At 45.0% G+C, this 144,179-nt stretch overlaps 3 protein-coding genes and 2 non-coding genes across 6 annotated transcripts; 4 read left to right on the top strand and 1 right to left on the bottom strand.

Moving 5' to 3' along the window:
- The first annotated feature begins 5,404 nt into the window (after positions 1 to 5,404).
- Positions 5,405 to 45,017, top strand: arpc2 (actin related protein 2/3 complex, subunit 2). Its single transcript, XM_063051451.1, has 10 exons — positions 5,405 to 5,614; positions 8,067 to 8,101; positions 10,073 to 10,185; positions 16,668 to 16,713; positions 21,198 to 21,384; positions 22,548 to 22,641; positions 27,002 to 27,128; positions 35,378 to 35,478; positions 37,174 to 37,274; positions 44,628 to 45,017. Exons 1-10 carry the CDS (start codon positions 5,541 to 5,543, stop codon positions 44,650 to 44,652), a joined length of 903 nt encoding a protein of 300 aa, XP_062907521.1. The 5' UTR covers positions 5,405 to 5,540; the 3' UTR covers positions 44,653 to 45,017.
- LOC134348816 (small nucleolar RNA SNORD89) lies at positions 44,136 to 44,245 on the top strand. The gene has a single exon (XR_010018492.1). It is a non-coding gene; the product is annotated as a small nucleolar RNA SNORD89 (small nucleolar RNA).
- Positions 45,018 to 54,943: 9,926 nt separating the features above from the next.
- LOC134348817 (small nucleolar RNA SNORD89) lies at positions 54,944 to 55,053 on the top strand. The gene has a single exon (XR_010018493.1). It is a non-coding gene; the product is annotated as a small nucleolar RNA SNORD89 (small nucleolar RNA).
- A 23,403-nt stretch (positions 55,054 to 78,456) lies between these two features.
- LOC134347618 (keratin, type I cytoskeletal 18-like) lies at positions 78,457 to 98,145 on the bottom strand. Of its 2 annotated transcripts, XM_063049982.1 has the most exons (8): positions 97,497 to 98,145; positions 96,908 to 96,990; positions 94,262 to 94,418; positions 87,918 to 88,082; positions 85,953 to 86,078; positions 83,320 to 83,534; positions 82,278 to 82,321; positions 78,457 to 79,500 (listed from the first exon to the last, which is right to left on the bottom strand). In XM_063049982.1, the coding sequence occupies exons 1-8, from the start codon at positions 97,887 to 97,889 to the stop codon at positions 79,400 to 79,402; spliced, it is 1,284 nt and encodes a 427-aa protein (XP_062906052.1). In that variant the 5' UTR covers positions 97,890 to 98,145; the 3' UTR covers positions 78,457 to 79,399. The 2 variants fall into 2 exon arrangements, with proteins under 2 accessions (XP_062906052.1, XP_062906053.1); XM_063049983.1 differs by lacking the exon at positions 82,278 to 82,321.
- Positions 98,146 to 98,412: 267 nt separating this feature from the next.
- On the top strand, positions 98,413 to 139,253 carry LOC134347617 (keratin, type II cytoskeletal 8-like). The gene is made up of 8 exons (XM_063049981.1): positions 98,413 to 98,639; positions 118,158 to 118,427; positions 120,359 to 120,454; positions 121,786 to 121,950; positions 125,926 to 126,051; positions 127,769 to 127,989; positions 135,460 to 135,548; positions 138,303 to 139,253. The coding sequence occupies exons 1-7, from the start codon at positions 98,433 to 98,435 to the stop codon at positions 135,536 to 135,538; spliced, it is 1,164 nt and encodes a 387-aa protein (XP_062906051.1). The 5' UTR covers positions 98,413 to 98,432; the 3' UTR covers positions 135,539 to 135,548; positions 138,303 to 139,253.
- Positions 139,254 to 144,179: the final 4,926 nt, after the last annotated feature.

Raw genomic sequence — 144,179 nt, 5'->3', positions numbered from 1 at the left:
GACCAGCCTGCACGTTCCGGTCACAACATGCGGGAGTCCAAAACTAGGAGGCATAAGTTAGTGGAGAAAGATTTAAACAAGTCCTGAGGGGCAACCTTTCACCCTGGAGGAGGTGAGTGTATGGAACAAGCTGCCAGAGGCAGTGGTTAAGGGAGGCAGAAGAGTAAATTGGTAAACACAAGAGATTCTGTAGGTGCTGGAAATATTGAGCAACGCACACAAAATGGTGGAGGAACTCAGCAGGTCAGGCAGGATCTATGGAGGGGAATAAACAGTCAACATTTCAGGCAGGGTTTGGTAATTTTCTTAAGTTGACAAATTGGTTTATTATTGTCACATGTACCAAAGTACGGAGAAAAAGCTTTGTTCTGCATACCATCCATACAGATCATTTCATCACATCAGTGCATCAAGGTAGTACAGGCAAAATCAATAGCAATGCAGAATAAAGTGCAACAGTTATGGAGAAAGGGCAGTGCAGGCAGACAATAAGGTGCAAGGTCATAATGAGGTAGTCAATGGGCCATCTTGTAGTATGTACTGTATATATCACATTATACTACCCCGAGATTTATTTTCTTTCAGGTATTCACAGTAGAACAAAGAAATACAGTCAAATCAATGAAAAACTTTCCACAAATAACCAATGTGCAAAAGAAAGCAAACTTGATGTTTTCCTTGAACGGGTTCCATGTGTTTCTCTGCTTTGTGGCTGTATGCGGGAAGACACATGTCTGGGTTGTATACTGCCTATATAAAGGAAAGGAAAGGAAATTGCCTTTTAAACTCACGAGAGAGCATAGGCCGTCAACTTTTCTGCTGTTGATGTTTCTGTAGCAGGAAATTTCTTTTTTATGAGGTCGAGTTACTAGCTCGACACCCAACCCAGCACGGATGGAAAGCATGCCAGTGGGGCCAGCTGGATTCGGACTCAGGAGCCTTCACTCCGAAGTCCGACGTTGATGCCACTACACCACCAGCCAGTCAACTGCCTATATACTTAGATAATAACAGAAGACAAAATGTGCAAACACAGAAAACAATAAGTAAAGATTTACTCATGTCCTGTAGTTTATCCGCACCAGGCTTTGAGGAGAATGATCCCAAGTTCGAATCCAGCCAGGTCTTTGTATGCTTTCCCTCCGTGCTGGGCTGAGTGTCAAGCTAGCAACTCAGCCTCGTACAAAACAGACAGATGCTAAAGAGTTGTAGAGACCATGAAAGTGAGTCTGCAGGTTATAGAATCAGTTCAGAGTTGAGGTGAGTGAAGTTATCCACGCTGGTTCAGGAGCCTGATGGTTGGAGGGTGATAACTGTTCCTGAACCTGGTGGTGTGGGACCTAAGGCTCCTGTACTTCCTGTTGGAGGATCTCAGCCCAAAACGTCAACTGTTTATTCCTTTCCATAGATGCTGCCTGGCCTGCTGTCTTCCTCCAGCATCTTGCATGTGTAGACCCCCGGTAAGCCTCAGGCTCACTCAACTCGCTGTTGTCTAGGGGAAACAGCCTTCGGCCCCGCCAAACTGGGTAATGAAGTTTGTGTGGATGCTGTGTGATTGTACCCCACCACACCAAATAACAGCCAATACACCATATATGATTAAATTATTACAATTTATAGATATTACTGGAAATATATAATTAATAGAGATAAAATATAAAAGGAAAGTAAAAGGCGCCAAACTTATCAAAGATCAACCTCTTTGTGCACAAATAGTTGGAGCTCTAGTAATGATCCTCTTTTCACCATTCGATCCTCTCTGACCACCTCGACCCACCACCTGGGACCAACCATGGTGGTCGACCAGAGGCTCCACGAGTCCATCTTCGTCTCTTCTCCTCGCCGAAGACCCTGTTCCTCGGACTCTGGCTCGGAGTCCACCCCATCGGCCAGCTCACAGCATCACTTCCACTCTCTCTCTCCCCATCGCGCCTTCTGCTCAAAAACCCGTGCATCACAATAGCTTACAAACACACAAGAGAGAATAACATCTATCCCAATTGGTTCGTTTTATCCTCTTATCAATAATATAACCTAAACAAGCTGCTAGCGAGAGAACGTTCTCAGCAGTTAACATAACAAAGAAGCCATTTTAATTAGCCTACGCAGTAACATAAAGGAAGAAACTCCTTACACATGTAATTCTGGATTTCCAGCATCTGCAGAAGCTCTTGTGTTCCTGTCCCTTCTTCGTCCTTATCTTAATGTGTGGCAACACTTGCAGCTGCCCCCAGTACATCTTTGGTTGTGTTGGTTGTGAACACAAATGGCGTATTTCACTGAATGTTTCAGTGTACAGAAAAATAATCTGAATCTGAATCTGAGGAAATGACTTGCCATCCAATTTATCTGTGCCTTTCAAGACCTCAACACCTCTCTCAACAATTCCACAAGTTGAATGCTTTGAATAATTCATATTGCTCTTTCCTCCCTCCGCCATTCACCCCACCGAACTCATGGTAACAGTTTGACCGCGCAGTAACCGCTGGCTGTGTGTCTGTTCCACAGCTGCCTGTCGCTCAACAGCATGGTATAGTCTGCATTTCTCCATCTGTCCAGCAGAGGCCACTAAAGAGACATGACCAGGAAATCCGGATCATGCTAACGTGTATACGGACTGTTCAGTGCTCTCGGCTTGTACTCGCTAGAGTTTAGAAGAATAAGGACCGGCGGGGGTGGGGGGCGGGGGGAGAATCACATTGAAACCTATAGAATATTGAAAGGTCTAGATAGATTGGACGTGGAGAGGATGCTTCAAGTAGTGGGTGACTAGGACCACAGGACCAAGCCTCAGAATAGAACAGAGATGGGAAGGAATTTCTTTAGGCAGTGGGTGATGAACCTGTGGAAGTCATTGCCACAGGCGGCTGTGCAGGCCAAGTCATTGGGTATACTTAAAGTGGAGGTTGATAGGTACTTGATTAGTAAGGGTGTCAAATTTCAGGGAGAGGGTGGAAGAATGGGGTTGACAGGCAAAATAAATCAGCCCTGATGGAATGGCAGAGCAGATTTAATGGGCCAAATGGCCTAATTCTGCTCATGAGTCTTTTGGGCTTATGGGCCTCTTTGAAGGCAGATTCACAAGATAAATTAGTAAATTGTAAACTGTAAAAGGTATAGTGAATAGCTTGTCCTGTGTACTGCTCATACAGATCAGATCTTTGGACAGTGTATTGAAGAAGAAGATAAGAACTAGGAGCAGGAGTCGGCCATCTGGCCCTTCAAGCCTGTTCCGTCATTCAATAAGATCATGGCTGATTTGGCCGTGGACTCAACTCCACCTACCTGCCTTTTCCCTATAACCCTTAACTCACCTGCTATGCAAAAATCTAACTGTGTCCTAAATATATTTAACGAGGTGGCCTCTCCTGCTTCCCTGGGCAGAGAATTCCACAGACTCACTACTCTCTGAGAAAAGCCGTTGCTCCTCATCACCATCCTAAATCTACTCCCCTGAAACTTGAGGCTATGTCCCATAGTTCTAATCTCACCTATCAATGGAAACAACTTTCCTGCCTCTATCGTGTCTATCCCTTTCATAATTGTATATATTTTCTTCTGATCCCCTCTCATTCTCCTGAATTCCAGTCAGATGGCAGTGCGCTTGGTTGCAACAGTCTCTCCAGGTCCAAAAAATGGTGCAAATGCTTCTCTTAAACATTTTTCTTGTGGTCACAGGACACGGGATATTGGTGATGAAAAATGCTGCACAGACCAGGCCCTCATACCGTGGCTTTGCCCAAGACAGCCACTGAGTGGAGGAGGTGCCAGAGATGAGATGGGAGATAGCAGAGGCACAGCAGGAGGGATGGAATCCATGCTGGGTTGAGGGTGGGTCCCTGCAGGCCAGCTTTCCCATCAGGGCTTCTCTCAAGTGTTTGCTCCCTGGAAGGCAAGCGGTTGACACTGCATGTGATGAAGAACTGCGGCGTGCTTGTTCTTGCAGAAATGTTGCTCTCGAACAACATCCCATGCACCATCAATCTTCAAGTCATTGCAACATTGCATGCAGGGAGTCGCGCTAGTATTATTTTGTGACGGTACTGTATACCACATGTGCTGTGTGTGACTGTATCTACTGTGTTTTGCTCCTTGGCCCCGGAGGAATGCTGCTTCATTTAGCTATATACATGTGGTGGTTGAATGAAAATTAAACTTGAACTTGAAATCCTAGGGTTAAGTACCAGAAAACTCAGTCTTGGAGAGGTTGGCAAATGACATCATCTGCAGAATCAACCTAGTGAATCTCCTCTGAACTGTCTGTTTCATCAAGTAAGAAAACCAGAACTGCATGCAATACTCCAGAGCAAGGGAAAACAATAACAGATGCAGCATAAAGTGTTACTGTTACAGAGAAAGTGCAATACAGGCAGACAATAAGGTAGATTGTGAAGTCAAGAAACCATCGTATTGAACAGTACTAGGGAATCATAACGGTACAAACATGAGGAAATCTGCAGATGCTGGAATTTCAAGCAACACACATGTGAATCATAACAGTGATTTTGTGCCTTGTGCCCAATGAGAGAGAGGAGAAAAGAGAGTGTCCAGGGTGTGTGGGGTCTCTGATTATATTCATAGTCAGTCATACTTTATTGATCCCCGGGGAAATTGGTTTTCGTTACAGTTGCACCATAAATAATTAAATAGTAATAAGACCATAAACAATTAAATAGTAATATGTAGATTATGCCAGGAAATAAGTCCAGACAGCCTATTGGCTCAGGGTGTCTGACCCTCCAAGGGAGGAGTTGTAAAGTTTGATGGCCACAGGCAGGAATGACTTCCTATGACGCACTGTGTTGCATCTCGGTGGAATGAGTCTCTGGCTGAATGTACTCCTGTGCCCAACCAGTACATTATGTAGCGGATGGGAGACATTGTCCAAGATGGCATGCAACTTGGACAGCATCCTCTTTTCAGACACCACCGTCAGATTATGTTCTCTGCTTTACTTAGCCAGCAAGAAATGTACACAGTTTCCATGGAGGACAACTTCCATGGAGGAGAGGCTAGTTTCTGTAATGTTTCTTGTGGGCACATGCAGACTAAACGCCGACCTCCAGGGGTCAGGCGAGAGTGACCAATTGTCCTCGACACTTGATCGGATGTGGTATGAAACAACGTGTTAGGAAGGAGGACAGGGAGAGAGGGAGCCTTGGCAAACTTAGAGCCAGTGGGTTTCACGACACATGCTGATGATAATAAACGCTTCTGATTCTGATTTCCGAGGGAAGCAATCGAAGTCAGATCTCACACAGAAGAATTTGGTCATTAGTGAGTCTCCCAGTGCTTAGTCTTCCATGGCGTTTAGTTCTCCCAGGATGCAACGCGGAAATGACAAGGCTCTATGCCCCAACCAGCATCACGTGACAGGAAGGCGGTGCGTCAGGCGCGGGAGGGGCGCTTGCCTTTGAGCTTCGGAGCCGGAAGTGATTGGCGGCCTGTGTCCAGGGTCTGGAATTCGCGGACTCTACAAGATCCCGAAGCCCCGTGGCCGGCCCCAGTAACGAGTTCCGAACCTCAGCAGTACCGGCACCATGATCCTGCTGGAGATCAACAACCGTATTGTGGAGGAGACGCTCACCCTGAAACTGGAGAACGCTCTGGCCGGGTACCTGCGGGAGGGGGAGAGGGAGGGAGAAGGAGAGGGAGGGAGAAGGAGAGGCCTGAGGGAAGAAGGTGAATTCTGAGGGAGGGCGGAGGAAGGGAGCCCGGCGGGGGAGCCTGGAGAGAAAGGAGGGAGGAAGAGACGGAAGCCCCGAGTAGGGGGTAGCGAAGAAGAGGGAGAGGAAGTAAGGTGGGGAGGAATTTCTGAGGGGGGGTGTAGAGGAATTCCTGTGGGTGGAATGAGGGCGAGGGGGGAAGGAGCCCTGGGGAGAGATGGAAGCCCTGAGCAAGGGTAGGGAGGAAGGGTGGTGTTGAGGTGATAGGGAGGGAGGGAGAGTAGGGACAAAGAGTCCAGAGGGTGAGGAGGAGGAGGAGGGAGGGAGGGATGTAGAGGGCAAGGAAGGGGGAGGGGGATGGGAGAAAGTGAGCCCTGAGGGTGTGAAGAAGGAAGGGAGGAGATGCGTTCCTGAGGGTGGAGTGAGGGAAGGAGGGGGAGGGGAGAGAGAGAGAGGAGGGAAGAAGGGAGAGACGGAAGGCAGGGGTGAGGAAGGGGTCCCTCAGGGTGGAAAGACATGGGGAGGGTGGGAGCCCTAGGGGTAGAGGTAGATATGGGTGGGGAGAGACGGACGGAGGGAGTGAGTGAGCCCTGGGTATTGTGACTGTGGTTGGGTGCACATCTCGCATTGCTCCCAGCACTGTGTGCTCCAGCCTGCTGGGGGCCAGGTATCAATCCCGTAGGTCTCGAGAGCCAGGGGTAGGGTGGATCTGCAGGCCTTGGAAGGAAGTGCTGGTGTGTGCACAACAAGATCCCACTGCCTACGCTGTCCTATCAGCTGAAGTATAAACTTTGGCCCCAGGACTCAAGGTCCCGTTCCTCCCTTCATAAACACGGGATCCATCAGAGTCGGGTGTAATATCACTGGCAAATGTCAAATTTGTTCTTTGGTGGCAGCAGAGCATTGCAATATATCATTTAAAGAAACAAATAAATTAGAATAAGTATGTATTAAAAAATTGAATGTGGAAAACAAATAGTGAGGTTCATTGTCCATTCAGAAATCTGGTGACCAAGGTGGAAGAAACTATTCCTGAATCATTGAATGTGTGCCTTCAGGCTCCTGTACCTCCTCCCTGATGGTAGCAATGAGAAGAGGGCATGTTCTGGGTGATGGGGGTCCTTATTGATGGATGCGGCCCTTTTGAAGGTGTCCTCAATGCTGGGGAGTCTTGTGCCTGTGATGGAGCTGGCTGAGTTTACAACTCAGCAGCTTTTTCCCATCCTGTGCAGCAGGCCCTCCGTTCCTGACTGAATTAGCAGCTGAACCCAAGGCTTTTCTAGTCTCATTCCAATGACCTCCCCTCTGCTGAGGTCAGCCCTTCCTGGTTGCTTACAACACCGTAGCAACCAGGCTGGTGTTAATCCTGTGGTGGTTTTGCATTTATGCAAAGCACATTGTTACTCCACTGCTGGATGAAGCTTTGTTCACATAACTTATCCCCTCCCAGCCGCAAGCAACAACAACGAGAGCCCCTTTCCCACACACATATAGACATACACACGCCTTGAAAACAGGGAAGTGAGAAGTGAGGATAAGGATATTCCAAGAAAATGACCAGATGCCAGCGGAACTCAGTGGGTTAGGCAGTATCGACGGAGGCAGCGGATGCAGATTTTGGGTTGAGGTTCAGCTGCAGGCCTAACAGTAGAGGGAAGTTAGGCAACATCAAGAGAGAGGTGGGGGGGGGACGGACAGTGATGGGCAAATAGAACGGGAGGGAAGCAATGGAAAGGTGAAATAGTTTTTCAAAGTAGTACTGCTGAAATTTAACACACAAAATGCTGGAAGAACTTTGTAGGTCAGGCAGTATCTGTGGAGAGGAATAAACATTCAATGTTTCAGGATGAGACGGGAAAGGAAGGGGACAGAAGTCGGAATGGGGGCTGGTGGGGGGAAAGAGGAGTCGAATCTGGCAGGTGATAGGTGGAAGAGGTAAAGAGCTGGAAAAGAAGGAATCTGATTAAAGAGGAGAGTGGACTATGGGAGAAGGGGAAGGGGCATTTGGGGCAGATGAGCAGAAGAAATGAGCGGTGGGCCTGAGTGGGTTAATAGAAGAAGGCGGGGAGGAAATTACCAGAGGTTGGAGAATTCAATATGTATGCATTCGGTTTGGAGGCTACCCAAACAGGATATGAGGTGATGCTCGTTCGACTCGAGAGTGACCTCATCGTTGCCAAGAGAAGGCTATAGACCGACATGTCAGAATGGAGATTGGAATTAAAATAGTTGGCCACTGGGAAATCCTGCCTGGTTTTGGTCCACGTGTACCACATCAAATAAAGGCAAAGTAGTGTCAACATTATCGTCTTTACACAGCCCATTTTTGTATTTGGGGAAAAGTGGCTTTTCTCACTGAGGAATTTCCTGTCCTGACTGTGTCTCTGTTATTCCTTCCAGCAATAAACCGGACACAGTGGAGGTCACTTTTGCAGGTAAGCTGTGGCTTGTGGAACTTCATTAACAAGATCTGTAGACTGACCCGAACAGCAGCCCCATTGACAAGGATGCATGCCTGGCTGCTCCTTCCTCCTGCACACTTTCCATTTTACTGAGTGCACTGACAACAGGCAGTGACTGGTGTGGCTAGTCATCGCCTGTAAAGGTTTGGGCGTAGTCATTGCCTGCAAAGGCGGTTCAGTGTTTTGCCTGTAGTGGGTGTTCTTTTAGATGCCTGACACTTTTCATTTTGTCTCCCGCTCCTTAAATATTTTCTAAAGATGAGCTTTATTTGTCACGTGCATTGAAACCATGAAATGTGCCTTTTTGCATCGACAACCGACACAGTCTGAGAATGTTGTGAGGGCAGCCCACAACTCTCACCATGCTTCTGGTGCCAATGTAGTGTGCCCACAACTAACTGGCGCTGACCTGTACACCTCTGGAAGGTGGGAGGAAACCGGAGCACTGGGAGAAACCCACATGGTCACTGGGAGAAAGTGTAAACTCCTTACAGACAGCAGTGGGAATTGAACCCTGATTATGTTAGACGAACTGTTACGTTACCCATGCCACCTCCTACCATGAAGAACACGGTCACCTGACCCCTGTATCCACAGACCCCAAGTGACCGAGCAGGACACCTTAGCTTGCATCTCATCTGCTAACAAATTTAGTTTCAATTGATTAAAGAGGGCATTAAAACCCTGGGGCCAGTGACCAGAAATATGAGATTGTATCTGGTGTCTGCTACTTTATTAGGTGACTCCAAGCCTGTCCTTGCTGACTCTGAAATACTGTAGAAGCCACTCTGCTGAAAGATTAATTCATGATGGATAGCACCCTGTGACCCCCTTTAGTTTCCTCCAGTTTAACAGAGAAGGAAATAAAGATGAGCTTTATTTGTCACATGTACATTGAAACGCATAGTGAAATGCATCATTTGCATCAACAATCAGCACAGTTTGACAATGTGCAAGTGTCGCCAGGTTTCCAGTGCCATTATGGCAAGCCCACAACTTACTAACCCTAACCTGTACGTCTTTGAGATGTGGGAGAGAAACAGTATTGGAGGTAATCCACTCCTTCACAGGGAGAATGTGCAGACAGTGGCAGGAATCGAACTGTGATCTGTGATCATTGGCACTGTAAAGCATTACCTACGGATTAGTAGGTTAACTGGTCACATGGGTGTGATCGGGCGGTACGGGCTCATTGGGACAATTGCGGACCCTAATGCCTGTTACTGTGCTGTATCTCTAAATAAAAGCTGGAATTGTCAGTGAATCAGTAATGAATTCCTCTGCTGTGACTGGGGGACAGGCAAGGGGGTGGGTCTGTAACCTGATCAGTAACAGTTATTTGCTCCTCAACCATCTGGATCACTTCACTCAGTCTCACTCACCCCAACACTGAACGGTTCCCATAACCTTCAAGCAACCCACATAAAAGTTGCTGGTGAACGCAGCAGGCCAGGCAGCATCTCTAGGAAGAGGTACAGTCGACGTTTCGGGCCGAGACGTCGTTAGTCCTGACGAAGGGTCTCAGCCCGAAACGTCGACTGTACCTCTTCCTAGAGATGCTGCCTGGCCTGCTGCGTTCACCAGCAACTTTTATGTGTGTTGCTTGAAATTCCAGCATCTGCAGATTTCCTCGTGTTTGCATCCCACAACTTTCATCTCATTTCCTCTGTTGCTTATTCATTATTGGTATTTTTGTTTATTTTTCTTTCATTTTGTATTTGCACAGTTTGTTGTCTTTGGTACATTGGTTGTTTCGTCCACTTTGTGTACAGTTTTCCATAGATCTTATTGTTTCTTTACATTTACTGCGAATGCCCGCAAGAAAATGAAGCTTAAGGTTATAATTGGTACTTTGATAATAAATATTCTTGGAACTTTGAATCTTGATTGCCAAGCAGTGAGGCGATGTTCCTTTCTGACCTCCCGGCCTGTTTCTGCCTTCAGATTTCGATGGAGTTCTCTACCACATTTCCAACCCAAACGGGGACAAGACTAAGGTGATGGTCAGCATCGCCCTGAAGTTCTACAAGGAGCTGCAGGATCATGGGGCAGATGAGGTAAATGAGTCTCGGGGAATTCCTACCTATTGGACCGTCAGAGACTTAGATAGGGTAGACGGAACCAGAATGTGTCCTGATATACGGTCTCAGCCCGTAATGTCAACTGGTTAACCCCCTCCATAGACGCTACCTGACCTGTTGAATTCCTCCAGCATTTTCCATGTGTGTTGCTCTGGATTTCCAACATCTCTTGTGTGTAGATAGAATCTTTATGTCCTATTGGCCTAGACAGAGTGAAGGTGGAGAGGGTGTTTGCAATAGTGGGGGAGTCTGGGACCAGAGAACACAGCCTCAGAATAGAAGGACATCCCTTTAAAACAGAGATGAGAAGGAATTTCTTTAACATAACAGATTCTGCAGATTTCTGCCGGAAATCCAGAGCAACAGACACAAAATGCGGAAGGCACTCATCAGGCAGCATCTGTGGAGACAGATAAACAGCGACACTTTGGGCCGAGCCACTTCATCAGGACTTCTATAGCCAGAGGTGGTGAATTTGTGGAATTCATTGCCACAGACGGCTGTAGAAGCCAAGTCATTTAAAGTAGAGGTTGATAGGTTCTTGTTAGAACATCAAAGGTTATGGGGAAAAGGCTGAAGAATGGGGTTGAATCAGTCATGATCGAATGGTGGAGAAGACTTGATGGGCTTGAATGGTCTCATTCTGCTCCTTGGTCTTATGGGATGGGCATGTCTGCACCAGGAAAACACATTACCACCAACTTACACAGCTTCTTAGTCTTTAGTTAAAGCAGTAGAGTTTGGGTTATTTGGCTGACTGGATAGGGGAGATTTTTTTTCCTTCCCCAAAAGAAAATTTGTGTCCTTGTTGGATCCGAGCCCGGGATCCATTGCAGCATCAGTCTGTGCGGTAAACGCTGAGTTCCTTGTCCAACTCGTGAAGGTCCAGTGAACTGCTTCACCATGAAAGTCCTATAGTCCCATGGCGCCAAAACGAGCCCTACAATCATAGAACATAGACACAGTACAGGCCCTTTCAGCACACAGTGTTGTGCCAACCCTTTAACCTACTGTAATATCAACCTAACCCTTCCCTCCTACTTAGCTTTCCATTTTCCTTTCATCCGTGTGCCTACCTAAGTCTCATAATTGTCCTAATGTATTTGCCTCTACCAGCAACCCTGGCAGGGCATTCCACATACCCTCTGCTCTCTGTGTAAAACAAAAAGAGCCAACCCCTTACATCCCCCCTATACTTTCCTCCAATCATCATAAAATTACGTGTAACCAGGTGACCGTCGGATCTCATTCAGTATCATTAAAAGTACCAGATTTTGTAGCCTAGGGAAAACTACACGCTCTGGACAACCAAGACTTTTTCGGGTTTTAATTCCTTTATCAGTTTTCGATGTTTAAGTGCCAGTAGAGGGTCGTGAAACAAAACGAACAAATTTATACTTTATTATCGCCAAACAATTAGTACTAGAACATATAATCATCACAGCGATATTTGAATCTGCACTTCACACTCCCTGGATTACAAATATTAAATATTAAAAATAGTTTAAATGAGTAAATATTAAAAATTTAAATTATAAATCATAAATAGAAAAATGGGAAGTAAGGTAGTGCAAAAAAACCAAGAGGCAGGTCTGGATGTTTGGAGGATACGGCCCAAATCCAGGTCAGGATCCGTTCAGCAGTCTTATCACAGTGGGAAAAAAGCTGTTCCTAAATCTAGTCTTCAAGCTCCTGAACCTTCTCCCAGAGGGAAGAGGGACAAAAAGTCTGTTGGCTGGGTGGGTCGTGTCCTTAATTATCCTGGCAGCACTGCTCCGACAGCGTGCGGTGTAAAGTGAGTCCATGGACGGAAGATTGGTTTGTGTGATGTGCTGCGCCGTGTTCACGATCTTCTGCAGCTTCTTTCGGTCTTAGACAGGACAACTTCCATACCAGGTTGTGATGCACCCTCGAAGAATGCTTTCTACGGTGCATCTATAAAACTTAGGGTTTTAGGGGACAGGCCAAATTTCTTTAGTTTTCTCAGGAAGTAAAGGCGCTGGTGGGCCTTCTTGACAGTGAACTCTGCTTGGTTGGACCAAGTCAGGTCATTTGTGATATTGATAATTTACAACCAGTTCTTGCCGTTACAATCTCAGTTTAACTTTCGATCCACACCCTTGTGTGTGAACAGAATTGCATATGCAGTGTAAAAATACCAGAACTAATACGGTAGTGGCAGTCCTGAAGGAACACAATACAAACAACATTAGAATCCCAGCCACCCTGCATCTTAAACATAACAGCGAAAAATGTAAGCGAATACGTCTCACCTAAGACATGCACACGTGCTGAACTTCCAAACAGACTCTAAACATTCACGTTACGCGGTTACGTGCACGGTCAGTCCCGATACAATGAAGTTAGACAAAAGGTACACTTTGGCACAACTTTTACAAGGTATTGCCTGGTAGTTAAATTACAGGAAGACTGACCTACTTGGCTGGTGAGGAACTTTGCCCAAGCCACGCAATCCAGCGTTGAGTCATTTACTCGAGAAAATCTTTCCTCACCATGCCCAGCCTCGGAAGGGAAGAACCCAGTTCCAACACCTTACCATGTCTTCAGCAGAAAGCAAAATGGTCTCCCCACTATCCCGTGCATGCGTAATGACATCACCGTCTCCCTTAAAGGCACAGACAACTATCCTAGCATTACCGGGATGAATGCCTAGGTACACTTTTAACAATACTGAATAAGATCCGACGGTCACCCGGTTACATATGTTCACTTGTGTTCAAATTTGAAAGTAAATTACTTACCATCATGAGATTTATTTTCTTGCGGGCATTCACTGTAAATACCCAAAAAAACAAGCAAAATAATAACAATAAATAAATAAGCAATAACTATCAAGAACATAAAATGAAGAATCCTTGAGAGTGAGTCCATAGCTCGTGGCAACAGTTCAGATTTGGGGGTGAGTGAATTTGAATGAAGTCAGCCCCTCTGGTTCAACAGCCTGATGGTTGAGGGGTAATAACCATTGCTGAACCTGGTGGTGTGGGTCCTGAGACTCCTGTACCTCCTTCCTGACAGCAGCAGTGAGAAGAGAGCATGGCTGGAAGGTGGGGGTCCCTGATGATGGATGCTGCTTCCCTGTGACGGCGCTCCGCATAGATGTGCTCAATGTACATGTTAGCTATTCTGCTCTGGAAAAGCTGAGAAGACAAGTGAGGGTTTAAATTACTTAACCTTGTCCACCTCCATCGCTTCTATCATTGATAGTCTCTTTAGAAACACAGGGGCAGCCAATGTGTTTTGGAGACGGTGCAGAGGAGATTCAGCAGGTTGATTCCAGAAATGAGGGTGTTAACCTATGAGGGGAGATTGAGTTGCCTGGGACTATACTTGCTGGAATTCGGAAGAATGAGAGGAGAACGTTAAAATAAGAATTTTAAGATTAGCTTTATTTGTGACATGTACATCAAAATAGACAGTCAAAGGTGTCAGATCAAATTATGCTTCTGGCACCAACATAGCATGGCCACAACTTACGAACCCTAACCCTACGTCTTTGGAAAGTGGAAAGAAACCGGAGCACCCGGAGGAAACCCACACAGTCTCAGGGAGAACATGCAAACTCCTTACAGACAGCAACAGTGAACTCCCAGATCAGGATGGAGTGATCATCGTGTTGCACTGGTCTCGCTCCGCTTCCAAAGGACACCCCACCCACTCTATCCAGAATGCCTTTCGTCTTGCAAGGGGGCAGCCTTCACTGGGAAGAACAATTCCTGTTGGAGTACAGGTGGCCCGACCCAGTCTGCACAGGGCTTGTCAGTCTGATAGCCACATCTGGTGAATATAGGGTATGCCTTTAGTCAGGTGGAGGGGGCTGGTACTCAATGCTGGGGAGAGTGGGGATGCTGCCAGTCCCCGGTGGAGGGTCGGAAATGGTTAACATGGTTAGCGCAGTGCTCCAAGGCACCAACGACAAGGTTCAATTTCTGCCGTTGTCTGTAAGGAGTATGTATATTCTCCCCATGACTGCATGGGTTCTCTCCGGGTGCTCCAGTTTCCTCCCCCGTCCCAAAGACCTACGGGTTGGGGTTAGTAAGTTGTGGCCATGCTCTGTTAGCGCAGGAAGCAGGGCAGCACTTGTGGGCTGCCCCCAGCACATCTTTGGACTGTTGGCCATTGATGCAGATGATTCATTTTAATGTATGTTTCGATGTACATGTGACAAATAAAGCTAATCTTTTATAACAGTGGGAGAAAAGTTGTCCTTGAGCCTGGTGGTATGTGCTTTCAAGCTTTTATATTTTCTCCCTGATGAAAGGGGGAGAAGCGAGTATGTCTGGGGTGTATTTCAGTGTCTATCTGACAAAGCTAATCTTCTATTATGAGCCTCAGCTACGAGAGAGGAAGGTTTGTGGAGCGTTGTCTGGGCGTGCAGTGTGCAACGAGTCACAGCGTGTGGTTAATGTGGTCGGGATTGCAGTCTCAACAGATCCTTTTATGGTATTTCACTCTGCACATCACAAAGCAGGAAGTGCTGGCTCGGTTTCTAAATCAGCCGTCCCAGTACAGTTCCTCCTTCACCCCCACTGTCTGCCCAGTTCCTGCACTCCTGCACTCAGACCATCAGTGATAGAAGGGGAGGCAGTCCCTTCGGACCCTGCACTGTCATTCAATAACATCATAGCTGACAAAGACCATACCCTTCCCATCCACGTACTTATGCATATTTCTCTTAAAGCAGGGGCTCTCAACGGTATTACTCCATGGCATAAAAGTTAGGAGCTATGTTACAATCAAACCTGCATCCACAACTTCTGCTGGCATGTCATTCCACACTCACACCTTCCACCTCCGAGCGAGGAAGTTCTTAAGTATTTTATCTTTCACTCTTAACCTATGACCTCTGGTCTAAGTCTCACCCAATCTCAGTGAGAAAGGGCTGCTTGCCCTATCTATACCCCTCGTAATTTTGTTTATCTCTATCAAATTTCCACTCATTCTCCTATGCCCCAAGGAAAAAAGTCTCTGGAAAAGAGTACACAATCAATGTTTTTGGCCAAAACCCTTCATCAGAAATCCTGATGAAGGGTCTGGGCAAAACGTTCAGTGTTTTCTCTTCTGGAGATGCTGCCCAGCCTGCTGAGTTCCTCCAGCATTTTGTTTGTGTTTGCTTTGGATTTCAAGCGTCCACAGATTTTCTCATGTTTGTGACATATATGTATATACACATGGTTGCTCTCAATCATAGGTATGTTCTTCCTTTGGAAAGAAGCCAGACTTGTGCACAGTATTCCAGGTGCAAATTCACCAGGGTTTATTGTAGTTAATTATGGCTTTAATCCAATCCTCTAACATACTGTTGTCTTCCTGCATCTGCTCAGTAACTATCAATTGTGGACACCCATGTCCCTCTGAAAACCAACACCATGCACTCTGCTTTTCTGTTTCTTTCTACCAAAGCGGTAGATTCAAAGTTAATTCCTTATCAAAATACGTATACGTTACCCTATACTACCAAATAGTTACTATATAGAGTATACGACCAGCACCCTTTTCCCAGGGTGGAAATGGCTAATACGAGAGGGGATAATTTTAAGGTGATTGTATGTCAGAGGTAAATGTTGTACACAGAGTGCTAGGTGTGTTGAACGCCCTGCCAGGGATGGCGATAGAGGCAGATACGTTAAGAATATTTAAGAAACTTAGGTAGGCACACGGACGAAAGAAAAATGAAGATCTATATGGGAGTTAAAGATTAGACTGTTCTGAGAGTAGGTTAAAAGATCAGCACAACATTATGGGTCGAAGGCCCTGTACTGGTCTGTGTTACTTCCTTAGAGTCCTGTTACCACTTCCTTAATGATATATAACCCTTCATTTTTCTTTCATCCATGTGTCTACCTAAGATACATTCTTAAATAGCCCTCGTATATCTGCCTCTGTAACCACTTCTGGCAGGGTGTTCCACACACCCGCCACACTGTTTTAAAAAAAAATTTACCTCTGACATCTACCCTATAAGTTCCACCAATCACTTTAAAATTATGCGCCCTACTATTAGCAGTTTCCACTCGGGGTTAAGTTTCTGGATATGCACTCAATCAATGCCTCTTGTATGCCTCTCATGCTCTTTCGCTCCAGAGAGAAAGGCCCCGGTTCGCTCAGCCTATCCTCATAAGACGCTCTGTTATCTAGGTAGCATCTGGTAAATCTCCTCTGCACCCTAGGTACACCTTAGATACTGAATAAAGTGTTGTGTACACTATCCCATCAAAAGCTCCCAGGTTAGGAATAACCTGGGTCAATCTAAGCTCCTTCTCATTTCATCCAGGAGTGGAGAATACATGATGCAGGAGATTTGGGTTTTTTTTCACATTGTACAAATCTTATGCTGTATTTTGGAGTTGTATATTTGGGCCTTGATATTAATTTTATAGACTTTTATCACATAAAATTCTCCCGTTGGTCATTAACTTTCTGTTCTATCCCTGCAGTTACTGAAGCGAGTATATGGCTCTTACCTTGTCCCTCCTGAACCAGGTAACCTGCTTCCTTTGACTGGAATCTCCTTGGGCTGGAACACTTCAAAGTTAACAGAGGCAGTGTTGCATCTTCTGAAAAACATTATTATAGAAAAGTCCCTGGGCCCAAGTGGGATGTATCCCAGGTTACTGCGGGAAGCGGGGGAAGAGATTGACAATGATTTTTGCATCCTCACTGACCAAAGGAGTGGTACTGGAGGACTGGAGGGTGGCAAATGTTGTTCCAATGTTCTAGAAAGATGATAGAAATAATCTTGGGAATTATAGACCAGTGAATCTTATTTTAGAGGTTGGCAAACTAATGGGGAGGAGTCTTAGGGATAGGATTAGTGAATATTTGGAGAAACATTGTCTTATTCAGGATAGGCTGCAGGGCTTTGTGAGGGTCAGGTGGTACCTCACAAGCTTGACTGAGTTCTTCAAGAAAGTGGTAAAACAAATTGCTGATGGTAGAGCAGCGTACATGGATTTTAGTAAAGCCTTTGACATCCAGTCAAGATGGCACTGAGTTGCGGGGTCTCTGTTGGGATCATGGCTCAGGCTTGGCTGTTATTTTAAGTTTGTAGGGATGGCTTTTGGGACAAGGGGGAGTTGGGTGCTGGTTAGGGTTTAGGGATGTGGAGGAGTTAGAGGTCTGGTCTCTGCTCTGCACTCAAGTTCAGCGATGTGGACGGCTGACACGAATGTTTGGTTGCCTCAGGTTGGTGGGTCCTAGGATCGGATGTCCGTGCAAGCTGTAGGCACGAGGGCCGGTGAGTTGGTGTGCGCAGAGTTTGGGCTTGGAGTTGAGGGTCTTGTCATCGGCTAGTCCGCGCGTCAATGCCAAAGATTAAAGCCTGTAGGTCGATGGGAAGTCCTGAAATCAAAACATGATGGCTGGGGGCTAGAGGCTTGAACAGGAATTGGTTGACTGTCCTTGTGGGATGGGAGGAAAGGGGCTTCATTTGGTGTCTTGTTGTGTGATATGTTCTGTTCCAGTGAGTATTGTGGGTATCCTGTGTTGGTGTCGGAACGTATGGCGACGTTTCGGGCCTGTCCACAGCACATCCTTAGGGATATTGGTTGTAACACAAATGACACCTTTCACTGTATGTTTCGATGTCATGTGATAAATAAATGAATCAGACAAGGTCCTAAAGGAAGGCTCATTCAGACAGTCAGGAGACTTGGTACCCAGGGAAAGCCGGCTGATGGATTCAGAATTCGCTTGCTCACAGAAGGCAGGTAGAGGTTAGTAGATGGAGCATATTTCTGCCTGGAGGTCGGTGACCGCAGGGATCTGTTCTGTTCTGGGACCCCTGCTCCTTGTGATTTTTATAAGTGAATTGGATGAGGAATTTGCAGACGACATGGAAGCTGGAGTGATGTTGGTGTCGAAGGTCCCATGCAGAGCGGTCTCCGAGCCAAGCTATTATCCATGCAGGTTGGGTGATTTCTGTGGTGCATCGATAAAAATTGGTATTGTTTAACTGGTTTGTTATTGACACATGTATTGAGGCACAGGAGAAAAGCTTTGCTTTGCATGCCAGTCACACAGATCATTGCAGTGAGGTAGTACAAGGTAAAATAGTATTAGAATGCACAGTGCAGTGCAGGGAAACAATAGGGTGCAAAGTCCCCATTGGCATCGACAACCAACACAACTGGCAACTGGAAGTGTTGTATGCTTTCAGGCACCTTGACTTACTGACCCTTATTAATCTATACGTCTTTGGAATGTGGGAGAAAACTCGGGTCACAGGGACAACAAAGTCCTTACAGAGAGTGGCAAGTATTGAAACCCAGTCACTGGCACAGTAAAGTTATGCTAACCGCTGCCTACGCATGGTACTAGTTCGGCAGTCATATTACAGTGGGGGTAGAAGCAGATGGTACGGGCTTTCAGGCCCTTGTGCCTGCTGCCCGATGGAAGAGGAGAGAAGATGGAATGTGTAGGGTGAGTGGGTGGGTAGGGTCCTTGATTCTGTTGGCTGATTTACTGAGGCAGTGAGAAGTGCATACAGAGTCTCTGGAGGGGGAGGCTGGTTTCTGTGATGTGCTGAGCTGGGGTTCAACAAATCAATCAAGCACCCCCCCCCGCCCCACAGAGGAATGATTGACACTGGGGAGGGGAAATGACCTTTAACTGCAGTGGTGACCTTTGAACCAAACCTATTCAACGCAGACTTTAACCTGTAGTTGTGCCGGGGGTGGGGGGGGGGGCGGGCGGTGTGGGCCTGCCCTGCAGTACGGTGACTCAGAGGTGCCAACCGAGTCTGATCAGATCATTCACACATGACTGTGTATACAGCTGTTACTCCTCTGTGTCCTGTTTGCATTTCAGGCGTGGAACTCTGTAATGGGAGTACTGCAAAGCGTCTAATTAAATGGGATTATTTCATATGTTGTCATTCACCTCATCTCTGTCTATATGAGAACACCTGTTTGCTGACAGACCAGTTCCGGGGTGAGGACGATACCTGTTGGAGTACAGGTGCCCCACCCAGAGTATGCAGGGTTGTCGGTGTGATGGCCACACCTGGTGGACATAGAGCCTGCCCCAGTATCAGTGTTCCACCTGTGCCTTTCATCAGGGGGCTTGTACTGGGGAGTTGGGGAGAATGGAGGTGTTATCAGTTGCAGCCTCGTAGGCAGCTCCCGCTTGAGGGACAGTCTTTGTTAATATGAGCGTCATGGTAGTGTAGCAGTTAGCGTAACACTCTTGAGCCAGCAATCAGAGTTCGATTCCTGCCACTGTCTGTAAGAAGTTTGTACATTCTCCCTATGACTGCGTGGGTTTCCTCCGGGTGCTCCGGTTTCCTCCTACATTCCAAAGACGTACAGGCTAGGGTTGGTGAGTTGTGAGCATGCTATGTTGGCACCGGAAGCATGGGGACACTTGCGGGCTGAACCTGGCACATTGCCGTACTGCGTTGGTTGTTGATGCAAGTGACACATTTCACTGTCGTTTGCCATGACGAAGTTGATCTTTAAATATTTGTCCATAATCTGCAGCCTTTCTGATGGTACCGCCAACAGATGATCTTCCTTACTGAGTGAGGCTGCCTGCCCTGTGAGCCATCACAAAAACCAGAAATGGGGTGTTTGTTAGATGGAGCAACAAATCAAATACTGGAGGAACTCAGCGGGTCAGGCAGCATCTGTGGGCGTGTGAAACAATTGTTGACATCTCTGGTCGAAACCCCCACCATCCAGGCCATGCCCTCTTCTCACTACCATCATTGGACAGGAGATACAGGAGCCTTTGGTCCCACACCACCAGGTTACAAAGTGGACAACTTCACTTATCTTAACTCTAAACTGATTCTGCAACCTACAGAATCACTCTCAAGGACTCTACAGCTTTACAGCTTATGTTCTTGGTATCATTTTTTATTTGCACAGTTTGTCTTATTTCGCAGATTGGTTGTTTGTCAGCCTTTGTTTATAGAACATACGACACTATAGCACAGTATAGACTCTTTTGACCATGATATACCAACCTTTTAAGCTACTCTAAGATCAATCTAACTTCCCTCCTACATCGCCCTCCATTTTTCTGTCATCCATGTGCCTATCTAAGAGTTTATTAAAATGTCCCCAATGAACCTGCCTCCACCAGCATGCCTGGCAGGGTGTCCCATGTTTATCTATCAGGTTTTTTTTAATTGTATTTTTCTTCTGTATATGCCTGCAAGAAAATGAATCTCAGCTAGTATAGGGTAACGTGTATGTACTTTGATAATAAATTTACCTTGAACTTTGTGGATTTCAAGGTCATGTAGTCAAACAGCAAGGAAACAAGCCTTTCAGCCCAACTTGTCCATGCTGACCAAGCTGTCTGATGCAGGGTTTCAGCCTGGAACGTCAACAGTTCCTGTCCACTCCCTCACCACCCCTGCACAAATGGTGTTCAACCCACTGAGTCCCTCCAGCGAAGTGTTTCTTACTACAGACACCAGCATCTGCAGTCTCTTGTTAATTAATGTATCTGAGATACAGCACAGTAACAGGTACTTCAGGCCCAGTGAGGCCATACTGCCCATTATATTCTTGTGACCAATTAACCTACTAACCCACATGTCTTTGAATCTGGAACGAAACCGGACACTGAACCCGTGTACACTACCTCACTATTTTCTTGTTTTCTCTCTTGCGCTACTTATAATTTAATATTTTTTTTATTGAAATCTTGTTTTTTTTAAAATCAGGTGTAGTATGTATTGCAATGTAGTGCTGCCACAAAACAGCATATTTCATGACATTCCAGTGATAAGAAAGTGGATAGGAAAAGATTAGAGGGTTATGGGCCAAATGTTAGCAAATGGAACTAGCTCAGATGGATGGGGTTTTTGGTCAGCATGGTTGAGTTGGGCTGAAGGGCCTGTTTGTGGGTGACTATAAAATAGAAAAGCAGATGTGGTGGTCGTAGGTAGAGCGTGGTTCTGGTCTCCAGCTGTGCGTGGTGACTGCTCTGAGCTGTTTCTGTCTTCCGCTCCGCAGGGTACAACGTATCTCTGCTGTTCGACCTGGAGAACATCCCTTCAAACAAGGCAGAGCTGATCCACCAGGCCGGCATGCTGAAGAGGAACTGTTTTGCCTCGGTCTTCGAGAAATACTTTAACTTCCAGGCAGAGGGCAAGGAGGGAGAGAAGCGTGCCCTGATTCATTACCGTGACGACGAGACCCTGTGAGTGAACGTAGAATGTCACAGCACAAAGCAACACACACAAAGTGCTGGAGGAACATAGGTCAGGCAGCATCTATGGAGGGGGAGCAAATAGTTCACATTTCAGGCTGAGAAAGCACTGGAAAGGAAGGAGGCAGAAGCCAGTATAAGAAATTGAGGGGACGGGGAGGAGTGCAAGCTGGCAGATGACAGGTGGGGGAGGGAGATAGGTAAAAAGGCTGAAGAAGGAGTTTGATAGTGGACAGTAGACCACTGGAGAAAGGGGAGGAGGAAGGACAATGGAGGGAGGTGATGGGCAGGTGAGATGAGAAGTCGTAAGACAGCAGTATCTATGGAAGGCTGTAAGCAAGTTAATCAACAGGTTAACACAGGAATAAACTCTCCTGTGCTTGCATTTACTCTACCTATACCCCTCAAATTTTATATACCTCTATCAAATCTCCCCTCATTCTCCAAGGAATAAAGTCATGCATTTCCTGTATCTCGGTTTCTCAATCCCGGCAACATCCTTATAGATTTTTTCTTGGTTTTCATGATTGCCATATTTCCTGATCACATTCAGTGATTCTGGATCAGCCCTTCAAGCGATTCTACCCTCCTACCCTTCTCCCACTGGTTATCACCTTTCCACCTAACCCCCATGACCTCTAGTTTCAGTCTCAGTCAAACTCAGTGGAAAAAGCCTTCTTGCATTTACCCTATGTATACCCCTCATAATTTTGTATACCTCTATCAAATCTTCCTTCGTTCTCCTACACTCTGGGAAATAAAGTTTTAACCTATTCAACTTTTCCCTCTAACTCAAGTGCTCAAGTCCCGGCAAAATCCTTGTAAATTTTCTCAGCACTCTTTCAGTCTTATTATAGCTTTCCTATAGGTAGGTGACCAGAATTGCACACAGTGCTCCAAACCTTTGACTTCTAATTTTCATCTCACCCTACCTCAGCCTGCTTGCATTAACCCTAAGTATACCCCTGGTAGTTTTGTATGTAATTTGTATGTTTGTATTGAATTACTCAGTGTAACCACTGCTTCTGCACCTCGGTGATGTGAAGCAGCTTCCACACCCCCTGACTGGTCCTGCTGTCAGGTGTGCTCTCACCACCACTCAGCCCGTTCTGCCGTTGTACAGTGATTTGACTAGTGCCTTACTCGTCTTCCAGCTACGTGGAAGCCAAAAAGGACCGAGTGACGGTGGTCTTCAGCACGGTTTTCAAGGATGATGACGACGTTGTGATTGGAAAGGTCTTTATGCAGGTAAGCCACGCAACGTTTGCTTCACTTTGGAAGGTCAACTTTGAAGGCAGAGTACAGAGTTAATGGCAGTAGTCTTAGCAATGTGGAGGAACAGAGGGATCTTGGGACCACATGCATAGGTCCCTCAAAATTGTCTGAGTTGTTAAGAAGGAATATGGTGTGATGGCTTTCGTTAGTTTGGGGGGGGATGATTCAAGGGCTACAAGGTAGTTTTGAAGCTCTATAAATATTGGAATATTGTATCCAGTTGCGGTCACTGTAGGAAGGATGTGGAAGCATTAGAGAGGGTGCAAAAGAGATTTACCAGGAAGCTGCCGGGTTAAAGAGCATATTTTATAAGGCTAGGTTGAGCAAGCTAGGGTTTTTCATTGTCCTTTTTCTCCGAAGAGAGAGGTGGCTTGACACAAGTTGACAAGATGATGGAGGCATTGATCGAGTGGTCAACCAGAGACTTTTTCCCAGGCGGAAATGGTTAATACATGTAAATGTAATTCGTTTATGTTAATACATAATGTCATTAGGCTGACACGTTCGCATGGCAACTAGCATAATGCTGTACAGCGCCAATGGTTGGGAGTTCGATTCCCACCGCTGACCCTAAGGAGTTTGGACATTGTCCTGTTGATCATGTGGGTTTCTTCCAGGTGCTCTGGTTTCCTCCCACATTCCAAAGTCATACAGGTTAGGGTTAGTAAGTTGTGGGCACGTTATGTTAATGCTGGTAGCACGGCGACACTTGTGGGCTACCCCAGCACATCCTCGGACTGTGTTGGTCGATGACACATTTCACTGTCCGTTTCAGTGTAAGTATGACAAATAAAGCCAGTCTTTATAGAAACATAGAAAATAGGTGCAGGAGTAGGCCATTCGGCCCTTCGAGCCTGCACCACCATTCAGTATGATCATGGCTGATCATCCAACTCAGAACCCTGCACCAGCCTTCCCTCCATACCCCCTGATCCCTTTAGCCACAAGGGCCATATCTAACTCCTATGGTGTAGCGGTTAGCGTAACACTGTTTGTACATTCTCCCCATGACCACATGGGTTTCCTCCTTTTCCAGGGCGGAAAAGTCTAATACAAAGGGCATACTTTACAGTGATTCGAGGAAAGTATAGGAGGGATGTCGGAGCTAGTTTTTATACACAGAGGGTGGCAGGTGAGTGGAACACACTGCCAGGGGTGGTGGCAGAGGCAGAGGTAGATACATTAGTGACATTTAAGGAACTCTTAGATAAGCACATGTGACAAATAAAGCTAATCTTTAGGGTAGGCACGGTAGTGTAGCAGTTAACATTACATTGTTACAGCACTAGCAACCCAGGTTCAATTTGCCACTGTCTGTAAGGAGTTTGTACGTTCTCCCCGTGACCGCATGGGTTTCCTCCGGTTACTCTGGTTTCCTCCCTCAGTCCAAAGGCGTACAGGTTAATAGGCTAATTGGTCACATGGGTATAATTAGACAGTGCTGGCTGGTTGGACCACAATTGCCTATTACTGTGCTGTATCTCTAAATAAATAAATATAAAATAAAGCAAAGTGAGTAAGGTAAGCGATTGGAGAAAAGTAGAAGGGGGATGTCAGAGATAAGTTTTTCACAGAGAGTAAAACTCACTGCCTGGGGTGGTGGTAGAAGCAGGGACATGAGGGACATCTAAAAAATCTCTTAGATGTGCACGTGAATGATAGAAAAATGGAGGGCTATGTGGGAGGGAAGGGTTAGATTGATCTTAAAGTAGATTGTAAGTTTGACACAATATCATGGGCCAAAGGGCCTGTACTGTGCTGTACTGTTCTCTGTTTTAATATAAGTTATAGTGAAAAGTGTGCAAAGTGAGAGATTAGTGCAAAAGACACAATCAGAGGTATGTCCATAGAGGTGCTGGAGGTTTTCAGGCCAGTTCACATCCCCGTTTCCGCAGCTCTTTGATGTGGGTGGAAACCATGGCACCCAGTCCCACATCACAAAATCCAGCAGTCAGCACCCGAGATCAGAATTGAACTGAGTTCTAAGATGGACTAAGTATGCCTTGTTTCGTGCTTGTTGCACCCTCCCACACAGCCCAGGATAGATGTAGACTTACTGTGTTCACCCATTGATGTGATTAAACCCCCATCTGTTCACCATCAGCTTCCCCTACTAGCTGTAACCAGATATCTCTCAATCAATCAATGTTGTTCTGTTGGGCTGTGAGCCAGGTTGGTTCCGTAACCGTGAACGCAGATTGTCAAATGTTTAATCAGTGGTAGATAATTGGGTGAAAGTCATTTCATTTCCATAGCCTTTGTTCTGTATCTATGTTTTGTTAACCTCTGCACGCAGAGCAGTGTGCCTTCTACCTGAACACAGTACAGTCATCGAAACAGGTCCTTCAGCCCACCTCTCCATGACAAGCTGTTCATCTGCCTAGTCCATCGACCTGCACCCAGGCCATTGCCCTCCATACCCTTCCCATTCATATACTTATCCAAATTTTTCTTAACTGTTGAAATCGAACCCGTATCCACCACTTCCACTGGCAGCTCGTTCCACACCACCCTCTGTGTGAAGTTCACCACGATGTTCCCCTTAAATATTTTACCTTTCACCTTTAACCTGTGACTTCTAGTTCTGGTCTCACCCAACCTCAGTGGAAAAAGCCTATCTGCATCTGTGGAGCTTTAATATTACCGATGGGTGAAAACTTTCCTCATTACTTGCAGCATCTGTTAACCCTTAGTTTCACGTAGCTGCAGCCTGTGATCCCTTTGTCGCACACTTTTATAGTCCAGCTCCATTTACAGTTTGCCTTCCGTCCACTCCCACTTTGCCACAGAATATTCCCATCTGCCAGCCCATAACCTACTCACTGAACCGATCGAATATTGGTTGTGTTTGCCTTTTTTTCATTTTGTATTTTCACCATTTGTCTCTTGCACATCTAGATTAGATTCAACTTTATTGTCATTGTGCCGAGTACAGATACAAAGCCAATGAAATGCATTTAGCATCTGACCAGAAATGCAAAGAATAGTGTTATTTGCAAAACAACTGCGAATAAAATAAGTGCTACAGCACACAAATATAAAAGTACTGAGACAGTACAATATGGATGCAATACTGCTTAGCGCTGTGATGAGAGGTTCAGCAGGGAAGAAGCTCTTCCTGTGGGAGCGGAGGCTCCTGTAGCACTACCGGATGGGAGGAGAGTAAAAAGTCCATGGTTAGGGTGAGATGCATCCCTGATAATGCTTTTCGCCCTATTGTTTGTCCGTCTTTATGTGGGTTTTTCATTGAGTCTATTGTGTTTCTTTGTTCTAGTTGAAGTTCAGTTATCATTCAACCATGCCCATGAATACAGCCAAATGAAACAGCGTTCTTCTGAACCCAAGGTGCAAAACGCAGTAGCAACAGTCACACACAACGCGAGGCACCTATAGCACATAAATATGATAGCAGAAAAGCATAGTCACACAAAAAAATATATACCCAAGTCCCTAAATGTCATGGCCTATAGAATGATGGCGCGTGGGATGTTGTCTGGGAGCCACATTTCCGCAAGAACAAGCATATATATGCTAGCCGCAGATGAAAGCATTTCAGCTTGTGCTCCACTGAGCGGACACTAGAGGGCAGCACCAAAGGGAGGGGCCAGCCCCAACTCAGCAAGGCTTTCGGCATGTCCACTGTACCTCTGCTTGCTCCCACATCTCCTCCGGACTTTAAGTACTTTGTTAATAAATTTACTTTGAATTTTGAAGCATATTTGTTGCTATCGTGAACTCATTATATCAACAAATGAAGTTGTACTCATTTGCTTCAGCCAACTCGTTCATGGAGAATGTAAGTGATTGGGGTTCCATCACTAATCCCTTAGCATCCTACTAGTTGCAAATTTTGAATCCAAATATGACCTCTTTATCCTGCACAGCACATCCAAAATACTGGAGGAACTCAGCATCTATGGGGAGGAAAAAACTAATGACGTTTCGGGCTGAGACCCTACAGCAGGACTGCAAAGGAATGAGGAGGAAGCCAGAATAAGGTGGTGGAGGGAAGGAGTAAAGTTGGCAGGTGATAGGTGAGGGGGCGGGTGGGTGGCTAAGGGGGGGAGGAGTGGGAAGGAGGAATGAGAAGCTGACAAAGGAATTTGATAGGAGAGGACAGTGGACCCAAAGGCTTTTATTGTCACAACATAGGAGCAGAATTATTCCATTTGATTCATTGAGTCTGCTTTGCCATTCTATCAATGAATTCCACATATATATAATTGTAATTTATGATGTTATTTTATGCATTGCTCTCTACTGCTATCCAAAACAAAAAAAAAGATGATGTATACCAGTGATAATAAACCTGATTGTGTTTCCAATTCTGTAGGAGTTCAAGGAGGGTCGGAGGGCAAGCCACACTGCCCCCCAGGTTCTGTTCAGCCACCGGGAACCTCCCCTGGAACTGAAGGATACCAATGCAGCTGTGGGTGACAACATCGGCTATATCACCTTCGGTAAGTGGCTGCTCCCTGCCGCCTCTCCAAGCATCTTCCTGCATCGGGGGTGTGGTGGGAGGCCTGAGCAAGGGGGAATTAATGATGTGAGATTCACAGGGAGAACAATTAAATGAGCAGGAACAAAAATCAGAAAAAAAGGATATTTTATTAGATTACTTCCCTCAGCGATCTGCATGCTTCTTAAATTTACTACCTTTAAATCGTGTCTCTGACAAGTGTATTGTGGAGTTGTAGTGCCATACAGCACAGAAACAGGCCCTTTGGCCCAACTAGTCCATGCTGTCGATTAAAGGTCCCGTATGGCCCTCTAAGCTCTGCCTATCCATGTACCTATCCAAATGTACTTTAAACGTTGCTATTGTACCTGCCTCAGCCACTTCCTTTGGCAGCTCGTTCCACACTCTCACCACACTCAGTGTGGAGGAAGTTGTCCTTCAGGTTCCTATTAAGCCGCTCCCCTCTCCCTTTAAACCTGTGCCCTCTCGTTCTTGATTCCAAAACCCTAGGTAAAACACAGTGCATTCGGTTTATGCCCCTCGTAATTTAATACATCTCTATAAGATCATCCTTCGTTGCCCTACACTCCAAAGAAAGACCTTGCCTGTCCAAACTCTCCCTATGACTCGGGCTGTCTAGTCCCTGCATCATTCTCATCAATCTTCTCGTTCTTTCCAGCCTAATGACCTCGTTTCTGTAAGAGGGCGAGCAAAACTGCACACAATAGGCCAGTTGTGGTCTCATACAGCTGCAATATTACTACATTCCCACCATACACACACACACACACACACACACACACACACACAATCAATGCTGGAGTAACTCAGCAGGTCAGGCAGCGTTTTCTGAGAGGAATAAACAGTCGACATTTTGGGATAAGGCCCTTCACTGGGACTGGAAAGGAAGGGGAAAGGAGTCATAATGAGAAGGTTGGGAGTGCGATCTGACAGGTGATAGGTGAAACCAAGTGAGGGAGGAGGAGGGCTGAAGTTAGAAACTGGGAGGTGATAGGTGGAAGAGGTAAACGGCTGAAGAAGGAGGAAGGAATCTGATAGAGCACTGTGGACTCTGTGAGAAGGAAAGGGAAGAGGAGAATCAGAGGAGAGTTTTTAGGCAGGTGAGGAGAAGTCAGTCAGCGTCTGGGGAGAGGGAAATGGTTAATGTTCCAAGTCGAAGCCCTTTCAGATGAATGTTTTAGTTGGACTCGGGCTGTGTACTGATGGAAAATAAATCAGCCATGATGGAATGGGGGAGCAGAGTCGATGGGCTGAATGGCATAATTCTGTTCCTATGTCTCGTGGTCTTATTGTCCAAGGTGAGAAGGGGAAAGTTTATAGAAGATTTATGAAGCAAGTTTTTAGGCAGAGGCTGTTAAATACCTGGAACAAGCTGTCAGAATCGTTTAGCATCACTGGCATTTGTTGTGAAACTTCTTGTTATGCAGCAGCAGTACATGATAAAACCTGTAAATTACTGTAAGGTGTATGTGTGTGTATATATAGTTAAATGAATAGTGCAAAAAGAGAGGGGGAAAAACAAGTAGAGGTAGTGCTCATGGGTTCAATATCCATTCAGAAATCTGATGGCAAAGGGGAAGAAGCTGTTCCTGAATGGTTGAGTGTGTGCCTTCAGGCTCCTGTACCTCCTCCCTGATGGTAGCAATGAGAAGAGGGCATGTCCCTGGTGGTGGGAGCCCTTAATGATGGATGCCACCTTTTTGAGGCATCACTCCTTGAAGATATTCTGGCTGCTGGGAGGCCACTGCCCATGATGGAGCTGACTGAGTTCACAACTTTCTGCATCTTATTTTGATCTGGTGCTGTGCCCCCCACCAAACCAGATGGTGATGCAGCCAATTGGAATGCTCTCTGCGGTACACCTGTAGAAATTTACGAGTGTCTTTGTTGACATACCAATTCTCCTGAAACTGCTAATGAAATATCGCCACTGTCATGCCTTCTTTGTAGCTACATCGATATGTTGGGCCTAGGGGACTTCCGGTAGAGCTCATGGAGTGAAGTCGTGTTCTTGACTCGCTCCATTACCTCTGAGTTTTTCTTCTTATGATCAACTATATCTTAATTAACCATTAAGGTATCGACTTATACAATATTTTGAAATAAATTGGGCTCTTTGATAATCGGATGCGTTTAAGGTCTGCTATGTCTTAAGAATGGAAAAAACGGGAAGGACGACAAACCTCCAGTTAGACCGAAAGGTACCGATTTTCCTCCGACTGAACCACCGGTGACTTTGAAAGCTATATCGGAGCTAATGCAAAGGGAAATTTCAACCTCTGTTACGGAGCTGATTCGTGCGGAAATTTCAATTAATTTCCAGAAAATTGCCGACTCAATCGATAAGATTCAAACATCTACTACGGAACATCAGTCGGCTATATCTGATCTTCAAAAATCTACGCAACAAAGTGAGCTCAAGATGGAGAAAATCGAAGAAACAATTAATGTAATGAAGAAGAAACTTGACTTTCTGACCTTAAAAACTCTGACTTAGAATCCAGAATGCGACGGCAGAATCTTCGAATGATTGGGGTGCGTGAAGCTGTTGAATCTGATAACCCTATGAAGTATTTTTCTCAACTTTTAAAAGATGCATTTCCTGCTGTATTTCCTGACCAACCACCGTTATTGGATCGTGTTCACAGAGTTCCATCATATTCCTCTAAGTCAGATAAACCTCGACATGTTATATTACGTTTTCATTACTTTCAAGACAAGGAGAAACTGTTTCGTTTCGTTCGATCTAAAGGTTACATTGATTTTTTGGATCTTAAGTTCCGATTCGTGGAGGATTTCAGTAAACCAATTCGGGATCAACGGGTTCGTTACAGATCTGTGATGTCGGAACTCTACAAGATGAATTTAAAACCAGCGCTGCTTTACCCAGCACGTCTAAGGATTCGTATGTCAGATGGAGCCCTCCGTTTTTTTGAATCTCCATCGGATGCCCAGAGTTATCTGGATCAATTTTCACCTTCAACATCTTAATCGTAATTTTTAACTATCTCTGTTTGATTGGAGGTTGTGAATTTGTCAGTTTTAATTTTTTTTGCCTTATATGGGCAGAAAAGTTTATTTTTGATTAATTAATATGGTTGCTAAACTTCCTTTTTATCTGCGTCATTCCTTTCTTTTTCCCAGGGGATTCTGGGTGGTTATTCCCTCACCGTCATTCTACGTACTTCCTTTGAGGCCTTAAATTTTGTAGTTTTTAAATCTACTTCTTTTTGTAGGTTTTCATAACTAGTTTATGTTAATAATCTCATTTCTTTTTTTGTTTACTCATAGGGTCTGGGGTTTGTTGCGGTTTTTTTTATAGTTTCTGGCTTTTTCTCTGTTATATTAAGTGTTTGTTTTAATTGATATACCTTTTTTTATTTTTTTACTGTTTTATAATTAGCTGATCTTTTTTATATTTACACTTTTTTTAGGGAGCGTATACCGGAAGTCATGGGGGTAGTTTTAGTGCTTGCTTCTTTCTGGCTGGTCTGTGTTAGATTTAGCCTTGGGCTCGTGGGGTGGGGGGTGGTGGGAGGGGCATCACATTTTAGTTTCTTTCTTCTTGGGCTATGTACGTTATTGAAGTATTGGTTGCGTTCTCCTTCCCGGTATCTCTTATTTGTTCTGTTCCCTTTCCGGGTTCATGGGTCGAGCCTATCGTCAATCCTCCTTGTTGCGGGTTGACTTTAGGGTTTATGGAGTCTATTATTAATTTTGTCTCCTGGAATACTAATGGTCTTAATCATCCTATTAAAAGAAAAAAAGTTTTTAAAGTGTTCCGGAGACTTAAAGCACAAATTTTATTTTTACAAGAGACCCATGTGCGGAGGGGGGACAGACTACGTTTTTTTAAATTCTGGAAGGGACAACAGTTTCATTCGAACTCCAACGCTAAGATTCGAGGCGTCTCTATTTTTATAGACTCCTCAGTTACTTTTATACAACATGATATTATTTCTGATCCGAATGGTAGATTTCTACTGGTTAGTGGTTTACTATTTAATAAAAAGGTAGTTTTGGTTAATGTTTATGCTCCTAATATGGACTGTCCGGAATTTTATAAATCATTATTTAATCAGTTCCCGAATTTGAATGAATTTTCATTGATCTGGGGCGGAGATCTTAATACCTGTTTATCTCCAGCTTTGGACCGTTCAGCTCCTCTACGGACCTTACCTAATAAATCTGCAACTTTGATTAATTCATTCCTCTCTGATTCTGGGTCGACGGACATTTGGCGTTTTTTGCATCCTCAGGAAAAAGATTTTTCTTTTTTTTCACATGTTCACCATTCCTATTCAAGAATTGATTATTTCTTTATTGACTCTTGTCTTATTTCTTCAGTGATTAAATGTGATTATGACTCTATAACCATTTCGGATCATGCTCCACTTAAGCTTTCTATTAAAATTCAGGCCAATACACAAAATAATAGACAATGGTGTTTTAATTCGCTGTTGCTTCAGGACTCGGACTTTGTTAACTTTATGAATGAACAGATTGATCTTTTTTTTACAATCAACTATACAGAGGATATTTCTGTGAACATTCTTTGGGATACTTTTAAAGCTTATATTCGTGGTCAGATTATCTCGTATTCTGCTGCTTTGAGGAAGAAGCTGAAGCAGGAGGAGTTGGTAATTGTGGACAAGATTAAGGAAATTGATAAGAAAAATGTTACGGCTCCCTCTGAGGAGTTATATAAACAAAGAACTGAAATTCAAATGGAACACAGTTTATTACTTTCGTCCTCGATTGTAAACCAATTAAAGAAAACAAGAAGTGAATTTTATGTACACAGTGATAAAATTGGCAAACTGTTGGCTAATCAATTGAAGTCTAATTATGCTAAATCTCAAATTTATCAGATTTATGACCAAAATGACCGACTGATACTTGATCATGCGGGGATTAATCAAACCTTCTGTGATTTTTATTCTTCCTTATATCAATCAGAGTCTCCTCGAGACTCTAAATATATGAATGATTTTTTAGATAACCTAGATTTCCCTGAGATTTCACAGGATATGTCTTCTATGCTAGATACTCCCATTACCACTGATGAGATTAAGAATGTTATTTCCTCTATGAATTTGGGGAAAGCTCCTGGCCCTGATGGGTTTACCGTAGAATTTTATAAATGTTTTGCACCTTCATTAATCCCTTGGTTCTGTAGGGTTTTTGAGGCTTCATTAAAACTTGGTAAACTTCCCGAATCTTTCAGTAGAGCATCAATTTCTCTAATATTAAAGAAGGATAAAGATCCTGCTCAATGTGCATCTTATAGACCAATATCTTTATTAAATGTTGATTCTAAAGTGTTTTCTAAGTTATTAGCAAACAGATTAGAAAAAGTACTTCCTTTTATTATTTCGGAAGACCAAACGGGTTTTATTAAAGGTCGTTACTCTTTTTATAACATTCGCACACTGTTAAATATTGTTTATACCCCCTCACAAAATGTTCCTGAATGTGTTATCTCTTTAGATGCTGAGAAAGTTTTTGATAGAGTAGAATGGCCTTACTTATTTAAGGTGCTTGAAATGTTTAATTTTAGCTCAAAATTTATATCCTGGATCAAACTGTTATATCATTCTCCTGTGGCCTCGGTCCGTACTAACTCTCTAAGCTCACCTTTTTTCCCTCTTTTTCGAGGTACTCGACAAGGTTGTCCTCTTAGTCCTTTATTATTTGATATTGCATTAGAACCTCTTGCAATTGCCATTCGAGGATCTCCAAGTATTACTGGGATAACTCGGGGCTTAAAGTCCCATAAAATATCACTCTATGCTGATGACTTACTTTTATATATTTCTAATCTTCAAAAATCCATCCCTGCTGTTTTAGAGTTATTAGCACAATTTAGTCTCTTTTCAGGTTATAAATTAAATCTTAGTAAGAGTCAACTTTTCCCGATTAATAAACAACTTCCCTTATATCATAACTTTCCATTTAAATTGATTAATAATTATTTTTCATATCTTAGGATTAAAATTACTTGTAAATACAAAGATTTATTTAAGATTAACTTTTTACCCTTAATTGACCATATTATTCAACTTTCATCTAAATGGTTTCCTTCGTATTTAACTTTGATTGGTCGTATTAATGCAGTTAAGATGTTTTTTTTGCCAAAATTTCTATATATATTTCAGGCATTACCAATCTTTGTCCCAAAATCTTTTTTTGATAAAGTTGACTCAAAAATTTCTTCATTTATTTGGCAAAATAAAAACCCGAGGCTGGGTAAAATACATTTACAGAAAGCTAAGAGAGATGGAGGTTTAGCATTACCTAACTTTAGATTCTATTATTGGGCAATTAATATTCGACATACGAAATTTTGGTTACTTGACCAGGATATACTATCTATTCCTAAATGGGTAGCATTGGAATTACAATCTGTTCAGGGTTATACACTTGGCTCTATTTTAGGTTCCTCTCTTCCTTTTGATTTGAAATGCCTCAAACAGGTATCTAACCCAATAGTTAAATATACCTTACGTATTTGGTTTCAATTCAGAAAATTTTTTGATCTTAACCAATTTGGGCGAGCGATTCCTATTTTAGGTAATATATTTTTTCCTCCCTCTTTTACGGATCGTGCTTTTCAAATTTGGAAGACTAAGGGTATTTCACGGTTTTTGGATTTATTTTTAGATGGTTCCCTTATATCTTTTGAACAATTACCTAATAAATATAATTTATCAAGAATACATTTTTTTAGATATCTACAAGTTAGAAATTTCCTAAGTACTATACTTGCTTCTTTTCCTATGCTTCCTCCCACATACATTTTAGATACTATAATTAACCTTAATCCATGTCAGAAAGGTGCATCGGCTATGATTTATAATATTATTATGAAACTTAGGAAAACTCCATTTGATAAGATTAGGGTAGATTGGGAACAGGAATTGGGGTCTATCATTTCCGTGGATGACTGGGGGCAGATTTTACAATTAGTCAATACTTCCTCTATATGTGCTAAACATTCCCTAATTCAATTTAAAGTTGTTCATAGAGCACATATGTCCAAAGATAAATTAGCTCGCTTTTATTCTCATATTAATCCTTTTTATGATAGATGTCCGGGGCAGATAGTCTCTTTAACTCATATGTTTTGGTCTTGTCCTACTCTGGAAACTTTTTGGAGAGACATTTTTAATATTATCTCCAAGGTATTGAACATAGATATCTCTCCTCACCCTGTTACTGCTATCTTTGGACTACCTAAAATTTCCAGTAATCTTTCTCCTTCAGCCCGTAGAATGATTGCATTTCTTACTTTAATGGTGAAAAGATGTATCTTACAACATTGGAAAGAGCTTAATGCTCCAACTACCTTTTTTTGGTTTTCTCAGATGATATTATGCTTGAATTTGGAGAAAATTAGAAGCAATCTTTATAATTCCTCACTTAAATTTGAACAGACCTGGAGATCTTTTATTCAATATTTTCATTTAATGTAATTTTTTTTCCCTCTCCTCTTTTTTTTTGCTCCATATTTATATACCCTTCTTGTTTTTTTTTACTGTTTTTAATGGGGGTTGGGATTGAGGACGTGATTTTAAGTTTTTTAACTCTGCTTGGTTCCAAGTTAGCCCATTGCTTTGCTTTGCTTTTAGTTAGTTGCACGGTGGGTTTTTTTGGGGGTTTTTTTTTCTTTTTCTCTATTGATATATATATATAGAAATTAGTATACTATTATGTTACCTTAGTATGTTATGTTTAAATTACATTGTTTATCATTTTTTTTGTATTAATATCTCCTGTAATTTTATTATATTCTAACAGTGTATTTAGTGCTTATATGGCTTACCTTTTTGTATACTTATTCAATAAAAAGATTTAAAAAGATATGTTGGGCCCAGGGTAGACACTCAAAGATGAGGACTGCGTGTTCCCTTGTCTTATGCTTTTTAAAGTCCACAGTCACTTCTTTGGTCTCACTGACGTTGAGTGCAAGGTTGTTGTTGCGACACCACTCTGCCAGCTGATCCATCTCACTCCTGTGTGCCCCATCGTCACCTCATTCTGCTGGGGAGAAGGCAGGAGAATGGGGCTGAGAGGGGTAGTAAATCAGCCATGGTGGAATGTTGGTGCAGACTCAATGGATTCAAGGCCTAATTCTGCTCGTTCTTATTATAGTCTGATGATCTCTGGGTTGGGAGCTGCCCTGCACTCTCCAAGCCACAACTAACGGTTATTTTTCTCTTTTACTAGTCCTGTTCCCTCGACACACCAACCCCAGCACCCGTGATAACACCATCAATCTGATTCATACCTTCAGGGATTACCTGCATTACCACATCAAGTGCTCCAAGGTGAGTGATGGGACAGCCATTGAGTTCCAGCCCCTACCCTTTGTGTAGTTACTCAACACGCACAGGAGGGACTCAGCAGGCAGGCAGTATCTGTGGAGGGAAATGAACTGTTAACGTTCTGGGCCGAGAACCTTTGTCTACCCTGATGATGGGTCTCAGTCCAAACATTAACTGTTCATTTCCCTCCATTGATGCTGCCTGACCTGCAGAGTTCCTCCAACATTTGTGTGTTGCTGTGGATTTACAGCATCTGCAGAGTCTCTCTTCTCCTGGTATAGATGCTGCTATCTTCACAGGGACGGGTGGAAAATTCTTATTTATGACTTTCCACCATATTCAGTTAAGGTGAAAGATTAGCCTTATTTGTCACGTACAGTGAAATGAGTCATTTGTGTCGATGATCAACAAAAGGATGTGATGGGGGCAGCCCGCAAGAATCATCACACCTCTGGTACCAACATAGCATGCCCACGACTTGTTAACCGGAACTGGAGTGCCCAGAGAAAAGTCACACAGTCACATGGAAAACATACAAACTCTGTACAGACTGCAGTAGGATTTGAACCCTAGTCTTACAGCTTACACTGTGAAGCGTTACACTAGGGAGGGAACATCCCCCTCTTCCGTTACACTAACTACTACACTACTGTGCCAACCAAAGAACACCACTCAGATTTTCCATGCAGACCTTTCAGCAGAAGATTGCAGCATCGGCAGAATCTAGAATCTCTTGGTGTAGATGCTGATGTCTTCACAGAGATGGGTGGGAAGTTCTTCTTTATGGCCTGTCCCCTCATTTAGTTATTAATGCAAATAGACAAGGTAAGAGAAAAATGCAGAAATCTGGAAAGAAGGGACAATGCACAATGTACAGTGCACAATGGAACTGTGGGAATAGTAATTAGAGATGGGTTAATGTGTGGTGTCAGGACAGGCACAAGTTGAATTAATGTTACCTGCATGGAGAATTCATAATAACATCGGTTTTCGTGTGTTCAGTAGCATAGTGCTGGCGATTGGGGTTGAAATCCAGCTGCTGTCTGTAAGGAGTTTGTACGTTCTCCCCGTGGCTGCATGGGTTTCCTGTGGGTGCTTCCATTTCCTTCCTCCCACATCCTAAGGACGTATGTTGTGGGCATGCTATGTCGATGCTGGAAGCATGGCCACACTTAGAGCTGCACCCAGAATAGTCTTCAGACTGTGTTGATTGTTGTCGCAAGTGGCGCATTTCACTCTGTTTTGATGTACACGTGCCAAAGCAAATCTTTAAAAAGAACATCACCCTTAATGGCTGCACAGCTTTTCCGCGCCAGCGATTGCTGATTGGTGTTCAATTCTTGCCACTGTCTGTGAGGAGTTTATATGTTCTTGGCTCATTTCACCAACCGCATGCTGTGACTCGCTGCGCACCACCTGCCCAGACAACATGCCCCAAACCTCCCTCTCTTGCAGTTGAGACTCACAATGGAATAGTAACTTATTTGTCACATGTACATCAAAACATGGTGAAATGCATCATTTGTGTCAACAACCAACACATTCTGAGGATGCAAGTGGCTCCTGGCACTGACCACGATGTCCTCGGAGGAGAGCGACTGGTTCCACCCTCCTCTTCAACACACCCCACCCACCACCCCGGCCCCCAAGCAGGTTGGTCTTATTGGAGGTCACTGATAAATCACCATGTGTCGACAGGCTTACATCCACACCCGTATGAGGGCCAAGACATCAGACTTCCTCAAGGTGCTGAACCGTGCACGCCCTGAGAGTGAGAAGAAGGAAATGAAGACTATGTCGTAAGTATAAAGGGAGAGGGCAAGGGTAGGGTCCACGTTTTCATGGTTCACAGGATAAAAACTGGGGGAAAAAGTTCAAGTCACCACCTTTGACACCTCTCCGAGGATGAGCCCCTCCAAATGTTGGGCAGTCCGCCTCCTCCCTGCTCTGACCAACGTATACAAAAAATCTTCTGTGTTGCTCAAAATTTCTAGTATCTGCAGAATCAATTGTGGCGTATGGATGGAAGAATAATAGAGAGGGTTATATAGGAGGGAAAGGTTAGATTGATCTTAGTTGGTTAAGAGGCTGGCACAACATGGTGGGTCAAAGTGCCTGTTGTTCCATATGCTTTGAAGACAGTGCAAAAGGCATTTAAGAAACTCTTAGGTAGCCTTCCAATTTTCTATCATCCATGTGCCTACGTATGAGGGAATGGTTAGGTTGATTTTGGGAGTAGGTTAAAGGGTCGAAACAACATTGTGGGCTAAACGTCCTGTTGTGTGCTGTAGTGTTCTATGTTCTTTAGGCTTTGGAGGCAGTGCAGAAGACATTTAAGGAACTCTTAATGGCTGGTAGAAAATGGAGGGCTATGTAGGAGGGACAAGTAAGAATGATCTTACAGTAGGTTAAAAATTCGGCACATCGTGGGCCAAAGGGCTGTAATGTGCTGTCATAATTTGCTTCTTCCTAATTTGTGGCCTGTTTGAGGAAGGGGCTGGCTTCTGCATGCTTTGAGAGGGCTGTGGATGATCAGGGGAACTGAGAGCCTGAAGAAATAAAGATGCTGCAGTTCAGAGAAATGACGTGACTGAACTGACCCAACTGGTCCACATGGCAGCTTCTGCTTTAAATAAAGTTTAAATGAGTCAGCTTGTCTTACATAGCTTGCTATTTACAAGGCTTTGCAATAATTGCTTTTAGATTTCATAGATACTATTACACTATTGAACAGTTTGATAATCTAGTCACCTATTAAGTTTGTATCTAATCATTAAGTGCACCCTCCTTTATGTTGCATTGCAATCGGATGCATTAGGAGCCTGGCAGTTCCTAGGTGGCTGGTAGGAAAGTTATAAAACTGTGACTTGCCCAACACAACCGGGGGGGAAGGTAGGGGGCAAGGGAAACCACGAGTGGTGTCGCCAGCACCATTCCCGTTCAGGCATGGAGTCGTAGAGCATGTAATCAGGCCCTTCGGCCCATCACTACACCAACCACCTACTATCCCTGCAGCCCTAATCCCCTTTTTAAAATTTATTTTATGTATTTATTGATAGAGCATGGAAGAGGCCCTTCCGGCCCAGCACTCTGTGACATCCACCTACCTGGGTACTTAACCTTAGCCTAATCACAGGGCAATGATCAATTAACCTACTAGCTGGTGCGTCTTTGGATTGTGGGAGGAAACCCACGTGTTCACAAGAAGGATTGTACAAATTTCTTACAAATGACGTTGGAATTGAACTCCCAACTCTGTCATATTCCAATATCTCCCTGCAAAATTCTACCCCTCACCCATGCACTGGGGACAATTAACCTGTTGACCCTGCAAGTCTAGGGGATGGGGGGGGGATCCCACACAGTCACGTGGAAATTGTAGAAACTCCACACAGATAGCACCGGAGGTCAGGATCGAACTGGGAACTGTGAGGCAGTGGCTATCTATCACTACTGCTCTGAAGCCAGATTCAGTCCTTGCAGGGGGCAGAGAGAGTTAGAAGAGTAGGGTTCAGTGGAGCTGAGTGGGTGTGGGGGGCTGCGGTGGGATGTGTCTGCCATTGTTTGTGTCCAGGGGCTCCCCTTGAATGTGCAAGAATGTTGGCAGGGTTTGAGGATTTGAGATTTAATGAAAGGTTGAATAAATTAGGACTTCACTGAAGTTTAGGAGAATGAGGGGAGATTTGATACAGGTGTACAAAATTATGAGAGGTATAGATAGAGTAAATGCAAAAACGCTTTTTCCAGAGTTTGAGTGTGACTGGAACTAGAGGTTAAAGGTGAAATATTTAAGGAGAACCTGGGGAGGGGGGCTTCTTCACTAAGAGGGAGGTGAGAGTGAGTTCAATTTCAACATGAAAGAGAAGTTTAGATAAGTACATGCATGGAAGGAGTATAGTCCAGGTGCGGGTGAATGGGACTAGGCAGAAGAACAACTTGGCATGGACTAGATGGGCCGACGGGCGTGTTTCTGTGCCGTAGTGCTCCTGGACTCTATAAAGGATTCAGGAGTGTGGGCTTTTGGCAGGCCACTCGCTGAAGCTGGTGGGAGGGGGGAGGGGTGGGCTTGGCTGGGATTCTCTCCTCTCCCTGCGATCTGCGGGTCTCACAGTCACCAGCAGAGCTGAAGCTACTGGGAGCAGTGTCTATCTGCCCATAAAGGAATGCAGGGCACATCCTTGCCTGAAGTTCAGGCAGGGTCTGCCATGTCCCCTCAGTGTGCAATTTCAAGCTGTGGCTAGGTGGGATGTACCAATAATTTAACTGTATCCCTAAATCCATCCTTCTGGTCATTGGGGTATCGAGTGCCCAGCCAGACCCCTCCTTGCCCACTGTGAGATCCCCTCTGTTCATTATCAGTCCCTTGGCAGTGGATGCAAACTGTCCCCTGACCCATGCAATCGTGCTCTCTCCAGGGTATTGATTTCCTTTAATAGTACAGTAGATCTGGTTTGTACCTCCTGGAACCTTGCCAGCCTCTTTGCATCCGAATTTATTTCTGCTCCACAACTTCATCGAGAGCTTTGTATGTCATTTGAATTCTGTTTTGCATGTCTTGTGTGTTCGCACACAGCACTCAGAACCATCCCCACCACTACTGTACCCCGGTGTTGTACAGAGACAGACCTGTCCCTACCAGTACTGTACCCCAGTTATACTGTGACAGACCCACCCCACTGGTACCATACCCCTGTTTTAGAGACAGACCTGTCCCCACCAGTACTGTACCCCAGTGTTATACTGTGGCCGACCCGTCCCCACTGGTCCTGAACCCCCATCCGTGTAACAGTGACAGACCTGATCCCCTCAGTACTGTACCCCAGTGTTATACAGGAACAGACCCATTCCCACTGATACTGTGCCCTGGTGTTATAGAGACAGACCTGTCCCCATCGGTACTTTAGGCTGAAGTAATGTGGCAGGAATCATGTGCTTTGCTGTTAAACAACATTGTGGCTGTTCTATCTCGTCCTTTCCTGCCCCAGTCCTGTATCCAGAAATTTCTGAATATTTGTGGAATTTTGAGTCTTCACAGCGCAGAATTCTGACTGTTGACCTCCATACAAGTGACAAAATTCCCCGCATTTTCAGTCCAGAATCACCTCGTTGTTATAGAGCAGTGAATCCTGGTTATGGACTCTTCCCCTCAAGGAGCACATCTCCCTCCTCTTGAGCAACACACACAAAATGCTGGAGAAACTCAGCAAGTCAGGCAGTCCTCTCCTATCCCCTCCCTCCCTCGTCAACCCTTTGGCACTCCCTGCTTATCACCTCCCAGCTTCTTACTGCATCCCCACCCACCCACCTTCACATTCACCTGGTCTACCTATCACCCTTCCCCTCCCCCTGCCACCTTATACTGGTTTCTGCCCTCGTCCTCTCCTGTCCTGATGAAGAGTCTCGGCCTGAAACTTATGTATTTAATCCCCTCCATTGATGTTGCCTGACCTGAGTTCCTCCAGAGTTGTGTGTGTGTGTTGCCCTTTCCGTTTTCAGCATCTGCAGAATCCCATGTTAATGATGTCCTCTCCTTCAGCCCAGTTCACTGAGGTCATTCTGAATTCTGGAGGACAGAGGCCACACCTGCCCCACCACTCCCAGGGACCGGTCTGCTGAATCTTTCTGCACTCCCTCTGAGTTTCTCTGCGTACAGGGGCGGTCTCTCCTTGCTCTGTGTTGCTTTGTGTTACAGTCCTTTCATCTCCGCTTTTACCCCCCCAGGTGTTTCCGTGGCAGACTACCCTTCTGCTTTTTACAGAAAAGAGTCTTTGGCGATAGTCCAGTAGCCCCAGTGCGTAGGGAGTGGACAGGGAGCGCAGTGCAGTTTCGGAGAGTCGGGTCTGCTGATAGATACACGCGTGAGTGAAGCAGGGAGAGATGGTAGTGTCACATACCCCGTGACGGGTTAAAGAACCAGCAGAAATGGAAAACAGCTAGAGTCTGGTATTGGTGTTAACATAAGCTATTTTTATTAGTAACTACATAATACAGTCATATATAACCAGATAAATCAAACAAGTTAGCAGTGTTACATGTATATATGTGTGCAAATATAACTCCCAAACTATTGAGTTTGGGGGAAACAAGGCTTAGAGTCTTGAAATGGTAAAGTATAAAAGTTCAGTTCATCCATGGAATAGGTGATGAGAGAGAGATATTTGTCATCCAGGGTAAATGTTGAGAGAAGGCAATTACGTCGATATTCCACGACAGCAATACAAAATAACAATAATACTTGGTTTTATCTCCGAAGTTGTTCCACTCCACACACGAAATATCACCGACAGTGATTTTCAACGTATAACCTTTCAACACAAGTGGTACCACACCCAAATTCAGCTACGGGTCATTCCAAAGTGGTGGCCACAGGATACTCAAACAGAATCCACATATAGATTATCACCAACAGTAGCTTGTCACTAGGGGAACCAACCCCAAACACACAACGTGATAGCCACTTATCCAGTTCCACGACATACGAAATAACTTCTTTAGTGAACTGCCACACCCAAACAAGGGTAACACACAAGTGGTATTCACAAAGGTACTCCCCTCAGCAGAGAACCCACTCTACGTGACAGTCACACCTTCGTATTCGAATGGAACTCAAACTCACCCTTACGGGCTACTTAGAGAGTCCAAACAGTGACCTCTTTGTCACTAGGTTTCTTCTGCTCCAAACCTTCCTCTCCCCTCTGAAAACTTCCTTTAAAGTCATCGAATGTGAGCACAACAAGGGGACCATTTTCTTTGATGGAGTTATCAACCCATGCAAGGGTTGAACACACCAATAACTCCCCACCGGTCACACCTTTTCCACACTGCGAGAGCCACTGATCGTTCCTCCTGATCGATCCTCAGAAAACTCACCTTTCTGTGGGCACAACAAAGCTGATCCAGTGTCCAAAATCATGTGTCTGCACGTCTATCAGCTGACCTTCTATTTATCTCACCATGCTGAACACCAGATGTCCATCAAGTAGCTCCTCCCTTCTCTCTGTAAGAACACAGAAGCTGGCAGTGTCCTTGCAAAAGTGTAAACATGCGGCAGAGAAACCATAACACCATCTCAAAGCAGTCTTCACCTCCCTGTCTCGATAACAAGGTGCTTGTGTTGAGCAACTCTCTCTCTCGCTCTCTTTTTAAAGGTATAGTCCATAAAAAATATGACCCCTAGGGGTACATAACAGTGGCCACCTTGGCAGTGTGGCGTTCCGCCTGAGAGAGAGTTCAGCGTTGCAGTGCAGAAGACTGTTCACCAGCGGCATGCCGCTGGGTGCTCTGCTGCTGTCCTCCAGTGTGGAGCTAAGGACGGGAGAGAATTAGATTCTCAGTCACTGCAAAGGAACAGTTCTGCAGACCCTGTTATTGAGAGCAGGGTCAGCCCTTTATACTGTGAGGGTCATTTTGAATCCCTCGACCTCTGGGGAGGGGAGAGTGTGAATGAAGTCCGGCCAATGGTGTTTTGAGATGTGGAAGAAGCTCTGGTAAGACCACATTTCATGGGAGCAGAGTGAAGCCATTTGGCCCGTTGAGTCTGTTCTAGCATTCCATCATGGTTGATTTATTATCCCTCTCAACCCCATTCTGCCTTCTCCCTGACACCCTTACTGATCAAGAACTTATCAACTTCTGCTTTATGTATACCCATTGACTTGGCCTTCACAGCCATTCGTGGCAATGAATTCCACAGATTCACCACCCTCTAGCTAAAGAAATTCCTCCTCATCTCTGTTCTAAAGGATGTCCTTCTGTTCTGATCTGTGCCCTCTGGTTCTAGATTCACCCACAATAAGAAACATACTTGCCACATCCATTCCATATAGCTCTTCCACTATTTGGTAGGTTATAATGAGATTGCGTCTCATTTTTCAGAACTGCAGACATCAAGCACTCCTCATATGTTAACCCAGTCATTCTGCTGAACCTCCTGTGGGCCCTCTCCAATGCTGGCACATCATTTCTAAGCTAAAAGGAGCCAAAACTGTTCACTATACTCCAAGTGCAGTCTGACCAGTGCCTTATAAAGCCTGAGAATTACATCCTTGCTTTTATATTCTATTCCTTTCAAAATGAATGGTGACATTGCAGTTGCCTTCCTCACCACTGACTCAAGCTGCAAGTTAACCTTCAGGGGATCCCTCATGAGGACCCCCAATACCTTTGCACCTCTGATTTCTGAATTTGCTCTCCATTTAGAGTATAGTCCAAGCCTTTACTCCTACCAAATTGCACAACCGTACACTTCCCTACACTATATTCCTTCTGCCACTTCTCTCCACTCAGTTTGTTTCCTGGGGGAGAGTATTCATTTCTGACTCTCTGGCTTGCCAGGGTGTGCTTTGGGGAAGGGTACATGCTGCGTGGTATGGGAAGGGTTAGTCGGTTTACTGATTATTGTTGGAACGGTGACAACGGTACACCTGAGTTAATCGAACAGCGGCTGTGGCTAACTCTGCCGCCTTCCCACTCTCCTGGGGCTGTGGGCCAGGTCCTGCTCCTCAGGGATGGGGAGGAAGTAGAGGTGGGAGAGGGGGTGGTGATGGGGGAAGGGTGGGGAGGGCAGACGGTGGAGAGGAGAAGGAATGAGGATTGGGAGCAATGTGGAGGGAAATGGTGGGAACGGGAGAGATAGAGGGGGGATCATGGTATCACCCGTGCCCGAGGGGTGATGACAATAAAAGGCCGAATTGCAGTGCTTCCCCCAGCAGTTGGTTCTCGGTAGGGACACGATGACAGGAACCCCAGAGCGAGACTGTCTGACCTCGGGCACGGCGCGGAGTGATGTAGAGGAGCTCACCCACCCCATCCCCTACATTCTGCACCAATGCCAGGTCTAGGACAGAGTAGACACTCTGTGTGGGAGCAGGATGGGGGTGCAGTCTGTCGGGGGGCGATGGTGTGCGAGAGCTCACAGTTTAAGGGGTGGTGGGGGGTCAGTAGGTTACAGGCGGAGGTGTTTGTTGATGCGTGGGAGGTCGAAGGAATTGGGGAGGGTGTCCATGGAGTGTGGGAGGTCATGGGGGGTTGTCAGTGTGTGGGACCTTGCAGAGTAAGAGAGTAAGTGGGGGAGAGGGTGTCAGTGGTGTACAGGTGGTAGTGGGGAGAAGAGGGACCATTGTACTGTTCTGACTACCACACTCTCTCCACAGGGGGAAGACTTTTACCGCCCGATAATAAACCTGGCGGCCACGGATGGATGGGGAGAGCCCAAAAGCCTCCCCAATCCCTCCCCCATAAACACACGTAAAGAATCATCGCCGTGGTCAGCAGGACCTTCCCAGTGCATTCCCAGAAATATTCCCCACCTGCTGTCATTTTCCAAGCTTCCCTTGTGTTGAATTCCTACTTCCTGGGAACCTTCCCAATGGAAATAAAAGCCCTTTTACCTCTCCAATCCCTGTCCTTAACATTTCGCTGTTGCTTTCCATGGCCTGTAATACATCGATTCAGTATGTTCCTCCCAATCCCTGCCCTCGAACTATGCCACTGCGCTGTCGGAGACAGTAGCGCTTCCAGAAAAATAAAGTTTTTATATGTCACCCTTGCTATCTGTATTTCATTTTGATCTTTTGGTCTTGTTATGTGTCTGACTTTTGTTTTAAACACTCCAGATGTGAAGCATTAACACTGTAAATAAAAACTATATTTTAGAACATATAAGATATGGCATGCTTGCCTTTATTCATTAAGGCATTGAATTAAAAAGTCAGGAAGTTATGTTGCAGCTTTATAGTTAGGCTGCATCTGGAGTATTGCATACAATTCTGGTTGCCCCATTATAGGAAGGATATCAGGGCTTTGGAGAGGGTTCTATAATGAAAGATGGGACAAACTTGGGTTTTTTCCTTGGAGTGGTGAAGGTTTATAAGATTATGAGAAGTCTAGATAGACTATCTTTTTCCAGGGGTTGAAATGCCTAATACCAGAGGGGATAACTTCAAAGGACATGTGAGGGGCAAGTTTTTTTTTTAAAACGGTGGGTGCCTGGAATATATTGCCGGGGGTGGAGGTAGAGGCAAAAACTTTAGGGACTTTTAAGAGACATGTGAATGTGGTGCTTTGCTCAGAGAAAGTAAAGCTAAGTTTTATCTTTTCTTTATATCTGCTCAGCTAGGATAGTGGAATGCTTCTCTCGCGGTATGTGGGAAGACAGGGAGACGGCCAGTATCCCTGACCACTACAACTACGAGAAGTGCATCCCGCTGCAGCTTCTAACAAACTGCATCAAGGAGTTGGAGCTGGAACTGGATGAACGTCAGATCATTCGGGAGACTGAGGGGGCGATAGATAAGCCATACAGAGAGGTAGTTACACCCTAGGTGCAGGACACAAGAAACTGGGTGACAGTCAAGAAGGGGAAAGGGGTTAAGGAGCCAGTTCAGAGTATGCCTGTGGCCATCCCCCTCAACAACAGGATTTGGATACTGTCTGGGGTAGGGGGATGACCTAGAAGGAAAGTCACGGGGGTTGGGTTGCTGGCATTGAGTCTGCCTCAGTGACTCAGAAAGGAAGGGGGGGAAAGGCATGCTGTGGTGATAAGGGATTCGTTAGGGAAAAGGACAGGAGGTTTTGTGGGCAAAAACAAGATGCCCAAGACGGTATGTTGCCTCCTGGGTACCAGGGTTTGGGATATTGGGGATTGAGTCCTCAGCATTCTTAAGTGGAGTGTGAACAGCCAGAAGTGTGTGTGGAACCAGAGGAGATAGCAGAGATATTTAATGAGTACTTTGCTTCAGTACTCACTGTGTAAAAGGATCTTGGTGATTGTAGAGATGACTTAAAGCGGGCTGAAAAGCTTGAGCATGTAGATATTAAGAAACAGGTTGTGCTGGAGCTTTTGGAAAGCATCAAGTTGGATATGTCACCAGGACCGGAAGAGATGTACCCCAGGCTACTGAGGGAGGAGATTGCTGAGCCTCTGGTGATGATCTTTGCATCATCAATGGTGACAGGAGAGGTTCTGGAGGATGGGATGTTTGCAGATGTTGTTCCCTTATTCAAGAAAGGGAGTAGAGATAGCCCAGGAAATTATAGACCAGTGAGTCTTGCTTCGGTGGTTGGTAAATTGGTGGAGGTGATCCTGAGAGGCAGGATTTATGAACATTTGGAGAAGCATAATATGATTAGGAATAGTCAGCAAAGCTTTGTCAAAGGCAGGCAGTGCCTTACAAGCCTGGCTGAATTTTTTGAGGATGTGACTAACATTGATGAAGGTAGAGCAATAGATGTATTGTATATGGATTTCAGCAAGGCATTTGACAAGGTACCCCATACAAGGCCTATTGAGAAAGTAAGGAGGCATGGGATCCAAGGGGAAGTTGCTTTGTTAATCCAAAACTGGCTTGCCCACAGAAGGCAAAGAGTGGTTGTGGACAGGTCATACTCTGCATGGAGGTAGGTGACCAGTGGTGTGCCTCGGGGATCTGTTCTGGGACCCCTACTCTTTGTGATTTATATAAATGCCCTGGATGAGGAAGTGGAAGGATGGGTTAGTAAATTTGCTGATGATGCAAAGGATTGAGGTGTTATGGACAGTGTGGAGGGCTGTTAGAGGTTGCAGCGGTTCATTGATAGGATGCAAAACTGGGCTGGGAAGTGCCAGATGGAGTTCAACCCAGATAAGTGTGAGGTGGTTCATTTTGGTAAGCCAAGTATGATAACAATATAGTATTAATGGTTAGACTCATAGCAGTGTGGAGGATCAGAGGGATCTTGGGGTCTGAGTCCATAGGACACTCAAAGCTGCTGTGCAGGTTGACTGGTTAATAAGGCATACAGTGCATTGGCCTTCATCTGCTGATGAGAGGCATTGATCATGTAGTCAGAGGCTTTTGCCCAGGGCTGAAATGGCTAGCACGAGAGAGCACAGTTTTAAGGTGCTTGGAAGTAGGTACAGAGGAGGTGTCACGAGTAAGTTTTTTTTATGCAGAGTGGTGAGTGTGTGGAATGGGCTGCTGGCGACAGTGGTGGAGGCAGATATGATAGGGTCTTTTAAGAGACTCCTGGACAGGTACATGGAGCTCAGAAAAATAGAGGTCTATGGGTAACCCTAGGTAATTTCTAAGGTAAGGACCTGTTCGGCACAGCATTGTGGGCTGAAGGACCTGTGTTGTGCTGTAGGTTTAGTATGTTTCTAAGTCATGGTCCATGCAGGTACCAATAACATGGGTAAGATGAGTACTGAGGTTCTGCATAGGGAGTTAGGTGCTAAGTTAAAGGGCAGAACCTCCAGGGTTGTGATCTCAGGATTGCTACTTGTGCCACATGCTAGTGAGGCTAGAACTATGAAGATCATGTAGTTTAGTATGTGGCTAAGGAGTTGGTGTAGGAGGGAAGACGTAAAATTTTTGGATCATTGGGTTCTTCCAGCGAAGGTGGGACCTGTACGGAAGGGATGGTTTGCACCTGAACTGGAGGTGAACTAATATCCTAACACGAAGGTTTGTTAATGCTACACAGTGGGGTTCAAACTGGAGTTGCTAGGAACTGGGAACCAGAGTGCCAGAACAATTAGCGGAGAGGTTGTGGAAGCATATGTTGGTAAGACCTCAAAGTTAGGAATCAAAACGTTGAGCATGGTGTGACAAAATTGAGAAGGGTGAATACAGGACTGTAGGGTTGTAGCTGAATGTGTGCAGTATCCGGAATAAGGTAGATGAACTTGCAGCACAGTTGCATATTGGCAGGTATGATGTAGGCATCATTGAATCATAGCTGAAAGATTATAGCTGGGAGTTTAATGTCTAAGGATGCATTGCATCAAAAGGATGGGCAGGAAGGTAGGGGGTGGTGTTGCTCTTTCATTAGAAAAAGGTGACATAGGGTCAAAGGTGTTGAATCATTGTGGATAGAGCTAAGGAACTGCAAGGGTAAGAAGACCCTGATGGGAGGTGTGTACAGACCCCCAAACAGCAGCAAGGATGTGGCCTACAAATTACAATGGGAGATAGAAAATGCGTGGCACAAGAGCAATGTTACAATAGTTATGGACGACTTCAATATGCAGGTAGATTGGGAAAATCATGTTGGTGCTGGATTACAGGGGGTGGGGGAATTTCTAGAGTGCTTGTGAGATGGCTTTTTAGAGCAGCTCGTGGTTGAGCCTCCTAGAGGATCAGCTATTCTGGGTTGGGTGCTGTGCAATGAACCAGAATTGATTAAAGAGTTCCAGGTAAAAGAACTTTTAGGACAGGTGATCATAATATGATCAAATTCACCCTGAAATTTGAGTATCAGTATTACAGTGCGTGGAAGGTCATGTTTGACAAATCTTACTGAATTTTTTGAAGAGGTTACTAGGAAAGTTGACAAGGGTAAAGCAGTGGATGTTGTCATATGGACTTCAGTAAGGCCTTTGACAAGGCTCCACATGGAAGGTTAGTTAGGAAGATTCAATTGTTAGGTATTAATATTGAAGTAGTAAAATGGAGTCAGCAGTGGCTGGATGGGAGATGCCAGACAGTAGTGGTGGGTAACTGTCAGATAGGAGGCCAGTGTCTAGTGGTGTGCCTCAGGGATCTCTACTGGGTCCAATGTTGTTTGTCATATATATTAATGATCTGGATGATGGGGTGGTAAATTGGATTAGTAAGTATGCAGATGATACTAAGATAGGTGGAGCTGTGGATAATTAAGAAGGTTTTCAAAGCTTGCAGAGAGATTTAGGCCAGTTACAAGAGTGGGCTGAAAGATGGCAGATGGAGTTTAATGCTGATAAATGTGAGGTGCTACATTTTGGTAGGACTAATCAAAATAGGACATACATGGTAAATGGTAGGGCATTGAAGAATGCAGTAGAACAGAGGGATCTAGGAATAATGGTGCATAGTTCCCTGAAGGTGGAATCTCATGTGGATAGGGTGGTGAAGAAAGCTTTTGGTATGCTGGCCTTTATAAATCAGAGCATGGAGTATAGGAGTTGGGATGTAATGTTGAAATTGTACAAGGCATTGGTAAGGCCAAATTTGGAGTATTGTGTACAGTTCTGGTCACCGAATTATAGGAAAGATGTCAACAAAATTGAGAGAGTACGGAGAAGATTTACTAGAAGGTTACCTGGGTTTCATATCCTAAGTTACAGAGAAAGGTTGAACAAGTTGGGTCTTCATTCTTTGGAGCGTAGAAGGTTGAGGGGGGACTTGTTAGAGGTATTTAAAATTAGCGGGATAGATAGAGTTGACGTGGATAGGCTTTTTCCATTAAGAGTGGGGGAGATTCAAACAAGAGGACATGAGTTAAGAGTTAAAGGGCAAAAGTTTAGGGGTAACATGAGGGGGAACTTCTTTACTCAGAGAGTGGTAGCTGTGTGGAACAAGCTTCCAGCAGAAGTGGTTGTGGCAGGTACGATGTTGTCATTTAAAGTTAAATTGGATAGATATATGGACAGGAAAGGAATGGAGGGTTATGGGCTGAGTGCAGGTCAGTGGGACTAGGTGAGAGTAAGAATTCAGCATGGACTAGAAAGGCTGAGATGGCCTGTTTCCGTGCTGTAATTGTGATATGGTTATATGGTTACAGTGGAGTAAATGGAATTACAGAGGCGTGAGAGAGGAGTTAGCCAAAATTGATTAGAAAAGAACACTGGCAGGGATGACAGCAGAGCAAATGGCTGACATTTCTGAAAGCAATTTGGAAGGTGCAGGGTATGTACATCCCAAAGAAGAAGAAGTATTCTAAAGGATAGAGGACACAACCATTGCTAACAAGAGAAGTCAAAGCCAAAGAGATGGCATATAATAAAGCAAAAATTAGTGGGAAATTAGAGGATTGGGAAGCTTTTAAAAACAAATGGAAGACAACTAAAAATGTCATTAAGAAAGTAAAGGTGGAATGCAAAAGTAAGCTAGCCAATAATATTAAAAAGGATACCAAAGGTTTCTTTAGATACATAACATGTAAAAGAGAGGTGAGAGTGGATATAGGACAGTTGTAAAATGATGCAGGAGAGGTAGTAATGGGAGGCAACAAAGTGGTGGATGAACTGAGTATTTTACATCAGTTTTCACCGTGGAAGACACTAGCAGTATGGTGGAAATTCCAGCTGTTGGGTGTGAAGTGTGTGGAGTTCCAATACTGGAGGGAAGGTTCTTGGGAAACTGAAAGGTCTAAAGATGTACACGCTAGGGTTCTGAAAGAGGTGGCTGAAGAGATTGTGGAGGTATTAGTAATGATCTTTCAAGAATCACTTAGTTCCGGAAGACTGGAAATTTGTAAATGTCACTCCACTCTTCAAGTAGGGAAAAGGGCAGATGAAATGAAACTATAGGCCAGTTAATCTGACCTCAGTGGTTGGGAAGACTTCGGAGTCAATTACTAAGATGAGGTCTCAGGATACTTGGAGGCACATAATAAAATATGGCATGGTTTCCTCAAGGGAAAATTTGCCTGATAAATCTGTTGGAATTCTTTGAAGAAATAGCAAGCAGGATGGACAAAGGAGAATTGGTTGATGGTTGTGTTCGTGGATTTTCAGAAGGCCTTTGACAGGATGTCACACATGAGGCTGCTTAACAAGCTATGAGCCCATGGTATTACAGGAAAGATTTAGCATAGATAAAGCAGTGGCTGATTGGCAGGAGACAAAGAGTGGGAATAAAGGGAGTCTTTTCTGGCTGGCTGCCGGTGACTAGGGGTCTGTGTTGGGACCGATTCTTTTTGCGTAATATGTCAATGATGGGAGCGAAGGTGTTGTTGCAAAGTTTGCAGACAGTATGAAGATAGGTGGAGGAAGTTAGTTTCGACGAAGTAGAGAGGCTACAAAAGGACTTAGGTTAGGAGAATGGGCAAAGAAATGACGGATGGAGTACAGTGTCGGGAAGTGTATGGTCATGCATTTTGATAGAAGAAATTAAAGGGTTGACTATTTTCTAAATGGAAAGAAAATACAAAAAAAACGGAAGTACAAAGGGATTTGGGAATCCTCGTGCAGGATCCCCTAAAGGTTAATTTTCAGGTTGAATCTGTGGTAAGGAAGGCAAATGCAATGTTAGCATTCATTTCAAGAGGACTAGAATATAAAAGCAAGGATGTAATATTGAAACTTTATAAAGAACTGGTGAGGTCTCACTTGGAGTATTGTGATCTGGTTTGGGCCCTTTACTTAGAAAGGATGTGATGACACCGGAGAGAGTCCAAAGGAGGTTCACAAAAATGATTCCAGGATTGAATGGCTTGTCATATGAAGAGCGTCAGATGGCTCTGGACCTGTATTCACTAGAATTCAGAAGAATGAGTGGTGATCTCATTGAAACTTATTGAATGATGAAAGGCCTTGATAGTGTGGATGTGGTTAGGGTTAGGGGTTAGGGTTATGGTGGGAGAGTCTAAGACCAGAGGACACAGCTTCAGAATAGAGGGGTTTCATTTTAGAATGAAGATGAGGAGGAAATTATTTAGCCTGAGAGTGGTGAATCTGTGGAATTCTTTGCAACAAGTAGCTGTGCAGGGCAAGTCTTTATGTATATTTTAGGCAGAGGTTGATAGATTCTTGATTGATTAAGACATAAAGGGATATGGGGAGAAGGCAGGAGATTGGGGCTGAGAGGAAAATTGGATCAGCCATGATGAAATGGTGGAGCAGACATGATGGACCAGATGGCCTAATTCTGCTCCTATATCTTATGTTCTACAATGAAATGATATGGACATTGTGTAGACAGAAGAGATAAGGTGTCCATTAGATTACTATTTTAACAGTATGGACAGGGCCCAGTTGGGCCAAAGAACCTCTTTCTCTGCTATGATGTAACTCTATGCTGAAGCAAGTTAATGGCAAAATTCTGAGCAGTATGGAGGATCAGAGGGATCTTGGGATCCACCTCCTTAGATCTCTTAAACTTGCCACTCAAGTTGACGGGTTGTTAAAAAGATTCAAAGTTCAAAGTACATTTATTATCAAAGTACTGTATCTATAAAAATGTGTGAAGCCTTTGTAATTACCTGCTTTTCTGCATTAATTACTCATAAAATGTGGTCTGATCTTCATCTAAGTCACAATAATAGACAAACACAATCTGTCTAACTAATGACACACAAACAACTGTACTTTTCATGTCTTTATTGAACAGATTGTTTAATCATTCACAGTCCAGGCTGGAAAAAGTAAGTAAACCCTTGCATTTAATAACTGGTAGAACCTCTTTTAGCAGCAATAACCTCCAAGAAACATTGCCTGTAGCTGTTGATCAGACTTACACAATGAAGAGGAGGAATTTTAGACCACTCCTCCATACAAAACTGTTTCAGTTCATCAATATTTCTGTGTTACCTTGCGTGAACAGTTCTCTTCAGGTCATGCCATGGTAACTCAATTGGGTTAAGGTCTGGATTCTGACTTGGCCATTCTGAAACACAAATTTTCTTCATTTTAAACCATTCTATTGTTGATTTACTCTTGTGTTTTGGATCATTGTCTTGTATCATCCAACTTCTATTAAGCTTCAGGTGATGGACTGTAAAATGTCTTGGTAACATTTTGAATTTATTGTTCCCTCAATGATTGCAAGATGTCCAAGTCCTGAGGCAGCAAAGCAGCCCCAAACCATGATGCTCCTTCTACAAAGCTTCAAAGTTGAGATGAGGGTTTGCTGTTGGTGTGCAGTGCCCTTTTCCCTCCAAACATAGTAGTGTGCATTTCTGACAAAAAGTTCAACTTTCCTCTCATCTGTCCATACAATAATGACCCAGAAGCATTGTGGAATATCCAGGTGTTCTTTTGCAAACTTGAGATGTGCAGCAATGTTTTGTTTTGGAGAGCAGTGGTTTCCTCTGTGGTGTTCTTCCATGAACACCATTCTTGTTCAGTATTATTATAGTGGATGCAAGAACAGAGACTTTAGCAAACTCTAGAGATTTCTGCAGGTCTTTGCTGTTACCCTTGGGTTCTTTCTCACCTCCTTCAGCATTACATGTTGTGTTCTTGGTGTGATTCACCCATTCCTAGGGAAAATGGCAATAGTACTGAATTTCCTCCATTTGTAGACAATTTCTCTTACTGGTGACTGATGAACATTCAGGTCTTCAGAAATGATTTTATAGCCTTTTCCAACTTCATGCATTTCTACAATTCTTCTAAGGTTCTCTGAAAGTTGTTTTGATCGAGGCATGGTGCACTAAACAGATCTTTCTTGAGAAGAGCAGGCTTTGTCAGTAACCTGACTTCCTGTGTTTTTTTATAGGGCAGGGCACCTCTACAACCCACACCTTTAATCTCATCTCATTGATTGGAACACCTGACTCCAAATAGCTATTGTAGAAGGCATTACCCCAGAGGCTGACATACTTTTTTTTAAAATATAGAGTGGTTGATTAAATGCTGTACTCAATATTGATGAGGAGTAGTATAATTGTTTGGTGTTAGTTTAGGCAGATTGTGTTTGTCTATTATTGACATAGATGAAGATCAGACCACATTTTGTGAGTAATTAATGCAGAAAACCAGGTAATTTCAAAGAGTTCACAAACTTTTCCTCGCAACTGAATGTATGCAGTATATAATCCTGTCTCTGTCTCCCCAGAGACAGCCACGAAACCAAGAACCATGGAACCAACTTGATCAAAGAAAAACATCAAATATCAAAACCCCCTTCTCCCCAAGTGCAAATGGCAACAAAAAAAAGATCAAAAGCGCAGAATATAAAATGCAAAAGACATTTTTCAGTTCAGCTCACTGTTCCAATATTTGCAGGCCACCTGATCCAAAAATCACCCAATAGCAATAACAAGAAAAAAACGCAACCAGAACTAGAAATAGAACACATCTTAAAAACTAATTGTAGTCCAAATCTACAATCTATGTCAACTAAACCTTGCTCCAGCCCCATCTGCCTACATCGCTGAGGGAGAGAAAAAGATCACTCATAGCCTCGTGGAATCCTCTCGAGACAGCAACGTGCCAGATCGCTCGAATGGCCTGAAAACACACCGGCAGAATGTAGATGACAAGCTCTAACAGTAATAGAACCAAATCTGAAATAAAAAGAAGCGAAAGGTGTATGGTGTGTTGGCCTTCATTAGTTGAGGCATTGAGTTAAAGAGCCACGAGGTAATGTTGCGGCTCTATAAAACTAGTTAGACCACACTTGGAGTTTTGTGTTCAGTTTTGATCACCTCATAGGAAGAATGTGGAAGCCTTAGAGAAGGTGCAGAGGAGATTACTGTTGGAACGGTGACAACGGTATACCTGAGTTAATCAAACAGCGGCTGTGGCTGACCCTCCCTCCTCCCCACTCTCCTGGGGCTGCGGGTCAGCTCCTGCCCCTCAAGGGTGGGGAGGGAGTAGAGGTGGGAACGGGGAGACGGTTGGGATGGGGTGGAGCTGGAAGGAGGATGAGGAGGGTTGTGAAGGGGTGAAGGAGAGGACTGGGATGGAGAGAGGGTGACAAGGGGAGAGGTGGGAAGGTGTGGGGAGGCAGAAGAGTTGGGGATTGGAAGGGGTGCAGAGGGAAGAGGGAGGAAGAGATGGTAGGCCGAGGAGTGATGACAATAAAAGGCCAGAATTGCAGTTCTCCCCGCAGCAGTCGAATCTCAGTGGGAGCATGGTGACAGGACTCCAGAGCAAGACTGTCCGACCTCAGGCCCAGCACGCAGTGTTCAGGGAGCCCCACACATCCCCATGCACAACAGTGTCAGCGGGAAAACACCCCACCCTCACACACTCCATCCTCTATATGATGTACCAATGGCTGGTCTGGGACAGAGCAGACACTGTGTGTGTGGGAGCAGGATGGGGGCGATGGGTGGATGGGGTGGATGGAGTCAGTGGTGTGTGGGAGTTCATGGTGTTACGTAGAACAGTACAGTAGAGAAACAGGCCATTCAGCCCACAATGCTGTGCCAAACCAGCTAAAAAGCAAATTATAAACACCCAAACACTAATCTCTCCTATCATGTCCATATCCCTCCATTTTCCTTACATTCATGTGCCTATCCAAATATCTCTTAAAAGACTCTATTGTATTTTCCTCTACCACCACACTCCAGGCATCCACGACTCTCTGAGTAAAGAACTTCTGAATCCAAACAACTAATTTGCTGTGGACCCTATGCATCTAAATCTTCTGGATTAGCTTCCCGTGAGGAACTTTGTCAAATGCTTTACTAAAGTCCATGTAGACAACATCTACTGCTCTATCGTCATCAATCTCTCTCATCACCTTGTCAAAAAACTCAAGTCACGTTGGTAAGGCAAAACCTGCCACACACAAAGCCATGCTGGCTCTCCTTAATTAGGCCACGGGTTTTCAAGTGTTCATATATCCTATCCCTAAGAATTTTCTCCACAATTTCTCTACAATTGACATGAGACTCACTGGTCCCTAGGTCCCAGGATTTTCCCTTGTTCCCTTCTTAAACAGAGGTACAACATTAGCCACTCACCAGTCCTCTGGGACCTCACTTGTGGCTAGAGAGGACATGAAGATACTGGTCAAAGGCTCAGCAATCTCATCTCTTGCCTCCTTCAATAACCTGGGGTAAATCTCATCAGGTGCTGGGGATTTATCCACCTTAATATTCATTAGAAGACACAACACTTCCTCCTCCTTGACCTCCAAACAATTTCATATATTTATACACTCAGCACTGATCTCCTCCCTCCATATCCTTGGTAAATATTGAAGCAAAACCTCACTCACATTCTCCTCATCCAAGCAAATATTCCCCTTTATCGTTGTGTAACTCTCCGGTTCGACCGGCAGCGTTAGTCTAGGGAAGACAGTCTCTGGCTCCGCCAAATATGTGAAATCTGAGGTGCAAGACCTCTTGTTTGTGTGGATGCTGTGTGATCTGTTCCCCCGTTACAAATCAGTTTCAGGAAATAACAAGACAGTACACCATAACGATTAAACGATTTAGCTTTATAATTCTTAATTTAACTAAAGAGTTAGTAAAGAAAAACAAGAAGAAAAGGGCCCATTTTAATGAAACAGTCTAATGTGCAGAAGTTGGAGCTCACGGTTTCCCTTCCGTTGGTCCTCTATCGATTTCCCCGGACTTCATCCACTCCTGACCTTACTCTAAGTCCACTCCATCTTGCTATCTACGACCTCTCCTTTCTGGCAACTTCTTTCTTCATCTCTTGCCAAACAAAAGACCCAGATCACTTCGTCCTCAGGCACATCCCAAGAAAAGAACACTCCCTTCATTAGACGGTACACATTCCATAGCCCCCGTTACCTCTAGCCATAACCCAAACACTGCTACAGAAAAACCATTATGTTAGTAATGAAACCTTTCCCAGGGTGTTACATTCTCCCCCCACCAAATTTAGTCATGTCCTCATGACATTGAGATAATTTGCCAACCCTCCATGCAAAGCACAAAGTCCAGCCCAGTTGTGAAAGGCTGTGACATAGCTCCCCAAAGCAGTAGGGGCCACACTCTGTTCCCCAGTGCTACATAGACCAGCCTATCCAGTGGTCTCTTGATTCTTTGAGACCTCTGTACCTCTCAAACTCTCAACCAATCTCTGTCTTTTACGTCATCAGAGCACTGCCACTCATCTAACAACTGAGAGGCCTGCTCTGCCCAAGTCACATACTCCTCTTCCCCGTCGCGGGTGGGCTTTATTCCAGAGAATATTCTTAGCTTCCAAAAACTAGGACCCTCTGCCTGTGCACTGGGCCTCATATTCACCAGAGAGGTAAGGGCTGATACTAGCTCAGAATTCTCACTCTTCACTGGGGGACGGGAACTCATTGGACATTCCAAATCCAACTACTTCTTCCTGTCACTCCTCAGAAACGAGAGAACCCTGTCTTTGAAGTCTCCACCTCCAGCTACAGGAGATTCAACTCGCAATTCGGTCCACTCCACTACACTCTCCTTTTTCCAGAATGTATGGACAACCCTCAGCCCCCCCCCCCACCTGGGGCCCATTAGTACCAAAAAGTTCCTCTGCCGTTACGTCAGCACTAGTCCGAACTAAAACAAGGTATGTGCCCGCCATTTTATCAAGCTTCCACCCCACAATCATAACTTTGTCAACAGCTTTAATAGTACTTAAAAGTTGAATTAACAATTTTTATGGAGTACAAATTTCTACCCCACTCAACACACACGCATTCGTTACCAGTAACCCCGTGGATGCACACCACCGCTCAACCCCGTCAGCAGCCATACTAGCACAGACTTAAACACACAACCCACTAGTTCAATGCACAGGGCAATCACACAGCATCCAACAAAATCAATCCCGGACGAGCCCCCATAATTGTAACCCTCAGGTTTGGTCAATGGCGTTAGTCTAGGGAAGACAGTCTCTGGCCCCACCAAACGTGTGAAATCTGAGGTGGAAAACCTCTTGTTTGTGTGGATGCTGTGTGATCTGCTCCCCCATTGAAATCAATATCAGGAAATAACAGACAGCACGCCATAACGATTAAACGATTTAGCTTTATAACTGTCAACTTGACTAAAGAGTTCGTAAAGAAAAACAAAAAGAAAAGGGCCCATTTTAATGAAACAGTCTAATGTGCACAAGTTGAAGCTCACGGTTTCCCTTCCGTTGGTCTATCGATTTCCCTAGGCTTCCTCGACTCCTGACCCTACTCTAAGTCCACTCCGTCCTGCTGTCTACGACCTCTCCTTTCTGGCATCTTCTCTCTTCATCTCGCGCCAAACAAAAGACCCAGATCACCTTGTACTCAGGCACATAACAAGGAAAACACACTCCCCTCATTGGACGGCGCACATTCCAAGGCCCCCGTTATCTCTAGCCATAACCCAAACACTGCTGCTACCGAAAACCCATTACATTAGCCGTGAAATCTTTCCCAGGGTGATACACTTAAGTGGTTCCACCTTCTCCCTAGTAATCCTCTTACTCTTGATGTATGTATAGAATGCCTTGGGATTCACCTTAATCCTACCTGCCAAGGACTTTTCATGGCCCCTCGTGTCTTTCCTAATTCCCTTCTTTAGTTCTTTTCTGGTTTCTTTATAACTCTAATGTGCTCTATTTGATCCTAACTTTCAAAGCTTTACATACTTTACCTTGTTCTTCTTGACTAAATTTATCACCTCTCTGGATATCTATGATTCTCTAATCTTTCCATCCTCATCCTTCCTTCTAACAGGAGCATACCTTTCCTGTACTCTGTGCAATTGATCTTTAAACACCCTCCACATGTCTGATGTGGACTTGCCAGAAAAAAGGTATTCCCAAGTAATGCTTCTTAGTTCCTCCCTAATGCCCTCACAATTTGCCCTACTCCAATTTAAAACTCTCCCAGAAGAACCTATCCTGAAAGTTAAGAAGATGTGGTCACTGTTCCCTAACTGTTCACCCACTGAAAGGTCAGTCACCTGGCCAGGCTCTTTCCCCAACATCAGATCCAGGACAGCCCCTCCTCTCGTTGGACCATCCACATATTGATTTAAGAAACCTTCCTGCATACACTTAACATATTCCACCCCATCCAAACCCCTTACACTGGGAAGGTCCCAGATTATATTAGGGAAGTTGAAATCCCCCCACCCCCCATTACAACAATCTTTGCACATTTCTTTAACCTGATTACATATCTGTTCTTCAATGTCCTGGTGTTTATTGGGGGGGGGTAGGGTCTGCATTACAATCCCATCAATGTGATTGCACCCTTCCTGTTCCTGAGTTCCACCCAAATGGACTCAGTGTCTGACCCCTCCACTATGTCTGTCCTGAGTGCAGATGTGATATTGTCCTCACTTAGTAGTGCACTTCGAACTGTCCGACCCATCATACCTGTTATTTCAAGACTTTACCTGACATCCACCATCTGTCTGATCCTTCCCTCACTGAGCTGGGACTCTGGTTCCCAGCCCCTCGCAAAACTAGTATAAACTCTCCCAAGTAGCATCAGGAAACCTCCCGGCCAGGATACAGGTTCCCCTCCAGTTCAGGTGCAACCCATCCCTCTTGTACAGGTGCTCCTCTTCACCGGAAAAGGTTCTAATGATCCAAGAACTTGAAACCCTGTCCACTGCACCATCTTCTCAGTCACTTATTCATCCGTGTCATGGCCCCATTCATGCCAGCACTAGCCCGTGGCATTGGGAGTAATCCGAAGATTACAACCTTGAAGGTCCTTTTCTTCAACCTCTCTCCTAACTCCATATGTCACTGTGTTGGACCTCTTCCCCCTTTCTCCCTAAGATATTGGTGACAATATGCACCACAACCTCTGGCTGTTCACACTCCCCCCTTGGGCATATCCTGAAGATGCTCCATAATGTCCTGGAACCTAGCATCCGGGAGGCAACACACAATCCCCGTGTCACTTTTGTGGCCACAGAATTTCCTTTCTGTCCCCCAAACTATCAAGTCCCCTATAGCTACCACACTTTACTCTTCCCCGTCGGGCCTCAGAGCTGGCCACAGCGTACCTGACTGGCTGCTGAGAATGTGTCCCCATGGGTCATTCCACGGCCCTCCCCCAGCTACTACTGTGACCCTATGGGTCATTCCACCCCCCCCAGCTACTACTGTGTCCCCATGGGTCATTCCCCCCCCCAGCTACTACTGTGTCCCCATGAGTCATTCACCCCTCCCCCAGCTACTACTGTGTCCCCATGAGTCATTCACCCCTCCCCCAGCTACTACTGTGTCCCCATTGGGCATTCCCCCCCCCCAGCTACTACTGTGTCCCCATGGGTCATTCCCCCCCCAGCTACTACTGTGTCCCCATGAGTCATTCACCCCTCCCCCAGCTACTACTGTGTCCCCATGAGTCATTCACCCCTCCCCCAGCTACTACTGTGTCCCCATTGGTCATCCCCCCCCCCAGCTAATACTGTGTCCCCATGAGTCATTCACCCCTCCCCCAGCTACTACTGTGTCCCCATGGGTCATTCCCCCTCCCCAGCGACTGCTGTGTCCCCATTGGTCATTCACCCCCCCAGCTACTACTGCGTCCTCATGGGTCATTCACCCCTCAGCTACTACTGTGTCCCCATGGGTCATTCACCCCCCAGCTACTACTGTGTCCCCATGGGTCATTCCCCACCCCCAGCCAGTACTGTGTCCCCATGGGTCATTCCCCCCCCCCAGCTACTACTGTGTCCCCACGGGTCATTCCCCCCCCCAGCTACTACTGTGTACCCATGGGTCATTCCCCCCCCCAGCTACTACTGCGTCCCGATGGGTCATTCACACCTCCCCCAGCTACTACTGTGTCCCCATGGGTCATTCCCCCCTCCAGCTACTACTGTGTCCCCATGGGTCATTCACCCCTCAGCTACTACTGTGTCCCCATGGGTCATTCACCCCCCCAGCTACTACTGTGTCCCCGTGGGTCATTCCCCCCCCCAGCTACTACTGTGTCCCCATGGGTCATTCCCCCCCCAGCTACTACTGTGTCCCTGTGCGTCATTCCATCCCCCCCCCCCCCGGCCCCCAGCAGCATCCAAATGGGTATTCTTGTTGCTGAGGGGAGCGGCCAGAGGGGAAGTCAGTTGTCTGTGGAACGTCACAAAGAGGATGAGAGCTGCTTAATCGAGATGTACAAGATGATAAGGGGGAATGTCACAGGTATATTTTTAACATAAAGTGTGGTTGGTGCGTGGTAAGCACTTGTAGAAGTGGTGGTAGAGGCTGATACATTAGGACACTTAAGAGACACATAGACACATGGATGATTAAAAATGGAGGGCTATGTGGGAGAGAAGGGTTAGATTAATTGTGGAGTAGGTTAAAAGGATGGCACAACATCACGGGCCGATGGATCTGCACTATGTAGTACTGATCTATGTTCTAATATAAATTATAGAAGATAGTAAAGATTAGAAGTGTACAAAACAAGAGAGAACCAGAGACAAGTCCATGGTAAAGTTGGAAGTTCTCTGAAACCAGTTCACATTTCTGTTCACAATGAGAAGCAAGGCAAGAGATTACTGCACCCTTGTCGGTTATCTTTGTGTCCACACTGGCTGCAGGTTTAGTATCAGATGACAGGAGGGTGGTGAGTGTTATTCCTTTGCTCAAGGAAGTGGCGATCCTGAGAATAACAGACCAGTGACTCTTGTGTCTGTGGTGGGCAAGCTAGTGGAGAAGATCCCTAGAGCATTTGGAGAAGCATAGTCTGATCAGGGATATTCAGTATGGCTTTGTGAGAGGTAAGTTATGTCCTACGATCCTGTCTGAATTATTTGAGGATGTGACAAAGCACATTGATGAAGGCAGAGCAGTGGCTGTGGTGTACGGTATATGCATTTTAGTAAGGCATTTGACAAGGTGCCCCATGGCAGGCACATTTAGAAAGTCAGGAAGCATGGGATCCAGGGAAAGTTGGTTGTGTGGATTCAGAATTGGCTTGCCCACAGAAGGCAGGGTGTGGCAGTAGATGGAGAGTATTCTGCCTGGTGGTCAGTCTTGTGCAAAGAGCTATCTTTGGGATGTGGGTGGAAACCAGAGCACTCAATCCCACATCAGAGGGAGAACATGAAAACTCCATACAGAGGTCCGGATTGAACCAGGATCTCTGTAGCTGCCTCCCACTAAACTGTGTGACGATTGATTCGATCAGTTGTCGTGTCCGATGATGACAGCGAAGCGTGTTGGGGAGAAAGGCCATTGCACTAGAGTAAGTCCACTCTCTCACCCACAGAAGGCCAGCTCCAGTGGTACGAGTAGTCTTCCTTCTTTGCAGTGGACTGTGCCTTGCCATGCCCTTCACTGCCCACGGAGCATTGCAGAACCGTCTTCTTGGCCACTTCATCTCACTGTTCACGTTGCTACCATCAGGGAAGAGGGTCAGGAGCCTGAAAACACAACTCAACATCTTAGGGACAGACATTTCCCCTTCGTCATCAGCTTTCTGAACAAGCAAGGAACTCATGAACACCTCACTATTTTTGCTTTTTTATCTTGCATTACTTATTTAATTTTAGATATAGATAATTGTAATTTATAGTATGCTTTATGTAATGCACTGGACTGCTGCCACAAGCCAACGAATTTCATGACATATATCAGTGATAATACACCTGATTCTGATTCTGTTGATCTCATCCGCCCAGTGTGCCCAAGATGACTTCACATGCTGGTTCAGGCGTGGCCCTATCTCACCAGGATATGAAGCCCGCCTATCAAAGCAATGCACCAGGGCGTTGCCACTGTGGCATGCAAACGGCTACGCAGAGCCCCAGGTGAGAGCTGAGTGTCTGGCGGGAACCCAAGGGTGAGCAAGCTGCCCCAGAATGGACATGGCAAGCCCCCTCACCAGAGGTGCTACCCCTCTCTAGCCACCCTATATGCCCCTTAACTGTGCGATACTGATTGGTTTATCACTGTCACATGCCCTGAGGTGCAGTGAAAAACTTTGCTTTGCAAATCATTTCATCACGTCGGCACATTGAGTTTGTACAAAGAGAGAAGCAAAATGGAATACAGCATTGCAGAGAAAGTCAAAGTAAATTTATTATCTTAGAATGTATATGTCACCACAGACTACCTTGAGATCCATTGCAGGCAGTCACAGGAAAATAGAGGTAAACAATAGAGCTTATGAGAAACGATACATAAGCAAAGACTGACAAACACCGGGGTACAAAAGGAGAACATAGAACAGTACCGCACAGGAACAGACCTTTCTAAACCAGCTAAAAAGCAAATCAAAAACACCCAAGCACTAATTCTCCCCTACTTACACCATACTGAGAACAAGAAAGTGAGTCTATAGGTTGAGGAGTGAGTAGAGGGTTGTAATGAGTGAGGTTGTCCTCGCTGGTTCAGGAGCCTGATGGCTGAAGGTACTAACTTCCTGAACCTGATGGTGTGGGGCCGACGGTTCCTGGACCTCTTGCCTTATGGCAGCAGCAAGAAGAGAGCATGACTGGATAATGGGGCTCCCAGATGATGGAGGCTGCCTTCTTGTGGCAGCGACCCTTGTAGGTGTGCTCAGTGATGGGGAGGGCTTTTCCTGTGATGGACTGGGCTGCATCCACCTTTTATATAACCATATAACAATTACAGCACGGAAACAGGCCATCTCAGCCCTTCTAGTCCGTGCTGAACTCTTACTCTCACCTAGTCCCACCGACCTGCACTCAGTCCATAACCCTCCATTCCTTTCCTGTCCATATATCTATCCAATTTAACTTTAAATGACAACATCGAACCTGCCTCAACCACTTCTGCTGGAAGCTCGTTCCACACAGCTACCACTCTCTGAGTAAAGAAGTTCCCCCTCATGTTACCCCTAAACTTCTGCCCTTTAACTCTGAACTCAGGTCCTCTTGTTTGAATCTCCCCCTTTTGTAAAGTTCAGGGTAAGTTCATTATCAAAGTGTGTATACGTCACCATATACTACCCTGAGATTCATTTCCCTGCAGGCATTCGGTCGAACAAAGAAATACAATAGAATTACACAGAACTGCACAGAAGCAAAAGCTGACAAACAACCAAGCGACACAGACAAAATGCTGGAGGAACTCAGCAGGCCAGGCAGCATCTATGGAAAAGAGTACAGTCAAAATTTCGGACTGAGACCTTTTGGCAGGACTGGAGGAAGAAAGATGAGGAGTCAGAGTAAGAGGTGGGAGGAGGTGAGGAAGAAGCGCAAGGAGATAGGTGAAACCAGGAGGGGGGAGGGCTGGGAAGTCGATTGGTGAAAGAGACACAGGGCTGGAGAAGGGGGGATCTGATAGGAGAGGACAGCAGGCCATGGAAGAATGAAAAGGGGGAGGAGCACCAGAGGGTGGTAATGGGCAGGGAAGGAGATAAGGTGAGAGAGGGAAAGGGGATGGGGAATGATGAAGGGGAGAGGGGGCATTACCGGAAGTTCAAGAAATCGATGTTCATGCCATCAGGTTGGAGGATACTCAGACAGAATATAAGGTGCTGCTCCTCCAACCTGAGTGTGACCTCATTGCGACAGTAGAGGAGGCCACGGACTGACCTGGAATTCCTGCTGAATTCCTCCAGCTTTTTGTGTGTGTTGCTTGGATTTCCAGCATCTGCAGATTTTCTCTTGTTTGTGATTTGACAAACAACCAATGCGCAACAGAAGACAAACTGTGCAAATACTAAATAAATACGTAAGCAACTAACTAGCTAACTGAGAATCAGTTGCAGAGTCCTTGAAGGTGAGTCTGTAGGTTGTGGAATCAAGTCAGAGTTGTGCAGAGTGAAGTTATCTGCGCTGGTCCAGGAGCCTGGTGGTTGTAGGGTAACAACTGTTCCTGAACCTGGTGGTGTGGGACCTAAAATTCCGGTACCTCCAGACTTATGGCAGCAGCTTCCATGTACGCTTTTCCATGGGCATTTCCATGGACTCATCACTCCTTGTGTAAAAAACTTGCACAGTTACCTACAGCCCTATCGAGGGATTGAGTTCTATCAAGTATTGAGAAGTTTTGGGCCCCTTATCATTGGAGAAAGTCCAGAAGAGGCTCACTAGAATGATTATGGGAACAAAACTGTTAGCATATGAGGAGTGCTTGATAACTCTGGGCCTCGATTAGAAGAATGTGGAGGGGTCTCATTGAAACCCATCAATTACTGAAAGGCACAGATGCCATAGATGTGGAGAGGATGCTTCCTCTCAAGGACCAGAGGGCGCAGTCTTAGAATAGAGGGACATCCCTTTAGCATAAAGGTGAGGGGGAACTTCTTTAGCCAGAGGGAGGTGAATCTGTGGTTTTCAGTGCCGCAGACAGCTCTGAAGGCCAAGTCTTTGAGTATATTTAAAGCGGTGGTTGATAGATTCTTGATTAGTCAGGTTGTCTAAGGTTGTGAGGAGAAAGCAGAAGAATGGGGTTGAGAGGGAAATAAATCGGCCATGATAGAATGGTGGAGCAGACTCGATGGGCTGAAGGGCCTGATCCTGTCTATTCAGAGGGAGACAATAGGAATTCTGCAGATGCTGGAAATTCAAGCAACACACATCAAAGTTGCTGGTGAACGCAGCAGGCCAGGCAGCATCTCTAGGAAGAGGTACAGTCGACGTTTCAGGCCGAGACCCTTCATCAGGACTCAGAGGATTCAGAGGGAGTATGGTTATCTATCACCATAACATCACTTATGAGTCTACACAAACCTATCTTCATTGTTAGTTCTGACTAACTGAGGGAGATCAGGGCTGGAGGACATTATGCAAACACAGGAGTGAGCAATAACGGCCAATGAGTCAACTGAGCGGCCATGACCATGGAGATAAGGTTCTAACCTCAGCTCCATGTTCCTGTCCAGCTGATATTTCATCCTTTGCATATCAATTATCTTCTTAACTCTGCCTTAAACATATGCAAACATCACATTCCTATTGAGCTTGGGCGATGTTCCAAGCATTCACTGCTCCAGAGCAGAACAGTACAGCACAGGAACAGATGCTCTGGGTGGTGGCCATCTTGTGCTAAACTAATCAAATTCCCAACTAAACTAATTTCCCTTCTGCCTACGTAATGTCCATTTCCCTCCATTCTCTGCATCTTCATCTGCCTAGCATCTTGTAAATGCCACTATTGTAAATTTTGGTCTATTTCTTAATTTTCTTTTTTTTAAATACTTTATTTTCAAAATTTTCAAAAAAAATAATGAAATCAACAAAAACATACCAGCTCAGACATGTGTAAAAAAGAAATAGGAAAAAAAAGACATAACATTAGAGGGATGCCTATTGTACAAAGTGCTCAAAAATACTAAACATTAAATTTCAAATGAGGGCCGTGAGAAATCAGCTGGGGGGAAATTGTTCATCTGCCCCCGGCCTCGTCCAGGTAGGCAAAAAATGGATCCCAGATGGCTGAAAATGTTTTCATTGAATTGGTTCTCAAGAACCTAAGTTATGACTGAGATCATATCAGCCATCCATCTCCGAAAGGAAGGGGGAGAGGGTGATTTTCATTCCCTCAAGGCAAGTCTTTTGGCAACCATCATCCCCAGCATCAGAGACTGTTGTATGGCGGCAGGGAAACAGAGTAGATTGCGAGCAGCCAAAGATGGTGAGACCAGCTTCCAAGGGGAAGGATCTTTTATAGGCTTTTGAGTACCAGTCGAATATTTTGGACCAAAATCCAGACAGTAATGGGCAAACCCAAAAGGTGTGTGACAACGTGGCTTCCATCCCTTGGCATCTATCACACATTGGCAAGACAGAAGGGTAAATTCTATGCAATCTAAGTTTAGAGTAATGGAGACGGTAGACAACTTTAAATTGGATCAGTTGGTGCCTGCTGTTAACAGAGCAAGCCTACATCATAGACAAACACTTATCCCAGGCAGCTTCAGATAACTCAATGTCCAACTCCTCTCTCCAGGCATCTCTAATCCTCACAGTAGCAATCTCCCCATTTTTCTTACATCAGCTTTCTTTAAAGAGTTGGACTCCATAATATTGCCTTATATCTGGAAGTATAAGAATCACAGGATTTCGAAAATTCATTTACAAAAGCCCAAGTCTGAGGAGGGCTGGGACTACCTGTATTCAGACACTATTATTGGGCTGTCAGTGCTAGGGCTTTAATGTTTTGGCAACAGGGGGCTCCGGATAACCTAGTCCCTGGGGCTCCCTTGTGGCTATGTATGGAGTCTAACTCTGTTGTCAATTCTTCCTTGCCAGCCATGCTGTCCTCCAAGTTAGAGAGGCCTGGGACTTCAAAAAGTTTGAGTTTTGTTTTGAAAAATTCCATCAGAATTCTAAATCAGATTAGGAGCGGTCTGAATTTACCAAAGACCTCCAGACAAACACCAATCTGTTTTAATCACTCCTTTCCACCCTCATGGTCAGATAAAACCTACCATGCTTGGAGGGAGAAGGGTCTAGTTTCTATTGAAGACCTGTACATAGAGGGACGGTTTGCAACATTTAGTCTGCTGAAAGAGAAATTTGAGCTGCCTCATTCACACTTTTTTTGTTATTTGCAAATTAGACACTACATTCAATCTAAGAAACATAGGTTTTTTGATATTTTAAAGAACCGTCCTGGCTCCTGGCATCTCGTTTCTAAGTTTGTACGTTTGTTTGACAATTTCTTAATTTTCTTAAGACCACAAGAAATAGAATAAAAATTAGGCCATTTGACCCATCAAGTCTGCTCCGCCATTTCATCATGGCTGATCCATTTTCCCTCTCGGCCCCAATTTCCTGCCTTCTCCCCATATCCTTTCATGCCCTGACCAGTCAAGAATTTATCAACCTCGAATTTAAATATACCCATTGACTTGGTTTCCACAGCTGCCTGTGGCAATGAATTCCACAGATTCACCACTATCACTAAGAAATTCCTCCTAATTTCCATTCTAAAAGGACGCCCCTCTATTTGGAGGCTGTGTCCTCTGGTTCAATCCTGTAATCATTTTCATGTAACTCCTTTGAACCCTCTCCAGTCTAAGATAAGGGGCCCAAAAGACATGAGAGAATAGGATCAATCAAGTGTGTCAGTGGAAAAGTGTGCATGAAACCAGAGGAGATAGCAGAGGTATTTAATGAGTACTTTGCTTCAGTATTCACTACGGAAAAGAATCTTGGCGATTGTAGGGATGACTTACAGTGAACCCCAAAGCTTGAGCATGTAGATATTAAGAAAGAGGATGGACTGGAGCTTCTGGAAAGCATCAAGTTGGATAAGTCACCGGGACCGGATGAGATATACCCCAAGCTACTGTGGGAGGCAAGGGAAGAGATTGCTGAGCCTCTGGTAATGATCTTTGAATCATCAGTGAGAGTTGCGGAGGTTGTTCCATTATTCAAGAAAGGGAGTAGGGATAGCCCAGGAAATTATAGACCAGTGAGTCTTACTTCAGTGGTTGGTAAGTTGATGGAGAAGATCCTGAGAGGCAGGATTTATGAACATTTGGAGAGGCATAATATGATTAGAAGTAGTCAGCATGGCTTTGTCAAAGGCAGCTCATGCCTTACGAGCCTGATTGAATTTTTTGAGGATGTGACTAAACACATTGATGAAGGTAGAGCAGTAGATTTCAGCAAGGCATTTGACAAGGTACCCCATGCAAGGCTTATTGAGAAAGTAAGGAGGCATGGGATCAAAGGTGACATTGCTTTGTGGATCCAGAACTGGCTTGCCTACAGAAGGCAAAGAGTGGTTGTAGACGGGTCATATTCTGCATGGAGGTTGGTGACCAGTGGTGTGCCTCAGGGATCTGTTCTGGGATCCCTACTCTTCATGATTTTATAAATGACCAAGATGAGGAAGTGGAAGGATAGGTTAGTAAATTTGCTGATGACACAAAGGTTGGGGGTATTGTGGATAGTGTGGAAGGCTGTCAGAGGTTACAGCAGGACATTGAGAGGATGCAAAACTGGGTTGAGTAGTGAGAAGTGGCAGATTGAGTTCTACCCAGGTAAGTGTGAGGTGGTTCATTTTGGTAGGTCAAATATGATGGCAGGGGGTGGGGTGGCTCCATTAGTGAGGAATGATATTCAGTCCCTTGCGAGGGGGGACATAGAATCAGGAGACATAGAGTCAGTATGGATAGAACTGAGAAATTCTAAGGTTCAAAACACCCTAATGGGAGTTATCTACAGGCCGCCAAACAGTAGTCTGGATGTAGCGTATAAGTTAAATCAAGAGTCAAAATTGGCAAGTAGCAAAGGTAATGCTATAGTTGTTATGGGGGATTTCAACATGCAGGTAGACTGGAGGAATCAGGTTGGTAATGGACCCCAAGAAAGGGAGTTTGTGGAGCCCCTCCGAGATGGATTCTTAGAACAGCTTGTACTGGAGCCTACCAGAGAGTAGACAATTCTAGATTTAGTGTTGTGCAATGAACCGGATTTGATCAGGGACCTCGAGGTAAAGGAACCATTAGGAGGTAGTGACCATAATATGATAAGTTTTAATCTACAAATTGAGAGGGAGAAGGGCAAATCGGACCCCAGCCCCTTGATATGAACATAGAATTCTCCAACTTCCGGTATTTCCCTCCCCCTCCCTTCCCCTATCCCCAGTTTCACTCTGCCCCTCCCCCAGCTGCCTATCACCTCCCTCATGGTTCCGCCTCCTTCTACTACCCATTGTGTTTTCCCCTATTCTTTCTTCACCTTTCCTGCCTATCACCTCCCCACTTCCCCTCCCCCACCCCTTTATCTTTCCCCTGACTGGTTTTTCACCTGGAACCTACCAGCCTTCTCCTTCCCACCCTCCCCGCACCTTCTTTATAGGGCCTCTGCCCCTTCCCTCTTCAGTCCTGATGAAAGGTTCCGGCCTGAAACGTCAACCAATCTTTTCCACGGATGCTGCCCGACCTGCTGAGTTCCTCCAGCGTGTTGTGAGTGTTGCTTTGATCCCAGCATCCGCAGATTATTTTGTGTTTAGGGAAAATCAGAAGTGTCAGTATTACAGTTGATCAAAGGGAACGATGGTGCTATGAGGGAGAAGCTGGCCAAAGTTCAATGGAACAATACCCTAGCAGGGATGACAGTGGAACAACAATGGCAGGTATTTCTGGGAATACTGCAGAAGGTGCAGGATCAGTTTGTTCCAAAGAGGAAGAAAGATCCTAAGGAGAGTAAGGGGAGGCCGTGGCTGACAAGGGAAGTAAAGGACAGTATAAATATAAAAGAGAAGAAGTATAACATAGCAAAAATGAATGGGAAGCTGGAGGATTGGAAAACTTTTAAAGAGCAACAGAAGATAACTAAAAAGGTAATAAGCAGAGAAAAAATGAGGTACAAAGGTAAACGAGCCAAGAATATAAAGGAGGATAGTAAAAGCTTCCTTAGGTATGTGAAAAGGAAAAAAATAGTTAATACCAAAATTGGGCCCTTGAAGACAGACAGGGTGAGTTTATTATGGGGAACAAGGAAATGGCAGATGAATTAACAGGTACTTTGGATCTGTCTTCACTAGGGAAGATACAAACAATCTCCCAGATATAATAGTGGCCAAAGGACCTAGGGTAATGGATGAACTGAAGGAAATTTATATTAGACAGGAAATGGTGTTGGATAGACTGTTGGGTCTGAAGGCTGATAAGTTCCCAGGACCTGATGGTTTGCATCCCAGGGTGCTTAAGGAGGTGGCTTTAGAAATCATGAATGCATTAGTAATCTACGGGTGAGGTGCCGGAGGTTTGGAGAGTGACTCATGTTGTTCCGTTGTTTAAGAAAGGATCGAAAAGTAATCCAGGAAATTATAGGCTGGTAAATTTGACGTTGGTAGTGGGTAAGTTATTGGAAAGAGTACTAAGAGACAGAATCTACAAGCATTTGGGTAGACTGGGACTTATTAGGGAGAGTCAACATGGTTTTGTGCGTGGTAGGTCATGTTTGACCAATCTATTGGAGTTTTTCAAGAAGGTTACCAGGAAAGTGGATGGAGGGAAGGCAGTGGATGTTGTCTACATGGACTTCAGTAAGGCCTTTGACAAGGTCCCGCATGGGAGGTTAGTTAGGAAAATTCAGTTGCTAGGTATACATGGAGAGGTGGTAAATTGGATTAGACATTGGCTCAGTGGAAGAAGCCAAAGAGTGGTAGTAGAGAATTGCTTCTCAGAGTGGAGGCCTGTGACTAGTGGTGTGCCACAGGGATCAGTGCTGGGTCCATTGTTATTTGTCATCTATATCAATGATCTGGATGATAATGTGGTAAATTGGATCAGCAAATTTGCTGATGATACAAAGATTGGAGGTGTAGTGGACAGTGAGGAAGGTTTTCAGAGCCTGCAGAGGGACTTGGACCAGCTGAAAAAATGGGCTGAAAAATAGCAGATGAAGTTTAATACAGACAAGTGTGCGGTATTGCACTTTGGAAGGACAAACCAAGGTAGAACATACAGGGTAAATGGTAAGGCACTGAGGAGTGCAGTAGAACAGAGGGATCTGGAAATACAGATACAAAATTCCCTAAAAGTGGCGTCACAGGTAGATAGGGTCGTAAAGAAAGCTTTTGGTACATTGGCCTTTATTAATCAAAGTATTGAGTATAAGAGCTGGAATGTTATGATGAGGCTGTATAAGGCATTGGTGAGGCCGAATCTGGAGTATTGTGTTCAGTTTTGGTCACCAAATTACAGGAAGGATATTAATAAGGTTGAAAGAGTGCAGAGAAGGTTAACAGGATGTTGCCGGGACTTGAGAAACTCAGTTACAGAGAAAGGTTGAATAGGTTAGGACTTTATTCCCTGGAGCGTAGAAGAATGAGGGGAGATTTAATAGAGGTATATAAAATTATGATGGGTATAGATAGAGTGAATGCAAGCAGGCTTTTTCCACTGAGGCAAGGGGAGAAAAAAACCAGAGGACATGGGTTAAGGGTGAGGGTGGGAAAGTTTAAAGGGAACATTAGTGGGGGCTTCTTCACACAGAGAGTGGTGGGAGTATGGAATGAGCTGCCAGACGAGGTGGTAAATGCGGGTTCTTTTTTAACATTTAAGAATAAATTGAACAGATACATGGATAGGAGGTGTATGGAGGGATATGGTCCGTGTGCAGGTCAGTGGGACTAGGCAGAAAATGGTTCGGCACAGCCAAGAAGGGCCAAAAGGCCTGTTTCTGTGCTGTAGTTTTTCTATGGTTTCTATAGTTCTATGGGTACCGCAGGGTTCAGTGCTGAGACTGCAGCTGTTTACAATATACATTAATGATTTAGATGAAGGGATTAAAAGTAACATTAGCAAATTTGCTGATGACACAAAGCTGGGCGGCTGTGTGAGATGTGAGGAGGATGTTATGAGAATGCAGGGTGACTTGGACAGGCTGGGTGAGTGGGCGGATGCATGGCAGATGCAGTTTAATGTGGATAAATGTGAGGTTATCCACTTTGGTGGTAAGAACAGGAAGGCAGATTATTATCTAAATGGAATCAAGATAGGAAAAGGGGAAGTACAATGAGATCTAGGTGTTCTTGTACATCAGTCACTGAAAGCAAGCATGCAGGTACAGCAGGCAGTGAAGAAAGCTAATGGCATGCTGGCCTTCATAACAAGGGGAATTGATTCTAGGAGCAAAGAGGTCCTTCTGCAGCTATACAGGGCCCTGGTGAGACCACACCTGGAGTACTGTGTGCAGTTGTGGTCTCCAAATTTGAGGAAGGACATTCTTGCTATTGAGGGAGTGCAGTGTAGATTCACAAGGTTAATTCCCGGGATGGCGGGACTGTCATATGTTGAAAGATTGGAGCGACTGGGCTTGTATACACTGGAATTTAGAAGGATGAGAGGGGATCTGATTGAAACATATAAGATTATTAAGGGATTGGACACGCTGAAAAAGCAGGAAGCATGTTCCCGCTGATGGGTGAGTCCAGAACCAGAGGCCACAGTTTAAGAATAAGGGGTAGGCCATTTAGAACGGAGTTGAGGATAAACTTTTTCACCCAGGGAGTGGTGGATATGCGGAATGCTCTGCCCCAGAAGGCGGTGGAGGCCAAGTTTCTGGATGCTTTCAAGAAAGAGATGGATAGAGCTCTTAAAGATAGCAGAATCAAAGGTTATGGGTATAAGGTAGGAACTGGATACTGATTGTGGATAATCAGCCATGATCACAGTGAATGGCAGTGCTGGCTCAAAGGGCTGAATGGCCTACTCCTGCACCTATTGTCTATTATCTACTGTCTATAATATAGTATTAATGGTAAGACTTTTGACAGTGTGGAGGATCAGAGGGATCTTGGGGTCCAAGTTCATAGGACCCTCAAAGCTGCTGCACAGATTGACTCTGTGGTTAAGAAGGCATACGGTACATTGACCTTCAACAATTGTAGGATTGAGTTTAGGAGCTGAGAGGTAATGTTGCAGCTATACAGGACCCTGGTCAGACCCCACTTGGAGTACTGTGCTCAGTTCTGGTCACCTCACTATAGGAAGGATGTGAAAACCATAGAAAGGGTGCAGAGGAGATTTACAAGGACATTTCCTGGATTGGGGAGCATGCCTTAGTTGAGTGAACTCGGCCTTTTCTCCTTGGAGCAATGGAGGATGAGAGGTGACCTGATAGAGATGTATAAGATGATGAGAGGCATTGATCGTGTGGCTAGTCAGAGGCTTTTTCCCAGGGCTAAAATGGCTAGCATGAGAGGCCACAGTTTTAAGGTGCTTAGAAGTAGGTATAGAGGAGATGTCAGGGGTAAGTTTTTTACACAGAGAGTGGTGAATGCATGGAATGGGCTGCCGGAGATAGTGGTGGAGGCGGAAACGATAGGATCTTTTAAGGGACTCCTGGGCAGGTACATGGAGCTCAGAAAAATAGAGGGCTATGGGTAACCCTAGATAATTTCTCAGGTAAGGACATGTTCAGTACAGCTTTGTGGGCCGAAGGGCTTGTATTGTGCTATAGGTTTTCTATGTTTCTATGTTTCTAAAGCTACTCACAATACTCCTAAGTGAGGCCTCACCAGTGCTTTATAAAGCCTGAACATTACATTCTTGTTTTTATATTCTAATCTTCTCAAAGTGAATGCTAACATCACATTTGCCTTCCTCACCATTGACTCAACCTGCAAATTGACCTTTAGGGAACCCTGCGCGAGGACTCCCAAATCCCTTTGCACTTCAGATTTTTGAATTTTCTCTTCATTTAGAAAATAGTCTACCCTTTTATTTCTTCTATCAAAGTGCATGACCATACACTTCCTGACACTGTATTCTATCTGCCACCTTTTTGGCCATTCTCCTGATGTGTCTAAATACTTCTACTTCCTCAGAACTACTTGCTTCTCCACCTACCTTCATATCGTCCACAAACTTGACCACAAAGCCATCAATTCTGTCATCAAGTCATTGACATATAACATAAAAAGCAGTGGTCCCAACACAGACCCCTGTGGAACACCACTAGTCACTGGCAGCCAACCAGAGAAGGCTCCCTTTATTCCCACTCTTTACCTCCTGCCAATCAGTCAATGCTTTATCAATGCTTTCCTGTAATACCATGACTCTTAACTTTTTAAGCAGCCTCATATGCGATACCTTGTCAAAAGCTTTCTGAAAATCCAAGTGCAAATTCTCCTTTGTCTACCCTGCTTGTTATTTCTTCAAAGAATTCCAACAAATTTGTTATGCGAGATTTTCCCTTAAGGAAACCATGCTGACTATGGCTTATTTTATCATGTGCCTCCAAGTATCCTGAAACCACATCCTTAACAATCGACTCCAACATCTTCCCAACCACTGAGGTCAGACTAACTGGCCTATAATTTCCTTTCTTCTGCCTCTCTCCTTCTTGAAGAGTGGAGTGACATTTGCAATTTTCCATTCCTGTGGAACCATTCCAAGATCCATTGATTCTTAAAGGATCACTACTAATGCCTAAATAATCTCTTCAGCCACCTCTTTGAGGACTCTGGGGTGTACACCATCTGGTCCAGGTGACTTATCTACCTTCAGACCTTTCAGGTTCCCAAGAACCTTCTCCCGAGTAATGGTAACTGCACACACTTCTTCCCCCGACACATTCAAACCTGCAGCATACTGCTAGTGTGGGTTTTGAGCAATGAGGAAAGGTTAATTAGCAATCTTGTCGTGAGAGGCCCCTTGGGTAAGAGTGACCATAATATGGTGGAATTCTTCATTAAGATGGAGAGTGACATAGTTAATTCAGAAACAAAGGTTCTGAACTTAAAGAGGGGTAACTTTGAAGGTATGAGACGTGAATTAGCTAAGATAGACTGGCAAATGACACTTAAAGGATTGACGGTGGATATGCAATGGCAAGCATCTAAAGGTTGCATGGATGAACTACAACAATTGTTCATCCCAGTTTGGCAAAAGAATAAATCAAGGAAGGTAGTGCACCCGTGGCTGACAAAAGAAATTAGGGATAGTATCAATTCCAAAGAAGAAGCATACAAATTAGCCAGAAAAAATGGCTCACCTGAGGACTGGGAGAAATTCAGAGTTCAGCAGAGGAGGACAAAGGGCTTAATTAGGAAGGGGAAAAAGATTATGAGAGAAAACTGGCAGGGAACATAAAAACTGACTGTAAAAGCTTTTATAGATATGTAAAAAGGAAAAGACTGGTAAAGACAAATGTAGGTCCCCTACAGACAGAAACAGGTGAATTGATTATGGGGAGCAAGGACATGGCAGACCAATTGAGTAATTACTTTGGTTCTGTCTTCACTAAGGAAGACATAAATAATCTTCCTGAAATAGTAGGGGACAGAGGGTCCAGTGAGGTGGAGGAACTGAGCGAAATACATGTTAGTGGGGAAGTGGTGTTAGGTAAATTGAAGGGATTGAAGGCAGATAAATCCCCAGGGCCAGATGGTCTGCATCCTAGAGTGCTTAGGGAAGTAGCCCAAGAAATAGTGGATGCATTAGTGATAATTTTTCAAAACTCTGGACTAGTTCCTGAGGATTGGAGGGTGGCTAATGTAACCCCACTTTTTAAAAAAGGAGGGAGAGAGAAACCGGGGAATTATAGACCAGTTAGCCTAACGTTGGTGGTGGGGAAACTGCTGGAGTCAGTTATCAAAGATGTGATAACAGCACATTTGGAAAGCGGTGAAATGATCGGACAAAGTCAACATGGATTTGTGAAAGGAAAATCATGTCTGACGAATCTCATGGAATTTTTTGAGGATGTAACTAGTAGAGTGGATAGGGGAGAACCAGTGGATGTGGTATATTTGGATTTTCAAAAGGCTTTTGACAAGGTCCCACACAGGAGATTAGTGTGCAAACTTAAAGCACACGGTATTGGGGTTAAGGTATTGATGTGGATGGAGAATTGGTTAGCAGACAGGAAGTAAAGAGTGGGAATAAACAGGACCTTTTCAGAATGGCAGGCGGTGACTAGTGGGGTACCACAAGGCTCAGTGCTGGGACCCCAGTTGTTTACAATATATATTAATGACTTGGATGAGGGAATTAAATGCAGCATCTCCAAGTTTGCGGATGACACAAAGCTGGGTGGCAGTGTTAGCTGTGAGGAGGATGCTAAGAGGATGCAGAGTGACTTGGATAGGTTGGGTGAGTGGGCAAATTCATGGCAGATGCAATTTAATGTGGATAAATGTGAAGTTATCCACTTTGGTGGCAAAAATAGGAAAACAGATTATTATCTGAATGGTGGCCGATTAGGAAAAGGGGAGGTGCAACGAGACCTGGGTGTCATTATACACCAGTCATTGAAAGTGGGCATGCAGGTACAGCAGGCGGTGAAAAAGGCGAATGGTATGCTGGCATTTATAGCGAGAGGATTCGAGTACAGGAGCAGGGAGGTACTACTGCAGTTGTACAAGGCCTTGGTGAGACCACACCTGGAGTATTGTGTGCAGTTTTGGTCCCCTAATCTGAGGAAAGACATCCTTGCCATAGAGGGAGTACAAAGAAGGTTCACCAGATTGATTCCTGGGATGGCAGGACTTTCATATGAAGAAAGACTGGATGAACTGGGCTTGTACTCGTTGGAATTTAGAAGATTGAGGGGGGATCTGATTGAAACGTATAAAATCCTGAAGGGATTGGACAGGCTAGATGCAGGAAGATTGTTCCCGATGTTGGGGAAGTCCAGAATGAGGGGTCACAGTTTGAGGATAAAGGGGAAACCTTTTAGGACCGAGATTAGGGAAAACTTCTTCACACAGAGAGTGGTGAATCTGTGGAATTCTCTGCCACAGGAAACAGTTGAGGCCAGTTCATTGGCTATATTTAAGAGGGAGTTAGATATGGCCCTTGTGGCTACGGGGATCAGGGGGTATGGAGGGAAGGCTGGGGCGGGGTTCTGAGTTGGATGATCAGCCATGATCATAATAAATGGCGGTGCAGGCTCGAAGGGCCGAATGGCCTACTCCTGCACCTATTTTCTATGTTTCTATGTTTCTATGTTTTACAGTGAAGACTAATGCAAAATACTTATTCAATTCATCCTTTGAATGCGTGCAGTACCAATATCCCTGGATACCAATCTTCCTGCCTTTCTGATTGATTGGACTATTTATTTTTATTCTTCTCTCAAATTTGTACTCTTTGTTTATTTTACACACATAATTTATGGTAGCTTATATTGTCCTCATCTTGCAATGTGCGGTACTTCTATAGCAAAAAAATAACAATTTTCATGGCATTTATATCCTGGGTATGTAAAAGGCATCCATTAGTCCTGCAAGACCATGGATCTGCACCTGGAAAGTCTTCACTCTCCAGGGCGCAGGCCTGGGCAAGGTTGTATGGAAGACCAGCAGTTGCCCATGCTGCAAGCCTCCCCTCTCCACGACACCAATGTTGTCCAAGGGAAGGGCATTAGGACCCATACAGCTTGGCACCAGTGCCGTTGCAGAGCAATGTGTGACTAAGTGCTTTGCTCAAAGCCACAACACGTTCCCTCGGCTGGGGCTCGAACTCACGACCTTCAGATCGCTAGTCAAATGCCTTAACCACTTGGCCACGTGCCCACCCTGGGTATGTAAGCCCATGACTATAGACTTAAGATTCTGGAATAAGATCTGGAACTGGGATGAAATGAAAGTCGAAGTGAGATTCAACTCCGACCAGCGATCACCATTCGGAATTCGATTCCCACCGCTTTAAGGAGCTTGTATGTTCACCCCATGACCACAGTTTTCTTCTGGGTACTTTTCAGTCCTCCCACATTCCAAAGGCATATAGATCAGTGTGGGCATGCTCTCTTGCCACCAGATACACACAACCTTTGGACTCATTTTCAAGCCTACTATCACGTCCTCAGTATTATTTATTTATTAAATATTATTGTTAGTTTTTTTGTTGTATTTGCACCATTTGACTTATTTCAAGCACCAGTTGTTTTTCAGTCTTTAAGTGTAGATTTTCATTGATTCTATTGCATTTCTATGCTCTACTGTGAATGCCCACAAGAAAATGAATCCCAGGTTAGTACTTTGATAATAAACTTATTTTGAACCCTTGCGGGCTGATTCAGCGCAGCCGTGGACTGTGTTGGTCGTTGACTCAAAGGACACACTTCACTGTGTGCTTCGATGTACATGTGACAGGCTAATATTTTGTCTAATCCCAGTGCAGATCAGTTTGGCTGAATGACCTGGTCCTGTGCCTTAGGCTTGTAAATGATGTTCAGTCTGTGTCCATTGGGAAGTTCAAGCAGAATCTTTTATTACGTCATTTAGAGAAGCAAGCAGAGTTACAACGGCAAAATCAGATTCCCACATCACCCTCCCTCACATTTATATCAAGGAATGTTAATGCTTTGGACAAAATTAAGCCTAAATTTTCAAGAAGCCCATGGAAATGTACACTAGACGTGCCAAAAGCAAGTACGGGGTTAAGATCTGAGCATTGCAGACAGCTGAACTCTCACCTTAAGTGCTCTGCCTACACAAAATGACAGTGGGTTTAGTGATGCTGAGAAGACTATAAAGCCACGTGCAGAATTAGGCCATCAGTGGAGCTGTGAAACAGCTCAGGCCCCTGGGTACTAAAGGGAGCACTGGGAACACAAGAGGATAGAACCACATTCCCCCCCCCCCCCCCGTATCGCCTCCCTTATGGCAGCAGCGAGAAGAGAGTAGGAGCCTCAGGAACCACACCAAGTTCAGCGACGGTTATTACCTGCAACCAACAGACGCTTGAACTAAAGGGGATAACTTCACTCAACCTCACTCACCCCAACACTGAAATTATGGACTCACTTTCAAGGACTTTTTATCTCCCATTCTCAATATGTATTGCTTATTATTGATTATTTTTTCTTATTGTATTTGTTCAGTTTGTTTTCTTTTGCACAATGGCTGTTTTTCCATTTTTTCATGTGCGGTCTTTCATTGATTCTGTTGTGTACCTTTGTATTTACTGTGAAGGCCTGTAAGAAAGTGAATCTCAGGGTTGTATGTGGTGAGATATATGTAGTTTGATAATAAATTTACTTTGAACTTTAAACATTGAACACTCTGCTTCTTCGCCTTTACCTAACTGAAACCCACTTCCCAAGTCGACCTCTGACCCTTGTACCCCAGCCGATAGATAGGCAGACAGACCCTTCCCCAAGCGTTTTAGCTCTAAATCCTTTGGAACGTTCTCCCAGAATTCAGCGCAGATGGAAAGGATTTTCAATGCAGGATTTCTTTTGTTTCCTGTTTCTCTGAAACAAGTTTCCCCTCCACAAGTTTCTGCGAAATGATGATGACTTTCTTAGCGCTTTTCTTTGGATCTGCAAACGATTCAAACAGAGAGTAAGGGTCACAGAATGGTAACAGGCCCTTCAGCCCAACTTGGCCATGTTGACCAAGGTGCCCACCTGAGCAAGTCCCATTTCACCTGTACTTCAAGTTTAAGTTCAAGTTTATTGTCATCTGACTGTACATACATACAATCAAACGAAACAACGTTCCTCCGGACCACTGTGCACTCACAAAACATGCACAGCATACAAAACAAAATATTTCCAGAAATAAATTAATAAAATACAATTCAGAGTGCATGCAATGCACAACACAGGTAAACAGTAAATAGTACAGGAAACAGTAAACAGCTTGCTATACTGTGGTGCCAAAGTATCCATTAGTCTCTCAGGCTGAGGAAAGAAGCTGTTACCCAGTCTGGCAGTACTAGTCCTGATGCTCCTGTACCTCCTTCCTGATGGTAGTGGGTCAAAGAGATTGTGGGATGGGTGGTAGAGATCCTCAACAATGCTTTGGGTCCTTTACGTACAATGCTCCCAGTAAATGTCACCCACAGCGGGAAGGGAGATCCTCATGACTCTCTCATCAATTTTTACTATTCTCTGTAGGGTCTTGCATTCTTGTCTGTGTACTGCATCTGTCCAAATATTGGATAAATATTGTTAATGTATCTGCCTCAATCACGTCCTCTGGAAGCTCGTTCCATACATGGACCACCCTGTGTGTGATGAAGTTGCCCTCTGGCTCCCTTTTAAATCTCACCCTCACCCCTTCCGGTTGTTGATTCCTCAACCCTGGGAAAAAGTCTGTGTATGTTCACCGTGTCTCTGCCCCTTTGATTTTATACACTTCTATAAAGTCACCCCTCAGTCTCATATGCTCCAAGCAATAATGAGTTACCTACCACATTGCAAATATTTTTGGGTTGGGGAAGATGTGGCTACGCTACACTGGTGATGGAACCATGGTGACATTGGTGGACTGCCCCCAGCACATATTTGGACTGTTTTGACACAAAAATGCATTTCATGGGATGTTTTGAAGTACATGTGACAAATATACCTAATCTTCCTTTCTAGCACAGTGTCATCGTGAATGTATATTGCTATTTCTTCAAAAACCCTGGACAAATTAGTCGGATCGGGTGCCCCATCAGCAAAGGAAAATGGAGAGCCGTGTAGGAGAGAGGGGATTGATCTTGGAGTAGGTTAAAATGTCAGCACAACATCAAGGGCAAACTTGGCACACAGAAGGAGATGAGTACTTGGAATGAGCTGCCAGAGGAAGTGTTTGACGCAGATACATTAACAACACTTAACAGATATCGCCATTCAATCCCTGCCTTTCCATCCCTTGGAACTCTCCCCCCATAACTTATTTACAACAGGTGTTTGACTCACTGGCCTGTTGCACTCCTGTCTGCCCTTCTTGAGTAAAGGTAGTAAGATATTGTCCACACATAGTCAACTGATTCTGGTCCCAATCTTATCCCAAAGTGATATCTGGGTTTGTTGTCCCTCATTACATTGTTTGCTTCCATACAGGGTGTTTGGGAAAGCCACCATTAAGGACCCTCGCCAACCAGGACATGCCCTCTTCTCATTGCGACCGTCAGGGAAGAGGTACAGGAGCCTAAAGACACACACTCAATGCTTTGGAACAGCTTCTTCCCTTTGGACATCAGATTTCCGAACGGACAATGAACCCATGAACACAACCTCACTATTGTGCTCTGTTTTTGCTCTACTACTTTAATTTTATGTTTTTATTGTAACTTGTAGTAATTTTTTGTAATGCACTGTGCTGCTGCCACAAACCTGCAAATTTCACAACATACTGTACATCGGTGATAATAAACCTGATTCTGATTCTGAATTCATCTGCAATTTCTTCGCTTTTAACAATTAATATTCTACAGGATGAAATTATCTGGGTGATTTATTTCCTTTACATCCCTAGCTCGCTCAACTTCCTCATAGAAAAAATGCTCTCTAATCAGGCAGTATCCCAGTAAATCTTCTCTGCACCCTCCCTAAAGCTTCCACATCCTTCCTATAATGAGGCAACCAGAATGGAACATAACCAAGTATGGTCTAGCCAGGGTCTTATAGAGTTGCAATGGTACCTTGTGGCTCTTGAACTCAATACCCTGACTAACGAAGGCCAACACTCCACACATCTTCTTAACCACCAACTTTGAGGGTTCTATAGATTTGGACTTCAAGATCCCTCTGTTCCTCCAACCTGCTAGGAATCCCGTCATTAACCCTGTTCGACCTTACAAAATTAATTTCTTCACAGTTTTCTGAGTTGAACTCCGTCTGCCACTTCTTAGCCCAGCTCTTTATTTATCAGTGTCGCATTTAACTAAGAAGGTTTAACAACCTTCTACACTCACACAACTTCATCAACTTTCATGCCATCTACAAACTTACTACCCACCCTTCCACTTCCTCATCCAAGTCATTTATAGAAATCACAAAAGAGCAGGGTTCCCCGCAGAACACCACTGGTCACTGAATACACTCCAGCTACAACAATCTGCCTTCAATGGCTAAGCCAATTCTGAATCCACACAGCCAAGTTTCCCCGGATCCCATGCTTCCCGAATTTCTGAATCAGCCTACCATGGGGAACCTTGCAAAAAGGTTTATATTACTTTTATACTATCGAAAGCTTTCTTGTGGATGTTCTGGGGTACCAAATAGTTTCTATTTGTGGTTCTCTCTAACAATGAAAAGTTCAGCAACACCCCTCAGCTTCGGTTACATGGTGGCTGTTCCTCTGTGCAGAACCATCAACTAACCTCCAGTGCCTAGAGGTGATCTTGGGTGGTCTGATTGACTTAACCTGGAAAACAGAAACACGTTTACGCACAGAGGGGCAACCGATTGCCCTGAGTCACTAAGGGTTAGTGAGAATCACTAACCACCCCTTCATCCCACCTGCCATTAGTCACCAGACTACTCAACCTTGCGATTAGACCTCAATGGTAGTGAGAATAGGCGGCACAGTTAGCGCAATGCTTTACAATGGCAACAACCAATCATCAGTCAGGTTCAATTCCCGCCACTGTCCGTAAGGAGTTTGCACGTTCTCCCTGTGACCACGTGGGTTTCCTCCCCGAGCTCCAGTTTCCTCCCACATTCCAATGACACATGGGGTAAGGGTTAGTAAGTTGTGGGCATGCTATATGTGACGACACTTGCAGGCTGCCACCAGCACATCCCGGGAACTGTTTTGGTCGCTGACACAAACGACGCATTTCACTGTAGGCTTTGACATACATGTGACAAATAAAGCCTATATTAATGGTTCATTCCGGGGGGGGAGAGGCTGAGGCTGAGTTGGGGGGTATGCTGTCATGGGTTAGTTGGGGATAGTGAGATGGTTTTGGAATCACATGGATGGCTGGAAGTAGTGGAGGCCATTCACACCTCCACATCCTACCAGACCCGCGTGGAACCAATCCAGCCAGTCTCATTGCCCCACCCCCAACTCAGCTCCCAGTTGCATCTGCCTCCAGTCCTCCCTTTACCGTATCAGATCAGTTACGAAAATGTGGCCAGTACGCATGCAGCTGGCCGACTGTATGGTGAATCGATCGGGCCTCCTGCATGCGAAAGGCTCTCTTTTCATGCAGACTTGGGGGTGCGCATGTTATTTGAACCAGGCCCACCAATACATCGCTCCCACACTGTAAGCGTGTTCCATCTTAACGTGACTCGGTTAAAGTATTTAATTGTCGTTCTTGCCCCGCTCCCCACAAAACCCCAACCCCAACTGCCCTGGAGCCCCGAGTCGTGGGGGGCAGGGGAGGAGGGTGTTCACGCCATGCTGTATGTTACCCATCTCCCTCCAGAAGCTTTCGATAGGTGTCGATCTCCGCCTGTAGCCTCATCTTGGTGTTGAGCAAGGCCTGGTACTCCATGCCCCGGTTCTTCAGGTCTGTGCGGTGCTGTGCCAACTGCTGCTCTAGGCTGGCGATGGTGTTGGCCAGGCTCTGGAGCTCAGTGGCCACTCGCTCCTCGGTGTCCTGCAGGGTGTCCTCCAGCGACTGGATCTGTCAGGGTAGTCAGGGTCAGTGTGTCAGCCCACTGCACTGCCCCCCATATCAACCCATCCCCTACAGCACAGGAACACACATGACAAATAAAGCTGATCCTTCTTTCATCGACAGAAATCATCTAGCCTACATGTCTTTGGGATGTGGAAAGAAACCAGAGACCCCTGTTGACTAGATAATTGCAAATGTTGTTGTTACATAGAAACATAGAAAACCTACATCACAATATAGGCCCTTTGGCCCACAAAGCTGTGCCGAAAATGTCCCTACCTTAGAAATTACTAGGGTTACCCACAGCCCTCTATTTTTCTAAGCTCCATGTACCTATCCAAAAGTCTCTTAAAAGACCCTATCGTATCCACCTCCACCACCGTGGCCAGCAGCTCATTCCCTGCACTCACCACTCTCTGCGTAAAAAACTTACCCCTGACATCTGCTCTGTACCTACTCCCCAGCACCTTAAACCTGTGCCCTCTTGTGGGAACTATTTCAGCCCCAGGAAAAAGCCTCTGACTATCCACACGATCAATGCCTCTTGTCATCTTATACACCTCTATCAGGTCACCTCTCATCCTCCATCGCTCCAAGGAGAAAAGACCGAGTTCACTCAACCTATTCTCATAGGGCATGCTCCCCAATCCAGGCAACCCTCTGCACTCTTTCTATGGCTTCCACATCCTTCCTGTAGTGAGGCGACCAGAACTGAGCACAGTACTCCAAGTGGGGTCTGACCAGGGTCCTATATAGCTGCAACATTACCTCTCGACTCCTAAATTCAATCCCATGATTGATGAAGGCCAATAGACCGTATGCCTTCTTAACCACAGAGTCAACCTGCGCAGCTGCTTTGAGCGTACTGTGGACCGGACCCCGAGATCTCTCTGATCCTCCGCACTGCCAAGAGTCTTACCATTAATACCTATATTCTGCCATCATATTTGACCTACCAAAATGAACCACCTCACACTTATCTGGGTTGAACTCCATCTGCCACTTCTCAGCCCAGTTTTGCATCCTATCAATGTCCCGCTGTAACCTCTGACAGCCCTCCACACTATCCACAACACCCCCAACCTTTGTGTCATCAGGAAACTTACTAACCCATCCCTCCACTTCCTCATCCAGGTCATTTATAAAAATCACGAAGGGTCCCAGAACAGATCCCTGAGGCACACCACTGGTGACCGACTTCCATGCAGAATATGACCCGTCTACAACCACTCTTTGCCTTTGGTGGGCAAGCCAGTTCTGGATCCACAAAGTAATGCCCCCTTGGATTGACAAGTATTTTCCCCTCCCACAGAAAGTGATGGGTGACAGGAATGCATTGCCTGTAGAGATGGAAGAGGGAGATACATCAGAGAGATTAAAGAGACATTTAGATTGGCACATGAATATGAGGAAATAGAAGGATATGGACTTTATGTAGGCAGAAGGGATCGGTTGAGTTGGCCCTTCGATTACTAATATAATTGATTCTGAACAACATTGTGAGCTGAAAGACCTGTTCCTGTTCTATGTTCTATCTTCAGAGTAGATTATTGTGACATATATGTAGTTTAATAACAAATGTACTTTGAACTTTGAAATAGGGATGTAGATTGTGCTAATATAGTAATAGGGAACTGCAGACAAAGCCTAGAAGTAGACATAGAATGCCACAGTGACAATACACAAGTGTCAGGAACTTCATTAATTATGTTACTGTATAGCATTGTTAGTGAGGGAGAGAGTTAAGAGAGAGGTACAACACAGAAACAAGCCCTTTAGACTGTCTAATCCATGCTGAACTACAGTATTACTTTTCCGAGTTCCACTGACCCGCACCCAGACCAAAACCCTCCATACACCTCCCATCCCTGCGCTTATCTAAACTTCTCTTAAATGTTGAAATCAAAACTGCATCCACCACTTTCACTGGCAGCTCGTTCCACATTTTCACCACTCTCTGAGAGAAGTTCCTTCTCAGGTTCCCCTTAAATATTTCACCTTTAACTTCTGACCTCTGCTTCTTGTCTCACCCAACCTCAGTGGGAAAAGACTGCTTGCATTTACCCTATCTATACCCTTCGTAATTTTGTATATCTCTATCGAAGTTGTATGAGTGTGCCTACGTGTGCGTGCGATTAAATGTGCGTGTGTGCTCGTGCGTGATAATGTCTGCATGTGCGCTCATGTGTGATTATGTGTGTGTGGACGTGTGTGAGGATGTGCGTGTGGATGTGTGAGATTATGTGTGTGCGCTCGTGTGTGATTATGTGTGTGTGGATGTGTGAGATTGTTTGTATACATGTCATTATATGATCAGTAAGCAGGGTGGTATATGCGAGCCGTGTGTGGGAATGGGAGGTTCTGTGTCTGCGTGTGCGCGCCTGTGCTTGTGATTCGCAGTCTGGAACAGAGTGCCGTCGGTACCGTGGCTCCGAGGGTGCGCTGCTCCACCTCCAGGGCTTTGATCTGACGCCGGAGGTCAGTGACGTTCAGCTTAGCTGCCTGCAAAGCCTCGTTGTTCTTTGAGACCTCAAGGGAGGCAGAGTCAAACTGCAAAAGAAGGCACAAGAGATACTGCAGATGCTGGAAACCCAGAGCAACGCACACAAAATGCTGGTGGAACTCAGCAGGTCAGGCAGCATCTATGGAGAAGAATAAACAGTCGACATTTTGGGGTGAAAACCTTCATCAGGACTGGAAAGGATTTATCACCCTCCATGAATATTGCCTGACTTGCTTAAGGGATGTGGCATCAAACTGGGTGATCAGAGCAAACCTTGACTCTGCAGGGACACAGCACACACTCTCTCACCCCTCCCCACCCACATACACACGCACACCATACCAACATCCTTATTCACATACAGCTTCTCTGCTTCTTGTTCAAAAAACATCCTCACACTCACCTTTCATACATTCACCTGTGTCTCACGGAAAATGCCACGTTCGAATGGCAAAGACAGCTCGATGGTCCGACTGGCCTAGTTCTGCTTCTGTGTTTTACGGTCTTATGAAAACCAGCCACCCCTCCATGGACACTGTCTACACTACTCACTACTTCAGTAAACAGCCTACATAATCAAAGACCCGACCCATCCCGGACATCTCTCTTCTTCCCTTTCCCACCCAGGTTGAAGATACAAAGCCTAAAAGCATGTACCACCAGGCTCAAGGACAGCATCTACCCCACGTTATAAAACTCTTGAATGGTTCCCTAGCATGATAAGATGGATCCTTGACCTCACAATCTACCTGCACTGCACCCTCTCTGTATTCTGCCTCATTAATATTGTACTACCTCAATGCAGCACCCTGCTGTTGTAAGACTATTGAATGACCTTCTAATACAATAAAATGGATTATTGATCTCACAATCTATCTCGTTATCTTGCACCATAAAGAGCCAGCATAATCAAAGACCCCACCCACTTAGGACATTCTCTCTTCCCCATCTCCAATTGGGCAGAAGACACAGAGACCCGAAAACACATACAACCAAACTTAAAGACAGCTTCTAACCCACTGTTATCAGAGTCTTGAACAGACCTCCTGTATGATGTAATTGAACTTTTGACCTCTCAGTCTACTTCATTGAGGTGCTTGAACTTTAGTTGCAGACACAGACCCGGCTGTAAAAGGAGGATTGTTGGGCATGCAAATCCATCCTGCAAAAAACCCAGAGCTACAGAAATGCCAACAGAAACTCCAAAGATCTTATCACTGGGAGAATAGGGATCTTTAAAGATGGGCTGTACCTGGGGACAACTTGAAAGACTGGCCCAGGACAGATTGGGCAAGCTGCTGTCCACAGCCCATGCTCCAATAGGGGTTGTTAGAGTGACTTTTGGGTTTAGAACATTTACATTTAGCAATTGTCTTTGGCTACCAGTCTTCATACCTGAAAATGTATGGTGCATTTAATTTGGAGTGCAGCTCTGAACACTGGGTTCCTAAAAGCTGTGAATCCCAGCCCAGATAACGGTGATTAAAATTCATTTGGATGTCTGTGTTGTAGATGTGAATCAGGAGGTGTGAAGGTTGTATGTAGTTTCAAAGAAAGCATTGTCCACACATTGTAAATATGGAGTTGTCTTTTGATGTTTGGCACATAAAATACCAGGCCTCATGTTGGCCCAGCCAGACCTTGCGACCGAAAGCGTCCCCATACGATTCCTGTTGTACCTTGTTTTGTCGAATAAAGAAGCTGCTTTGTATCTACCAGTAATTTTCTCTGGTGGCTTCATTCACGCAACACCAGGGGTGACGGGTTTAAGCAGGTAAGCAGGCACCTACATGTGTATACCACTATTATTAACCCACTGCCCACTTTGATGCATTTGGTGACAACACTCAGGAGGCTCAGAAACACAGTCACCCTGTGCCCGTTACCTTCTTCCTGTAGCATTCCTCTGCCTCCTTCTTGTTCTGGTCTGCAAGGACCTGGTATTCCTCGCGGATCTTGTGAATCATTTGTCCCAGATCCTCCTCTTCAGAGTTGTCAAGCTCCACCAAGACGTCGGAGTTCGAAATCTGCCGTCTGAGTTCATCCACCTCCTGTGTGGACAAACAGAAACTTTAGAGCACGGAGGGCCGTTCCATTCAGTGGGCAAAATGGAGGCAGTGCAATTTCACGTCTATTGTCATGGGCAGACCGACTCAGAATCAGGCTTATTATCAATTATATATATCATGAACTTTGTTGTTTTGTGGCAGCAGTACAGTGCAATGTGTAAAAACAATACTTTGTTATGATATAGAACATATAAAAAGAAAATTACCATGGCAAAAAGGGGCAGAAGAGTGAGAGCCTCAGGATATAACCTGTCGAACACTGCAGTCTGATTGTGAGCTAGACAGTATAAGAAGGCCCTCTGTTGGTCAGGGTCGACATGGATGTTGTGACCTAGCTATACGCAAGCCAGGGCAGGGCGATACGGAGAGCACACTGTAGCCCATGCAGCAGGCTCCTCGTGAGTGGGTATAGCCACAAAGCAGCAGAGGATTGAAATCAAAGTTTTCCTTCTCCTGGTTGACCTGTCAACCACGGCTGGCAAGGCCAAACTGCCCAAAGTGAGTGGCTTTAAGGCTCCGGTAACCCACCTTTGCCACTTCTCCCGACAGTAGAAACAGTTTCGCTGGGCTTGGTGGCTAAGCCACACATGAAGACCATGAACTGGACTTGGTTGTCAGAGGCTAGTTGAAGGGCACCATACTGGGAGTATTTGATAGGTAGTGCGAGCTCAATCCTGCTACTCCTGCCACCACAGTTATGAGAACCTTAAGGAATCTAACTCTATAAATGATTTCGATAAATTAGGTGGTTTACATCACTTTTGGGCCCCATTTCAAGAAATGATGTGCTGGCATTGGAGATAGTCCAGAGGAGGTTCATGAGAATAATTCCAGGAATGAAAGGGTTAACGTATGAGGAATGTTTGATGGTTCTGGGCCTGTACTCACTGGAGTTTAGAAGAATGAGAGAAGATCTCATTGAAATCTATTAAATATTGAATGTTCTAGATAGAGTGGACATGGGGAAGGTGTTTCCTCTGTGGGGGAGTCTTGGACCAGAAGGCGCAACCTCAGAAAAGAGGGACGTCCCTTCAGAACAGATGAGGAGGAATTTCTTCAGCCAGAGGGAGGTGAATCTATGGAATCCATTGCCACAGATGGCTGTGGTGGCCAGGTCATTGGGTATGTTTAAAGTGGAGGTTGATAGATTCTTGATAAGTCACAGAGTGAAAAGTTATGGGGAGAAGTCAGGAGAATGGGGTTGAGAGGGACAAGTGATTGAGTGTATTTAAAGCAGAGGTTGATAGGTCCTTGATTAGCAAGGGTGTCAAAGGTAACAGAAAGAAGGCAGGAGAATATGGTTGAGCGGGATAGTAAATCACCCATGATGCAACGGCGAGGGAAACGTGATGGGCTGAATAGCCCAATTCTGCCTCTATGTCTTATAAATGCCATGGAAGTGAGCTTTTTGCAGCAGCAGCACAGTACATTATAAATATAAACTTAGATTATACATAATACGCAAAAGAAACAATAGCACTACTGCAAGCTGAGAGGGAGAAAGGAAATACATTTGGAGGTAGTGTTGGGGTTTTGCAGCTGTGTTCATTCTGACTAGTTGCATCACAGCCTGGAATAGAGACTCCAAAGTACAGGATTGCAAGAGGCTGTAGAGATTGATGCATTCAGCTATCTCCATTGTGGGCACACTACAGTACGCAGCTCAGCGGATTATGGAACCACGGACTCTGTCTACACTTCTCACTGCCTCAGTAAAGTAGCCAGCATAATCAAAGACACCGTCCAACCCCAAATATTCTCTCTTCTCCCATCTCCCATCAGGCAGAAGATACATAAGCCTGAAAGCACACATCACCAGGCTCAAAGACAGCTTTTTATCAGGCTCGTGAACGGACCTCTTGTATGATAGGATGGACCCTTGACCTCACAGTCCACCTCAGTATGGCCTTGCACCTTAGTGTCCACCTGCACTGCACTTTCTCTGTAACTGTAACACTTTATTTTGCATTCTGCAGTTGCTTTCCTTTGCACTACCTCCATGTACTGATGTGACGAACTGATGTGTATGGATGGCATGCAAAACAAACCCTATCACTCATTATGATCTTACAATTTACCATTTACCTGCACTGCAATTTTTTTGGTAGATTTTAGGCTTTATTCTGCATTGTTATCATTTTATCTCATTCTAGCTCAATGCACTGTGTCTGTATCTGATCTGTATGAACAGTATGCAAGACAAGCTTTTCACATGTGACAATAATCGACCAATCCCAATGTAACGCACAAAATGCTGGGGAAACTCAGCAGCTCAGGCAGCATCTATGGAAATGGAAAAACAGTCGATTTTTTGGAGCAAGACCCTCCTTCAGACTGGAAACAAAGGGGGAAAACACCAGAATAAAAAGGTAGGGGTAGGGAAGGAGGGTAGCTAGAAGGTAGAAACCAGGTGGGTAGGAACGAAAAAGGGCTGGAGAGGAAGGAATCTGATATGAGAGGAGAGCAGACCATAGGCGGAAAGGAAGGAAGAGGGGACCCAGGGGGAGGTGACAGGCAGGTGAGATGAGGCAGGAGGCCAGAGTGGGGAATAGAAGAGGGGAGGAGAAGGGAAATTAATTTTTTACAGGAAGGAGAAATCAATATTCATTCCTATCAAGTTGGAGGTTACCCAGATGGAATACAAGGTGTTGCTCCTCCACCCTGAGGGTGGCCTCATTATGGCACAAGGAGGAGGCCATGGATTGATATGTTGGAAAGGGAATGAGAATCAGAATTAAAATGTCTGGCCACCGGGAAGTTCTGCTTTTGGTGGATGAAGCGAAGGTGGCTCGATGAAGCAGTTCCCCAACTTACACTTACCTCATCAATGTAGAAAAAGCTGCTTTGGGAGTACTGGACGCAACAGGTGACCTCAACAGGTTCACAGGTGAAATGGTGCCTCACATGGACGGACTGTTTGGGGTCCTGTATGGAGGTGAGGGAGAAGGTGGCCAAGCAGGTGTAGCACTTTGGCCACTTGCAGGGGTAAGTGTCGGGTGGGAGATCAGTGGGGAGGGGTGAATGGGCAAGGGAATCACAGAAGGAGTGATCCCTGTAGAAAGCAGAGGGAGGAAAGAGCTAAAGATATGTTTAGTGGTTTTTTGGAGATGACGGAAGTTGTGCTCATGGGTGGTAGTTAAAGACATGAGGAACTTTCTCACTGTTAAGGCAGCAGGAAGATGGGGTGAGCAGGATGTTCAGGAAATAGAGGAGATGTGGGTGAGGGAAGCATCAATAATGGAGGAAGGGAACCCCTGTTCTTTGAAGAAGGAGGACATCTCTGGTGTCCTGGAAAGGAAAGCTGCATCCTGAGAACAGATGCAGCAGAGATGAAGGGACTGAGAAAAAGGATTAGCTTTTTTTTTTAAAGGAGACAGGGTGGGAAGAGCTATAGTCAAGGTAACTATGGGAATCGGTAGGTTTATAAAGAATGACGATCAACAATTTATCTCCAAAGATCAAGAAAGGGAAAACAGATGAAAGATATGGACCAAGTGAATTTACGGGCAGGTGGTAGTTGGAGGCAAAGTTTATGATATTGAAAAGCTCAGCATTGGTGCATGAATCATCTCCAATGCAGTCATCAGTGTAGTGGAGGAAGAATTGGGGAGCATTACCAGTGAAGGTTTGGAACACAAACTGTTGTACATAGCAAACAAAAAGGCAGGCATAGCTGGGGTCCATGCAGGTGGTCATGGCTACCCCTCAGGTTTAGCGAAATTGAGAGGAGACAAAGGAAAAATTGTTGAGGGTAAGGACCAGTTTGGCCAGACGGAGGAGGGTGGTGGTGTTGGGGAACTGATGGTTCTTTTATTGAGAAAGAAGTGGAGTCTTCTTCCTGGGTGATAGATGTGTATAGAAACTGAACAGCCATGGGGAAGTCAAGGCAGTCAGGGCCAGGGAACTGAACATTTCTGAGGAAACCAAGAACACGAGAGGTGTCATGAATGTTGGTGGGAAGAGATTGAACCTGGGGGCGGGGGGGGGGTAGGGGGAATAGAATGGTGTCATGAGGACATGAGTTCAGTGAGGCAGGAGCAGGCAGAGACATTGGGCCTACACGGACGGTCGGGTTTGTGGATCTTGGATAGGAGGTAGAAGTGTGGGGTAAGAGAACCACGAGTTTGGTGGTAGTGGATGGGAGTTCTCCATTGTTGATGATGTCAGAGACAGTTTTCTGATGGTCTGGATTGGAGTCCTCTTCAGGGGGGAGGTATGCAGAGATGTGCCGCCTGTGCTTAACAAGGTAGAGGTCAGTCCTTCTCACTACATCAAAACCCCCTTTGATGGCAAGGTTGGGAATGGTGCTGAGAGAGTGGAGGGCAGTGCACTCAGAGGGTGCAAGGTTCAAGGAGGAGGGTAGAGGGATGAAGTCAAGCTGGCTGATGTCTCATCAATTCAAGGTGAAAAGATCCAGACCAGGCAGAGAATCAGAGCGGGGTGTCCAGGAGGAGGAGGGTTGGGGACGGGAGAAGGGGGTCATCAGTACAGGGTGTGGAATTCTTGGCAAAGAAGTGGGCTCAGAGACGGAGGTGACAGAAGAACAGCCCGGCATCATGGTGGGCGTGGAACTTACTGAGGCGTGGGCAAAGGGCCAATACTAGTACCTGTACACTGTGAAGAGCAATCTAACTGGGTGCACAACTGGCTGGTGGAGGGGCCACTGCACAGGGTCAGAAAAAGTTGCAGAGGATTGCAATCTCATGCAGCTCCATCACAGGCACAAGCCTTCCTAGCATTGAGGATATCTTAAAAAGGCATTAGCTAAAGAAGGCAGCATCCATCATTAAGGACCCCCATCACCCAGAATATGTCCTCTTCTCATAAGACGCCATTAGGGAGGTGGTGCAGGAGCCTGAAGACACCCTCAACATTTGAGGAATATCTTCTACCCCTCTGTCATCGGAATGGACAACAAACCCATGAATACTACCTCATTATTTTGCTCTTCCTGCACTGCTTATTTAACTTAAATATATATAAATACATATTTCTTATTGTAATTTTTATGCACTGCACTATACTGCTGCCGCAAAACAACAAATTTCACGACATATGTCAGTGAAAATAAACCCGATTCTGATTCTTGCTCAGAGATTTTATAACCTTCCCTAGATTTCTCTCATTGCTCTGCCATCACATGCCCTCTCATGCCCAGTTCTGACAGCTATCTCCCAGTCTTACTAAGTGGGCATTGCCCATACAGAGAACTTCAGATTCCACACATGAAGAAAACCTCTTCAAAGAAAAGAGAACTCCTGATCGGTTGGTTAAGAAGGCATATGGTGTGTTTTCCATTAATTGGGGATTGAGTTAGAGAGCTGCTAGGTAACACTGGAGCTCTTTAAAACCCTGGTCAGACCACATTTGAAATATTGAGCTCAGTTTTGGTTAACACATTATAGGAAGGATGTGGAAGCTTTCGGGAGAGTGCAGAGGAGATTTACCAGGATGTTGCCTGGATTAGAGAGCATATTTTATGAAGATAGGTTGAGTGAGCTAGGGTTTTTCTCTTTGGAACAAAGAAGGATGAGAGGTGACTTGGCAGAGATGTACATGATAAAAGGCAAGGATCAAGTGGATCCACTCTTTTCCCCAGGGCATAAATGGCAAATACCAGGGGGTGTCATTTTAAGGTGATTGGAGGAATGTATAGGGGAGATGACAGAAGTAAGTTTCATACATAGAGTAGTGGATTTATGGAACTGACTGCCAGGGATGGTGGTGGAGGAAGAAACGTTAGAGACATTTAAGAGACATTTAGATACACACATAGATGAAAGAAAATTGGGGCTCTATAGGAGAGAAAGGTTAAATTGACCTTAGAGTAGATTAAAAGTTTGACACCACATGGTGGGTCAAAAGGCACTGATCCCATTTCGTTCTCCCTACACGCCCCCCCCCCCCCCCAGATTCTATCCCTCACCCACAGACTAGGGGGGCAATGTGCTGCGGCCAATTAAACCACCGGTCTGCATGTCTTTGGCATGTGGAAGAAGCCTGGAGCACCCGGGGAGAACGTGCAAACTCCACAAAGACAGCGCCGGAGGTCAGGATCGAACCTTGAAGGCAGCAGCCCTACCCACTGCGCCTCTATCTCACACCCCTCAGGTGAGTTCAATAAGCTGGCCCAAGAGCAGCGGCAGAAACCGTTACTGTACCTCCTGATGGTTCTTGCGGAGGTATCTGAGCTCCTCGTTCAAGGTCTCGATCTGCACCTCCAGCTGCCCACGGCCGACGTTGGTCTCTTCGAGAATTTTTCTCAGACCATTGAGGTCCTGTTCTACCGACTGCCTCAAGTCCATCTCCGACTGCCACCTGAGGACACCGAGGATCGCCGGGTTACTGAACGTCCTCCACACTAAGCCCAGTCTCTGACACACTGGTCTACTGAGGCCATTTGGCCATCCCGCCTATGCTGGCCCCTCACAGGTTGTGCTGTTTCCCCAAAAGAGATAAACTTCTTGAGAAAACTTGGCTCCCCTTGTAAAATCAGAAGTAACAAGCCCGTGTGTTATCCTTGACTAGGATTTGAATTTTAAATCCCACATAAAGAAAGCGACCAAAGCAGCATTTTTACACTCGTTTCTGTCACGTAATGATGCTGAAAACCTATTTCATGACTTCATGTCGAATAGAATAGATGCACTTTTATGGCCTTCCAAAGCAACCCATTGAAAAGCTTCAACTCATTCCAAACGCCGCTGCTAGATTTTTAACTAAAACCAAGATAAGGGAACACATCACTCCCGTCCTAGCTATTCTGCATTGGCTTCATGTATCTTTTAGAATTAATTTTAAAGCCCTCACTGAATCGCTTTCGTTTTATAATGCTGCTCGAGCTCTCAGGTCTTCTTCCGCCACTCTCTTAAATTTAAACTATCTCTCTCAAAAGATAATTGGCAGGACAGTTTTTTTTTGAACGACGCTCCTAAAGTGTGGAACTCAATACCTGAAACTACAAGGGATGCAGACTCAGTTGACACTTCTAAACGCCGACTCAAACCCTAATAAATTTATGCTTGGTTTTAACTAACATCTTTTTTCCCTTTTTTTTATGTTTGCACTTTATCCCATTATAAAGCACTTTGAACTACATTGTTTGTATGAAAAGTGCTCTATAAATAGGTTATTTTCATTGTTATTAACTTTCTTGAAAAATTTCCCCCGGAAACCGTTCTCAAATCAGAACAGCGTCCTGGAGAAATTTTCTCCCCTCGCACTCATTTATCGAACTACGGTTGATATTTCACAGCGCTGGTTGTTGGATCTGGGTTGATTTCCCGCCACTGTCTGTAAGGAGTTTGTACACAGTTGCCGCTTTATTACCTCCCGTACATAATAAAGCAGCCGCTGAGCATCACTTCAAGGTTTGACGTGTTGTGCGTTCAGAGGCGCTCTGCGCACACGATTGTTCTAACATATGGCTAGTTGAGTTACTGTCACTTTCCTGTCATTCCCTCTGACCTCTCTCATTGACAGTGCGGCTTCGCCCACAGAACTGCTGCTCGCTGCATTTCTATTGTTTTGTTTTTCGCACCATTCTCTGTAAACTCTGGAGATGGTTGTGCGTGAAAACCCCAGGAGATCAGCTGCTTCTCGGATACTCAAACCACCCCGTCTGGCACCAACAAACATTCCACGGTCAAAGTCACTTAGATCACATTCCTTCCCCATTTTGATGTTTGGTCTGAACAACACCGAACCTCTGGGTCATGTCTGCATGTTTTAATGCATTGTGTTGCTGCCTCACGATTGGTGTGCCGGTGTACCTAATAAAGTGGCCACTGAGCGAGCGTACATACTTCGATATGAAACATATTTTGAAGTTTGAACTACGAGGACTGGGCAGCCCGGGACAGTTTTTCCCTGGAGAGTGAGAGGTGGAGGGGCGGTTTTATAGAGTTTATAGGACCATGAGCGGCTTGGATTAGATGGATAGTAATAGTCCTTCTGTCGAGGGTTGTTATTCCTCTCCGCGCCTTATGGCGCATCGGGCGGCAATCGTGCCATTTCTTTACCAATGTTTACGAGGCCGGGTTGCCAGCTCGACACTCAACACCACAGCGCGGATGGAAAGCGGGCAAGGAGCCGGCCGGATTTGCCGTTACCACCACACCACGGGCCGGCTCTCCTCGAGGCTAAGCGAGTCTAAAACTCAGGGGCAAGAGTTCAGGATGAGAGGGGGAAAAGATTCAAAGGGAACTTTGAGGGGCAACTTTTTCACCCAGAGGGTGGCAGGTACATGGAACGAGCTGCCAAAGGAAGCGGTTGAAGTAGGCACAATAACAACATTTAAACAAGCCCAAGGATAGGAAATATTTAGTTACGGACAAAGCCGGACGGCCGAAGACTGTTCTGGAGCCGGAGGGCTGCCGTTTGAGGGAGGAATGGGGCTTGTTTTGCTGTTGTTGGTTTTGTTGCTTGGTGTGTTCGGTGTTGTTCTGCTGAGCATTTTGGGCATGGTATGTTGGCACTAGAATGTGTGGCGACGCCGGTGGGCTGCCTCCGGCACACGCTTGGGTTGTGTTGGTTGTTAACGCAAACAATGCATTTCACTGTACTTGCCTAGACTTCTAGCCTCCTCCAGGATTAATCAAACCCTTCCCTCCCACATAGCACTCCAGTTTTCTACCATCTATGTGCCGATCCCAGAGTTTATTAGATGTCCCTCATGTACCTGCCTCTACCACCATCCCGGGCAGGGCGCTCCACACACACACGCCGCATTCTGTGCGTAAAGTTAGATCGAAGGGTCAGATTTCGTGCTGTAAACTTTAAACCATCAGACCCTCTCGAATACTCACTTCACTTTGAAGTCATCGGACGCCAGTTCGCAATTGTCCAGCTGTAAGGTCAGGCCAGCATTGTCCATGTTGGTGTCCTGAACCTATAATGCAGAGCAGGGTGCGTTCATTCGGACGCGGCAGAGCAAAGTAACGGCAGTGGTGTAGATGGGCACGGGGCCGTGGCTCACTCATCACAGTGAGAGCACGCACGTCGCGCTAGGGCAACACGGTAGCCTCGCTGTTAGAGCAACGCTCGACAGTGCCAGCAATCCGGGACCGGGTGTGAGCTGTCAACGGGAGCGCGCGCGCGCACACACACAAAGCTGGAGCAACTCAGCCGGTCCGGCAGCAGCTGTGGCAGGCTGGAAGCAGAAAGTGTCGACGTGTCAGGTCGGGACCCTTCAAGTGGAATGGAAAGAAAGAGGATAAAGCGTGGTCCAGAGCCCGGATCCGTCCCTTTCTATTTAAAGCAGAGGTTGATATGTTCTTGATCAGTCAGGGCGTCAAAGGTAAAGGGGAGGAGGCAAGAGAATGGGGTTGAGAATGGCGGAGCAGACTCGACGGGCCGAATAGCCCAATTCTGCTCCCATGTCTTATGGGCACCCACCTGCTTACAGATGTCCACCACGGGTTTCTCGTACGACTGCCAGTCGCGGGTCGACTTGCCTCTCTTGGCCAGCGCGTCCTTAATCTTGTTCTCCAGTTCCTTGTTAGCGGTCTCGAGGGTCTTTACCTTGCTCATATAGGAGGCGAGCCGCTTGTTCAACCCCTGCAGTTCATCCTGCTGGTTGAAAGTCGGTACCGGGAACCCCACCCGCCCGAAAGCGGGCCCGTTCACCGGACCGTGCGAGATCAACCGCACGTTCTTGCCCAGGTCGCCCTGGAGACTCCGGGCGGTGCTGGACCGCCGCTGAGGGCCCGTGCTCACCAGACTGGCTGAGCTGGGCGAACGCATGAAGACAGAGTTTCCTCTGTTCAGCCTAGCTCCGAGCATCTCCATTCTCTGTTCAATTCCAGGTACCCGATGACCCGCTTCACACCGCAATCTGTCTACCCCTCTCCGCTTCTGCTCAGGGACACTTCGCCCTTTGTCCGGCCCCCTCGTCTCTCGCTTTCTCTCTCCTATCTCCCCTTTTGTCCTCCTCTCCTCTCCCGTGCCTTCTGTTCTCTCCCTTTTCTGTCTCCCTCTTGCCTTGTATCTCCTGCTCTGCCTTCTCACCTGTTCGCCTCTACCTGTGCCCCTCACACCTACCCACCTGTGCTCCTCTCACCTGTCTCTTTTGCCTCAGGTGAATTTCTGCTTATATGCATCTGAAGTCATGGTTTATGACTGGCAACTTCATTGTCCAATTGCAGCCCGCCGCCTTTCAAATGACTCATTAATAGGCGAAAGCCGAGGTTTCATTGGAGCCCTGCCCCTCGCTGGGTCCAATGGAAAATGGAGAGGGCGGGGCTAATGTAAATAGCTTGTTAAAGGCTCTGGTGACAGCTGCGCGGTGGCACTTCGGTTCGGCGTTTGCAGTGGAGCTCAGGACCCGTTGCCATGTCGAACCCCCCATTGGGATACAGCAGCCGGTCGCTGCAGCGGACGTCCACCCTCCGCACGCTGCCGCGTTCCTTCTCCATCAGCACCATGTTGCTGCCGGACGAGCCGCGGCTGGAACTGGATGCGCAGGGCAGGGCAGCGCGCAACCAGGAGAAGGAAGAAATCAAAGGGCTGAACAACCGCTTCTCCGAGTTGATCGGACAGGTGAGCAGTGGCCAGAGACACGCAAGATAACACGACCCGCAATATCTGAGAAACCGCAGATCCCGGTATTCTCACGATTCGCAGTTCCCGGAATCCCCAACAAAGTCCCAATACCCATAAATACTGAAATCCGTAAAAACCTGGGATCCGCAACTGCGGAGACCCACGGAACCCGCGACCTCCATATCCTGGAATCCACAACGTCTTATAATAGGTAAATTCCAGGACCCACAAATATTAAGACCTGCAATTTTCCAAAACCTGTAAGATCCCAAGTCCCGCAAATATTGAGACTCGCAAATCCCGTACGTAAACCGCGATATTCAGTCTAGAAATTCCGGGACCCATAAAATCTTGGCAGCCACAAATGCCGAGATCCTCAGTTTTCAATCTGCAACTTTCAGGAATTCGAAAAATCCAGAGACCTGCAAATCCCGGGATTTGTGAAATCCTGGGATCTGCAAGCACAGGGGGCCGCGGAATCACGAGTTCCGCAATATCTAGACACCCGCAGAATCCTCGGATCCGAAAATCCCGAGACCTGCTGAAAAACGAGACTTTCTTGTTCCGAGACCTCGGGATACCCAAACCTGGGACACACATGCATCGCAGTCCGCTCGCCCCAGACCGATACCCTAAAGTTCCTGAATATGGATAGGCATCTTCCGCAGCCTCAGACACTCCCTCCCAGGGAGGGGAGGGGATCAAGCGCTCAGCAACACACGAGTAAGCGCTATATTTACATGGCGCCTCTCTCCACCTCGGATTAGTAAACAAAATCCTCTACTTCTCGGGTGTAGTCTGACTGCGTACGGCAAGATCATACGTGGAACAACGTGAATAGGCAAATAGTCAATGGGGGAGAGGGTAGGGGAGAAAATGCTCGATGATCCAACGGGCTCTCTCAATGCGATCAGGAAACATGGAAATAACGAGGCTGGTTAATTGACCTCAGCACCGGAGGAGAACGCCTCTTTTCTGGTTCCAAGTGGTGTGATTCCAGGGGACTGTGTTACCTACACCTGTTCCCATATCCACAGCGGACAGATCCTTCAATGACTGCACTAGAACCGACCTTCTAACAGACTAAGCACACCAACAAGGGCGGCATGGGCTAGCGGTTAACGTCGCGCTATTGCAGCGCGCTCGGTCCGGGTCCGGGCTCATTTCCAGCAGCCGCCTGTGTGGAGTTTGTACGTCCACCCCACGACCGCGTGTGTTTCCTCATGGTGTACCGCTTTTCAAAGACGTATGGATGGGGTTGACAAATTGTGGGCACGCTCCTCTGGCCCTGGAAGCACGGTGAAATTAGAGGACTGCCCCAGAAACGCCACAGACGACGCGTTTCGATGTTTATTGACAAATAAAGACAACCTTTTTAGAACATAGAAATTGACAGCACATTACAGACTATTCGGCCCACAATGCTGTATGGACCACTCTAAAAACTGCTTAAAATTACCCTACCGCATAGAACCCTTTTCCTTCTTGCCTATTCTTTTGTTACGTCGGGTTCCCAATAAATAAACCTTCTCTTCAGCTTTGTTCCAACATCCAGATAGATGAAAAGTTCTCACCAACGGGACCGTGTGACGCTTCCTCGGTGCCGTCCATCCCGTGGTGTGACATTCCCTCACTACTGTTCTTGCCACAGTGCGATGATCCTTCACAGCTGCCCCTTTTCCATATACGTATAAAAGTTTATTTACTAGTAAAAACATACATAAAATGGTCAGGGGTTCACAAAACTACTTACAATTTCAGATTAGAATTCGATTACTATTATCTCCGAAACATTCAATTACCTAGGGAAACTGTCGTTCCCGGAACACATCCTTTGTTCCGATGCTCCCTCTCCAAGAATACCCGGGTGTCACGACGTGCACTGGCAATTTCGGAACCCAAGTGCAGAGGAAAGGCAGACTCCAAAGTAGATACGGCAAAAGAGTTTATAATTAGGAATTCCAACAGAACGTCTGTAGCTCGGCCGAGTCTCAAAACTAGGAGTCTGCGATTAGCGCTAATCGGGAGCCTGCTTAAATATAGAAGTAACACTGAATCCCGAGTCTATCAAAATAAACTTAATTTTACACGGAAAGCACCAGGAGACCGCATTATAGTTTTCTTTGTGTGAATTGAAGGCGGCAATTATTAGCGCAGGCCAGGCGTCTCCAGGATAGGATGATCTATGTTACTGTATGATTAGATATATGACTGACAACTCTCTTGAGATAACATTTCTGAATCATATTTGAACGTTAGGTCACCTTACTTCCTCATGGTGCATGGCCGTTCTTAGTTGGTTGAGCGATTTGTCCGGTTAATTCCGATAACGAACGAGACTCCCACATGCTAAGTCGTTACGCGAACTCCGATCGTACTTCCTCGTGGAAAATGGCAGTAGGTGTGCCTATTCTAAAACCTGGGAAAACCCCGCAGGATCTTTCTAATTATAGGCCGATATTATTAACATCTCATTTGTGTAAATTTATGGAACGTAGGTAATAGTGTTTGAGTTATATTTTAGAAACGAGCGTTTTATCAGAGCAGATTTCGGAAGGGTAGAATGATAATAGATTCAGTTTTCTGTTTCGAAGATGATAATTGGGAAAGCACAGGTAAATAAAGAGGTTGGAATAGCAGTATTTTTTTGAAAAAGCATACGATTTGCTGTGGAGGGAGGGTCTTTTAATTAAACTATGGGAATTAGGAGTGAGGGGAATTTTGTATAATTTTTTTCTGAGCTTTTTATTTGCATGGTCTATGCAAAGTATATTCTGCGTTCTATGAGATGGGGAATGGGACCCCCACAAGGCAGTACTTGTAGCCTTTTATTGTTCAATATTATGATTAATGATATTTTCTCTGAGACAGGTATGGGGGTGTATCACTAAATGCAGATGATGGAGCTTTATGAATTTCAATTTTACCGTATACAGGACGCAATCGGAGATGAATAAGATTGAACAGTACGCAAATAGGTGGGGGTTTAAGCTTTCAATAGCTAAAACACAAATTTTGTGTTTTACAAAACCGATTAATAGACCTGCACTTGATTTGAAATTATACGGTTAAACTCTTGAAGTGTCAATGGTAAGACTTCTACACAAGTGACTGGATAATAAGCTGACATGGAAGTACCATATCAGGAAAATAATGATAAATGTACAGGAGCATTAAATATTCTCAGGTATCTTTTTGGATATTCTTGGGGTGCTACACAAAAATCTCTGATTGTTTAATTAGATCTGCTCTTGATTATGGCTGTGTGGTTTATGGATCAGCTTCATCTTCAACTTTAAAATGTTTGGATGTGATACAAGTTCAGGCTTCAGGACTGTGTTATTGTGCAGTAAGGCCGTCCCCTTTTTCAGCTTTACTGATTGAAACAGGAGAAGTACCCTTACAATTGCAGAGGTTGAAGTTGATGTTGACATACTGGATTAATTTGAGGAGCAAAGAAACGATCATCCTGTTAGAGGTGTGTTGGGAACACCACAAAATGTGTTTTTAGTTTTGGGTGGCTGGTTTCTTATCACGCTAGGAATATGGGTTATGCAATACGTCCCACTGTAGCTTTCTCAGTAACCTCCTTGTTTTTTTCCCAATTACTCTAAATAATTTTAGGCTACATGATTTAATAAAGTGTTATGCCTGAGAGTCTGTTGATCCATTAATATATTAAGGAAAATTATTATGATGTGTTTTTACTATTTTTACTGACGAATCAAAAGATAATTTAACTGGGGATGTTGGTATGGCTGTTTTTGTGCCTGAATTACGGGTAACAACAAAGAAATGTCTTGCTAACCATTTTTCAGAATATACAGCAGAATTGGTTGCCATAATTTGGGGCTTACAGTGGGTGGAGGAATTTTGTCCTTGCAAAATTGTCATTTGTTTAGATTCCTTTTCAGTTTCGATGAGTCTTAAAGCAGGTCATTCCAGCAGTAGGTCAGATTTACTCTGGGAAGCTCATCAAACTTTACTTAATATTCAAAGTATTGGTTTATATCAGGGGTTCCCAACCGTTTTTGCACCGCAGACCGGTTTAATATTGACAATATTCTTGCGGACCGGCCGACCCGCGGCGGGGGTGGGGGGGGGCGGGTGTTCAAGTAGGGTTAAACTCACCTCAACATGTCTTTTACAGTTAGGGTTGCCAACTTTCTCACTCCCAAATAAGGGACAAAATTAGCAGTCAAATCCCGGGACACTTGCGTTTACCCCTGGAAGGACTACCATGACCATGAAGCCTTGCGCAGCCACCAGTGTGCGCATGCGCATACGTGCCGTTTTTCCACAAATTGGTTTTGGCTTACACTGTACATATATTATTTCTACTTTATATAGGCTGTGTATTTATCATATCATTCCTGCTTTTACTATAGGTTAGTGTTATTTATTTTCGGTTTTATGTGTTATTTGTTGATTTGTTAGGTTATTTTTTGGGTCTGGGATCGCTCAAAAATTTTTCCCATATAAATAAATGGTAATTGCTTCTTCGCTTCACGACATTTCGGCACGAAAGGTTTCATAGGAATGCTCTACCTTAGCGGGGGAAATACGGGACAAGGGCGGTCCCGTATGGGACAAACCAATTTAGCCCAATGTACGGGATGTCCTGGCAAATACGGGACAGTTGGCAACCCTGTGTTCAAGTTCAACAGTGTGTGACAGGGAATGAGGAAAGGTGCAGCTGACTCATATCGTTTCCTCACAACCCGGTAGCACATGCTTTGCATGGTTGGGGGCCGCTGGTTTCTATGACCTCCTCTTATGGGTCTCTGCATTCACGGGTGTTGAGGGGAATGAACAGGTTGATTGTTCACCTAAAAAGAGCTGTTAAAAGTTCAGCAGTGGATATAGAGCTTCCACCTAGCAAATCGGAAGCTAAGAAGTTGGTATGATTCGGAATTTGGGGGTTATGGCAAGACTTGTGGGATAATTGGCATAACAGGAGGCACTTCTATGTATTCTGTAAATCTGTTAGGTTTATGAGGGAAGGGGGTAAGACAAGAAGGGAAGAAATTATATTGACTCGACTTAGAAATGGGCATACTATGCTAAATTATTCCTTATCTTGTTGGAAACATCATTCTGGGTTGTGTAGGTTCAGTCATGTTTATGAAATAGTTGAACACGTACTATTACAGTGTGAAGCATATGAGGTTGAAAGAAATCAAATGCAGGCTTCAAATGCAATCTTTGAGGGTTGGTAGTTTTCATTTAGAAACTTTATTAAGTTGTGGGAGTAACTTTAACTTAATTCCTTATATCGTCTTTCACTACTTACAATTTATAGGGTTTTGGAGGTAATTTAACTTCCATTTGAAAAAGAAATAGTAAGGGTTTTGTTTCCCAGTTGTGTACACCACACTGTAGTCCACTTGGTGGCAGTAATGCTCCTTTAAGTTGGACTGCCAAACACCATGAAAAGTCAAAGCTGAAGGAGACCGCATTACAAAGAGTGAGTTACTCATGAAAACACAAAGAGCACTAAACTATTAACAACTCTTGTTAATAGCCCAGAGAGCTCATCACGGTACACCGCACCCTCTCTCCCCTCCCCCCCCCCCCCCCACCACACCATGGCCGGAACCTGATGGCCCAGAATGACCTTGGGAATCTCGATACAGAGAGAACATTTAGGAAAAGAAAACTTGGAAGCCTTGAATAAACATGGAAAACCTGGAAGGTCGTGGGAAACATTGGGAACCAGGTACACTTGAATGAGAAAAAAAGCCTTGGGAGCCAGAACAAAAACCCTTGAAGGTAGACTACAGAACATTGACAAGAAAAGTTCTGACCGTGAACTTGAAAAACTCAGAAAATAGACTAGAGACACTCAGAACTTGGACTTGAGAATAAATGACTTTTTCACCTAAAGTCAACCAATGTCAAGATGCTGCTGTTCAACGTCAGCTGGGTCAATTCTTTGGTGGGGTCCTTCTCTCGTGATATCAGAACCGAAGTGCAGACGAAAGACAGACTCCCAACGTAGAGACAGTGACCACAGTTTATTCATAAGAACTCCATTGGTGGCTTGACTGAGTGATACTGCAAGATGCAACATTCTCAAAACTAAGACCTTGCAATTAGCACTAATCAAGAGTCCACTTAAATAATACAAGTAATACAGAATCCCCAAGACTATCAAAATAATCTTAACAATTTTACACAGAAAGCATTACAAAAAACAGTGGAGAAAACCACAAGGAACTCTAAACAACTAACAATTCCCATTAAACAACAAAGTATGAGGGGGATGTCTGTGTACATTTTTTTTCACAGAGAGAGTGGTGGGTGTGTGGAACGTGCTGCCAGGGGTGGTGGTAGAGGCAGATACATTAGGGACATTTTAAGAAACTCATGGATATACGAAAAATGGAGGACTATATAGGAGGGATGGATTAGATCGATCTTAGAGTGGCATTAAAGGCCAGCACAACATCTTGGGTTGAAAGGCCTGTGCTGTGCTGTGCTGTAATGTTCCATGTTCTACACTGTGGCCACAGTGTATGTTTGTGAACTTCTGTTGTTGTACCCCATCCACTTCAACATTCAACATTATGTGGTTTTGTCAGTTTTAGTCTTGGTTTGTCCTGTCTTTCTTGTGATATCATTCTGGAGGAACATTGTGTCATCTTTTAATGCATGCATTTCTAAATGACAATAAACGAGGACTGAGTGTCCTCATAATCCAATCTAAAAAAACGTGTTGTATGTTCAGAGATACTCTTCTGCAAACCACTGTTGTGACACATGGTTACTTGACTTAGTGCCATCTCCTGTCATCTTAAACCAGTCTAGCCATTTCCCTCTGATCTCTTATTAAGAAGGCTCTTTTGTTCACAGATCTGCCACTCACTCAAATTTTTTTTTTTGCATGATTCTCTTTCAACTCAAGAGACTATTGTGCATGAAAATCCCAGGAGATCGGCAGTTTCTGAGATAGTCAAACCACCCCATCCGGCACCAACAAACATTCCACAGTCAAGTCACTTTACTTGATTAAGTATTCTTTATTGTTTGCATAATTAATTACAGGTTATATGTAAAAGTTCACAAATGGCATAGATTATCACACCACCACGTCATATGTACACACCTTGTATATAGTAAACATGAATCTAAAACCAGTTCTAGTGGGCTCTTGTCTTTTTCTTGCAATTAGTTTAATGCTTTGGAGTTACAAAACATAACAGTGGTGATGAGGAAGTTTTAAACAAAGCTAAGATGACTCCTTACCTGTTGAATTGCAGTGAGAGTTTGAGTTTTGTAAAAAAAAGTGCAACATTTGCTTCTTCAGGAAAGGACAGAGATTGTCAAGTTTCTTAAAAAGGCAGAAAACAGAAGAATTCATGGGTTCATAATCAGTGTGTACTGGGTGAAAATAATCATTAAAAAAGAGCAGAAATAGCTGGCTACATCAGAAAGATTAATACATTTGGTTACACGACAGATATGTATACTAAGCTAATTGAGTAGTATTTTGAAGCAAATGCAATAGCCAATGGGAAGCAAGTGCTAATTTTGCTGAGTGCATTGGGTTTAAAGGCATACAGTTTGCTTCGAAGCTTAACTACTGCAACCAAACCAGCTGAAATGAGCTTTGCTGATATTGTGAAAGTAATGCAAGAATATTTAGAACTGAAACAGTTGTTGATTGCTAAACACTTTGGGTTTCATAAAAGGAATCAAAAGGAAGGGGAGTCCATTTTAGTGTACATGGGTGAATTGAAAAGGTTGTCTGACCATTGTCAGTTCAGTAATGATGCACAGAGAGATTGTTTAGTTTGTGGAATCTTACAAGAAAGCATTCAAAAACAGCTCCTAACTCAAGCACAACTTACATTTGAAAGAGAATCCTTGAGTCTGGCTTGTGGTGTAAAACGTTTCAACCAGTACTTGTATGGGAGAGAGTTCACCCTCATTACTGATCATCAACCACTAGTGCCCATATTCAATCGACAGAAGGGTGGTCCACTAGTGGCATCTGCACAAATGCAGAGGTGGTCTCTGTTACAAGATCAAGTTCAAGAGGATGACTAATCGTGGAAATGCTGACGGATTTTCCTGTTTACCCTTGGAAAAGGAAATACCTGAAAAATATTTTTTAAAAAGGACACTTGTCATGACACAAATCAGAAGTCTCCCTATTACATCAGAGATGATCCAAAGGGTAACTAGAAAAGACCCTACACTATCTCAGGTCTATATGACAATCCAAAATGGCTGGAACGTGCAGCAGAAATCCCAATTTCCCCGTTTTTACCAGTACCAGAATGAACTTGCCCTTGATGGAGCTTGCAATATGTGGGAATTGAGAGTTGTTGTACAATCCAAGACTAAGAGCTAGTATTGGAAGAGCTGCATGCCAGTCATCTAGGCATGGTCAAAATGAATGTGTTGGCTCAGCGTGACCTGAGATAGATCAGCAGATCGAGCAGCTTGCCATGCACCGTTTGGATGCCAGCACATCTAGAAGATGCCAGGAGCAGCACCTCTCCATCCCTGGGAAAGGCCTGTATTGACCTGGCAGAGGATTCGTGTAGATTTTGACAGACCATTCATGGGTATATATTTCTTGGTGGCAGTGGACACAGCTACAAAGTGGCCAAAAGTGTTTCCGATAGCCTCTACTACAGTCTTGCACACTGTTGATGTGCTGAGAGGCCTCTTCACAAGGACTGGTGTTCCAGAACACTTTGTCACAGTGACAATGGATCACAGTTAGTTGCAAAGCAGGTTCAGTCACTCCTGCAAATTAATGGGATAAGACATGTTACATCTGCACCATATCACCCAGCTACAGATGGCTTGACAGAAAGGTTTGTCGAGAGTCCAAAGAATGCACTGCAAGCAAAGTCAGCAGAACACACTACACTGACACTGAATCGAAAGCTTGCAAATTTCCTCCTTGCATATCGCAGTGCAACACTCTTCACAACCAACAACTCACTGCTATGCTGTTCTTGGGTCGTTCCTTACATTCACTGTTGGAGCTCCTCAAACCCAATCTCAGAAGGAGTATGCAGGACAAACAGCTGACACAAATTGAGGTCTCCTCAAACAAGGAGGTTTGATGTTTCACTCCTGGACAACAAGCAGTCCTGGACAGGGACTGTAATGTACAGATCTGTTTGTTTTTTAGTGCCATGACTTCCATTAGCACTACTTATTGACAGATAACTTACGCATGCGCATTGATCTGTTGTTCTCTGTCTGTAAAGTGAGGATAGCAGTCAACATCACCTCTGCATGTGTAATTTTATTTAACTGATATGCAGTTGTACAGACACAACAAATTGGTGATGAGTATGAACCTAAATGTTAGCAAATATCACCAAATGCACCAACAGTTACAAGAAAACAGAATTTGGAGGAAGGGAAGGAGACAACGAAAGAAAAAAGTGAATCAGTACAGAGAAGGCCATCGTGGATACTAACAAAGGGACGTGTGAGTAATAGTGCATGGTACACATTGAGAGATGCGCAAACATAGAAACATAGAAAATCTACAGCACGATGCAGGCACTTCGGCCCACAATGCTGTGTCGAACACGTACTTAATTTTGAAATTACCTAGGGTTACCCATAGCCCTCTATCTTTCGAAGCTCCATGTACCTATCCAGGAGACTCTTAATAGACCCTTTCGTATCCACCTCCACCACCATCGCCGGCAGCCCATTCCACGCACTCACCACTCTCTGTGTAAAAACTCTTACCCCCTGACCCCTGACTTACCCCCTACCTCTGTACCTACTTCCAAGCACCTTGACACTGTGCCCTCTCATGTTAGCCACTTCAGCCCTGGGAGAAAGCCTCTGACTATCCACACAATCAATGCCTCTCATCATCTTATACACCTCTATCAGATCACCTCTCATCCTCCGCTGCTCCAAGGAGAAAAGGCCAAGTTCACTCAACCTATTCTCATAAGGCATGCTCCCCAATCCAGGCAACATCCTTGTATACCTCCCCTGCACTCTTTCTATAATTTCCATATCCTTCCTGTAGTGAGGCGACCAGAACTGAGCACAGTACTCCAAGTGGGGTCTGACCAGGGTCCTATATAGCTGTAACATTATCTCTCAGCTCCTAAACTCAATACCATGGTTGATGAAGGCCAATGCACCGTATGCCTTCTTAGCCACAGAGTCAACCTGCGCAGCAGCTTTGAGTGTCCTGTCGACTCAGACCCCAGGATCCCTCTGATCCTCCACACTGCCAAGGGTCTTACCATTAATACTATATTCTGTCATCATATTTGACCCACCAAAATGAACCATTTCACGTTTATCTGGGTTGAACTCCATCTGCCACTTCTCAACCCAGTTTTGCATCCCATCGATGTCCCACTGTAACCTCCGATAGCCCTCCACACTATCCAGAACACCCCCAACTTTTGTGTCATCAGAAAATTTACTAACCCATCCCCCTACTTCCTCATCCAGGTCATTTATAAAAATCATGAAGAGAACAGGTCCCAGAACAGATCCCTGAGGCACACCACTGGTTACTGACCTCCATGCAGAATATGACCAGTCTACGACCACTCTTTGCCTTCTGTGGGCAAGCCAATTCTGGATCCACAAAGCAAGGTCTCCTGGGATCCCATGTCTCCTTGCTTTCTCAATAAGCCTTGCATGGGGTACATTATCAAATGCCTTGCTGAAATCCGTATACACTACATCTACTGCTCTACCTTCATCAACATATTATGCCTCTCCAAATGTTCATAAATCCTGCCTCAGAATCTTTTCCATCAACTTACCAAGTATTGAAGTCAGACTCACTGGTCTATAATTTCCTGGGCTATCTCTACTCCCTTTCATGAATAAGAGAACAACATCTGCAACCCTCCAATCCTCTGAAACCTCTCCCGTCCCCACTGATGATGCAAAGATCGTTGCCAGAGTCTCAGCAATCTCCTCCCTCACCTCCCACAGTAGCCTGAGGTACATCTCATCCGGTCCTGGTGACTTATCTAACGATGCTTTCCAAAAGCTCCAGCACATCCTCTTTCTTAATGTCTATATGCTCAAGCTTTTTAATGTGCTGTAAGTTATCCCTACAATCACCAAGATCCTCTTCCATAGTGAATACTGAAGCAAAGTATTCGTTAAGTACCTCTGCTATCACCTCCAGTTCCATACACACTTTTCCACTGTTACACTTGATTGGTCCTATTCTCTCACGTCTTTAGCTCTTGCTCTTCACATACTTGTAGAATGCCTTGGAGTTTTCTTTAATCCTGCTCGCCAAGGCCTTCTCATGGCCCCTTCTGGCTCTCGTAAATTTCATTCTTAAGCTCCTTCCTGCTAGCCTTATAATCTTCCAGATCTCTATCATTACCTGTTTTTTTGAACCTTTCATAAGCTTTTCTTTTCTTCTTGACTAAATTTTCAACAGTCTTTGTACACCATGGTTCCTGTACCTTACCATCCTTTCCCTGTCTTATTGGAACGTACCTATGCAGAACGCCATGCCCTGAACATTTGCCACATTTCTGCCGTATATTTCCCTGGGAACATCTGTTCCCAATTTATGCTTCCAAGTTCGTGCCTGATAGCTTCATATTTCCCCTTACTCCAACTAGATGCTTTCCTAACTTGTCTGTTCCTATCACTCTCCAGTGCTTTGGTAAAGGAGATAGAATTATGATCACTATCTCCAAAATGCTCTCCCACTGAGAGACCTGACACCTGACCAGAGTCATTTCCCAATACCAAATCAAGTACAGCCTCTCCTCTTGTAGGTTTATCTACATATTGTGTCAGGAAACCTTCCTGAACACACCTAACAAACTGCACCCCATCTAAACCCCTTGCTCTAGGGAGATGTCAATCAATATTTGGGAAATTAAAATCTCCCACCACAACAACCCTGCTATTATTACACCTTTCCAGATCCTGTCTCCCTATGTGCTCCTCGATGTTCCTGTTACTATTGGGTGGTCTATAAAAAACACCCAGTAGCGTTATTAACCCTTTCCTGTTTCTAATTTCCACCTGCAGAAACTCAGTGGACAATCCCTCCATGACTTCCTCCTTTTCTGCAGCCGTGACACTATCTCTGATCAGCAGTGCCATGCCCCCACCTCTTTTGCCTCCCTCCCTGTCCTTTCTGAAACATCTAAAACCTGGCACCATAAGTAACCATTCCTGTCCTTGAGCCATCCAAGTCTCTGTAATGACCACAACATCATAGCTCCAAGTTCCGATCCACGCTCTAAGCTCATCTGCTTTGTTTGTGATGCTTCTTGCATTAAAATAGACACATCTCAAACCATTGGTCAGAGCACATCCCTTCTCTATCACCTGCCTATCCTCCTTTTCACACTGTCTCCAAGTTTTCTCTATTTGTGAGCCAACCGCCCCTTCCTCCGTCTCTTCAGTTCGGTTCCCACCCCCCAGAAATTCTAGTTTAAACTTCCCCAATAGCCTTATCAAACATCCTTGCCAGGATATTGGTCCCCCTCAGAATCAAGTGCAACCCGTCCTTTTTGTACAGGTCACGCCTGCCCCAAAAGAGGTCCCAATGATCCAGAAATCTGAATTCCTGCCCCTTGCTCCAAACCTTCAGCCATACATTTATCCTCCACCTCACTCTATTCCTATACTCACTGTCACGTGGCACAGGCAGTAATCCTGCGATTACTACCTTTGAGGTCCTGCTTCTCGACTTCCTTCCTGACTCCCTGTAGTCTGTTTTTAGGACCTCCTCCCTTTTCCTCCCTATGTCATTGGTACCAATATGTGCCACAACCTCTGGCTGTTCACCTTCCCACTTCAGGATATCATGGACACGATCAGAGTCATCGCGGACCCTGGCACCTGGGAGGCAAACAACCATCCATGTTTCTTTCCTGCATCCACAGAATCACCTTTCTGACCCCCTAACTATAGGGTCCCGTATCACTGCTGCCATCGTCTTCCTTCCCTACCCTTCTGAGCCACAGGGCTAGAACCAGTGCCAGAGGCGCAGCCACTGTTGCTTCCCCCAGGTAGGCCGTCTCCCCACAACAGTACTCAAACAGGAGTACTTATTGTTGAGAGGGACAGCCACAGGGGTGCTCTCTAGTATCTGACTCTTTCCCTTCCTCCTCCTGACTGTTACCCACTTATCTGTCTCCTAAGGCCCCGGTGTGACTACTTGCCCATAGCCCTTCTCTATCACCTCCTCACTCTCCCTGACCAGACAAAGGTCATCGAGCTGCATCTCCAGTTCTCTAACCCGGTCCCGAAGGAGCTGCAGCTCAATGCACCGGGTGCAGACATGGCTGTCTGGGAGGCTGGGAGTCTCACAAAGTTAAATTGAAAATAACATGAGGATGGTCTTAGTTGGGAAAGTTGACAAATTTGATAGTGCTAATAAGGACTGAGAATCAGATATCAAGACGGTTGAACAGTATTGTAACCTGAACAACATGGATGAAGAAAAGAAAATCTCCACACTTCTTAGCACAATGAGTGCTAAAATGTACAGGCTTTTACGCAACTTCGTAATTCCTGAAAAACCACCAAGCAAGATGTTCAATGAAATTACTGCAATTTTACAAAATCACTTGAGCACTAAACTGCTAGTAGTAGCTAAGAAATTCAGGTTTCACAAAAGGAAACAGTTAAAGGATGAAAGCATTTCTGAATACATTGCAGAACTGCACAAACTTTCCCAATACTGTGACTTTGGAGATGGACTTTTCGATGCATTAAGGGACAGACTTGTATGTGCATGCATAGTCAAAGCACTCAAAAGAGGCTACTGTCAGAAAGAGATGTAACTTTAGAATGAGCATTGACCATTGCCATACCATTGGAAACAACAGAAAAGAAAGCATCAGAGCCACAGGAAAAAAGTTCAGAATGTAAAATGCACAAAACGTCTCTGAAATTTGCAAAACTCCAAAAATGTTATCAATGTGGCAAATCCTCCCAGGATGAAAATGACTGTTGGTTCAAAGAAAAAGTCTGCAGAAAGTGTCACAGATAAAGTCACATAGAGAGAGTGTGTAAGTCAGACAAAAAGCACAACCAAAGAGAAAAACTATACCAAGTGAAAAGTTTCAAACACAAACCTAAACAAGTGCATAAAGTGACTGGATGTCAAACTGAATCAGACAACACAGAGTCTGAAAAAAGGTGAGCTGTCATGCCTAGAACTCCGTAACACTACTGAAGCAGATTGCAGAATCATGTGGATCACAATAGATGTGTCTGGTGTAAAACTGAAAATGGAGCTGGATACAGGGTCAGCTTTGTCTATATTCCAGAGGCTGACTACAACAGACTACTTTCTAAGCTACCATTAGAAATGACTGCAGTGAAGCTAAAGACCTACACAGGTGAAAAAGTCCTCCAAAGGTAAACTGAAAGTGAATGTGACATAAAGAAGCAGAACACAGCAGTTGGAGCTTTATTGTTGAAAAGTAGAGGGCCTGCGCTTTTCGGATGTGAATGGTTGAGAAAAATCCAACTAGACTGGCTCAATCAAAGTTCTCAATGTGTCATCAACAGGCAACTACAGCCCAAATGGTAGCACTAACCAGAGACTGTCATAGTTGCTTCATGCTAATGAGAAGGTGTTTAAGAAGAGTATTGGTAAACTGAAAGGCATGAAGACCAGAAATGAACTGGATGAACCAGCAACACCAAGATTCCATAAAGAGTGTCCGGTGCCTTACGCACTACGTCCTAAAGTGGTTGCTGAACTTCAGAACTTGGAGGCATCTGGCATTCTCTCCATGGTTGAGTGAAGCAGTTGGGTCATGTCCATTGTCCTGATGATCAAGAAAGGGAAGGCTGGAGCTGTTCGTATATGCGGGGACTTGAAAGTGAGCATCAACCCGGTGCTGAATACTGTGCAGTATCCCCTGCCGTGAATAGAAAGAAGACAGTTTTGCATCTTTGGCAAGCGGGGAGAGATTTGCAAAAATTGACTTGTCACAAGCCTATCTGCAAACAGAGACTGAGGAGTCAAGCAGGAAGTTCCTCACAATCAACACTCACAAGGGACTGTTCCAGAATAATCATCTTGTCTTTGGCATTGCAACAGCTCCAACAATTCAGCAAAGAACAATGGACCAAGTGCTCAAAGATATGCCAGGAACACAAAGTTACCTTGATGACATCATTGTGACTGACAAGAATGATGAAGAGCACCTCCAGAACCTTGGTAAAATATTTACCAGGCTAAGTGAGTCTGGTCTGTGTGCAAAGGGAGAGAAATGTGAGTTTTCAAGAATGAAATCTCATATTGTGGACATGTCATCGACAGGCATGGCTTACATAAGTCACAAGAGAAAACTGGTGCAGTGCTACAGGCATCCAAACTGGAAAATGTGTCACAACTCAGGACACACTTGGGGCTTGTAAATCACTATCACCAGTTTCTCCCAAATATTGCTACAGTATTGCACCCATTATGAAAGCTGGATCTGAATGCCCGATTGCACTTGCTTCAAGATCACTGATGAGCGCAGACTGCAACTATGCACATATTGACCGAAAGGCTCTTAGTCTACTATGGGAAATAAAGAAGTTCCACCACTACCTCTACAGACAGAAGTTTACTCTAGCGGCAGACCACGAGCCCCTTGGATCCATTTTCAATCCCAGGAAGGGAATCCCAGTGACGTCTGCTATTTGGTTGCTCACTCTTATGATAAGAGTTCAAGGGTACTAAACAACACAGCAACATTGATGGCTTGTCATGTCTTCCATTGTTGGCAAATGAAGAAAAGTCTTCATTCTGTGACCCAGCAGAGGCGGACCAGTTGCTGGGCCATTCATCGATTCCATGTTTCCGATTGCTGTAGATGCTCATTCGAAGTGGCCTGAGGTAGTACCAACGAAGTCAACCATCTCAGAAAAGACTGTTCTGCCCTGAGGACTACCTTCTTCAGAAATAGCTTACCAGAACAAATAAGTGAGTAACAACAGACCACAATACACGTCAGAAGAGTTCGGAGTACTCATGAAGAAAAATGACATCATATATTTCAAGTCAGCTCCTCACCACCCAGCAATGAATGGGTTAGCCAAAATGTTTGTCCAAACCTTCAAGAAGTCCATAAAGCTATGGACAAGGAGGACATTTCTCTACAGCACAAGGTGGACAACTTCCTTTTTGTGTAGTGGAACTCTGTTCATGTGATGACAAATCAAACATCTGCAAAGCCGTTCATGAGCAGGAACCAGAGATCTCGCGTCAACCTCCTGAATCCAGATCTATGGAGGAAAGTGCAGAATAACAGTTCAGCCAGTTGCCAAGTAAATCAGCAAGGAGCTTCAAGGATGGACAGGAAGTCCTAGCATGAGAATACCAAGTGGACACTTGGTAAGATAACTACAAGAACTGTACCACTGATGTACACAGTGGATGTTGGAGATCAGACATGGAGACGTCATGTGGACCAGATACTGGATGCTCAGCTGAAGAACACACCTGAGTCAATTGTATTCAGCAAGATGGACACACTGCATCCACCAGACTTATGACTCAGTGATGATCATGTCACCAACAGCAATATGACACCTGCCACAGAGAAAGTTGCCTTTGACAAGACACCTGCCAAACATGATGCCACTCCAGAGGTCCAGAGGTGCTATCCTGAAAGTAACAGAGTGCCACCCAAAAGACTGAACCTTTAGTATAGTGAGGTTAGTTAGAAGACTGTTATTGTGAAGGCATGTTTATTCAAATGTGGATCATTAAAGGGAAATTGAATGTCTTGTTACATATACAGTTTTATGTTACTTTAATCTAAAAGGGGAGGAAGTGTAAGGAATGGATCTATTCTTTTAACACCACAATTCCCCTTAGCATTACTTATGGACTGATAAGTTACCCATGCACACTAATCTGTTGTTCTCTCCCTACAAAGTAAATATACCAGTTAACCTCACCTCCACGTGCGTGCTTTTATTTAATTGATATGTAGTTGTACAAATATAACAGGGACTACAGAGATAATCAAAAATGGGTACTTGGAAAATTAAGGACAGAAATGGACCACTCTCCTACACAAAGGATAGAGCGTCTGATGTCATCTGGAGACGGCACATCAATCAGTTTAGGAAAGCAGAGTTAATTGTTAGAGGAGAAAGGTGACCAGAGGTGTCAGTGTCACCTCCTGCAGTCCAGAGTAAATTCTACAACACCCCAGAACCTGAGATTGTTTGACAGCCTCTAGACTCATCTGCCAAGCAGAGTGATCCCCCTTGTAAGTAATATTTGACTAGTCTTATAAATATATTGTTTGACTGAGCATTCTTTGTTGTTTAAATAGCTCATTATATGTAAAGGTGCGTGCATGGCGTAAGTTATACATAAGCACTTCCCCTACAGTAAAAGCAAAACTAAGACTCTTTTCTCTTGGGCTCCCGTCTTTTTCTTACAATTAGTTTAATGCTTTGGAGTTACAAAACACAACGCGCCTGTCCTTTCATTCTGGTTCCCCTCTCACCCTTTTTCTTCTCACTTGCCCATCACCTCCTTTTTGTTCTCCTCCTCCTTCCCTTTCTCCCATGGTCCACTCTCCTCTCTCATAAGATTCCTTCTTCAGTTCTTTACCTCTTCCACCTATCCCCTCCCAGCTTCTCACTGCATCCACCCTCCCCCGCCCACCCACCTTTCCACTCACCTGGTCTCACCTGTCACCTGCTTGCTTATACTCCTTCCCTTCCATCCATCTTCTTATTCCGACTTCATCCCCCTTCCTTCCCGGTCTTGATGAAGGGTCCCGACCTGAAATGTCGACTGTTTATTCATTTCCATAGATGCTGTCTGACCTACCATGTTCCTGCTGCATTTTGTGTGTGTTACTCAAGCTTTTGACTGTACCTCAGTACAGGTGACAATAATAAACCAATTCCAATTCTGCCGGGGGGTGAATAGGTGGGAGAAGTGAAGGGTGGGGTCTGCAGATGTACCCTGGAGAGCATTCTAACTCGTTGCATCGCTGTCTGACATGAAGGAGCCACTGCACAGACTTGGAAAAAGCTGCGAGAAGTTGTAAACTCAGCCAGCTCCATCACGGGCACTAGCCTCCCACGCATTCAGGAGACCTATAAGAGGTGATACCACAAGAAGGCAGAGTCCATCATTGAGGACCCCCATCACCCTGTACAATCCCTCTTCTCATTGCAACCATCAGGCCAGAGATACAGCAGCCTGAAGACACACAGCCAACGCGTCAGGATCAGCTTCTTCCTGTCCGCCATCAGATTTCTGAATGAACAATGAACCCATGAACCTATCTTTTTTTTTTGCTCTCTTTTTGCACCACTTAATTTTTATATATACATATACTGTATTTCTTATTATAATTGATTGGTTTTTTATTAATATGTATTGCAATGTACCGCAGCTGCAAAACAACAAATTTCATGACACATGTCAGTGATGTCGAGATGGCACCGGCATACAACATTCCCTAGGTCGACGTCTTCCAGATAGTCTACAAGACTGCTTATTTTACTTCTTTTACGTCTGTTTTTCATCTTAAATATGTTTCTGGAACTGTTAGAGCCTGTGGTTTAGTTTGGAGATTGATTCAGTGATCCAGTGCTTTGCTGGCTCCAAGAAGATTCTGGGAAGCTAGTGTGTACTCGAACAGCGTTGAGGTGTAGAGACTTAGAGGCAAGACGTGAGCCAATTTCAGCCAATTAAAGGGAACATTAATCACCTATTAAGGCATTGAGGAAAATTGAGACATCGCAGTGAATGCAGAAGGCAAGAAAGGGGTTCAGTGTCAACTGCCTGCCTTTTAATCGCTAATGTGATCCCTCTGCTGCCAGAGAAGGAGTTTACAGACGGCCTATCACTGTGTGGCAGCTTGCTGTGACAGGTGGGTAGACGGGTGTGGTATGTCTCTCCTTTGATGATGTTGAAGAATGTTACTGTGGTTCTGCATTTATAGATTGGACTATTGTGTTTCTGTCTGTGGACTTTTTCAGACTCATGGTTTCTATGTTCTGCATTTTCACCCGTTCCTTTCTGCTTTGTTGTGAGAGGGTAGGGGTTTGGGGACCAATGTCCTTGTTGTATTTTGTGCGGGGTGGGGGGGGGATTTTGGGGTCAACATTCCTGTGTTTTGTATGGAGTAGGGGGTTTGAAGGATCGATGTTCTTGTGTTTTGTTTGAGGTAAGAGGTTTGGGGCTTTGGGGGTCAATGTTCTTGTGTTTTGTATGGAGTAGGGAATTTAGGGATCAACATTCTTGTTATGTTTTGTACAGGAATGAGGTTTGGGGGTCGATGTTCTTGTTGCGTGTTGTTAGTTTTTTTTGTGCGGGGAGGGGGGTTTGGAGGTTGATGATCGGGGTGCCATTCTTTTTTGTGCGGGGGTGGTTTGATGTTTCGCTCTGATCGACTTTCTTTGCTTTTCTTTGCTTCGTGGCTATCTGGAGAAGATGAATCTCAGAGTTGTTTATGGATACGTACTTTGATAATAAATGAACCTTTGGTATTAAGCCTGATTCTGAGCCTTGCCTCTTCTTGTCCGGTGCAGGTCCGGAAGCTGGAACAGGAAAATCAGGTGCTGCAGACACGCTGGGAGCTCCTGCAACAGGGAGACACCTACAAGTCCAACGCTGATAGGATTGTCAACCTCTTCTGCGGCAAGCTTAGGCAGCAGCTGTCTGATTTAGAAAGGGAGCGAGACCGACTGAAGGAACAGATCACCCATACGCAACGGATGGTTGATGACTTTAAGCAAAAATACGAGGATGAGATTAATACCCGCACAACGATGGAGAACGAGTTTGTCATCCTCAAGAAGGTCAGTGGTCACCCGCTGGTCTCATGTGAGCTAGTGGGTGACGGTTCGTAGACTGCCTGTACTCAGTCCGGTGTAGAGAGGGTCTGTTCAGTCCGTCTGTACTCATTCGGGTGTAGAGAGAGTCCGTTCAGCTTGCTTGTACTCGGTCAGGTATAGAGAGGGGTCTGTTCAGTCTGTCTGTACTCAGCCGGGTGTAGAGAGAGTCTGTTCAGTTTGCCTGTACTCGGTCAGGTGTAAAGAGGGGTCTGTTTATTCTCTCTGTACTCAGTCGGGTGTAGAGAGGGTCTATTCAGTCTGTCTGTACTCAGCCGGGTGTAGAGAGAGTCTGTTCAGTCTGTCTGTACTCAGTCAGGTGTAGAGAAGGTCTGTTCCTGGTTTGCCTGCAGTCGGGCAGAGAGAGGCTCCGTTCATGGTTGGCCTGTAGTCAGATAGGTACAGAGAGGATCTACAGGCATAGAAAGTCCATCTATGTACACTCAGGTGTAGAGAGGACCTGTTTATTGCTGGCCTGTAACCAGTCAGGTGTAGAGAGGGTCTGCTTGTGATCTGCCTGTACCATTGGGTGTAGTGAGGATCTGTCCATGATGGTTCACCTGTAGTCAGTGGAGGGTAGAGGGAGCTGTTCATGATCTGCCTGTACAGTCAGGTGCAGAGAGCATCTAATCATGGTCTGCTTGTACTCAGTTAGCTGTAGAGAGGGTCTTCAGGTGTCGAGATGGTCTGCCTGTAGTCAGTAAGTAGTGAATTGTAGAGAGTGGGTCCGCCTGTTGTCTGGGTGTCACTGGACCTGGCAGGGATGATCCGTTGCTGAAACAATGAGTCGAGAGTGATAGCGAGGGAGAAGTCCGAGAGCTCACAGTGGGCTGGAAAGGATGGACTGGGGTATCGAACAGACAGTTGGACACAGACTGAGCAGCTGGGGGTGGTGGAACAGTGACTCTTGTCCACACCACTGCAAAAGGTGCATGGAAAAATTCCAGATCCACAAGCATTGTCAGCTGAAGCCCAATCACTTCTTTCTTTCCACTGGCCAGGAAGCTGTGCAAGTTGCTGCTAAGGCCCCACAGAGAGTACTGTACACAGCTTTGGTCACCCCGTGATAGGAAAGACATGATTAATGTGTAGAAAAGGTGTTGCCAGGACTAGAGAGCTTGAGATATAGGGAGAGGTTGGCCATCATCCCTTGAAACATAGGAGAATGAGAGCGACTTTATAGAAATATTTCAGATTATTATTAGAAGAGATGAAGTGGATGTGGATGTACTGTGCTATGTTCTACGCACTGACTCTCCATCACTGCACCAGGACTAAATCAGGAGCTGGGACATCATGTTGCAATTGCGTAAGTCATTAGTGAGGCCTCACTGTTGCAGTTTTGGTCACCCTGTTATAGGAAAGAAGTGGTTAAACTTGAAAAAAGTGAAGATAATATTTACAAAGATGTTGCCAGGACCAGTACTGAGTTATAGAGATGGGTTGGCCAAGCGAGATCTTTATTCTCTGAAATGTAGGAGAATGAGGAGTAAGCTTACACATAATGTTTAAAATTATGAGTAGCACAGATAAGGATGGACGGTAAAAGTCTTTTCCCCAGGGTGGCAGGGGGGGGGGTCCAAAACTGGGGGTCATAGGTTTAGGATGAGAGGGGAAGGATTGACCTGAGGACATCAGGGGTAACTATTCCCACTCAGAGGATGGAGAATGTATGGAACGAGCTGCCAAAGAGAGTGGCTGAGGCAGGTACAATAGTACCATTGAAGAAGCTCTTGGACAGATACATGGGGAGAGCTGGAGCTTGGAGGGAGGTGGACTAAATGCAGGAAATAGGATCTAACTGGGTGGGCACCATAGACAGCATGGACTTGGGTCGAAGGGCCTGACTATGTGCCGTGTCCATCTAAGACACTATTCTTCTATCAATCTGACTCTAGCAAGTGGATGAATCGTACTTCCAGAAGGTGGAGCTGGAATCCAAGCTGGAATACCTCAGCAACCTGATCGAGTTTCTGAAGCAGCTGTATGCCGAGGTGGGTCTCGTTAAAACATCAGGAGTTGGGGGATGGCTGTTCCTCCATCACACAGGTCAGGAGGGTGGTACAGAGTCTCAGGGGAGGGGAGGGGCTGTTTCATGGAGCGAGCCGCGGTGATACAACGGCTACTGAGATCCAAGGGAACTATCCAAAGGGGATCAGAGACACGGCTGTGACGGGGCAAGAGCAATGAAGAACATGTAATGGGAAAGTATAGCATGATGGGCCAAATGACCTCCTCTTCTGCTGCCCTGCTTTACAGTTCAAGATTCAACATAGCTCTTATACAGTAGCATACCTAACCATTGCTGTGCAAACAACCATACTCCACCTACTCAATGGGACAGTGTGGAGGGAGCTTCACTCCGCGTCTGACTCCGGGAGTGTGTGATGGGATGGTGTAGAGGGAGCTTCACTCTGTGTCTGACCCTGGGAGTGTGTGATGGGATGGTGTAGAGGGAGCTTCACTCTGTGTCTGACTCCGGGAGTGTGTGATGGGACAGTGTAGAGGAAGCTTCACTCTGTGTCTGACTCCGGGAGTGTGTGATGGGACAGTGTAGAGGGAGCTTCACTCTGTGTCTGACTCCGGGAGTGTGTGATGCGACAGTGTAGAGGGAGCTTCACTCTGTGTCTGACCCTGCGAGTGTGTGATGGGACAGTGTAGAGGGAGCTTCACTCTGTGTCTGACCCTGGGAGTGTGTGATGGGACAGTGTAGAGGGAGCTTCACTCTGTGTCTGACCCTGGGAGTGTGTGATGGGACAGTGTAGAGGGAGCTTCACTCTGTGTCTGACCCTGGGAGTGTGTGGTGGGAGGGTGTAGAGGGAGCTTCACTCTGTGTCTGACCCTGGGAGTGTGTGGTGGGATGGTGTAGAGGGAGCTTCACTCCGTGTCTGACCCCAGGAGTGTGTGATGGGATGGTGTAGAGGGAGCTTCACTCTGTGTCTGACCCTGCGAGTGTGTGATGGGATGGTGTAGAGGGAGCTTCACTCTGTGTCTAACCCTGGGAATGTGTGATGGGATTGTGTAGAGGGAGCTTCACTCTGTGTCTGACCCTGCGAGTGTGTGATGGGACAGTGTAGAGGGAGCTTCACTCTGTGTCTGGCCCAGGGAGTAAGACATGAGTCAGTATAGAGAGCTTCACCATGTGCCTGACTCTGGGAGAGCATGATAGAAAAGTGTAGAGGGAGCTTTACTCTCCCAGCAAGGAAGGGTGTGAGTGGGTAGTTGGGTAGCTGTGTGTGTGTGTGTGCGCGCGCGCGCGTGTGAGAAACAGACAGACAGGCAGGCAGGTGGTAATGCCTGTATGACGTATTCTGTGTAACTACAGGAAATCCTGGAGCTTCAGTCCCAGATTCAGTCGGCAGCCGTCACCTTGACGGTGAGGAACAATCGACAGCTGGACATGAGGAACGTAATTGAGGACGTAAAGCGGCAGCATGCAGAAATCACTGCCAGGAACAAGGCCGAAGCCGAGGCCTGGTACCAGAAAATGGTGAGACCCTATACCACTAGTCACATGAGACACAGAGAGCTTCAGCATGGAAACAGATCCCTTGGCTCAGCTGATCCATTCCAACCAAGATGTCCCATCTACACTACTGCCATATGTGTACTTGTAATGCAACTGTGAGACTGTAATTTCCTTTGGGATCAATAAAGTATCGAATCTATCTGTTTGCCCACATTCAGTTCATATCCCTTTAAAATTTCCTATCCATGTTACCTGTTCAACCATCTTTTTAAACCTGTTGTTGTGCCTGCATCAACCACTTCCTCTGGCCTTTCATTCCACAGAGATGCCACACTTTATGTCAAAAAAAAATGCCCTTTACTTTCCTATTAAACCTTTACACTTTCACCTTAAACTTGTGTCCTTTCGTTCTTGATTCCCCCACCCTGGGAAAAAGTTGTAGTGCATGCAGTCTTTCTAAGCCCACCATGATTTTAGAAGATTAGCTTCATTTATCGCATGTCCATCGAAACATAGATGCAGTGAAATGTGTTGTTTTGCATCAGATCAGATCAGAGGATTGAGCTGGAGGCAGCTCACAAGTGTCGCCATGCTTGCAGTGCCAACAGAGCACGCCCACAACTCACTAACCCTAACCCGGCTGTCTCTGGAATGTGGGAGGAAACCAGAGCACCCGGAGGAAACCCACACCTCATGGGGAGAACGTACAAACTCCGACATTTATAAATTCCTGTAAGGTTACCATTTAGCCTCCTGCTTCCCAAGGAATAAAATGCGAGCCTGTTCAACCTCTCCCTATAACTCAATCCCTCAAGTCCTGGCAACATCTTTGTAAATCTTTTCTGCACTCTTTCCAGTTTAATAACATCATAAATCTTTTCTGCACTCTTTCCAGTTTAATAACATCATTCCTATAGCAGGGCAACCAAAACTGAACACAAATCTCCAGGTGTAGCTTTGGTATTTATGAAATTTATCTCTAACTGTGCTACGAGATTATCTACCTTATTCAGTATACAGTGTACTTTCAAATATAACATCTTCGGTCCTGTATTCAGTTTTTTAAAAAATATTCAAACTCATCCTACTGACCACAATTTTGCCCTAACATCTGTCTATCTTTCCCCACAGTCTCACTACACACTAAATCTACTTGTATATCAACTGCTCCATCCTCAGCCCTATCACTCCCACCCCCTGCCAAATCAGTTTAAACCCTCCCCAGCAGCTCTAGCAAACCTGCCCGCAAGGATATTGCCCCACGCCCCATGTGTTCAGGTGTAACCCATCCTTTTTGTACAAGTCATACCTTCCCCAGAAGAGATCCCAAAGATCCATAAATCTGAACCCCTGCCCCCTGCACCAATTCTTCAGCCGTGCAGTTATCTGCTAATTCATCGAATTCTTACCCTCAGTGTACATGGCACAGGCAGCAATACAGAGATTACTGCTCTGAGTGTCCTACTTTTCAGCTTTCTGGCCATTCTCTCTTCAGGACCTCCTCCCATTTCCTACCTATGTGCCACAACTTCCAGCTGTTCACCCTCCCCCTTTAGAACACTGTGGGTCCGATCCATGGCATCCCTGACACTGGCACCTGGGAGGCAACGTACCACCCGGGTGTCCCTTTTACATCCATAGAATATGCTTTCTGCTCCTCTAACAATGGAATCCCCACTCACTACTGCACTCCCTTTCTCCCCCTTCCCTTCTGAGCCACAGAGACAGACTCAGTGACAGAGATCAGGTTGCTACAGCTTCCCCCTGGTAGGTGGTCCCTCCCCCCACCCACAACAGCATCCAAAGTGGTATACTAATTATCGAGGGGAATGGTTACAGGGGTACTCTGCACTGGCTGCCTGTTCCCTTTCCCTCTCCTCACAGTCACCCAGTACCTGTCTCCTGCAACCTAGGGGTGACTACTTCCCTGTAGCTCCTGTCTATCACCCCCTCATTTTCTCGTGTGAGCTGAAGGTCAACCAGCTGCAGCTGCACTTCCTTAACACTGTTTCTAAGGAGCTGCAGCTCGGTGCACTCTGTGCAGATGTGGTTATCGGGAAGACTGGAGGTTCCTCGAAGTTCTATTATCTCACGCATACCACTGACTATAGACCCATTCTCAGTGCACTAGCTTTGTACTAACAGATAGAAACGTACTTCGAAGCTCCGCCTGTGTTTGCTGAAATCTATTCTCGCCTGGCACTGTCCATTCACACAACGCTGCTCTGCTTGCACATTCCTTCTTTCTATTGCCTTCGCTGAATGCCTACTAGATCGGTATGATTGCAGCCGGCCAAAAAGTCCAGAAAGCATCCAAGCTCTTTTTAACCCTTACACCGTGTCATCAACAAACTGTCTCTCGCGATGATTTCAGCCGAAAATTCTCCCTCATCTCTGTTATAAAAGGATGACCTACTATTCTGAGGGTGTGCCTTTTGGTCCTAAAATCCCCAACTATAGGAGACAGCCGCTCCATGTCCACTCTGTCTTGGCTTTTTAATGGTTGATAGGTTTCGATGAGATCCTCCCTCATTCTTCTGACCTCCAGCAAGTGCAGGCCCAGAGCCATCAAAGGCTCCACATATCTTAACCCTTTCATTCCCAGGACCATTCTCATGAACCTACTCTGGACCCTCTCCAGTTCCAGCACATTCTTTCATAGAAACGGGACTCAAAACTACTCATAATACTCCAGGTGTGGTGTGACCAATGCCTTATAAAGGCTCAGTACTAGATACTTACTTTTACAGTATATTCTACTCCTCTCAAAATGAATGTTAACATAGCATTTGCCTTCTTCACCACCAACTCAACCTGCAAGTTAACCTTTATGCAAACCAGCACGAGGACTCCAAAGTCCCTTTGCATTTTCTAAATTCACTCCCCCATTTAGAAAAAAGCTTACACCTTTATTCCTTATATTAAACTGCATGACAAGAATCAGAATCAGGTTTAATGTCATTGACAATGTTGTGAAATTGGTTGTTATATGGCAGCAGTACAGTGCAATGCATAAAGTATACTATAACTTACAATAAAATGTGTATATATAAATAAATACAAATATATATAATATATTGTCATGCATCTATATTACAATGTCCGATCCTGTGCAGTGGCCCCTCCATACCAGTCAATGATGCAGTGATGTTGTGGGGATGGAACTGGACTCTCTGACGGTGGTGTCTGAAAAGAGGATACTGTCTAAGTTGCATGCCATCTTGGACAATGTCTCCCATCCACTACATAATGTACTGGTTGGGCACAGGAGTACATTCAGCCAGAGACTCATTCCACCGAGATGCAACACAGAGCGTCATAGGAAGTCATTCCTGCCTGTGGCCATCAAACTTTACAACTCCTCCCTTGGAGGGTCAGACATCCTGAGCCAATAGGCTGGTCCTGGACTTATTTCCTGGCATAATTTACATATTACTATTTAACTATTTATGGTTTCATTACTATTTAATTATTTATGGTGCAACTGTAACGAAACCCAATTTGCCCTGGGATCAATAAAATATGACTATGACTATGACTATGACTAACCAGTCAGAATACTCTCCACGGTCCGTAGAAATTTTCTGGTCTTTGGTGACACAGTGAAAATGCTGGTTCTTCAATGAGGACTGTGGTGTGTTCCCTCGCTCCCACTTCCTGGAGTCCACAATCAATTCCTTGGTCGTGTTGATATTGAGTGTGAGGTTGTTGTGATAACTCTGAAACAGTGATCGACTTCTCTTCAGTGCAATCCCTCATCACCATATACTGTACTTCCTCGTGCTGTATTCCATCTGGCGCCCAGTGGTCAGTCAGACATGCACATGGTGTTTTTTAAAAACGCAAACTGACGAAGGGTCTCAGCCTGAAACGTTGACTGTCCCTCTTCCTAAAGAAGCTGCCCGGCCTGCTGTGTTCACCAGCAACTTTGATGTGTGTTGCATGCACGTGGTGTGCCTGTTAGGCCATTGCTAATAGCACGCTCCCTGTTCACAGCTACAGGATTTGGAGAATGACAAGGTCAAACAGAATGAAGACCTGCGTTACACCAAGAACGAGGCCGGCGAACTGAACCGCAGGCTACAGAGGCTGAAATCGGACATTGACGGGCTTCAGAATCAGGTGAGCAGCTCATGTAGTGCTGGTCTGTCTCTAGCTGTCCGCTCAATCTATGCCTCTTACCATCTTGCATATCTCTATCGTCATGTCTAATCCTCCTTTGCTTCAAAGAGAAAAGCCCTAGCTCGCTCAGCCTATCCTCATAAGACAAGCTGTCTAATCCAGGCAGCAGCTTGGTAAATTTTCTCTGCACACTCTCTAAAGCTTCCTATAATGAGGCGACCAGAACTGAACACAATACACCAAGGTGTCGCCTAACCAGAGAATTATCAAGCTGCAATGCTCCCTCATAGCTCTTGAACTCAATCTCCTGACTAATGAGGGACAGCACACCATACACCTTCTTAACCAACCCTGTCAACTTGCACGGCAGCTTGGCACACAACACCCCAGGTGTAGTCTAACCAAAATCTATTACAGCTGCAACATGACTTTGCAACTTTTGTGCACATTTCCCTGACTGATGAAGGGTAATAGACTACAGGACTTCTTTACCATCCTGTGTACACATGTGTAGCCACTTTGATAAAATACACTGTTGGACGTTACAGCTCATGCAGACCCTCTGGCCCACGATGCTGTGCCAGACTTTGAACCGTCTCTAAGATCAATCCAACACTTTCCAGCTATACAACCCTCCATTTTTCATCTATGTGCCTATCCAAGAGTTTCTTAAATGCCTCTATTGTCTATACCGCTACTGGCAGCATGTTCCATACACCCACCACTCTGTGTGCTTAAAAAAATCTGCTCTGACATCTTCTCTGTACTTTCCTACAATCACTGTAAAGTTATGACCCTAAGTATCATCCATTTCTGCCCTGGGAAAAAGTGTCTGGCTATCCTCTTATCGTCTTGTACATCTCTATCAAGTCACCTCTCATCCGCCTTTGCTCCAGAGAAAAAGCCCTAGCTTGCTCAATCTATGCTCGTACACGTGCACTCTAATACACTGAGAGGGTAAATGGGTATATGAAGGGATAGAACAGATGGGCTGAATATCCTCCTGTAGAAATGTTTGGTGGGTTTTGAGCTGGTTTGGTTGTGTTTTTTTTTTGGCTCACATGGTGCCCTGCAGGCACTTCCCAGTCTCCCAGAGTCCCCAGAGTACGGAGAACTTTCTTGATCACACACTGGCACATAAACCTTCATAAATCAAAATACTGAGGTCAGGAATGAGGATGTGATGTTGAAGTTGTACCAGACGTTGGTGAGGCCTACTCTGGAGTATTCTAAGCAGTTCTGGTCAATGAAACAGTACAGAGAAAATGTACAGGGATGTTGCCAGGGCTTGAGGACATGAGTTATAGAGAAAGATTGAACAGGTTAGGGCTTTATTCCTTAGAGCGTAGGAGAATGAGGGCAGAATTGATAGAGACGTACAAAATTATGAGGGGTATAGACAGGATAAATGCAAGCAGGCTTTACACACTGAGGTTGAGTGAAACTAGAACCACAGGTCATGGGTTAAGGGTGAAAGGTGAAATACCTAAGGGCAATAAGAGGGGAAGCTTCTTCACTCAGAGGATGGTGAGAGTGTAGAACGAGCTACCAGCAGAAGTGATGGATGCAGGGTTGATTGCAATATTTAAGAGAAATTTGGAGAGGTACATGGATGGGAGGGACATGGAAGGCTGTACTCCAGGTGCGGGTAGATGGGCTGAATGGCCTGTTTCTGGGCCAGAGTGCTGTATGAATCTGACTCTATGGCATCTCGCAGCGAGTGGCTCTGGAGGCGAACATCATGGAGGCAGAGGACCGGGGGCAAATGGCCATCAAAGATGCCAAGAATCATGTCAGTGAACTGCAGGATGCCCTGCGCAAGGTGAAGACGGACCTGGCGGACCAGGCTCGCGAGCACCAGGAGCTACTCACCTCCACCATGGCCCTTGACATGGAGATTGCCACCTACCGAAAACTCCTGGATGGAGAGGAGGAGAGGTAAGTCCATTCACCCCATCCCACCCCTCGGGACATTTCAGAGAGCCGTTAAGTCATAGGAGCAGAATTAGTCCACGTTGCCCATTGAATCTGCTCCACTATTCCTTCACGGCTGATTTATTATCCCTCTCAACCCGTTTCCTGCCTTCTCCCTGTAACATTTGATGCCCTGACTAATCAAGAACCTATCAACTTTCACTTTAAATATACTCAATGACTTGGCCTCCACAAACTTCAGTGGTAACAAATTCCACAGATTCACCACCCTCCAGCTAAAGAAATTCCTCCTCATCTCTGTTCTAAAGGGACATCCTTCCATTCTGAGGATGGGCCCTGTGGTCCTCGACTCCCCCACTATAGGAAACATCCTCTTCACATCTACACTATTTAGGCCTTTCAATATTCAATAGGTTTCAATGGGATTTCCCCCTGCCTCCTGTTCTTCTCAACGCCAGCCAGTACAGGCCCAGAGCCATCAAACACTCCTCATATATTAACCCTTTCGTTCCTGGAGTCATTTTTGTGAACCTGCTCTGGACCCTCTCGAAAGCCAGCACACCTCTTCTTAGGTAAGGGGACCAAAAGCATTATCAAGGATGCATCTCACCCTAACCATGGACTTTTTACTCTCCTCCCATCTGGTAGGCGCTACAGGAGCCTCCGCTCCCGCACCAGCAGGCACAGGAAGAGCTTCTTCCCTGAGGCTGTGACCCTGCTGAACCTCACATCACAGCGCTAAGCAGTACTGCACCCATATTGTACTGTCTCAGTACCTTTATATTTGCGTGCTGTAACACTTACTTTTTATTCGCAGTTATTTTTGTAAGTAACACTATTCTTTGCATTTCTAGTCAGATGCTAACTGCATTTCATTGGCTTTGTATCTGTACTCGGTACAATGACAGCAAAGTTGAATCTAATCTAATCTGATCTAAGAACTGGTCACAATGTTCCACGCAGTCCGACCAATGCCTTATAAAACCTCAGCATTGCATCTTTGCTTTTATATTCTAGTCCTCTTGACTTAATGCTAACAGTTTTCTTTACCACTGACTCAACCTGCAAGTTAACCTTTAGGGAATCCTCACAAGGACGCTCAAGTCCTTTTACACCTCTGAGTTTTGAATTTTCTCCTCATTTAGAAAATAGGCTAGGCCTTTATTCCTTCTACCAAAGTCCATGACCACACAGTTCCCTACACTATATTCCATCTGCCATTTCCTTGCCCATTCTCCCAATCTAAATCCTCTGCAGGCCTCCTCAACACTACCTGCCCCACCACCTATCTTCACATCATCTGCAAACTTGCCCACAAAGCCACCTATTCCGTCACCCAAATCATTGACATATGACTTGAAAAGAAGCACTCTCAATACCAGCCCCTGAGGAACACCAGTAGTCACCAGCTGCCAACATGAACAGGTTCCCTTTATCCTGTCTCCTGCCAATCAGCCAATCTTCTATCTATGCTAGTATCTTTCCTGTTATCCCATGGGTTCTTATTTTGTTAAGCAGTCTCCTGTGCAGCATCTTGTCAAAGGCCTTCTGAAAATCCAAGTAAACAACATCCACTGACTCTCCTTTGTCCACCCTGCTTGTTGTTTGTCAGGCAAGATTTCCTCTTAAGGAAACCATGCTGACTTTGGACTATTTTATCATGTGCCTTCACCAAAACCTCATCCTTAATAGTGGACTCCGACATCTCCCCAACCACTAACGCCGGGCTAACTGGGTTACAATTTCCTTTCTTCAGCCTCAAAATGAAATAATGCTGGCTGAGTTGAAACCATCTGCAGCTGCATAAAGGTTCATTAGATTCACTGGCCACCCAGAGTGCTATCCCTTGCTTCTGAGCCCAACACACTTGATGGATACGGTTATAATTTCAGAAACAAGCAATGTCACAACAGCACTGCATATGTTTGGCCTTGTGTAAAGCAACACTTGGGGTGGAATGGCTCACGCAACATTTTATAGCACGGAAGACAACCAAATTACAGTATCTGCATAGTTTACCAAGAATAACAGTTAAAAATGTACAAACGTACTAAAACAAGAGCTATTTCTTCTCTGTCCACCCCCAAGGCAGGAGGCTGGGCAGATCGGGCTGTCTGCCACCATTTCCCAAGACGGATGTATAACCTCTGACTGGTCGGTTTGGTCAGGCTCATCTATTTAAAAAGCAGATGTAATATTTCTAATTTGGGCAACCGTTGATATTTTGTTCACTTTAAATTTCCCAGTACAAGTGGCAGCTAAAAACCCAGGGAGCAGGAAATTAATAGGCATATGTGCCGAAGTTGAACTTGGGTAGTTCTATGAAAACTGCCCACAAGCTGGGAGACTTCTGATCACTGTAAGGATTGGTTTGGGACATCTTATGCATGTAGTTTGGCCTGCTGAGTAACAAGACTAACCAATCTGGTGACATTTTCCATTAAATTTACTGCATTTTTTTCTTAAAACTATGCAAGTAGATGCAATAAAGCACCAAGTTAATGGAGAGCTATCAAACAGTGGAAAACATTAAAAACTTGCTTTTCCAATAAGATCTTCAACCTTTTACCTAGTAGGATTTAGCTGAAATTTTAATTGATAACCAAATGTAAATAATGCTCTCATTTCAATTCACTTAATGCCAATCAGCATCCAGATGAAATATTCTGAAGTTATACACTCAGCAGAAAATCCTTAAAAATACAAGTCAAAATTATCTGCTACTTTGCAACAAAGAAGACGAACAGGATATTTGATAGTGCTGATGACAGTACAATCATCAAGTGTTTAGAAATAAGGTAAATAAAGAGAAAAATTTAATTAGCTGAAGGCTTGGTAACCAGAGGTAAAAGTTTAAAATGATGGGTTTAAAAAAAAGCAAAGGTCACATGATGAAAACCTTTTCTTTAAGACAAGATTTATTAACAGCTTTCAAAAGACAATTACATAAATACTTAAAGAAGAAAATATTGCAATGACATGAAAAGAATTGGAAGGCTGAACTCACTGGATTTCCTTGTCAAAGAACCAGTTTGAACATAATCGGCCAAATTGATCTCTTTTTGTGTTTTCCTATTCTATGATTCTACCAGAGGACGTTTCGGAATTCACATATCTAAATTGCAATCTTATTACAAGGCACACTTCACTATATCCTTTTCAACTACTTCTACAGCCATTGCTAATCATTGGACAATGCGGCAACCTGAAATTTGTCTTTGCTTTGCCAATAGTCCTATTAATGGCTTCAAATATGGCACAAGATTTAATATATAGTTCTAAGGAGTATATTTTATGCCAACACAGCATCGTCTAATTGCCACCTAAACTCACCAATTAGTTTTGTCCTGGATCCAAAGGGTTTTCACAGTGGGACCGACTCACAGTTTGCCATTCAGGAACTGGGCTAGTCAGAGATCAGAGACTTGTTAATAAACTATTCCAGCAATAATAACACAGAGCTGGAGGTGAATGACATATCACTACATCATTCACATGACTCAGACTGTGCCACAAATGATAGAATGGATATGTACTGATTTAGGAATGCCCAAGGATGTTAGAAACTGAATTTCTAGCTTAAAGGTGACTACTTCTTAAAGGAAAAGAGAGAGAGCTGGTGAGGCTCTGAAAACCTGTGCCAACCAACTGTCAGGAGTGTTCAAGGGCATCTTCCAGCTCTCACTGCTGCAGATGGAGGTCCCCACCTGCTTCAGAAGGATGACAATCGTACCAGTGCCCAAGAAGAGCAGGGTGAGATGCCCCAGTGACTATCACCCAATGGCACGCACATCTACCATGATGAAGTGTTTTGAGAGGTTGGTCATGACTAGAATTAATTCCTGCCCAAGCAAGAACCTGGGCCCACTTCATTTTCCCTATCGCCATAATAGGTCTACAGCGGATGCAACCTCACTGGCTCTCCACTTGGACAACAGCAGTACCTACGTCAGGCTGCTGTTCGTTGACTACAGCTCAGCATTCAACACCGTAATACCCTCAGTACTAATCAACAAGCTCCAAAATCTAGGCCTCTGCAACTGGATCCTGGACTTCCTCACCAGGACACCACAGTCTGTGTGGTTCAGAAATAACATCTCCTCCTCACTGACTACCAACACTGGGATGCGTGCTTAACTCACTGCTCTACTTTCTCTCCAACCATCACTGTGCGGCTAGGCACAGCTCAAGCACCATCCAAAAATTTACTATTGTTGGCAGCAGAATTTCTGATGGTGAGGAGGAGGCATACAGGAGTGAGACAGATCAGCTGGTTGAGTGATGTAGCAACAATGACCTTGCACTCAATGTCAGTAAAACCAGAGAATTGATTGTGGACTTCAGGAAGGGCAAGTCAAGGGAACACACACCAGTCCTCGTCAAGGCATTAGAGGTGGAAAGGGTGACTAATTTCAAGTCCTGAGTATCAACATCTCTGTAGATCTTTCCTGGGCTGAACATACCGATGCAGTTACTAAGAAGGCATGACAGTGGCTATATTTCATTAGGAGTTTGAGGAGAATTGGTATGTCACCAAAGACAGTCGCAAGTTTCTACAGATGTACCGTGGAGAGCATTCTAACTGGTTGCATCACCGCCTGGTATGGAGGGGCCACTGCACAGGATCGGAAAAAGCTGCAGGAAGTTGCAAACTCAGCCAGATCCATCATGGGCACTAACCCATGGCAATGGCGATTCCTCAGGAAGACGGCATTAAGGAACCCCATCACCCAGGACATACAGTCTTCTCATTGCTACTATCAAGGAAGAGGTACAGGAACCAGAAGACACACACTGAAAGCTTTACAAACAGCTTCTTCTCCACCACCACCAGATTTCTGAATGGACAATGAACGAATCTACACTGCCACAGTATTTTTTCCCATTTTTTGCACTAATTATTTAATTTAGTTTTTAAAAAGATTTATGTACTTATTGTAGTTGATATGCTTTTTCATTATATATTATATTCATTATACCATGTGTGGGCACGTGGCCAAGTGGTTAAGACGTTCGTCTAGTGATCTCAAGGTCATTAGTTCTTGAACTCAGCTGTGGCAGCGTGTTTGTGTCCTTGAGCAAGGCACTTAACCACACATTGCTCTAGTGTCTGTGTGAGGAGTGGCGCCCCACACAGACTTCCAATCTGTGCCTTGTAAGGCATGAAAATGCCCGATGCAGGCCTCTCATGGTCTGAGTCGACGTTCCCTCCCTTCATTATATATTGCAATGTAAGACAACAGATTTCACAACATATGCTGGTAATAATGAACCTGATTCTGATTCTGAAGTGCAAGCAATCAGGTAATTGTCAATGACACTTGAGCTTGGACTAATAGTCAAGAAGCACATGTGTGAACATGTCCCCAAGGCAAAAGAGGAATTTAAGTACAATTAATTAAACAAGTCTGGAATTTAAAAAGCAGTGCTATTGACAAAAGAAACAATTGTGTTACCAGGTAAACTAATTTGCATCCTTGTCTTTGTGGTACCAGATTCACATCCCCATGGTTTGGAGAAGATGAAGTGACCTACAAGCCATTCAGTTCAGCAGTAGCTATTAGAAAAGGGCAATATTTATTAAATTGGAAATCTGCGACCAATAACAGTGACCATTAAACATCCTAGCTGTCAATATAAACCTTGAAAAAGGGAAGTAAGACCACCCTCAGCTTTTCTGATAACCCAGCACTCGCTGACAATTACAATGGGTAATAAATGCCAGTTTACCAATAATTCTCAAGTTGCACAAACTTGGCAGTACAGATTCATATGATTATTTGAAACAAAAAGGCAAATGCCAGAATTATATCTGAAGACATAGAAATGGGAAAAAAAAGTCAACTACAGTATAATCAAAGTTTCAGAATGAGTGGTATGCTTAGCCACATTGCCATTTACAAAGCAAAAGTATCTGTGCAACAAGAACTATCTGTGCAACCAAAAAAAGGAATGGCAAAATTGTGTCTCTTTAACTCTTGTTTATTTTTTCTTAAAATGATGATAGATTTCCATTAATTAGATCCAGGAGTGATATTTTAAATAATGGAAGGGCAAAATTGTATGCTACCTGTACATGTCAGTTATCAGGGAAGCAGAGAGAAAAACAGCTGAACAGTAGAAAGAATGAGAGTCAAACTCTTGAGCTAAATGACTTCGTTCACTGGGTCGCACCTCTAAATAACAACACAAAGAACGACTGTCTACCACATTTCAAATCTTCTAGTTCACCTGCGTAATTAGGGAGTAGCAGTACTATTCAAAGATACAATTTAATTTTTAAAATCAGACCAAAGACTACAACTGTCAGGCACAACTTCATAATGCCATACCAAACACACCTTCAGGCAGCCATAGTCAAAGAACACTACAGCACAGAAACAAGCCCTTTAGCCTCCTCATCCACACTGAACTCTTATTCTGCCTAGTTGCATCATCCCACACCTCTCCCATCCACGTACCTATGCAAACCTCTTAAATGCTGAAATCAAACCCACATCCGCCACTTGTGCTGACAGCTCGTTCCACACTCTCACCACCCTGAGTGAAAAAGTTCCCCTTAAATATTTCACCTTTCACCCTTAACCCATGACCTCTAGTTTGAGTCTCATCCATCTTCAGTGGACAAAGCGTGCTTGTATTTACTCTGTCTATGCCCCCTCGTGATTTTATACAGCTCTATCAAATCTCCCCTCTGAGGAATAAGATCCTAACCTATTCAACTTTTCCCTATAACTCAGGTCCTCAAGTCCTGGCAGCATCCTTGGAAATTTCCTCTGTACTCTCCCAATCTTATTGACACCTTTCCTGTAGGTAGGTGACCAGTTGGCTCTCTGCTACAAGGTCACTTGCATTCCTGATACAATCACTGCTGCCTCATTAGATTGTCTGCCCCCTCGGCCATGGAGCCGAACTCCCCTCGTTCTGCCCCTCTGTGGTAAGATTCTGAATGACACATGACAGGTCTGTAGAGTGTACACTGATCCCTAAAAATGCCAAGGAATCATCTGGGCCACTCTGCAGGTGAAGGGCTGTGTGCAATGAGTCACTCTCAGGTAGGTGTTTCACTGATCTGGCAGAATAAAATGAGACCTAGATACTCATTGGGCACAGCTTCATTGTGGTTAGCACATCATCTTACAGTGCCAGTGATCAGAGTTCAGTTCTCGCCACTATCGATAAGGAGTTTGTACATTCTCCCTGTGACCGTGTGGCTTTCCTCTGAATGCTCCAGGTTACTCCACGTTCCCAAAACGTATGGTTGAGGTTACTGAGTTGCGAACATGCTAAATTGGCACCAGAAGTACAGCAACACTTGCGGGATACCCAGCACAATCCTCGCTGATTTGATTCAACACAAACGACGCATGTCACCATACGTTTCGATGTACATGTGACAAATAAAGCTAACCTTTACTCTTTATCTTTCTCCATCCTCACACCGGAGTAACTGTGTTTCCTTGCCGCTCCTAGGGATGGTATTCCAAACAATGGGACTGTCCGGGTGGTCAACGCCGTACCTAGCCTGAGGGCAATGGGAACCAGAACATAGCTGAGAATCAGTAAGTCTACAAACATTTCACAAGCCTCTCAATGTGTGAACCAGTGCGGGTGGAAGAGTGACCTCAAAGTCAACGCTGAATTTATTGTTAGAACCTAGCACAGCACAAGCCCTTTGGCCCATGGTGTTGTGCTGACCCTTTAACCTTCTCTAAGATCAATCTAATCCTTCCCTCCTTCATAGCCCTCCGTTTTTCTGTTATCTAAGAGTCTTCTAAATGTCCCTAATGAATCTGCCTCTACCACCACCTCTGGCAGGATGTTCCACACACCCACCACCCCCTATGTTAAAAACAAAACTACCTCTGACATTCTCCCCCTTATACTTTCCTCCATTCACCATAAAATTACACCCAGTCAAGTTAGCCATTTCTGCCCATGTAAAAGATCTCTAGCTGTTATCCACTCAATCTATATGTCTCTTATCATCATGTACAGCTCCACCAAGTCACCTCCCACCCTCCTTCACTGCAGAGAGAAAAGCCCCAGCTTGCTCAAGCTTCCCTCATAAGGCATGCTGTCTAATGCAGGCAGCATCCTGGTGCATCTCCTCTGCACCTTCTCTGAAACTTCACGAGTGCACAAGTACAATGAAAACCAGCATCAGGTCAGCAGCGTCCACAATGAAAACAACTTACATTATACACAATTCTCAGAAGAAAACACAATTGGCCCAAAATAAAACAAAGTCCATTGTCATGCAAAGTGGTCATAATGTTACTATACTGAGGCAGTGGTTAGGGTTGTGCCAGTTAGTTCAAGAACCGAGTGGTTGAAGGGAAGTAGCTTTGAGAAGATGGTGGAATCTTTGATGATCAATGTTGCCTTCTTAAGGCAGCACCTTCTGTAGATACTACCAGGGCTGTGCCTGTGATGAAGCTGGCTAAGTCTAAAACACTCTGTAGCCTCTTATGATCCCTTTCATTGGATACTCATCCCAGGCAATGATGCTAACAGTTCTCTACTACACATCTGTAGACATTTGCTAGAGTCTTTGGTGACTTACCAAATCCACTCAAACTCTGAACAGATTACAGCCACTGGCATGCTTTCGTCAATATGTTGGGCCCAGGAGAAATCCTCTGAGATGCAAACACCCGGGAAATTGAAGCTGCTCACCCTTTCCACCACTGACCCTTCATTGCAACTTCTCCCGACTTCCACTTCCACTGACCATCAGTCTACAATGGCAATAAATGTGAGCGGGAGTTTGCCCGGAGGTCGGTGAGAGTGGTGTTCCACACCACTCTGTTCCAGGACCCCTGCTCCTTGTGGTTTCTCTGAATTGCTTGGATGAGGAAGTGGAAGTGTGGGTTAGTAAGTCTGCAGATGACACAAAGGTTGGAGGTGTTGTGGGCAGTGTAGAAGATTGTCATCGGTCACAACAGGATGTTGACAGGATGCAGAGCTGGGCTAAGAAGTGGCAGATGGAGTTCAATCTGGATAAAGTCGAATTTGAAATCAGAGTACAGGGTGATGGCAGAATTCTTAGCAATGTGGAAGAACAGGGGGATCTTGAGGTCCACATCCACAGATCCCTCAAAGCTGCAGCACATGTTGATAGGGCGGTTAAGAAGGCATATGGCGTGTTGGCCTTCAATAGTCAGGGGATTGAGTCCAAGAGCCATGGGGTGATGTTGTAGCTTTATGAAATTCTGGTTAGACCACACTTGGAATAGTGTGCTCAGTTCTGGTCACCTCATTATAGGAAGGAGGTGGAAGCTTTAGTGAGGGTGCAGAGGGAACCTACCAGGGTGCTGCCTGGATAAGAGGATTTACTTTATGAGGAAAGGTTGAGTGAACTGGGGCTTTTCTCTTTAGAGCAAAGAAGGGTGACAGAGATGTATAGATAGAGAGGACAGCCAGCACCTTTTCCCCAGGATGGCAATGGAGGGCATCCATTTAAAATGAGTAGAGGAAGGTTTAGGGGAGATGTCAGAGATAGGTTCTTTACACAGAGTGGTGGGTGCATGGAACATGCTGCCAGGGGTGGTGGTGGGTCAGATACTTCGGGACATTTTAGAGACTTTTAGATAGGCACATGGATGAAAGACAAATGGAGGGCTATAGGAGGAGGGAATGGTTAGATTAATCTTCCACATCCTTCCCATAATGAGATGATCAGAACAGCACACAGTACACCAAGTACAGTCCAGTGGCTGTAGGCTTCAGTGTAAAACTGAGCACATCTATAAGGACTGCTGTCACTGTCACAGGATAGCAGCATCCATGTCAAGGACCCCCACCATCCAGGCCATGCTCTCTTCTCACTGCTGCCATCAGGAAGGAGGTACAGGAGCCTTAGGACCCACACCACCAGGTTATTAGCCCTCAACCATCAGGGTCTTTAACCAGGCTCTCAACATCTCTCGCCACATCACTGAACTGTTCCCACAACCTCCGGATTCACTTTCTAGGGATCTTCATTCCATGTTCTCGTGATTTATTGATTATTTATCCTTTACTTTTTTCTTGTTGTACTTGTACAAGTTGCTGTCTTTTGCACATTTTTTTGGTTTGGCTGTGTGTGTAGTTTTTCATTAATTCTATTGTGATTCTTTTTATTTACTGCAAGAAAATAAACCTCAGGGTTGTATATGTTAACATGTGTATACTTTACTTTGAACTGGGTCCAGACAAGGATCCAGAGGCTGGGATTAGTGTCCAACAACAGGTTGATTGGGGTGAGTGACTAATGCTTCATTGCTGCTTTTTGTTGTAACCCTAACTAATAAATATTTTTTATTTTTGATTAGATTAATAAGACGAATACCACGGGAGGTGTTGTAAGGAACAGGCCAGTGCACACATGAGACCACCGCCTCCTTGCCAACGCCTCAGTGAGGTCGTCATGAGAACCCACTCAATCTCTAACGCTGGGTCACACACGAGAAGATCCAGTAACTGCGCTCAAAGCCATGCTCAACGCTCACTCCCTGCCTTTCATGCAATCTTTTACTCTAAACTAATCTGATCAGATCTCCACCCCCAGCACTGCTACCCCATTCACCCACATCCTTATCGCCAACCCCCCAATCTGACCTCCTTTTGCCCACACAACACATGCCACACAACCTCTTCCTTACTGAGCCCCCTCCCTCCATCCCTCAAACTGTGGGTCTGCCATCCCTCCATCCCTCAAACTGTGGGAGCCCCTCCCTCCATCCCTCAAACTGTGGCAGCCTCCTCCTTCCATCCCTCAAACTGTGGCAGCCCCCTCCTTCCATCCCTCAAACTGTGGGTCTGCCATCCCTCCATCCCTCAAACTGTGGGAGCCCCTCCCTCCATCCCTCAAACTGTGGGTCTCCCCTCCCTCCATCCCTCAAACTGTGGCAGCCCCCTTCCTCCATCCCTCAAACAGTGGGTCTTCCCTTCCTCCATCCCTCAGACAATGGGAGCTCCATTCCACCATCCCTCATCAGTGGGACTCCCCTCCCTCAAACTACAGGATCCCTCTGGTCTCCTCTCTCTGCCTACCTTGACCCATAGTACAAACTCGGCCTCCCTGTTCCTCGGTTCCCTCCCCCAGTCTCCCCACCCTCCACCCTCCTCAGTGCTGTGTGCTTGATATTCCTTGAGGCTCTCTGATTGGTGCCTCCTGTCCCTTCCATTCTGCAGCTTCGGACTGAACGCTTTTGGTGAAATGTTGCCTTCCTGACAGAGAAATGTATTTATCATTGGTGGGTCGTGGATAATAAAGAATTTGGACAAGCCCCTCTAAGTGTGAGTGCCTTTCTCTCTCTCCAGTTGTCATTAGGACCGAGGATCAACTTTATTCACCACACACATTTTATGTGTATTGGGAATTTGCTGTAGTGTGTAGGTCAGAGTGTGACATTGACATACAACAAAAAGCAACAATGTTCAACAATTATAAAGAATTATATAAAAAATATAGCTAGAAGTACAGATATAGAATAAAATGTATATAAATACCAGCATGTATTTACAATGTAAACAGCATTATAAAAAGTGGTTTAAGGTGTGTACAGTGTAGTGATGGGGTTATAGATAGAGGGGGATGGTAGGGGGAGGGAACTAGAATGGTTGATCAGATTAACTGCCTGGGAGAAGAAACTTTTAAGATGGTGTAAAATGTTTAAGAACCCTGTCGTGCTTTGCAGAAGGAAGCTTTGGAAAAGGCAGTTTGCAGGGTGTCCGGTGATTTTTCCTGTCCACTGTGTCCTGGACTCTCACCCTGTTCTCTCCCCTCTCTAATTATATCATTCCAGTCAACATTCAGGGGAGCTCCCCCTTGAATGGGGGGCCTCCAGAGCAGGGTGACATGATAGTTGGCAGTTAGCGTAATGCTTTACAGCGCCAGTGATCAGAGTTCAGTTCCCACCACTGTCTGTAAAGAGCTTGGATATTCTCCTCGTGACCATGTAGGTTTCCTCCAGGAGCTCAGATTTCCTCCCACATTCCAAAGGCGTACGGGTTGGTAAGTTGTGGGCTTGCTCTGTTGGCCCCTGTCTACCTGAGACACCACTGGGGAAATTCTGGGTTGTAAACCCAGGGATAGAAGTAATGGATCTGCAGAAGTTTGTCAAAGTTTTAGGTAATATACCAAATCCACACAAATTTTAAGAAATTAGAGGCACTGCTGTACCTTCTTTGTGATGGCATTATGTGCTTATCCCAGGACAGATCGTCGCATTTGATAACGTCAAGAAATTTAAAGTTACTGCCCCTCTCCACCTCCAGTCTCCTAATGAGAACCGGCTCATGGAGCCCCAGCTGCTGAAGTCTGAGCAGACTTGGCTGCTATCCCTACGCCATTCATTCAGAGCTGTGCCATCATCAACAGCACGGGTGTGGACATAGAGGGAAGGATCATTAGGTACAAGAGGCAGTGGCTCAGTGAGTGCAGCCCTGGAGATCCAGGTTCAATTCCGACCTCAGGCGGGGCTGTGTGGATATTGCAAGTTCTCCCTTGTGACTATGTCGGTTCCTCCCGGGTGCTTTGGTTTCCTACCACACCCAAAATACCACTGTTAGCTGGCCCTGGTAAAGGGGCAGAATCTGGGATGTGTGGGCGGGAAGAAAGGGGCTTGTTTGGTGTTGCAGTTTTGTTGCTTGCATTGTTCTGCATGCTACCTTGGTGCCAGAATGCAGGGCAACACTCGCGTGCCGCCTCCAGCACGTCCTGAGGTTGTGTTGGTTGTTAACACAAGTGACTAATTTCACCGTATGTTGCAATCAATCTGCATCGGAATCTGTGCTGCTGTCTTCAGAGGTCCTTGGGCAAGGAGGAGGGGTGACTCGATAGAGCTGTGCAAGATGATTAAAAGGCATAGATTGAGTAGACAACCAGAGATTTTTTTCCCAGGGCAGAAATGGCCTATACAAGGGGGCATCATTTGCAGGTGATTGGAGGAAAATATAAGGGATGTGAGAGGTAATTGCTTTTTACACAGAGAGTGGTGCATGGAACATGCTGTCAGGGGTGGTTGTAGACGCAGATACATTAGGGACATTTAAGAGACTCTTAGATAGGCACATGGATGATAAAAAAAAAGGAGGGCTATGTGAGAAGGAAGGGTTAGATTGATCTTAGAATACGTTAAAAGGTCAGCACAACATCGTGAGCCAAAGGGCCTGTACTCTGCTGTACACCGAGGTACCCTGCTGCTCAATATTTTCTAATGCTCTACAATTCACTGTGTAGGTTTTGGCCTTCCACATCCCCCCCAGCTTATCACTTCCGACTTGTCAGTGTTAAACTCCATCTCCCAGTGCTCTGCTCATTTTGCCAACTCATCATCATCTTCCTGTGGAGTGTCTGTTTCTGTTTTTCTGTTTCTGTGGGGAAGGTAAAAAAAAAGGGAGTGTAGTGTGTTTAATATTTCAATACTATTTGAGTACTATTGTAAATATTCCAGTTAGGATGGCGCTACCAAACGTGCATGACAGCTTCCTGGTAGACAAAATGCTAAGAAATCTGACTACAAACATTAATAAAAATACCTTTCCTGAGGTAAATTTTGTTAAATTATCGCCTCGAACAGTGAGCAGGTTGAGCAATGGCGAGGTGAGTTCGAGGGATGAATTCGTGCAGATGGAGTTCTGATGCCCGTTCAGCTGTCCCAGGAGCGAGGCTGGATCGCTCTGGGCACTGAGTGATGTGAAGACGGTGAGAGCAGCTTCAGGCTAGGCGACAAAATCTTGGCTCGGAGCGAGTCACTGGGTGGCGTGGTCTAGGCCTGGATCCTTTTGCAGCAGCAGTGCCTGGATCCAAGTGGGAGGGTCAATGCGCTGTTTAGACAATTTAAACGCCGGCCCAGATCAGAGACAAGAGCCAATTTTGCTCGCTTTCCGTGATCTTCACTCCTCTGTCCAGGGCACCGAAGCCTTTCATTATTCGGTCGTTGGGTTCATTAAAACAACGGCCCAGATAGACTGAAAAGACAAGGTATCAGTCAGGACGATACCCGCGATTTCACTCATTCTCCACGAGGGCCATCTCCATAGCGCTGAGGCTATGAAGACTGCCCCGGCTGCTGTGCTCCGTGCCCGCTAATTTGATGACAGGGTTCGGACCGGAGGACTCAGTTTTTGGTTCGGAGTGCTGTTGTTTGCATAGCATGCATTTTTTTTCCCTTTCTCTTGCTCACCAAGCGTTGCTCTTCTATTTTTATTTGTCGTCTTCTTTAAATTGGGTTCTTTCAGGTTTCTTGCTTTGTGGCTACCTGCAAGCAAGGAAATCTCAAGGTTGTATAATTTATACATTCTTTGATATAAATGTACTCGAACCTTGAAACAAATTATTTTATTAAGAATTATTTATTTACATAATTCATTACAGGTTAAGTGTAAGAAGTACATGTCATTACGTCATTTTTGAGCGTCTGGCTAAAATAAAACTAAACGTACTTGAGTTATCCCCGGCTCCTGTGTTTTTCTTTCAATTAGTTTTATATCTTGGAGTCACAAAACATAACAGAGAGAGAAGACCGGAAGAAGCTGCAGAAGATCGTGAACACAGCACAGCACATCACACAAACCAATCTTCCGTCCTTGGACTCACTTTACACCGCACGCTGTCGGAGCAGTGCTGCCAGGATAATCAAGGACACGACCCACCCAGCCAATACACTTTTTGTCCCTCTTCCCTCCTGGACAAGGCTCAGGAGCTTGAAGACTCGTACGGCCAGATTTGGGAACAGCTTCTTTCCAAATGTGATAAGACTGCTGAACGGATCCTGACCCGGATCTGGGCCGTACCCTCCAAATATCCGGACCTGCATCTCGGTTTTTTTGCACTACCTTACTTTCCATTTTTCTATTTTCTATTTATGATTTATAATTTAAATTTGTAATATTTACTAATTTTACTATTTTTAATATTTAATATTTGTAATCCAGGGAGTGGGAAGCGCAGAATCAAATATCGCTGTGATGATTGTACATTCTAGTATCAATTGTTTTGCGACAATAAAGTATAAAGTATAAAGTAAATCGTTAAGTTCAGTATTAGACCCTAACGTGTTGAATTAGCATGTGTTAGTTAAAATCTACCTCAGACTTCTGGTATGTCCCCATTCCTTCTTCATGGCTGTCTGATTGGGTAGTGGAATCTGGCCACTCTCTGCAGCTCCCCATGTGGCCAGCAGAGGGAGATGGTGCACATGATCCCAGAATTAGAATTAGAATCTAGTTCATTATCCCTGACATGTGACAGGCAATTTATTTTGCGGCAGCAGTACAACGCAAAGACATTAAATTACTATAAATTACAATAAAAATATAAATAAATATATAAAAAACAGTGCAAAAATAGAGAAAAATAGTGAGGTAGTGTTAACAGTTCAGAAATCTGATGGTGGAAGGGAAGAAGCTGTTCCTGAAACGTTGAGTGTGTGTCTTCAGGCTCCTGTACCTCCTCCCTGATCATAGCAATGAGAAGCGAGCATGAGCTGATTCTTTATGTCACCAAAGACTCTAGCAAAATTTTACAGGTGTACCACAGAACGTATTCTGACTGGCTGCAGGAATTGTTCATGGGTTTACAGACTGTTCAGAAATCTGATGATGGAAGGGAAGAACATTCAGGGCTTTAAAGAAGGGAATCAAAATTTGATGCAAGGATGTTGGTCACACTGGCTTCGATAACTGAAAGTCTGTGACAAACCTCCACCCACATCCCTAGATACTACAGGGTCCTTTCTGTCTATTTACACATGAACAGCATAGATGTAACTATTAGAGAATCAGAATCAGGTTTAATATCACTGGCATGTGTCGTGAGATTTCTTGCTTTGCAGCAGCAGTACATTGTAATACATAATAATAAAAAAAATACAATAAGAAATATACTGTATATATAAAATGTTTAAATTAAATAAGTAGTGCAAAAGGAGAGCAAAAAAGAAAAAAATAGTGAGGTAATGTCCATTGACCATTCAGAAATCTAATGGTGGTGGGGAAGAAGCTGTTCTTAAAACGCTGAGTTTGTGTCTTCAGACTCCTGTACCTCCTTCTTGATGGTAGCAATGAAAAGAGGTCATGTCCCGGGTGATAAGTATCCTTAATGATGGATGCCACCTTTTTGAAGCACCACCTTTTGAAGATGTCCTCGACACTGGAGAGGTTAGTGCCCATGATGGAGTAAAGCAATAATTAGAGAGTTTTGA

Source organism: Mobula hypostoma, chromosome 6, assembly GCF_963921235.1.
Source record: "Mobula hypostoma chromosome 6, sMobHyp1.1, whole genome shotgun sequence".
NCBI classification, from domain to species: Eukaryota; Metazoa; Chordata; class Chondrichthyes; order Myliobatiformes; family Myliobatidae; genus Mobula; species Mobula hypostoma.
The sequence above is the reverse complement of the archived record's forward strand: the minus strand, read 5'-3'. Positions and strand labels throughout refer to the sequence as shown.

What these genes read in the sequence shown, in the direction of transcription:
- arpc2 (XM_063051451.1), top strand. Translation starts at nt 5,541, where the DNA reads ATGATCCTGCTGGAGATCAACAACCGTATTGTGGAGGAGACGCTCACC. An exon ending in AGGATCATGGGGCAGATGAG is followed by an intron (nt 10,186 to 16,667) that starts GTAAATGAGTCT and finishes CTATCCCTGCAG; the next exon opens with TTACTGAAGCGAGTATATGG. An exon ending in TTGGAAAGGTCTTTATGCAG is followed by an intron (nt 22,642 to 27,001) that starts GTAAGCCACGCA and finishes CCAATTCTGTAG; the next exon opens with GAGTTCAAGGAGGGTCGGAG.
- LOC134347618 (XM_063049982.1), bottom strand. Translation starts at nt 97,889, where the DNA reads ATGGAGATGCTCGGAGCTAGGCTGAACAGAGGAAACTCTGTCTTCATG. An exon ending in AGGAATGCTACAGGAAGAAG is followed by an intron (nt 86,079 to 87,917) that starts GTAACGGGCACA and finishes CTTCTTTTGCAG; the next exon opens with TTTGACTCTGCCTCCCTTGA. An exon ending in AAGCTTCTGGAGGGAGATGG is followed by an intron (nt 82,322 to 83,319) that starts GTAACATACAGC and finishes TCTGTTTTCCAG; the next exon opens with GTTAAGTCAATCAGACCACC.
- LOC134347617 (XM_063049981.1), top strand. Translation starts at nt 98,433, where the DNA reads ATGTCGAACCCCCCATTGGGATACAGCAGCCGGTCGCTGCAGCGGACG. An exon ending in TGAAGCAGCTGTATGCCGAG is followed by an intron (nt 120,455 to 121,785) that starts GTGGGTCTCGTT and finishes GTGTAACTACAG; the next exon opens with GAAATCCTGGAGCTTCAGTC. An exon ending in CTGGATGGAGAGGAGGAGAG is followed by an intron (nt 127,990 to 135,459) that starts GTAAGTCCATTC and finishes TGCCGCTCCTAG; the next exon opens with GGATGGTATTCCAAACAATG.